The sequence below is a fragment of the Callithrix jacchus genome, chromosome 7 (assembly GCF_049354715.1).
Source record: "Callithrix jacchus isolate 240 chromosome 7, calJac240_pri, whole genome shotgun sequence".
Classification (NCBI taxonomy): domain Eukaryota; kingdom Metazoa; phylum Chordata; class Mammalia; order Primates; family Cebidae; genus Callithrix; species Callithrix jacchus.
In genome coordinates, this window is record NC_133508.1 from 11,982,963 (window position 1) to 12,092,804 (window position 109,842).

Below are 109,842 nucleotides of genomic sequence, written 5' to 3' on the forward strand. Positions count from 1 at the left end.
TTGGGAGGCCAAGGCAAGCAATCAGCCTAGGCCACACAGTGAAACCCCGTCTCAAAAAAAAATTTAATTAAAACAAAAATCATACAAGACTTTTAGCTAATTTCATTTTCAGCTTCTTCCCACTGTAATATAAACTGGGTATGTTGCATATATTAAATTCAGCTGTTCCCAAATTTTAGCATAATTTTTAAAATTCTGTTATTAAGGAAAAACAGATAGTAAACCCAGTGCTAGTAAGGAAGACCAGTGTCCTGGCATTTTGGTGAAATCACAGCAATGTGTAAGCATTTCCTTCTGAATTCTTGATACTAACGGAGCATGAACTTTTAAATGTTACATCTTCAGTGAAGATGTAACATTATGAAATTTAGACAATCACAGGCTATTTGAGGAGGAAGACTGAGAAAGTTAAATAACCAGTGGAGAAATGGTCTGCCTTTCCGGGTGAAGATGCTCCCAGCACCAACACAGCTTAGGCAGTGGCCTCGCCAGTGTGAAGAAGCCACTGTCTGCACAAGCAGGAACCCTCCCAGACTCTCCAACTGCTGACACCACCGCAGCCTCAGCCTCAGCCTCAGCCACAGCCACAGCCACATCCTCAGCCACCACCAAGGCCCCAGCCACAGCCCCGGCCCCAGCCCTGGTCTCAGCCTCAGCCACAGCCTCAGACGAGGCCACAACCATAGCCCCAGCCCCAACGCCAGCCTCAGCCTCAACGACAGCCACAGCCACAGCACCTGCCCTGGTCTCAGCCACAACCTCAGTGCTTGGGTCAGACACGGCCATGCACCAGGAGCCCCTGCCAATCTGGTTTGCATTCTCCCACAGAAAGTGGCACCTACTTTCTGTAACTGGTTTTTTTTTTTACATTCAAACAAGCTTACTGCAATGAGAACAGTATGAACATTTTATTATACTGAGGAACTTTACCAAAAATTATATGAAACTGTTAATCCTTTTAGAAGTTGTTGGGGTCCTGATGGGGATGAAGAAGCATAATTATGCATTGTTTAATGTTAGCATAAGAGATAGATAGAAAACACAACTGATTTTTTAAGTCCAAAAATTTTTCGAATGACCAATATTATATTTGTTCAACTTCTGGGTCATCTTGATGTTTATACAGTCATTCCCAATGTTTCACCAAAGCAAAACATGAAAAACAATAAAAATAATAAAATAAGAGACTCCCAATAACAAAGGTTTTATAATAGTAATTATGGAACATGGACATTTTAATGAATTTCATATTGCAATGAAGACACTGAACACTTAGAGACAATTATATCGATACAATAAAAACTGATTCCACAGAACACTTATAAATGCATACACTTTCCTCCAAAGAAACATGTTTTTCACAGATTTAAGTAACAAATGATTTACATAGGATTCTTCAGATTCCAAAATATGTACAGAATTTTTGTCTCTACAGAAACTGATGAGCAGTGGTTGAAAAAGAGAGTTGCTTTGCCCAACAACATGGCTCTTATGAAATTCTGTATTGATACACACTTTACAGTAACCACACATTTTCCGTCTATTATTAAATGAAATTCTGGACACATCAGCATAAAGAACAAAACTGTTCCCATTTCCAAATACTGTTTCAGACGACATCAGATGTGGCTGACAGCATGACTTAATTTAGCCACACACACGTGCGCGCGCGCGCACGCGCACACACACACACACACACACCCCATCCCCATCTTGTCTGTGACTCCTGATTGACACACTGCAGCAGCAGTGATGAGTTCACGTTAGAAGATGACACAGCAGCAAACAGCAAGGCGCCCTCGCTCCCAAGAGCTCTGCCTCAGCACTGCAGGGCTGCGTCCTGAGGATGTGCAGGAGGAGCTGTTTCTGAGGTCCCTCCAGTTTGCTAAAGAAGGTGAGCAGGTGTGGCAGTGAAGGTCACCAGCATGCCTGGAACTCAATGGCCACTCTGAGTATGAATTTTTTAAAGCTTCAAAATGTTTTAATCTGGTTCTTAAGTTTGATTGAGCTATTTGCAGCCATCTTTCAATGTTCCTAACCATCATCCTAAGACACCCAGACTTTCAAATTCAACTCTGAGGAACCCAAGCCGGCACCTGTGCAGTGGCCCCGGAAGCCACCCTGGGTTCAGGCCTTTGTATGTGCAGTGTGGGAGGCTCTGGCAATTGGACCGCCGGCCATGAGAAAAAGCAGGGCCCAGCAACATCCGGAGACAGCACAGCTGTGCATTAGGCAAGTTCACTCAGGACAGCAGGAGTCAAAACCTGAGATTCTCATCAACCAGAGGGACCGGGAAGACTCTGGACAGTGGACTCTCTGAACAGTGCAGTCAAGAAACAATAAAAACACAACACATTTTTTATCTTTAACATCAAATGACTGAAATATTTGCTGTTTGTCCCTTAGCCACATCAGATCCAAATGAGGTCACTGTCAGTTATTCTTGTGCCCCGGGGCTGTCAGTCATTTCAGAATCATTCTGAAGGATTTAGATCCGAAGCTCGTAGGACCAGCCCCTGAAGACCCAAGTAAGGAGGTGCCTCTCACCCTTGGTGAGCTGCACAGAAGGATGGGTCTGAAAGTTCCACGTCCTACTGCACCTGCATCTACCAGGCACCAGATGGGTTCCCTCCCACATCACCATAAAACGGGGCAAAACACAAAGACCTGGGTGTCACATGACAATGTAAAGATCACCTTCCTGTGTCTCTCCAAGTGGTAAGCCTCCAGGTGGACGTATTGAAAGGACTGAAAATACGAGAGGCAGGAACTGAGAGCCTCTTATCAAAACTGTAACTCAGCAAGAAACACTAACATACAGATACCAGGTGAGCAGTAATTCCCAAGAAGGCAAGAACACCAAGGTCCCTTAGCAGGAATGGGACTGGCACTGAAAGGTGTCCCCACTGTGGGAGCTGGAAGTGTCCCATCACTGGGTCTGCTGGCTGCAGCTAAGTGGAGAGCCTACACATTCAGGACACGTCGGTGTGACTGTCTTTCCTGCCTTCTGAACTGAACTCAGTATTCCAGCTATAAACCAAAGTGCTCCAGTCAGGCACCAGTGAGACCCAAAGTTTCCCGGAGACCCGTCTCTGAGGTAGTGTTGTTGGCTCTCAAACACCACCATGGGAGTGAGCCCGTTCAGAAGCACACGACTGAGGTGCGGAGAATTCACTGGGCTCTGTGTGCAGGCAGCAGGGTCTCTGATCAAGGTCAAGTCACATTCAATGGACAAGTCATTTGAAACATCTAAAAACTGTTTATAACCACAGCTATAAACTAAAGTGCTTTACATTCATTTTGCTTAATATTTGAAATCGATGATAAGAATCCTATTTCAAAATTTGCTAGCATGAGACCTTGGGAGATTGAAATGATTTTCTACAAAAAAAGCAGAACGCTTTTCTCTCCTAAAGAAACTCCAAATGGTACAAGTCCAACATCCCATGCTTCTTTTTAACTTCTAAAATCCAGGTTACCTTTGCGGAACTGTAACAGAAATGACAGCGGAAGCAGACTACACAACAGCACGTGCTGAACCTCACACAGAGGTAAACACAAATCCCGGAGTGATCCTGCTGGTCACCAGCCAACACAGGCAGCCCCACAGCCTTCCCAGCACAGGCAGATATGCACAGTTACTCCAGGGGATGCGGGACTGCCAACGCCGCCACATAATACACAGGTTCACATTTAATTCACACAAATGTAATGCCCTACTGTTCACCTGTCCAACGTCAACAACTCACAACCATTTCATGTGCTACATGGGAGGTGAGCTTCGCCTCTATGGCCTAAAGGACCCAATACACAAACACAAGACAAAAGTAAAAAATACGACCACATGTGTCTCTGTACACTTCATGCAAGCTGGGCACTATGTGAAAAGAACACATACAAAGCACCCTTCCCAGGGTCAAACTCTCACAAAAATGCCTGATTAATATGCAAAAGAGCCTGCACCCATCAAAGGTCCGTGCTGGCAAACAGTGACACTAAGGACTGATGGTGACCTTATTTTTCTTGCAGCAATGCAGGGATGTTGATGTTCCAACCAATGGCTTGCCGGTCAAACCCACAGGTGAACAGATTGCACACAGGGTGGTCTTCGCTCCACGCCGAGCAGCACACCATTCTCCTGTGGCCCTAGTGACATCAAACAAACCAAGATCAGTGCATTATTCCTGACAGTAAGATGTATAAGACCTCAGCCAAATGAGTAACCCCATCCCTCAAAGTAAGTACGTTAAAACGACATGGTGCATAGGATCAGTCCCCAGGAGCCAAGACCACCGAGCAGGGCAGAGCCACAGAACGTGTGGCCAGCCCAGGACGAGTGAGGCCGGGGCCCCAGTGAGTTCAAGGGCTGGTGGGACTTGCCCCAAAAGCACTGTATGACTCCTTCTTTAAGAAAATGAGTAAGATTCCAGTCAGACAAAACAAATAAATGATCAGTGTGAAATTTTTGAATAAATGAGGCTAGAAGACATTTAGGGGTAAATTTTAACTCAAAGACTTCAAGTTCCATTTTAACAAAGAATTGGCTTCAGTAATGAACTAGAAAAATACATCTGACGTCACATAAAACAAGGATAAATAAATAGCCTTTTAGGTGGATTCCTGCCATCTTCAGGAATTCCAGTTAAATATCAGCATGTTGGAAAAGTCACTGCAAAATACGTAACAGAGCTTATGGCATATCAGTATATATGTACGTAGCAGAGCAGGCTCTCAGACAACACTTGGAATATCTGTGAGCAATGCCTTAGGACCCATTGCATTTTCTAAATTACACAACAGCTCTCATGGGTTCCTATTACAGCATAAGGTACAAGAGTAAGTATTAAGTAAAGCTGACAGATTAAGAAACACTCAAAGAATGGCATAACATTTTCCTGCAAAATAGTCACATATAAATATCCTATTTATGCATTTGGAGAGAGAATCACAATAGGCCACACAAATGAAACAACTGTTAAGAAAGACCACATAACAAAGGATTACAAAAGGCGCAAGAAAGGAAGCAGCAATGCATCCATTAACTGGCAGTAAAACCAAGGCTGTGGGCAAGAACTCTGTAGGCGAAACTCACGGCATTCACTGCAGAAGTGCCAAGGACAAAGAGCTTCCAGGAGAGAGTCAGCCAGCACTTTCGCCTCACGCAGAGCTCTCACGGGATTTCTATCTCACGTGCCCACAGCATCGCCGCCCAAGAAGCAGATACACCCCAAAGATACCCCATGCCACTGTGGCTGCCCCAGTGCACATGCTGTGCTCCAGGACACTCAGCACGGGGCCACGTGGGCCTCTACTTCACAGGGACCCTCGCGCCCCAGGAGCCTTCATGTCACAGGGACTCTCGTGCCCCAGGGGCCTTCATGTCACAGGGACCCTCGCGCCCCAGGAGCCTTCATGTCACAGGGACCCTCACGCCCCAGGGGCCTCCACTTCACAGGGACCCTCACGCCCCAGGAGCCTTCATGTCACAGGGACCCTCGCGCCCCAGGGGCCTTCATGTCACAGGGACCCTCGCGCCCCAGGAGCCTTCATGTCACAGGGACCCTCACGCCCCAGGAGCCTTCATGTCACAGGGACCCTCACGCCCCAGGAGCCTCCACTTCACAGGGACCCTCACGCCCCAGGAGCCTTCATGTCACAGGGACCCTCACGCCCCAGGAGCCTCCACTTCACAGGGACCCTCACGCCCCAGGAGCCTCCACTTCACAGGGACCTATGAGCCCCAGGAGCCTTCATGTCACAGGGACCCTCGCGCCCCAGGAGCCTTCATGTCACAGGGACCCTCGCGCCCCAGGAGCCTTCATGTCACAGGGACCCTCGCGCCCCAGGAGCCTTCATGTCACAGGGACCCTCGCGCCCCAGGAGCCTTCATGTCACAGGGACCCTCGCGCCCCAGGAGCCTTCATGTCACAGGGACCCTCACGCCCCAGGAGCCTTCATGTCACAGGGACCCTCACGCCCCAGGAGCCTTCATGTCACAGGGACCCTCACGCCCCAGAAGCCTTCATGTCACAGGGACCCTCACGCCCCAGGAGCCTTCATGTCACAGGGACCCTCACGCCCCAGGAGCCTTCATGTCACAGGGACCCTCACGCCCCAGGAGCCTTCATGTCACAGGGACCCTCACGCCCCAGGAGCCTTCATGTCACAGGGACCCTCACGCCCCAGGAGCCTTCATGTCACAGGGACCCTCGCGCCCCAGGGGCCTCCACTTCACAGGGACCCTCGCGCCCCAGGAGCCTTCATGTCACAGGGACCCTCACGCCCCAGGAGCCTTCATGTCACAGGGACCCTCGCGCCCCAGGAGCCTTCATGTCACAGGGACCCTCACGCCCCAGGAGCCTTCATGTCACAGGGACCCTCACGCCCCAGGAGCCTTCATGTCACAGGGACCCTCACGCCCCAGGAGCCTTCATGTCACAGGGACCCTCACGCCCCAGGAGCCTTCATGTCACAGGGACCCTCACGCCCCAGGGGCCTCCACTTCACAGGGACCCTCACGCCCCAGGAGCCTTCATGTCACAGGGACCCTCACGCCCCAGGGGCCTCCACTTCACAGGGACCCTCACACCCCAGGAGCCTTCATGTCACAGGGACCCTCACGCCCCAGGAGCCTTCATGTCACAGGGACCCTCACGCCCCAGGGGCCTCCACTTCACAGGGACCCTCACGCCCCAGGAGCCTTCATGTCACAGGGACCCTCACGCCCCAGGAGCCTTCATGTCACAGGGACCCTCACGCCCCAGGAGCCTTCATGTCACAGGGACCCTCACACCCCAGGGGCCTCCACTTCACAGGGACCCTCACGCCCCAGGGGCCTCCACTTCACAGGGACCCTCGCGCCCCAGGGGCCTCCAGAGGGTTCTGTGACATTGAAAACCACATTTCTCTGAAGAGGTATTACAAGTTCTAAATAAAGTTAAGTCACATTTATTAATCTTAAAAATAAATGTATTTCACATACCACTTTAGGAGGGAATATACCCAGGCGCAGAATCTTACAATGCCAACAAAGTTGAATGTTCACAGATAACTGAAAATAAGACTGTCTACATGGAATTAAGACCACAAAGAACCATTTAGAATTCCATTTTTCTCAGGGAAAATAAGAGTAATACAGTCCTATTCATTCTCACGAATTTGTGCTTCAAAATGCAAACTTTACATGCTGCACAGCAATTTTATAATTCACATGGGCACCTTGAAAAGAGAACATTCTAGTGTGTTTAAGATGTAGCTTAGGGGACACATGATACTCAGCTGTTAACAAAATATAAAAAGATTCCCCAGGACAAGCAATTTAAGGCTTTGTTAGGGTTTTGAAGTATATTTTAGTTACTCTAATTTCATCAAATTTTTCTACTCAACTATTTTGATTTGTATCAAGGAGTAAAAACATCAACAGTTAACTTCGAACAGTACATGAAGGCACCGTGAAGAGGAACTGAAAAGATACCCAGTCTCAGGGAATGTCGTTTCCAGAAAGTCTGTGCCACAGGAAGAAAAGGTGTTGCCACACTGGGAGCCCCATCTTTCGCACCTGCCTCCCTGCCTGCCGTTTCTGAGGCTCACACCCCGGGCAGAGCAGCTGTGGCCCATGAGCCACAAGCCAGTGTCCACAGAATGAGCCACAGAGGCACTGAGGGGGCCACCCGTGCTGTCTGTGAGCGTGTGCGGCCCTGTGTACCCACAGGGGGTCTCAGGGAGCAAATCCATCTACTTACACAGGTATCAAAACAGTACTCCAACGAGATCAAAAGAAGACAGGAAAGGAGGAGACTCGGGAGAGTTCTGTTAAGCACAATGCTGGGGAGACGCTGCCTCGACTGTGGGGGGTTTCTGCACATCGCAGATGCCCTGATGACCTCCTGGGGGAGATCCAACAGCAAACACCAACCACCCTATGGCCCAGGCCCAACTCAGAGCACATCAGAATCACCAGGGAATTTGAACAGTGGCCCCCAGGTCCTCCAGGGCCTCTGCATCTGTGCAGGTGCCGTAGTCTCGATTCTCTTTGTGCCTTCCAAGCAACCAGGACAGGTGGGCTGAACAGCACATACCGAGAAACTCCCTCCGCCATCTTCTGAAGTTAGCAAGGAGCAACCCCTCACCTTACAAGAAACTAACATTTAAATAGATTTTTTCCTGTCTCAACAACCTACCATACAAATAGGTTTTTCTGGCTGGAGGTGGAGGAGGTCCCACATTAAAGACCCCTCAGTCTACAACCAAGCCAGCTTCTGCCTGGCCACAGCGCCCATGCAGCCTCTCAACACATCCGGTCTCTACAGCCTCAACTGCAGACATCTAAGCCTGCTTCCCTACAGAGCAGCCACTAACACGTGCACGAAAGAGCGTGTTCCTCATGGCTGTGAAACAGAGGAAGTGCATGTTTTATCTTATTTATTTTTAAACTTAAAAACTGATCATGGTATTAAGAACACTGAAGTAAGTCTGGAAGAACTTGGGTATACAACTCTTTCAACTTTAAACTTTATGAACTCTAAATATAGCTCAAGTATTTCCAATGAAAATTTAGCACGCAAAGACTTCGTAAGAAAGTAAGAATGTAAAATAGCTCTAATAATTTTATATTGATTACATGTTGAAATTATATTATTTTTGCGTATTACTCTGTCATTCAAGTTAATTTCTGTTATTTCTCTCCGTTAACGTGGTTATTAAAAAATGTGAAATAAAATGTGCAGCTCACATTCCATTTCTACTGGCAGCAATGGGCAGGCTGTGTAGCCCATCTTCCTCCACCGTGACCTGTGTGTACACAGTGACCATGCCATTACCTGTCGGCTGCTCCGGGGAAGTCGTGCCAGGCGCACTCCTGACATATCAAAGAGTCTCACTTGTCGGTTGTCATGGGGGAGGGCTATGATTTTTTGGCCAACACATACGTTGATCCTGCAAAGAAGAGATGAAGGTGTATGAAACAGTGACACTGTAAGTTTCTGAGTTTACAGATAATGATGTAGGAGATTCCTTATTATTCACAATTCAAAGCAGACTACATTAACAAACTATGTGTACCACCTGCTTACATGCAGTTTTGAGACCAAAACCACCTGCTTACACGCAGTATTAAAAGGAGACCAATTACTTACACATACCTATGAGATCACACAGACCCCATGTGCATACACACAATACAGACACACACACACTGCTCAATGGTAGAACCAGACCCACCCAGACAAAAGACTCCCCTCACGGTGAGTAAAGGGACGTCCTCAACATCGGGCCACAAACGGGTCATTCTTATTCTCACAAATCTCACTAATCCAACCTGGTTTTAGAATAACTTAGTTTAAGTTTTCATGGAATACTGAGACTGTGCTAGAGGCTGAAGGAGCCCAGTTCATTCTTATTCTGACAAATCTCACTAACCCATCCTGATGTTAGACTAAGTTAGTTTAAGTTTTCATGGAATACTGAGACTGCTCTAGAGGATGAAGGAGCCTAAACCATTTTCCCAAAGGCTCTATCAGTGAAACCTCTATGAATAAAACATGAAATCACAATCAACCCTTTCACATTAAACTAATCCACTTACTTAACCAACAGATTTACTTTACCTGTTAATGGCAGAGTCCGTGCGAATAGTTGCAATGGGGGATCTCATGTTTTTCAAGTCCCAGACTTTCACCGTGCGGTCATCACTGCCTGAAACCACATTGTCTCCCACGGTGAACACGGCAGAGGTCACAGTGCTATGAGGAAAGGGGATGGGGTCAGACACAACAGCAAAGATGCAGAGGTGACACCACACACTACACATACAACCCTGACTGAGAGGGGGAAGGAGGTTGGAGATGCACAAGCTCCCAGCTGTCTCCTCTGCAAACCGCGCCTGCCTCCCAAAGCCTCTGCACCAGTGCAAAAAAAGGACAGCTGATTCCTTCCCAGTGGATGGGGAATACACAGTCCATTCTACTCTACATCCCCAGGCAATGGAACAAAGAGAAGTGACAGAAAGTAGGGCTGGACAGAACATGCCCAAATGTCTACATATCTGAGTCTACAGCAGAGAATCAAAAAAAAAAAAAAAAAAATCCATTCCAACAACTCTCAATCAATTTAATCATGACACAGGAGTTTGAAAAAAAACACTCTGACAGCTCAACAATTCAAACACAGACAAAGGACTTGGACAGACATTTTCCCAAAGAAGACACAGAAACAGCCAAGAAGCCCTGCACACCAGCGTCCACAGCGGCATTATTGACAATGGCCAGAGCAAACCCACGTCCATCAGCAGATGGACTGAATGCAGCGTGTGTACACACTGGAATATTATTCAGGCATAAAAAAAAATTCTAACACATGCAACAACATGAATAACTTTCAAGAATCCCCCTCATCTAAGATCCCTGAACAGGCAAATTCATAGACACAGGAAGTAGAACAGAGGTTCTCAGCACCTGGGGGAGGGCAAGAATGGGGCATTTAACAGTCACAGAGTTTCTGTTTGAGATAATGAAAAGGCATGAGAAATAGTGCTGGCAGTTGTACAACAATGTGATTTTATTTAATGCCACTGAAATACATATATAAAAATTAAAATAGAAAATGTTATGTATATTTAACCACAAGTTTTATCTTAAAAAGTTTGAGGAAAAAATTCAACATCAGAACCACTCTTGGAACCTGCTTATGTAAATCCAACATAATAATTAATAATTTTCTTTTTAATTCAAATGTGCTGAAGTACGTGGCCCTTAGGGAGAGGGGTTCAAGGAACTGAAGAGGCCCTAAAATGGTTAAGATGAAACTCAAAAGCTGGAAGAAGACAAGAAATAATTATGATCAGAGCAGAACTGAAGGAGATAGAGACACAAAAAACCCATCAAAATAAATAAATCCAGGAGCCGGTTTTTTGAAAAGATCAACAAAATAGACCACTAGCCAGATTAATAAAAAAGAAAAGAGAGAAGAATCAAATAGATCCAACAAAAAATGATAAAGGTGATATCACCACCAATCCCACAGAAATACAAACTACCATCAGAGACTACTACAAACAACTCTATGCACATAAACCAGTAACCTGGAAGAAATGGATAAATTCCTGGACACTCGTATCCTCCCAAGAGGAAGAAGTTGAAACCCTGATTAGACCAATAACAAGGGCTGAAGTTGAGGCAGCAATTAATAGCCTACCAACCAAAAAAAGTCCAGGTCCAGATGGGTTCACAGCTGAATACTACCAGACATACAATGAGGAGCTGGTACCATTCCTTCTGAAACTATTCGAAACAATACAAAAAGAGGGACTCCTCCCTAACTCATTTTATGAGACCAACATCATCCTGATACCAAAACCCAGCAGAGACTCAACAAAAAAAGAAAACTTCAGGCCAATCTCCATGATGAACACAGATGCAAAACGCTTCAATAAAATGCAGGCAAACCAACTGCAACAGTACATCAAAATACTTATCCATCACAATCAAGCAGGCTTCATCTGAGAGATGCAAGGCTGGTTCAACATACACAAGTCTATAAACGTAATTCACCACATAAACAAAACCAAAGACAAAAACCACATGATTATCTCAATACATGCAGAGAAGGCCTTTGACAAAATTCAACAGCCCTTTATGCAAAAATTCCCAATAAACTAGGTATCAATGGAATGTATCACAAAATAATAACAGCTATTTATGACAAACCCATTGCCAATATCATACTGAACAGGCAAAAACTGGAAGAATTCCCTTTGAAATGTGGCACTAGACAAGGATGCCCTCTCTCACCATTCTTATTCAATATAGTATTGGAAGTTCTAGCCAGAGCAATAAGGCAAGAAAAAGAAATAAAGGGTATTCAAATAGGAAAGGAAGCAGTCAAACTGTCTCTATTTGTAGACAACATGACTGTATATTTAGAAGACCCCATCGTCTCAGCCCAAAATCTCCTTAAGTTGATAAGCAACTTCAGCAAAGGCTCAGGATACAAAATCAATGTACAGAAATCATAAGGATTCCTATACACCAATAACAGAGAGCCAAATGAAGAGCAAATTCCCATTCACAATTGCTACAAAGAGAATAAAATACCTAGGAATACAACTAACAACGGATGTAAAGGGCCTTTTCAAGGAGAACTACAAATCACTGCTCAAGGAAATAAGAGAAGATACAAACAGATGGAAAAACATTCCATGTTCATGGTTAGGAAGAATCAATATCATGAAAATGGCCATACTGCCCAAAGTAATTTACAGATTCAACGCTATCCCCATCAAACTACCAATGACCTTCTTAACAGAACTGGGAAAAAAACACTTTAAACTTAATATGGAACCAAAAGACAGCCTACATAGCCAAGACAATCCCAAGCAAAAAGAACAAAGCTAAAGGCATCAAGTTGCCAGACTCCAAACTATACTACAAGGCACAGTACCAAAACAGAAACATAAACCAATGGAACAGAGCAGAGGCCTCCGGAGCAACAACACACACCTACAACCATCTAATCTTTGGCAAACCTGACAAAAACAGGCAATGGGGAAAGGATTCCCTGTTTAATAAATGGTGTTGGGAAAACTGGCTAGCCATGTGCAGAAAGCAAAAACTGGACCCCTTCCTGACACCTTACACTAAAATTAACTCCAAATGGAATAAGGATTTAACGTAAGACTTAACACCATAAAAACCCTAGAAGAAAACCTAGGCAAAACCATCCAGGACATAGGCATAGGCAAGGATTTCATGACTAAAACACCAAAAGCAATAGCAACAAAAGCCAAATTAGACAAATGGGATCTAATTAAACTTCAGAGCTTTCATACAGCAAAAGAAACAATCATAAAAGCAAACTGGCAACCAAAATGGGAGAAAATTTTTGCAATCTACCCATCTGACAAAGGGCTAAAATCCAGAATCTACAAAGAACTAAAGCAGATTTATGAGAAAAAAACAAACAAACCCATCCAAAAGTGGGTGAAGAATATGAACAGATACTTTTCAAAAGACATATATGAAGCCAATAAACATATGAAAAAATGCTCATCATCACTGGTCATTACAGAAATGCAAATCAAAACCACATTGAGATACCATCTCACGCCAGTTAGAATGGCAATCATCAAAAAATCCAGAGACAACAAATGCTGGAGAGGATGTGGAGAAAGAGGAACACTTTTACACTGTTGGTGGGAGTGTAAATTAGTTCAATCATTGTGGAAGACAGTGTGGCGATTCCAAAGATCTAGAAATAGAAATTCCATTTGGCCCAGCAATCCCATTACTGGGTATATACCCAAAGGACTATAAATCGTTCTATTATAAAGACCTCATATGCACACGCATGTTCATCATGGCACTGTTTACAACAGCCAAGACCTGGAACCAATCCAAATGCCCATCAATGATAGACTGGATAAAGAAAATGTGACACATATACACCATGGAATACTATGTCGCCATAAAAAATGATGAGTTCGTATCCTTTGTAGGGACATGGATGAACCTGGAGACCATCATTCTCAGCAAACTAACACAAGAAGAGAAAATCAAACACTGCATGTTCTCACTCATAGGCGGGTGTTGAACAAGTGAACACAGAGAGAGGAGCATCACACATTGGGGTCTATTGGGGGAGGGACAGTGGGAGGGAAGGTGGGGAGGGATAATGGGGGCAGAAAGGTCAGGTATAGGTGATGACGGGGGATAGAGGCAGCAAACCACCTTGCTAGGAATGTACCTATGCAGCAGTCTGGCATGACCTGCACATCTACCCCAGAATCTAAAGTACAATTAAAAAAAAAAAAAAAGTTTTAAGACAGCAAAAAAAAAAAAACATGGGAGAACCACGCCCTGAAGATGAAAAGTACCATAAAGACAAGAAAAGAGAGGGAAGAAAGGTTTCATCAGCTTGTGTTAAACCATTTTCATAAACTTTGCTCTTAAAATGTAAAAATACTTTGGGAGGCCGAGGCGGGTGTATCACGAGGTCAAGAGATCTAGACCATCCTGGTCAACATAGTGAAACCCCGTCTCTACTAAAAATACAAAAAATTAGCTGGGCATGGTGGCACGTGCCTGTAATCCCAGCTACTCAGGAGGCTGAGGCAGGAGAACTGCATGACCCCAGGAGGCAGAGGTTGCGGTGAGCCAAGATCACGCCATTGCACTCCAGCCTGGGCAACAAGAGCAAAACTCCATCTCAAAAAAAAAAAAAAAAAAAGTGAAAACACTGACATGGAGCTAAGTATATTACTCTTGCTAGTGGTAAAACTGTATTAAACATATAAACAAAGGATGTTATCACTTGAATTGCACTGAGGATCACTGAAGAAACCAGTCAAATCTGTAGAGGAAACCACGTCCTCACCGGCTGAGGCTGGGATGGCGGGCGCTGGAGTGACCACCTTAACCAGCCAGCAAAGGAAAGTCGCCAGCACATGCCAGAAGGTATTTAGGACTCAAATAAAAAAATGGCATTTGAAGAAGAAAATTCAATCACCTCTTTGCTTGCTGGTAAAGTTCAGTAAAAAGGAATGTGATAAAAACCTTACTTTTCCTGTGAGCTGAGGACACCTCATCCAGGCATGATCCACAGCTCTCTTCAGCTGTGGCCACGGGGGCTGCTTGTCCTGCCTGGCACAGGGTTGGGTCAGTCCGCCTGCTCCCCAGTCCCCCATGACTGGCCCATCCAGGAAGACATGCCCTGACTTCAGGGAACAGTGGGCAGATACTGAGACAGGGGCAGTGGCTTCTCAGAGACACACACAGGCTTGACCCCTACACTGTCTCCCAGGGGACAGAAACTGGAGTCACTCACTGTTCAGAGGCACAAAACCCATCTCATCCCTCACTGAAGCATCTGGGATACCTATGAGACAACAGCAGGTGAATTTCCACCTTTCCAAGAAGGAACTGTCCTCTTGTCATCACAAATCACTAATTTACGTGGACAAAGAGCTTGGTTTTCATATCCACCCTCACCATCAAAAGTCTGTCCATCCAGATTGCCTGGAACTTCAGAGTCCAATTGAAATGCCAGTTGTCCCAGCCACTGAGGCTGTGTCGTGAGATGAGATTTCACACTCTATGAGGCCCTGGATGAGAGAAGCACCATCCAGTCACCAAGCCCATTTATGAAAATCCCCCTCATGTAAGTGGATGAGAGCTAAGTTCTAATTAAGTCTAAGCTCTGCTGCTTTATGACAAGGTTTTAAAACACACAACACTGTAGTACAGCAAAGCTACTAAGAAAAGAGCCAAGGAGATTCAACGGCACCTGGGAACACACTCTGACACTGAGGCCCCGGAGCACAGCCAGGATGCGGCGGCAGCGACGGCACTTTCACATCTGTCTTCTCAGAGGCCTGGCCGTGGCGCCCACAGCTGCAGTGTGGATTTGCTGACGCTGATCCCCCTGCCAGGACCAGAGGTCTGGTCAGGGCCCTCCCCTGTGTTGGGGCGTCCTGGCCCATGGATGCAGCAGCCGCCCTGCCCAGACACATCAGAAACTAGAGCAGGTCCTTTCCCAGGGGTGACAACCAACACAGTCTCCTGAGGAAACTGCCAGGCCGGAAACGGCATCATCATGGGGCAGGACACGAGCAGACGCTTAACACAGTCGGGTAACGAGAGCAGCACGGGCAGAGGAGAGACTCTGCAAAACCAACCCAGTAACTCCTCCAGATCTTCATCTAAATAAAATAAAGAACAACGTGAGGGCCTGACTACAAATCAGGCGCTGCCACGCTTCAGTGAGTTTACCACGAGGCTCGGCGGACCCCAGCTGATGGGGGAGCCTGGAAGGGTGAAGGGAAGGCTGGTCCCCAACTTCTCTTTGAACTGGAGTCTTCAGGATATTTGGCCAAGTTAAATTTCAGAAAATATTCTGCTAAATTAATGGGAAAAAAGGCTCAACAAAAGATCGCCTAACCCCATGTTAATGAAATGCTATAAGACATTAGGTTTTTAATAAATCACAATCCTGACAAGTATTGTCGGACATCAAAAGAAAAAGGAACTGGCAAAGAGGCAGCAGTTTCCAAGGCACCCTCAGCCCACAGGTCCCACGGGGAGGTTGGCGCACACGGCCGCTCACTGGGAACGCTTCTGAAGCTGCCAAACTCCAGCAAACTCATTTATCTTGTCGTGCAGGGCAGCCAAGCATGCTCCTCCAGCTGACAGCATGGCACCTCCTCGCCGCACACCACTGCCTGGTCTGGAACATTCCGCTCCCTCTGCGAGTCTCCATCAGCGGAAACGTCGTGAAGCTGGCATCCTCATTAGGACGAACAGCTGTCTCCCAGTCACACAGAGACACAGAACTGCTTCTGCATAACAATCTGCTGAAATTTCACGGCGACAGAAAAGAAGACACGATGCGGAAAACACTGGGCCACAAAGCGCTGATGGGAGTGCTTTCCTGGCACATCAAACACTGATGATCATTCCCTTTCCTATTTTTAAAATGCAGCTTCCTCAGGTAATATGTTTCCATCTGAGGAGCAGGCCTGTGTGTCCAGAGAGAGCCAGCGTGTGCCAGAGGAGGCCGGAGGATGGCAGCCCCATCCTGCGAACACAGGCTTCTCAGTCAAGGTACCAAGAAGAGAGCTTTGAAAGGAATGGCTATGACCCGCGGCTTCATTGCCTTGGCGGGTCAACTGTTCTGTTACAGCACTTGTATAAAGTGCGAGTGCAACATCTGCATTGCCCAGCAGCCCTGACTTTAAAAAGTGCTCTAAGTAACCAAAGGACCCCCCAACAAGCCCGCCCGGAACCCCCGGTGCCCTCAGAATGGGTACATCACAGCACAAGGGAAGACATGGGTAGCTGCATTGTGTTCAGGGTAATCAGAGCCCTTCCCACAATTTTCCAAACTATCTGCGTGAAATCCGATTAACACATGAATCGGGTCTTCCCTTCACAGCCAGACCACCCACATGCACACTCCGGAGTCTCCAAAGCCCCAACCCGGTCTCTCTTATACCCACGTCTTTCGGAATTCAAGAACTCACGCAAGCCTTCATTTATGAACTCGAAGGACTCACCGAGAAACAGAAAGTCACATTCGAATAAAAAGCATTTCTAAATACTCCTTGATGGCTACCTCTCAAAAAAGTAGACCCTAAGATAAAACAATCACAGCAAAAATCAAATATGTATCACACGTGATTCTTTCTCAGAATTTAAAATTCAACTGTTCCCTGGAGAAAAGAAATCAGTTCTCCTAAAACGTAGTTCTACCTCAGTAGTCTCATGGAGCCAAGCTACTCTTCAAACCACCTCGTCAGAAATAGTGAGACATTTCCCAACTAAGTCACCGATAAGGGCTGCACTACAGAGCTGTTCATGTAACAAATACTTAATTAATCACTGGCTGTGTGCAGGCTCCACTCCTTTTGAGACAGCGTGCAGCAGAGTGGGAGGTGAAGTTGCTCCAGTGACACCTCCCTCTTCCCAGGGAAGGGGGCAAGTGACTGGCCACTTTTAGAAGGTCAGCAGTGTTAGGCACACAATAGCACCCTAATGGCTGGAAGTGCTGCCGACCAGCACCACAGCAAAGCTACAGGAAGCCTCTGCAATATTGTGCTCCACTGCCCACAAAAACGAGCTTCTAAAGTGACTTCAGACCATGCTAAAGCCTCCCTAAGATTTGACTGACTGAATTAGTAAGAACCTTTCCACACACTATTCAAAGAAAACATTTAGTTCAGGCCAGACGCGATGGCTCACGCCTATAATCCCAGCACTTTGGGAGGCCGAGGCGGGTGGATCACAAGGTCAAGAGATCAAGACCATCCTAGTCAACAAGGTGAAACCCTGTCTCTACTAAAAATACAAAAATTAGCTGGGCATGGTGGTGCATGCCTGTAGTCCCAGCTACTCGGGAAGCTGAGGCAGGAGAATTGCTTGAACCCAGGAAGCGGAGGTTGCGGTGAGCCGAGATCGCGCCATTGCACTCCAGTCTGGTAACAACAGCAAAACTCCGTCTCAAAAAAACAAAAAAGAAAACATTTAGTTCAATATAACCTGACCACCTCACCCGGCCAAAGATCAGGTCCATGAGCTACATGGGGGCACAGAAAGAACACTCTTCTGCTAGCTCAAGAGCTTCACCTCAGCTATGACACAAAGAAAGAAGACCCATTACAGACACGTTGAGCTGTGGTACCTGGACTCAGTTACAGAACTCAGCTCTGTGATCTCCGGACTAAGCACACAGCACTAGCACTCACCTATATGATCTCCGGAGTAAGCACACAGCACTCAGCTCTGTGATATCCGGTCTAAGCTTAACATAGCACTCAGCTCTGTGATCTCTGGACTAAGCACATATCACTCAGCTCTGGGATCTCCAGACTAAGCACACAGCGCTCAGCTCTGTGATCCTGGACTAAGCATGCAGCACTCAGCTCTGTGATCCTGGACTAAGCATGCAGCACTCAGCTCTGTGATCTCTGGACTAAGCACACAGCACTCACCCATGTGATCTCCGGAGTAAGCACACAGCACTCAGCTCTGTGTTCTCTTGATCAGCTCTGTCTCATGTACTGATCTTATAATCCTAAAATGTCAAGGCTACTAAGGACACAGACCATTTCTTGTAACTACTGCATCTGCAGGAGCCTACACAGACCTATTTTCCAAATATATGCTCTTAACTTGTTTGCAACATGGCCTTCTGGAATATAGAAGAAATTCCTAACACCCATGCACTCATGTTCTTTCTTCATAGGAATGGCCCTTAGCCTTTTATTCGGGTTTTTATTTCTACATATCCATTTTAGAATGTTCAACAGCAATAAGTAAGAGAAATCAATGATATTGAGAAAGAAACAGCATTAGAAACCAGCACAAAAATAACAAAAAGCAACAACTGACTTCCAGAGAAGCCGAAACAAAACACAACAGACACAACACAGTAACGCCCAGGCTGTGAGGCCGTCCGGGCAGGGAGGCAGTGTGGCAGCACAGTACATACTCCTCAACAGACACAACACAGTAATGCCCAGGCTGTGAGGCCATCCGGGCAGGGAGGCAATGTGGCAGTGTGGCGCACACTCCCGAAGCACTGGTATGTCCCTCTCTTACACACATATGAAATAAAGTCTTTTTTCACAAAGTGTTGGTTCTTGAGGGATCACTGAAGAAATCACTTCTGGGGAATATCATGCTCTCCAAAGATGGTGTTAAATGAAGTGTTTCTCTGCTCTGCTGCTGAGCACTGGAAACCCTGCAGGTCAGAGGCATGCAGGGACTTCAGGCAGTGCTGGCTGCGGGTGGCTGAGTGCACGCGGCAGCGGGTGCTGATCAGAGGCTGCCAGGCAACCCTCACCTGCTGCCCGGGCCCTGGCTCTGCAGCAGCCACGCACACAGCATGGTCACCACCATCCTTTCCAAATGTAAGCTGGGGCTTTAGGCAGCCTCCCTTCCCATGCTGCCCACTCTGCACAGATGCTGGTTTCTACCATGTGGATTCTTACTGAGACACCCGCACCTGTCTCCAGAGTCTGTCCTAATATCCCTCACAGTTAGGAAGTTTCCTAGTATCTATCAATAGCCTGATGGCTGCTTTACGGTCATCTCAAAGAAAAGAGACAGAATCTGATCAGTCAAAACGAAGCTTCACGTAGAGCAATTCAAATGCAATAATTTCCTTAAGTCCTTATTTTATTAGTTCCTGAGTAGCCCTTCTTATATGAGGAACTTTAAAAGCGTAAAATAGAGATATACTAAATCTATTCTCACACTATTCTAACTTAGAAGCAACTTTAAAATGCATCAACAGGCAGCCAGGTAAAGTGGCTCACGCCTGTAATCCCAGCAGTTTGGAAGCTAAGGTGGGAGGATCACTTGAGGCCAGGATTTTGAGAGCAGTCTAAGCAACATAGTGAGACTATCTCTCTACAAAAAATGCTCAAGTTAGCAGGCAATGGTGGTACCGCCCTGTAGTCCCAGCCACTCAGAAGGCTGAGAAGGGAGGATCCCTTGAGCCCAGGAGCTCGAGACTGCAGTGAGCCATGATCATGCCACTGCAGTCCAGCCTGGGCAAGAGAGTGAGGCCCTGTCTCAAAAAAAAAAATAAACATTTTAAAACATGCCCCAGGACTGGTTCAAGAAGTGTGTTAGGTTCACACCACCAGACACTAAGAGGGGAGGCCGGGCGGCAGCCCTGCAGGCGGTGGCACAGAGAGTGTTGCTCTGCTGGTGAGAGGCAAGGATTCTCCCCTGCACAGAAAGCACCATGGGCCTATGTGTGCCCAGCCACGAGCTGCATCTGCTAACGTCTCCTTGGCAGTTTCTGTGGTAAAAAGACAAAACATTCACTAACTGATAGACACGAAACACCCAAAACCACCCCCAACATGATCGCTGCAGTGAGATCCTGTTCCTGCCAACTGCTGCAACCACAGTTCTCTGGAATCTGTGTGCCCTACTCAGTCCAAGCAGCAAAGCTCAGAAAACCTGCCACAGGCCACAGAGGAGGTCCTCAGTGACCCTAGCCTCAGTTTTACAATAACCTTGGATATCAGCCAGTTATTACTAAGAATTGTATTCATATAAATATATATACTTCCTCAAAATAAAATGAATTACCTTAATTAATTTATGCAGCAACAAGGATAGAACTAAGGGCCAGTATCTTAAGTGAAACAATGCAAACACCAAAAGACAAAGAGCATGGGTCCTCACTGGCAGGTGGGAGCAAAATGACATACACATAAGGACAGTGGAGGACTGACGGACAGTGCAGGGACCTGGGGGTGGAGTGGACAAGAGGACTGATGGACAGGGCGGAGACCCAGGGCAGGATGGACAACAGGACTCTTGGACAGGGCGGAGACCCAGGGCAGGGTGGATGATGGGAGGACTGATGGACAGGGTGGAGACCCCAGGCAGGGTGGATGGTGGGAGGACTGATGGACAGGGCAGAGACCCAGGGCAGGGTAGATGATGGGAGGACTGATAGGGCGGAGACCCAGGGCAGGGTGGGTGATGAGAGGACTGATGGACAAGGCGGAGACCCAGGGCAGGGTAGATGATGGGAGGACTGATGGACAGGGCGGAGACCCAGGGCCGGGTGGGTGATGAGAGGACTGATGGACAAGGCGGAGACCCAGGGCAGGGTAGATGATGGGAGGACTGATGGACAGGGCAGAGACCCAGGGCAGTGTGGATGATGGGAGGACTGATGGACAGGGCGGAGACCCAGGGCAGGGTGAATGATGGGAGGACTGATGGACAGGGCGGAGACTCAGGGCAGGGTGGGTGATGGGAGGACTGATGGACAGGGTGGAGACCCAGGGCAGGGTGGATGATGGGAGGACTGATGGACAAGGCGGAGACCCAGGGCAGGGTGGATGGTGGGAGGACTGATGGACAGGGCAGAGACCCAGGGCAGGGTAGATGATGGGAGGACTGATGGACAGGGCAGAGACCCAGGGCAGGGTGGGTGATGAGAGGACTGATGGACAAGGCGGAGACCCAGGGCAGGGTAGATGATGGGAGGACTGATGGAAAGGGCAGAGACCCAGGGCAGTGTGGATGATGGGAGGACTGATGGACAGGGCGGAGACCCAGGGCAGGGTGAATGATGGGAGGACTGATGGACAGGGCGGAGACCCAGGGCAGGGTGGGTGATGGGAGGACTGATGGACAGGGTGGAGACCCAGGGCAGGGTGGATGATGGGAGGACTGATGGACAGGGTGGAGACCCAGGGCAGGGTGGATGATGGGAGGACTGATGGACAAGGCGGAGACCCAGGGCAGGGTGGATGGTGGGAGGACTGATGGACAAGGCGGAGACCCAGGTCAGGGTGGATGATGGGAGGACTGATGGACAGGGCAGGGACCTGGGGCAGGGTGGATGGTGGGAGGACTGATGGACAGGGCAGGGACCTGGGGCAGGGCAGACACAGGAGGTCTAATGGACAGGGAGAAGACAACCTATGGAAGGGTGGATAACAGGAGGTTGCCTGGTACGTGCAACGAGCGTCACTGCAGTAAGAGGTACACTGAAGGCCCTGGCTTCACCTCAGTGGAGTACATCAAGGTGGCAAAACTGCACTTATACCCAAAGAATACCTGCAACATTTTGTTAAATTATCCTAATTTAATCTAACTAAAAAGACAACAACCAACCTTTCAAGCATACAGGTGGGGTCGTAACCCTGAGAGAAGACACAGGTATGCTTCCAAGGCCCTGCAGCAGCCCACAGGCCATCCTCATCCCCATGCCACGTCCACCCCGGAGGCCCTGCCAGTCACCACCTGGTAGACGGCTGGCTCTCTAGCTTCCCACAGATGACGACTCAAAGGCCATCACCAAAAGGAAAGCAGATCTGAAAGCGGAAAGCAAACCGATCCGCAGACCACACATGGCCTTTCCAATACCTACCTCCCGGGCAGCCGGCCGGGCAGTGCCCAGGGGCCCACCCCCAAGCTGATGCCTGGATGCCAACTGTGACCAAGCACCAAGCTCAGGTGCAATTCAAACTGCCCATCATCCAGCTAAAAATGCCACTTTCCAAACATCGTTTCCCTTTAAAAGCAGAAAGAAAACTCGTGACACAGAGTGCAAAACTATGCTTACCTTTCCGAGCACACGATCTAGAATTCAGTGTTTAGGACCAACTAGCTCCCCTAGGTGTTCAGGAATAAAAGCATACAAAGATGTCATCACTTCCAAGCCATCATTATAATTTTTCAACTGATTTCTTAAAGTTTTCTTTGGTTAGATGTGTGTTTTGTTTTCTTTAGAAGAAAGCACCAAAGGCCACATTTTGGGAATGAAGTTACAATCGTCTGTAAATAATTAAAGCATCCTCAAATATTGCATCTATGTTGAGATGATCTCCTGTTTTTTCACTGCTGAAGTTTATCCACACTGCAAACACTGCCAGCCCAGCACGAGGCAGAGCCACCGCCACCCATGGAGGAGGCTTAATGGCCGGTGACGCCTCACCGGTCAGCTCCTTTTTATAGCAACCAAAATAACAAAACAAACCAACAAACAAAAAAATGGGGATGGAGAGAAGAAGAAAATTCCACGGGTTGGGGGTGCGCTGGTGGGGGACGGGGGTCTGAGGGCTGAGGCTGGGATCTAAGCAGGCAAATGTCATGACAGTGAAAGCCTCTCCCAGGCACATCTATCCACCCACGGTCTGCAGTGAGGGCCCACACTGGAATGGCCATCTGTGGGCTCAGCTCCCTGGGTGTGTGCAAGGGAATGCAGCAGCCAGGAGACAGCCAGGCTACGAAGTTGCTGGGTTCAGGGAATTGCACTGCCAGGTGAAAAACACACAAACAGAAAAGAACTTAGTTCAGGTGAAAGCACTGACTTCCAGCTGCAGCTCCTGATGGTTAGGACAAGCACAGGCACTCTTGGAGCTTCTGCGCATTCTGTTCGTCTCCTGCACTGTAAGGCGAAGATTGCTGTAAGGTGAAGATCAAAGAATGGAGGACACACAAGCTGTCTGGGTTCCCAGTGCATACAGAAGTCACATCCACACCATCCTGTAGTCTGTTAAGTGAGCAATCACGTTACCTCTAAAAACACAATGTGCATTTCTCAAGAAATTTTACCGTTAAAAACACTAATAGTCATTTGAGCCTTCGGTGAGACATAAACTTTTTGCTGGTGGAGGGTCCTGCCTCAATGCTGATGACTGTTGACTGATCAGGGTGGTGGCTGCTGAAGGCTGGGGCAATTTCTTAAAATGAGACAGCAATGAAATTTGCTACAGCAATTGATTCTTCCTTCTACAAAAGATTTCTCTATTCCATGTTATGTTATTTAAAAGCATTTTAACTACAATTGAACTTCAAAACAGGAGTCAGTCCTCTCAAACCCTACCACTCCTTTACCATTGAAGTTCATGGAATATTCAAAATCCTCTGCTGTCATTTCAACAAAGTTCACAGCATCCTCATCAGGAGTACATTCCAACTCAAGAAACTACTTTCTATGCTCATCCATAAGAAGCAATTCCTCATCCATTCAAGTTAATCATGAGATTACAGCAATTCAGTCCCATCTTCAGGACCCACTTCTAATTCTATTTCTCTTCCTACTTCCACCACATCTGCAGTTACTTTCTCCACTGAAGTCTTAAACTCCTGGAGGGCTGAAATCAATGTCTTTAAAATTCCTGTTAATGTTGACATTCTGACCTTCTCCCATGAATCACAAATGTTCTTAATGGCATCTAGAATGATAAATCCTTCCTAGAAGGTACTCAGTTGACGTTGTCCAGATCCATCACAGGAATCACTATCTATGGCAGCTATAGCATTATGAAGTGTATTTTTTAAACAATAAGACTCGAAAGTCAAAACGATTCCTTGATCCAGGGGTTGTGTTACCAGGCATGAAAACATTCATCTCCTTTAATCTCCATGAGACCCCTTAGGTGCACTGTCAATAAGCAGTACAATTTTGAAAAAAACTTTTTTCCTAAGCAGTAGGTCTCAACAGTGGGCTTAAAAAATATTTGGCAAAACCACAGTGTAAACAGATGTGCTGTCATCCAGCCTTTGGTGATCCAATATAGAGCACAGGCAGAGCAGGTTTCACAAAATATTGGAGGGCCCTAGGATTTAGCTGCACTGGCCCCTCACAAGAGCATCAGGCTGTCCTTTGAAGCCAGGCATTGATGTCTCTTCTCTAGCTGTGAAAGTTCTAGATGGCATCTTCTTTAACAGAAGGCTGTTTTGTCTACACTGAAACTCTGCTGTTCAACGCAGCCATCTTCATCGATGATCTCAGCTGGATCTTCTGGAGAACTTGCTGCAGCTTCTCCATCAGCACTTGCTGCTTCACCTTGCACTCTCATGTTATGGAGAGAGCTTCTTTCATTAAGCCTCATGAACCAACCTCTGCCAGCTTCCAGCTTTTCTTCCACAGCTCCCTCACCTCTCTCAGACTTCACGGAACTGAAGAGAGTCAGGGCCTTGCTCTGGATTAGGCTTCAGCTAAGGGAATGTTGTGGCTGGTTTAATCACTCCAGACCACTCACACTTCCCTCAGATCAGCATTAAGGTTGTGTTCTTATCATTTGTGTGTTCACTGGAGTAGCAGTTTTCCTCTCCTTTCCTTCAGAACTGTTCCTTTGCGTTCAGAACTGGCTGTCCGGTATAGGACGCCCAGCTTTCAGCCTCTCTGCCTTCAATATGTCTTCCTCACTAAGCTTCAGCATTTCCAGCTTTTAAGTGAGGGACATGCAACTCTTCATTTGAACACTGAGAAGCTATTGTAAAGATGCTAATTGGCCTAATTTCAATAGGGTTATGTCTCAGGGAGGAGGGAGGCCTTAGGAGAAGGTGAGAGACAAGGGAATGGCCAGTTAGCGGGGCAGTCGAAACATACACGATTTATCAACTAAGTTCACTGTCTTCTATGGGCAAGGCTCCTGGTGCCTCAAAACCAGTTACAACAGTTATAGCAAAAGCACTGCTCACCGTCACATAATCATGACAAAAGTGTGAAATACTGTGAGAATGACCAAAATGTAACAGACAGGAAGTGAGCATGTGCTGTTGGAAAATGGCACCAACAGATCTGCTCGGACAGGGCTAGGCTGCCACAGACACTCATTAGTAAAAAACATCAATCTACGGAGTGCAATCAAACAAGGTGTAAGAAATAGGCACCAACAGCTGAATTCCTGTGACACACTGAAATTTTCAAATTAAGCCTTTTTATTTCCAAGAACAACACACACTACAACTTCGTATTCCTGCTACATGAAGTATCTAAAATTTCTTTTCATATAAATCAGTACACACTGGATGATTAACAGTGAAATAATAACAGCCACACAGTTATGCCAACTAAGTAGTAGTATCACGGTAAAACTACTGCTGTAACAGAGAGATGCCATAACACACAGTGAAAAGAAATCGGACGCATCAAAAGGAAAAGGCGACCAGTCCTTCTAAACATGTACGATCAAAGCCTTCAGCAGCTCACAGCATGGAGCTCCATCCCCACCCAGCAAAGATAATGACCACACATTTCAGGAGACCCATTTGGCTATGGTTTTCCTTCTTACGGTGAAGCACTGGAACTCAAACTCCAGTCTTTCAAAAGGCACAGAATTCAAGGCAAAGTACAGGGATTACAGTGAGAAAAAAAATGAAAAAGAAGAAAAATCTCTCCTAGAAACTGGATCACAAAACCGGGCCAATTACTCTTAAGCCTTTAGAATTCCTTCTTGCCTTAAGAAAACCCAATATATGGCCGGGCGCAGTGGCTCACGCCTGTAATCCCAGCACTTTGGGAGGCCAAGGCGGGTGGATCACAAGGTCAAGAGATTGAGATCATCCTGGTCAACAAGGTGAAACCCCGTCTCCACTAAAAATACAAAAAATTAGCTGGCCGTGGTGGTGTGCATCTGTAGTCCCAGCTACTCAGGGGGCTGAAGCAGGAGAATTGCCTGAACCCAGTGGGCAGAGGTTGCAGTGAGCCAAGATCGTGCCATTGCACTCCAGCCTGGGTAACAAGAGTGAAACTCCGTCTCAAAAAAAAAAAAAAAGAAAACCCAATATACAGCAATTCATATTAACTAGACAGTTAAGTGAATTATAAAAGACTTTAGATTCTAATACACTATACTAAATAATTAATACTGGATTCCTACAAATGAAAATACGCACTAAGATAAAACTTTGGAAAGCATATTCCACATCACGTTAATATAAATTATGTGAGAAACGGTCCCCATTTTTAGTCACATATGTTGAAGAAATACTGCCTCTGTTTAAGCGATGATCACTAAAAACACCCTGCATACAACTTTTCAGGGCTACATCAACAAGAACAGCACACTTCATAAGACCTGTATGTCTGAGTTTTGCTTTCAATACTCAGGAAAAGAACTAGTGAAAAGGACTCAGGATCACCCTGGAAAACCGACAGAGTGACTTCCTAGATGAGGAGGCAGTCCTGCAGGCCCATGCCGGGCTGCGGGAGAACATTCCCACCTATCGGGGTGGCAGACACTGCACTCAGTCCCAGGCCCCTCGGGTCTGGGCACTAACAGGCTGGACACACACTGGAAGCTCACAGATGTCCTTAGCGATGCTGTGACTGCTGCAGAGAAGCCCCCCACGCAGAGGGTCCCTCAGAATGACATGGCGGCAGGGAAGGCAAGAGACCCAGGGTGTGGTCTTACAAGTCACGTTCAGAATGTCCCAGACTAGTGATCAAACAGAACACACACACAACCTGGCCATTCCTCTGCTCTTAATCAGGAATTAACCCGCACCCTGGACTTAATCCAGGTGTGCTACGGTGCGGATGCACACCTCTACACATCTGTAAGAATCACGCACTCTGAAGGTTTGATTTGTTGTATGGGCTCGAACCTACAAAACCCATGCCAGGCAAGCATCGTTGACTAAGAAGACTCCTCAGATAAAACATTTTTGTAAAATGTCTCATTTCCTGCTTTTCTCATTAGGAGGCATGTCTAGAGGCTTACAGCTGATCTGATGTCAGGAAGGAAGGGTTTCTGTTCAATAAAGGCGTCCATGGCTCCACCTGCTGACCAAGCCCTCAGCCTTCATGAGCACAGTGGAGGAAGCTGGATGCCGAGGAGCCCAGCAGACCCCCCTGACATAGCAATAAAATTAGCACCAAAGAGATCTTTTCAAAACTAATTTCTGGATGTACACATCAACAAAATATGCCAGAGTTCATGATCATTTGAGTAAGAAAAGAGAAAGCATAAGGGGTCTGAGTAAGCCTGACCCGGGCAGGTCTGGTCCATTTTCACCTCAGCGCCCACTCCCAATTCTCAAAGCTCTGACAGATTTTTGTGCTCCATACAGATGACCAGAGTCAATGTAGTGAGAGCTGCTGGGTCCTCCCAGCCTGGGGCAGGGAGCCATGCCAGGATGGCAGCACTTGGGGCCCTGCAGATCCCACAGGGGTGGGGGCAGTGCACTCAGCAGCCAAAACCAAACCACCACAGGATCACAACCACCAACACCAAGAAAGTGCTGTGTCCAGACCAACAAAACCATCGCAGGATCACAACAGCCAACAAAGTACATGCGTCTACACTAACAAAACCACTACAGGATCACAACCGCCAATACCAACAAAGTGCACCCGTCTATATTAACAAAACACCGCAGGGATCATAACCACCAACACAAAGAAAGTGCTGCGTCTACACTAACAAAACCACTGCAGGGATCCACCAACACCAAGAAGTACATAGAACACAGTGCCAACCAAACAGTATAGACAGAATTACAAGGATCCCCTTCTGCAAGACTCAACATAACGAGCTGAGGCACTGGGCCAAGGCAAGGTCACTAGGGAAGTCAACATGTGCAGAATAGTGTCACTTCACTATCTGAAACAGGAGAGCACCTCTGACAGGCAGATCCGTGGACACCATCTTAACCACAGGAGCGTCTGAGCACACCAACAGCGCAGCAGAGAGGCACCATCAGCAACAAAAGGAAATTATGAGAAAAATGCAGAACGAGGGATGTACAAAACAGCAGGCTTGGATTCTTCACCAATAAACTCAATGTCCTAAAAAGTAACAAAAAATGGGGGAAAGACCATTCTAGATTAAAAGAAACCAAAGGATATAATATCTAAATGTGATGAGAGAATCCTGATAAAATCCTAGATCTGAAAAAGTGTCAAAGACATTTTGGAGAGAAATGAGTAAATTTAAATATGGGCCAGATAAAGAATGCTATAGAATTTTTGCTAATTTTCTTATTTGGACAATGGTACTGTATTAGGAGAACATCCTTTTTCTTAGGAAATGCATGCTGAAGTTTTCCTTTTAAAGGGCTCAGCCAAAGAAAATACACAAGCATGTGTTACAGAGAGAGGTGCACACACATATGTAAAGAGACAGCAGTGCTGCAGTATAACAGGTGAGCCTAGGCGGATTGTCAGTGCGTGTGTGTGTTAGACAGATGTGTACTAGGTGGAGGGTTAGTGGGCGTGTGTATTACAGAGAGGTGTGTACATGCATGTAAAGAGACAGCTGTGCAGCAATACAACAGGCCTAGGTAGAGGGTTAGTGGGTACACTGTACCACTCTGTTAGTTTTTATGTAGGCTTGAAACTTTTCTAAGCAAAAAGCTGAGGAAAGCCCTGCAGTCGCAGGATTAAGACCATCTTGCTCTGCCCGTCTCTGGGACCCAGCTGCCCTTCTGGTAACTCTCACACAGAGCAGCAGGGCAGCCACATGGCCCTCCCCCGCACCCTGCACAGTGTTGCCAGGTGGCGGATCCAGGGCCAGACAGGGCTTTGCCGCTCCACGTCTGGTAGACATCAGGGAGCACCCCATCCAAGCTAACATGCATAGGAAGCAGCACTCCCCGAGCCGTGACATCTTCCTCACCTATGAGCTGGCCTGCAGCAGGGTCTGGCACATGGGGGAGCACATGGGGGCCCAGCTTGGCAACTGCTGCACGCTGGTGTGGCAACAGCACAGTGCTGTGTTCAGCCACTGACTGCCAGGAGGTCTATATTACTGTGGCTATCGCTGCCCAAGCTGGCAGAACAAATGCCAATCTGATGTCAGAACAGAGCTGTTTAACGTGTGTGACGCCCTCAGAACAGAACCAGGCTGACAAAAAGATCTCCACACATGGTCATGACTGCTGCCTGCTCCTGTTCCAGCCTCAAAGTCAAGGTATTAGCTTTCCAATCTCAAGCTTCTCTTTAAAAACATTGTTCTGGCCGAGTGCAGTGGCTCACACCTGTGGTCCCAGCACTTTGGGAGGCTGAGAGGGGCAGATCACCTGAGGTCAAGAGTTCGAGACCAGCCTGGCCAACATGGTGAAAACCCGTCTCTACTAAAAATACAAAAATGAACCGGGCATGGTGGAGGCGCCTATAATCCCAGCTACTCAGGAAGCTGAGGCAGGAGAATCACTTGAACCCAGGAGGCAGAGGTTGCAGTAAGCTGAAATCACGCCACTGCACTCCAGCCTGGGCAACAGAGTGAAACTCCACCTCAAAATATAAATAACTAAATAAAAATTTTAAAAAAATTAAAAAAAGTCCTATTTTCCTTTCCAACATCTTACTAACATTTTGAACATTAAAGCTAAAACTTAGTAACTAATGTTAAGCAGATGAAACCAAATTTCATATTTGGAGTAGCCAAATACACCAATGTTCATATATAAACCACTCCTGAATGCGCTTATCCAGAGGTTGGGGTGTAGAACAGCACTGGTGAGAAGTCTGGGGGGCTTGGAGGAGCGAGGAGCAGCCGGGACAGACCCCACAAGCGCAGCTGGCAGGAGACTTACCAGTGGACCATATGGGGCATGATGGGGGAATGGGGAGCGGAGGTTAAAAGAGAAGAACCAGGGAACCCTCTACGTAGACAGCCCCCGTGACTGGGCAGACAGTCTCATCACTGACTGGGCAGGGCCAGACTCAGGGAAGGAGGCAATCATGGAAAGAACTGAAGAGTCATGTTAAGACTTTATGTTTATGAGTTGCTGGAGAAAACCCCAAGCAGACAGGGACACACTGGATTGAGGGTCTATGTCTGAGTGCACGTCTGTGTGTGTACCTTCTCCCAGAATATACCATGAAGATACATGTAATAACAAAAACTAAATGGAAAAGATCCAGGAAACGCCCTGTGGGTGGCAGTAACAGCTCCAGTGGCCCCCATGGTGCCTGGCCGCCCCAGTCCTCAGCCACAGGCTCTGGCAGCCCTGCTCTTCTCTAACCCTCTCCGCCCTCTGCCCGATTATGTCCTCATTAAACTTCTTGAGAGAACATCGGAGGGTGCCTTCTCTTAATCTCCTAGATCCTTTGAAGTAGCCAAAATGGAGCTAAATGGTTAGAACAAGAATAGTAGAGTTTGAAAGATGATCATTTTTTGAAAGATACTAGAGTTGGAAACACTGAAAATTAAGGCTGGAATTAAGTTTTCATGTCAACCCACAGAACTTTTTTCATGACTAGAGAGAGATGTTGAAACTACCACAACTCACTCCGTGTGTCCCTGGAAAACATTCACCGAGTGGATGGAGGGGTCCCTGAAATCCCAGAGGCGGAAAGTCGTGTCGCGGGAGGAGGTCACCACGAGCCGCTGGGTGGGGTGTGTGCAGCAGTGCGTCAGCTCCTGGTCATGCCCTGCAACCAAGATGGCAAAACGCAAGGTCATTCCCTGCAGGTGCACTGAGAGTGAAGCTTTCCAACGGCACAAGAACCCAAGCAGCCATCTCTCTGAGAAGGTGAAGCTGACCTAATGGAATCACTCAGCAGCATGTGGGTCACGGTGGGGCCGGTTATTCCTCAGAAGCTGAAGTCCTTTCAGCCATCCACATCAAAGGAACAGGGAACTAAGCAGGTGCATAACCCATTTTCTGACCCTAACAGTTAGATGGTCAGGAGAATTAACAGGCTGAATGTGAGAACCCCTTAAATCTTAATTCTTTGCTTCCAGAGTATCTTCTAATGATAGAATGCTGTGGCTCCTCAGTCAAATACAATCTTTAAGCTCCTGCAGGAAATGCACTTACAAACAGATTCGCAGAAGCAACTTCAGCAGGCAGAACCCCAAGATGGCCCCAAGCCACCCCGCCCCGCACATGCCCCGCCTAAACCACCACCCCCATAACCCCCCATACGCCCTAAGCCACCTCTGCCCCATACACAGCCTAAGCCACCCCGCCCTGTACACACCCTGCCTAAGCCACCTCCCCAACCAACCCTCACACACTCTAAGCTACCCTGTCCCATACACACCCCAAGCCACCTGGCTCGTACCCACCCTGCCTAACGCCCTTCCCTTCAGAGCCTGCTAACAGGGTGAGATTATCTTTCTGGTAACTATGATACATTATAAAGCCAAAAAATTTTTGCAGATATAATTAAGGTCCCTAAATGAGTTGACTTTGAGTTAAAGGGAGATTGTCCTGGATGGCCTGGCCTAACCCAATGGGCTCTTAGAAAGAGTCCCAGAAGTCAGAGAGTTCAGAGCAGCAGGGGAGGAGCTTCAGCTGAGGAGGAAAGCAGCTGCTGTGTGAGGAAAGGCATGCCCTGTGCAGGGGCTCCCAGGGCCAGGCACAGCCTCCAGATGCCCAGAGGAGCCCCAGCTGGCAGCCAGCAAGATGGGGCCTCAGGCACCAGAGCAGGAAGGGGATTCTCTAATGACAGCAGGCTCGGAAGAGGACCGCAGCCTCAGGTAGGCCCTGCCCAGGCTACACCCTGGCTTCGGTCTTCAAGCCCCAGGGAAAAGAGCAGCTGCCACAGGCCCAGAATCCCTGACCTGGGAACCATGAGGCAGTAATTCCTGTTTTAAGACACTGAGTTTGTGGAAATTTGTTATAGAGCAATAGGAAACTAATCAACCACCCTATTTCCAATATCTACATACTACATGCTACAGTTAAAATCCCCTGAAGATAAAATACATTTAGCTATCAATAGTTCTATTATTAATACAAAGAATCTCCAAAAATTACCACAGAAGAGCCAAAAGGACTGAGACTCATTCTGGTCAAGAAGTAACTGGCAAGGTCAGACATAACACATGGACATAGACTAACGTGCACAGCCAGGAGGCTGAGGACTCAAAGAACCCAGGCACCTGTCAGAGAATGAACGAGCTCAGACGTCTCCACATCATACAGGTTCGCCGTCCGGTCCCATGAGGCAGTCACGGCCTGCTTCCCCCCGACCAGCCAGTCTGCGGCAATGACCACACCTTGGTGGCTCTTGAGGGATGTCAGCGGGACGCGGAGGGTGGGGCAGTCGCTGGATACGTCCCCCTCGAGGTCGGGCTCATCCTTGTCGGAGCACTCCACTTCATCTTCCCCGGGTATCTGCTGCCACAGAGAAGACCAGAAAAGAAAGGCATTTCCTGGGAATCTTGTTTCTTCCAACACAGCAACAATAAATAGACTGCTCTCATTCATCTCCTGAGGACATAACCACCACGAAAGCCACCACCAGGAGCCCGGTGCTGGCCATTGTACGAGTGTGTCCTCCTCTGACCCATAACTGCTGCCTACTGAAAACCCATCAACTCTATGACTATCTCATACAAAGAAAGAGTGGAATGTACTATGTTGTCAACTGAACTACCATTTATTTCCACTAACCAACAGAATGGCAAATAAAGTGACTTCAACATTTAAGTTTTCATCACTTATTAGTAGAAATGCAATATAAAACTAAACAAATACAAGTGAAAGTCAGCAATTTATCATATTTCAAAAAAGAAGCATGTTCACGCTCAAGAGCCTATTTAAAATATACTTAGAATTCTATTGTTACAATTATTAGACTCTACTTTCCTTTGTAACATCAAGTCTCCTGTCAAAGGCCAAGGATAAACAAACACATAGGAGCCAGCTCTGTAAGAAAATCTGTATATCCATCCAACAAATATTTATCAGGGGCTGACAGAGCGCCAAACCTCACTCCCAGCCCAGGTGCTGCTTACATAGTGCAGAAGAGGACAGACGGCTTCTGACATGCACACATGCAAAACTACGCTCAATCTAGCAGGTAAGAACTCCAGAATGAAGACCACTGGCAAAGCCCCTGCCCTCAGAGGCTAGAACTGACGTTCTAGCACAAGAGACCACACACACACACACACACACACACACACACGCACGCGCTAGTACGGGGATGTATGTCATATGTACACAAGCTGGAACGGATAGTTTGGAAATCTGTCCCGGCCCAAATCTCAGGCTGAACTGGAATCTCCTGTGACGGAGGTAAGGCCTGGTGGGGGTGTCTGGCTCATGGGGGAGGATTCCTCCTAGCCTGGGGCTGACCTCAACAGTGAGTGAGTTCTCACAAGATCTGGCTGTTTGGATGTGTGGCACTCCTGCCTTGCTCCTGCTTCCACCATGGAACACACCTCTTGTTTCGTCTTCTGCTGTGACTGAAAGCTCCAAGTTTCCTGAGGCCTCCCCAGAAGCCAAGCAGATGCTGGCACCACACTTCCTGTACAGCCTGCAGAACCAGCCAATTAAACCTCTTCAAGTCTTTATAAATTACCCAGTCTCACGTAATTTATAAAGCAATGGCCTAACACACCAATGTCATGAGCACATACCCATTACTCGGGAACACACATCACAGAAACACATGGCAGGATGGGAACACATGTCACAGGCACACATGACAGGATGGGAACACACGTCACAGGGACACATGGCAGGACAGGAACACACATCACAGGGACACATGGCAGGACGGGAACACACGTCACAGGGATGCAGAGCAGGAAGGGAACACACATCACAGGGACACACAGCAGGACAGGAACACACGTCACAGGGACACACGGCAGGATGGGAACACACGTCACAGGGATGCAGAGCAGGAAGGGAACACACGTCACAGGAACGCACGTCACAGGGACACACATCACAGGTACGCACAGCACGACAGAAATGCACGTCACAGGGACACATGGCAGGACGGGAACACATGTCACAGGAAAACAGAGCAGGATGGGAACACACGTCACAGGGACACAGAGCAGGACGGGAATGCATGTCACAGGAATGCACAGCAGGACGGGAATGCAAGTCACAGGGACACAGAGCAGGATGGGAACACACATCACAGAGAAGCATGGCAGGACAGGAACATACGTCACATAAACACACACAGAGTAAGGTGGTAGTAAGTTCTGTGGAGTAAAATAAAACAGGCCAAGGGGCAGCTTGGTCGGGAGCTGCTACTTTCCATGGAATGACTGAGGAGGGCTCTGTGATGAGGTCACGCTTGAGTCGGGCATGAGGAAAGGAAGGTTAAGGCCTGCCTGTGCTGAGGAGCAGCATTTCCACGTGTGCGGAGCAGCTACAGGAGGCAAAGTTAGAGGCCGCATCAGGAACAACTCGTGTCATCCCAGGAGACTGTGGAAAGGATGGCGGCTGTGTGTGGGGCATGGTGCCTGGTGTGTGCTACGTGAACAGGGGCTGCTATGGACATAACTGTGGACCCACATTCCTGCGCTGAAGTCCTCACCCAGGAGCTCAGAATGTGGCTGTTTAGAGAAAGGGACTTGAAAGAGGTGATTAAGGTAAGATGGGGCCGGGAGAGTGGACCCTAATCCAACAGGCCTGACATCCTCCTAAGAAAGGGTGAGGACACAGACACTCCCAGAGGGATGAAGGACCCAGGGTGAAGACGCCATCTCCGAGCCATGGAGAGGCCTCAGCAGGAACTGGCCCTGCTCACATCCTGGTCTCGGCTCCAGCCTCTGGGACTGCAGGAACATGGGCCTATTGTTTACAGGCCACCCTACCTGTGGCACTTTGTTACGACAGCCCCAGAAAACAACGTGGGGAGATCAACAGAGATGAGAGAAGCGCTGGTGAGAGAGAGTGGCCTGGAGCAGGGTGGGAAGAGAGAACTGAAACCCCCTCTGCTTCAGGAGCTGCTGACAGGCTGATTTCTACATGCAGTAAGAGAACAATACAGACCATGTAAAGGTGTTTGGTCTAAAGCACCGGGTGACAGATGGTGATGTTTCCAGAGGGGGTGGCACAAAGAAACCAGACAGCAAGTTCAGGGCGGCATGCGCAGCTCAGTCGGGACAGGGGGTCAGGGACACGAGGGGTGTGAGGCTCACAAGGCAGGCAGAGGTCCCCCAGACAGGCTGCAGCAGGGGGAAGGGACTCGGATGTCACCTTGAAGGCAAGGGATGACAGGTGACAGCACTGCCCACGGCTGGGAAAATGGCTCTGAAGGGAGCACAGCAAAGAACCGGGAGCAGCAATGGGGCAAACTCCTTCAGAGAAGAAAAAGAAGCCCAATGAAGTTAAACTAATAACTCGGCATGACCTCACTTGGGTGTGACAGTCGTTCTGCTGGTAATCTAAATCTGCTTCCACTACGCCACCCAAATACTTCCTCATCAACATTGTAGATGTCAAGCAAAACTCACAGATGGAAATTTTAAAAACCAAGATGTCTGTCCAAAAGCTATGATGATTCAAGATGAACACAGATTTCAACAGATTACAGTTTGTGTCAAAATTTAAAATTAGAACGGCTAAGCAAATCAGAGTCAAGACTGGCCGGCAAAAGCTTCAGAAAACAAGGCCGTTTTCCACCTAAGGAGGCTCATTTCATCCAGCAATGCTGGAAGGAGACTACCATGCTATTTACGCAGGGACTTGGGCATCCACAGGCTCTGGCATCTGTGGGCACACGGTCCTGGAACCAATCCCCCGCCGACACCCGTTTATGCAGGGACCTGGGCGTCCATGGGCTCTGGCATCTGCAGGTCCTGGAATGGCTCCCCTGCTGATACTAGGAGGCGGCTGTATTATCTACGCTTCATTAGAGAGGGCCCAACACAACTGTGCCTGCTCGGGACAGCTCAAGTCATGGCACACCACAGAGGTTCATCTTTAACTTAGAGACCCCCCAACGCCAGCCCCAAATCTTGAGGTGGCAACTAGCAGCATGAGACATGCACTCACCCAACACAAGCAAAGTAGTAAAGAAGAAAATAAAATTAGGTGAACATCCTAAGTAAACTATTAGGTGTTTTTAATGTAAGTACTATACATGAATCTTCCCTCTAAGAAAACCGGTGTTTTTCTTATTTTATGTGGAAAACAATCCGTACATTAAGTCCCCTGAATTTCCCAAGCATCAATGCTGACCCTCCTCACCTTTCCACTACACCTACCATCAACGCACATTTCACTGGTTTCATCACCAAACGTGCGTGTTAATGGACAGCGTTCTGTGCTACAGAATGAATAGTCCGGGAATTCCACAAAGAGAACAAAAAGGTGTTAAAATACATAATACATTCACTTAAAAATGAACTATTAGAACCTCTCAACTGAAGAAAACTCATTTATCACTGGAATTCATTAACTGCTATCTCCACATAGAACAGTGTTTAGAATTTCAAGAAGTGGAAAAGTAAAGGAATATTCCAAGATGAAAATATCAAAACGAGATTACTCTCATCCTTGCAACGACCACAGCCCAACACAAACTGAAACTTCTAGACATGTGCATCATTCACACTGTCTGCCTGGTGCCGTTCCCACCTGCTCAGGCGCACAGGGAGGGCTGAGCATGCGGGAAGACCACGCCACTAACGTTTATCCTGTCACTGAAACTAGGAAGATAACTGCACTCAGAGGAACATTCAGGCCTCTTTGTGACCATAAACGCAGGGGCTGGGCTACAGCAGGCAGTACAATGCAAACATAAGTGAAAAATTTTATGAATTTATGGGATAAGTACATGAATTCATTCCTCTCAATAGGCAACATCTTTCATTACCTATGTTTAAATTTCAACCACATAAAAATGATGTCATACAAGCTGTTAACTGGAGTGACGGAAGTCCATGGAAGAAATACCAGATGTCTAACATTACACAGATGAAACAGTTCATACAAGCCGTTAACTGATACGACGAAAGTTCACAGAAGATACCCCAGATGTCAACATTAAACCGAGGAAACAGTAAGAAACAGCATCCAAACATAAAATATAAGAGATTGGATGGTAAATGTTCCCTGTCTGCAGAAAGGAAAGCTGAAGCAGACACGCGCACACACAAGTGAAGGAGCATCTTTCTAGGTGCTGACTTGGTCAGTGCAGGCCGCCAAAACACAAGACTACAGGCCAAGCGGCTTCAACAGCAGAAATTAGTTTTTTCCCAGTTCTGGAGACTCCAAGTCCACAACGAAGGTGCCAACCAGTGCAGCTTCTCTTCCAGTGCATGGCACTGCCATCCTGCCATGCACCCACAGGGGCTTTTATTAATATTAGCACAGAGAGAGGGCGACAGGGAGAAGAGGAGAGGAAGGGGGAGAAAGAGGGAAAGAGAGGGAGAGAGAGAGGGAGAGAGAGAGGGAGAGGCAAGTGTATGTGCAAAGACCACTCATCCTATGGGAGCAGGGCAGCCCCTCCACTACCTCATTTTGCTTTAACCACTTCCTTAGAGACCCCATCTCCAAAGACAGCCACACTGGGGGTTAGGGTTTCAACACAAAATTCAAGGGCACAGAGACATTTAGTTGAGAACATCAGGTCCCTGACCACCCCCCCACCAAAATTCACATCCTTCTTGCATGGCAAATGCACTCATCCCATTCCAACAGCCCCAGAAGTCTTATTCCCGCCATCAGCACTGAGGTGTGAAATCCCAAGTGTCAACAAAACATCATCTGTGGCCGGGCGCGGTGGCTCACGCCTGTAATCCCAGCACTTTGGGAGGCCGAGGCAGGGATCACGAGGTCAAGAGATGGAGACCATCCTGGTCAACATGGTGAAACCCCGTCTCTACTAAAAATACAAAAAATTAGCTGGGCATGGTAGCACGTGCCTGTAATCCCAGCTACTCAGGAGGCTGAGGCAGGAGAATTGCCTGAATCCAGGAGGCGGAGGTTGCAGTGAGCCAAGATCGTGCCATTGCACTCCAACAAGAACGAAACTCCATCTCAAAAAAAAAAAAAAAAATCATCTGAACCAGGAGTGGGTGGGACTCAGCGTGCAACTCGCCCATCCTGAAACTGAGCTCCCCTCCAGCCATGAACCACTGAACTCGAACAAGTTACAGGTTCCCAAAATACAACAGTCGGGTATAGACGGGACAGACACTCCTTTCCGAGAGAGAGAGAGAAAAGGGAAACGGTGGCAGGACCCAAGCAAGTCCAAAACCCCACAGGGCAAACTCCACAAGCTCTTCAGGCTCCAGAGAGCCCCTCCTAAGCTGGATGCCACCCTCCAGGCGTGCTGGGGTGAGGACATCATCCCCTTGGCTCGGCCTGGCAGCCCCACCCCACAACACTGGACCATGGCAGCCAGGCCCTGAAACCATGGAGGCCCCATGCTTTGAAACCAAGGAAGAAACAGGCCCTCATCCTGGGCCTGCAGTGAGAGCTGCAGCCCTGCCAGACTCGGAATCACCTTCGGGGGCATTCTTCCATTGTCTTGAAGGGTGCTAAAGGTTCTCGGCCAGGCAGCACTGGTTTCTGTGCTGTGGAATCCCAGCAGTCTGATGCCTTCCTTCATTCTGTCCCCATGGTGTCCCCTCTGGTTGGAGCTGGCAGGGTCTCTGGGTGTAATCCCATGTCCCACCGTGTCCCCTCTGGTTGGAGCTGGCAGGGTCTCTGGGTGTAATCCCATGTCCCACCGTGTCCCCTCTGGTTGGAGCTGGCAGGGTCTCTGGGTGTAATCCCATGTCCCACCGTGTCCCCTCTGGTTGGAGCTGGCAGGGTCTCTGGGTGTAATCCCATGTCCCACCGTGTCCCCTCTCGTTGGAGCTGGCAGGGTCTCTGGGTGTAATCCCATGTCCCACCGTGTCCCCTCTCGTTGGAGCTGGCAGGGTCTCTGGGTGTAATCCCATGTCCCACCGTGTCCCCTCTCGTTGGAGCTGGCAGGGTCTCTGGGTGTAATCCCATGTCCCACCGTGTCCCCTCTCGTTGGAGCTGGCAGGGTCTCTGGGTGTAATCCCATGTCCCACCGTGTCCCCTCTCATTGGAGCTGGCAGGGTCTCTGGGTGTAATCCCATGTCCCACCGTGTCCCCTCTCATTGGAGCTGGCAGGGTCTCTGGGTGTAATCCCATGTCCCACCGTGTCCCCTCTCGTTGGAGCTGGCAGGGTCTCTGGGTGTAATCCCATGTCCCACCGTGTCCCCTCTGGTTGGAGCTGGCAGGGTCTCTGGATGTAATCCCATCTCCACTCCTGGTTCCTGCTGTGGTGGGTACTTAAAGCTGTGGCTCCCACCCACACTCACCTCCCTGACAACTGGCTGTTCAGACAAACCCTGCATGTTCTCTTTGGAACTGGCTTTCTCATTTTTTTTGTAATAGGCATAGGCTGGGAATGTCCCTAATGTCACAAGTTCTCGTCCCCTTTCCCTTAACAACTCCTTCGGCGTGTCTCCATCCTTTCACACTTTATTATATGCGAGGAGAGAAGCCAGGCTGCACCTGTAACATTTCACTCACGAGACCTCAGCTCAGTCAAGTCCTCTGCCATTTTGTAACGAGGATCACTTTCCTCTGGTTCCCATAACCTGTCCCTCGCCTCCTCTGAGGCCTCACCACAAGGGCCTTCAACATCCACTTTGATACCTGAGTTCTCCAGGACACTAGAAGCTTTCCCTCCAGCTCTCCCCTTTCTTCTCTGAGCCTTCACCAGAGACATCATTAATGTCCATATTTCTACCAACAAACCCTTCACAGCCAACCAGGCTTTCTCCAGCAGGTACCTGAGAACTCCTGCGGCATCTACCCATTCCCGATTCCAAAGCCACGTCCTCATTTTTAGGCATTTCTTAAGCAGCCCCCCTACTTTGCCGTACTAAAACCTGTCTTAGTTTGCTCTGGCTGTCATAACAAAATACCAGACTGGGTGCCTTATAAAAAACAGGAATGTATTTTCTCACAGTTCCAGAGGCTGGAAGTCCAAGATCAAGGTTCCTGCCAATTCAGGTTCTGATGTGGTCTCTCCTTACGGCGTACAGACGGCCGCCCTCTGGCTCTGCCCGTACGTGACACAGACAGTGACAGAGACTGAGAACACAGGCGAGCTCTCCATTGTCTCCTCATGGGAGGACACTAATCCCAGTGGACCCCACACAACCTCACTGAACCTCAACTACCTCCTTGGAGGCCCATCTCCAAAGTCAACCACAATGGGGTGAAGGCTTCAACACTGAATCTGGGGGGACACAAACATTCAGCCCATGGCAGATATTATAAACGGATCTCAGATTCGCAGACATCAGCATCCTACGCGCTCGCAGGTAAGGAAAGGTGCTTACACTAGTGTCAGCGACAGGCTGGGGTGTTGGCAGCTGCACCGCGTATCTCCAGATATGAGCAGTCTGATCTCCAGAAGCTGAAGAGAGAAATCGGGGAAAATTACCCAAGGCACAGACCATGGTAAAACGTGCTCTTCACTGCACACTGGCTGAGCGGCAGCAGTCAGACCTTTCGGGCTTAGTGACCATTTAGTGAAATGTACTTTTCACTTAAATAACTCTTTTCTGAGACTGCACAATGCTACTGAGAACAGAATATATGTGCAAAATTGATGAGATAATGATAACTTACAAAACTACTTCACTTTTCATTTTAGCATAGAAAGCCCTGGAGGTTCAGAGAAAATGGACCAATAGTAGACTTTACTCTCTGTCTGTTTAACCTAAGAAACCCTATTATACCAGAACCAGAGCTGTGATCAACTCTGAGATGCAGGGGAAAGCGACACTCATCTCCATCCATTCAACACTGAGACAACCTCTCAATGGGTGGCACCTATCAGCACTCCTCACCTGTGCGGCTCCATCCTGCTCTGTTTTCAGCAGCAAGTTTGCGAGGAAATGCTTTGACTGAGGACTGGAAAGACAAAGGACAGCACTGCAGGCACAGAACATGTCTCTGACACCAGAACGGCCACGTCTCCCCAACACAGGGGCAGGCTGGCTTCCACCTTCTCTTCACTGCACCAAACTTCCCTAAAGGAGCTGCTCTGAGCTGAAGCAGCACATGTTTTATAAATAAAGGTGCTGCCCTGACTTGCTCCTCACATCAACATCATGCCCAATCCAGTCTAATCCTCCTCTCTCTATGCCCATCACCACATGCTTCCAAGTCTTCGTCAGTTCCTGGATGTGTCTGGTTCCACCCTCTTTCCCAGCCCTTTAGTTTGAATCTGGACACGTCTAACTGCCCCAGTCTAAACCACCAACTTCAGAAGATTCGAACTCCTTGCTTGCTTTAGTCTTCACACACGTATTAAGGTGAAAATTAGCTATGTGGTCTGGACTGCTCAAAATGACTCTCAGTCTAACCCTCCCACATTTCTCTCTGACATAAAAACTCTGACCAAACCGCGTGACTCACTGTATCACTGTACTTGTCACTGGGGCTCCTTCTTACACAACTTCACCTGCACAAAGCAGCCAGTCATCTCAACCTTGGTGTTCTATCCCTAGTCAGCACAATCTGGCCCATAGGCAAAACCCAGGCAGCCACACATTTTTGTGAATAAAGTTGTCGGACACAGCCATGTCCGCTCATCAGTGCACAGTCCACTGCTTTTATGCTACAACAGGAGAACCGGAGACAGAGCCTGAATGTCCCACAGAGATGAAAATATTCACTCACTATTCCTTTACAGAAAAAGCGTAGGGACCTCCGGTCTACAGAAAGCCCACACACAGCCTTCGAGACGATCGCCAATGTCCCTGGACTACCACAGGCAACTGTGGGGGTCTAAAAGTCTCACAGGAAAAGCCCTCAGGACTGTAAAGCTACCCTCCAAAAGCAACCAAGGAAGGCATGTTTTTACATCTACTCTATCCAAGCTATCATAGTGTAGGTAAATTATCCAGAAAGAAGTAAAAATGCTGATTCACAACTTGCCGTGTCTCTGTGCTACCTTTCTCCTTTCTCCGTATCAGATGCATAGAAGATAAGGGAACACTACAGGAGCCACAGGTAAACCACAAACACGCTGCACAGAAGATTTCGGGACGACTGTGAATCATCTTCATCTCACCATCACTCTAACTGCTATCCACCACTGTCTCCAGAAAGCACTGCTCAATGTACTTCCCCGGGTCCACTTCTCATTTAATTCATAAAATGATGACTAAAGATTAACTTTCATAAACACCATGGATTATTCTGCTACTGATAAGAAAGGAATATTTATAGCTGTTTTAAGACCATCTATCATTTTGTTCAATAAAGAAAAAAATCAACATACCAGTGAGAGCCAACTGCTCTGAGGGATGAAATTTTATAGAATTTACTGCAAAATAAAAATATGATAAAAACAGGTTTAAAGTGACAAAAACATGTTATCAACATTTATTTGCTATAGCATGTATTTCAAAGTCAACATTAAAAGAACTATGAGAGTTCAATATTAGATCCCATACTCAATTAAACTATAAATAAATGTGAGAATTAGAACAGAGCCACAATAAACAACAGCTAAGGTATGAACCCCCAAATTGCTACAGTATAGGACCCAGGAAAAGGATATTAATGATCTCTTTCCTTTTATAGACAGGGATGTCATTTTTATCTTAAAATAAATCAGGATTTAAAAATATATATATATAACAGGTGAAGGCAAATTATAGTGTGGCAGACACAGTTTATAAGCCCCAACCCCACCCCACCTTCCTTCCCAGCCTAAGGACCCCAATCTGTTCTGTGACTAGTACAGACCCCAGGATCCCAGAGAGTATCACCTCTGCCGGCCTCAGGGGATGAATGAGGACTGGGTTACACCAGTTATGATGTCCTCCTGACTCCGGTTGCCTAGGCTGGAGTGCAGTGGCACCACCTCGGCTTTCTGCAGCTTTGACCTTCCAGACTCAAGTGATCCTCCCACCTTAGCCTCCCAAGTAGCTGGGACTACAAGAAGATACCACCACGCCTGGCTGTTTGGTTTTTTGTTTGTTTGTTTTGTATTTTCAGTAGAGGCAGGGTCTTGCCATGTTGCCCAAGCTGGTTTCAAACTCCTGCCGGCCTCAGCCTCAGCCTCTCAAAGTGTTGGGATTCTAGGTGCATGCCACCACGCCCAGCCAGAAGTCTTCTGAGGAAGCTATCATTTTCTTATAAAAGGAGCATGAGACCCTGGTACTTCACCTTCCCCCTTGCTTCTGTCCTGACTGTAGATGGGACAGCTTGGCATGCAGTCAGCAAGACACCAAGCATGCGCACAAACACCAGCACTGAACACAGAGCCCGGCTCCACAGGCCTGACCCAATCCGGAGCCCGCCCTGCCCACCTGGAATCTTCCGAAGCAAACAACAGGGCTTGGGATAGGGTGAGCTACCCTCAGTCAGCACCAGTCAGCAGACCAATGAGCTGACTTGTGTCACTCTGGGGATACCAACCCTTATTTCCACCCCTTGCAAAGAAAATGCATGTCCCTAACACAGAACATATTGGAAATTTTACCAAATCTGAATACGTTATCTCTTAACAAAATGTTAGCTATACCATTAGAATTATATTTTTCTAAGGAACAAGATGAAAAATGCTAGAAGATAGTCTCATTATTAATATTAAAATAGAGATAACTGTGGGAAAAGCTGGTAGCAACTGTATACACTTAAAAGTAATAAACCTAAGTACTCAATAGAGCTAAAACCAAATCATCACTATAACCACTAACAAATAGTATTAATGCTTCCAACTTCAAAGAGAAATTTTGGTAAGATCAGCGATCAATTTTCACTTTATTATGTCTATTCCAACCTTCAGCTAATCACAAATGAAGCTGGGCCACTGTGAGGTGTGGCTGGAAGACACCGGGCCAACTGTGGCCAAGAAGGCAGTGGAAGGCAGGCACGTGAAGCTTCTTTGTAGCACTACTCACGCAAGCATAATGATGTGAACACTGGCCACATATCTTACCAAAATCTGCACAGAATCATGATAGAATGAGGATGGAAACCACACCTGGTACAATGAGGGCCTTGAGAGAGCTCGATCACCCCTGGTCACCTTCCACAGTGGACGGCAACAGACAGCCTGGTCAGGGCAACACCGCGAGCCATGATTTAAAGGCGCAGCAGCAGAACCCACAGGCACCTGACCCAATCCACAGTGGCCACAAGGGGAGCAGAAACAGGGATACCAGCCACAGCTACCCTTCAACAAGTGTCAGAGGTAATATGGCTTTTTCCACCACATGCACATTTAACTGTCATAAAATTTAAGCTGAAATCTAAAGAGAGAAGAACAAAGGGGACAACCACCTCTGCCACCAGCATCACCTCTGCCTCTGAGAGGTGCAGACACAGCGATACTGGGACCCTCACACATTTCACCTTCTGGAGGCCAGGCGGGGGAATCTGTCATTGGGTATTTTGCTGAGAGGACCCAAGAGGAAAGAGGCAGAGTGTGATCTGTGGTCAGACCACCTCCTTTTAGAGTTGTACCAATTAAATTTCCACCAGCCTCACCACTCCCTTCAGCTAGATCAACTTAGAGATCAAAACATCCCCTAGTGGGAAAACGCAAACACAAGTCCTCAGGAGGAAGAGGAGAGACACGCAACACAATAGCGTTGCCAGAAACACAGGCATCTTCTCCACTCTCCAACACCTCTCTAAATGCAGGAGGCGTCCTAGAAGAAACAGGCACAGACCTACAAAGAACGAAAGAGACGATGAACGAAGAGACAGACACCAAATACCGGAAGCCAGAAAAGCAGATGGTGATGGTGGGTGGGTGGACATGGGAAGGTTAAATTAACCTGCGTGAAGAACAGAAAGCCAACAAAAACGCTGGGCTCAAGAACAGGCAGAGATGACTTCTTGCTGGGACAAGGCAGCCTCTATCAGATTCAGTCAAACCCCCTTACTGGGATTAATTATAAAAGCTGTGGATAAACAGCAAAAAATAGACAAAAGGCTTGACATCATCATGGAGCCCCCGAGGCACCCAGGCCCAGAGGCCCCAGAGAGAAGCACTGGAAGCCCCACGACCTGACGCACTCCCTCAAGGCACAAAGATGGGCAGGAGCAAGGGTGCAGTTTAGAAGTGAGGGGCAAGGACAGGGCCTGAGGCAGCCAGGAAGGAGCAAGAGAGCGCTCGCATGCCCCCAGGCACTGACAGCACCTAAATTGGGCATGAGGCCAGACACCAAGCAAAAAGCCTCTAAGAGTTAAAGCGGAGAGTACTGGCAAATGAAACTAAAGCTGGGGCCTGTGAGGATACCCCCTTGAAGGACAACTCCCTTAGAACAAGGGAAAGAAGCCAGAGGAACAGCAGTGCCCCAAAAGCCTAAAAGCCACCAACCCCCAACTCTTCAGTGAATCAAGGCTTGCTGTCCACTCTATCTGCTGGCCAAGGAAAAATTAAATCCTCTCTAGTGAAGAGATGACTCTGCGTCTATGTGTGCGTGTGTGTGGATGCAGGCATACACCCTTTTATTATCCTTCACTTTATTGTGCTTTTTAGGTATTGGATTTTTTACAAATTGAGGGTTTGTGACAAGCCTGCGTCAAACACCTAATTCCCACCATTTTTTCCAACAGCACATGTTCACTTCATGTCTCTGTTCCCTTCTTAAAGCATTTCAAACTTTTTTTTTTTTTTTTTTAGTTTCTTTTTGCCAGCACCTTGACCTTGGCCTTTTTCATTAACATAATACCTGTTAAGAGTGACCTGCAATCTCTGATGCTACCACTGTCATTTTTGGGGGAGGTACAACCACACCCACATAAGACTACAAACTTACTCTATATATGCTGTGGGGGTTCTGACTGCTCCAACAACCAGCCTTTCTCTCATCTCTCCTCTGCTCAGGCCTCTCTACTCCCTGAGACAAAACAATACTAAAATTAGGCCAACTAATAACCCTATAATGGCCTCGATGTATTCCAATGAAAGGAAGGGTTGCACATGGCTCCCTTTCAATCCAAAGCTAGAAATGATTACGCTTAGTGAGGAAGACAAGTCAAAAGCTGAGACAGGCTGAAAGCTGGGTCAGAACTTGCACCAAACAGCGAAGTTCTGAATGCAAAGGGAAAGTTCTTGAAGAAAAGTAAAAGTGCTATTCCAGTGAACACACAAACATTAAGAATGCAAAACAGCCTTCATGTTGATGCACAGGAGGCTTGAGTGGTCTGGAGTAATTAAACCAGCCACAACACTCCGTTTAGCCAAAGCCTAATGCATAGCAAGGTCCTGACTCTCTTCAATTCTGTGAGGGCTGAGAGAGGTGAGGGAGCTTCAGAAGAGAAGCCAGAAGTTGGCAAACAGTTGTTTATGAGGTTTAAGAAGCCATCTCCACAAAATAAAAGTACAAGGTGAAGCAGCAAGTGCTGATGGAGAAGCTGCAGCAAGTTCTCCAGAAGATCCAGCTGAGAACATTAGTGAAGATGGCTACTCTAAACAATGGGTTTTGAATGCAAACAAACAGCCTTATATTGGAAGAATATGCCGTCTAGTACTTCCATAGGTAGAGAGGAGACATCAATGTCTTCAAAACTTCAAGGCACAGTCTGACTCTTGTTAAGGGCTAATGCAGCTGGTGACTTTTAATGGAAGTCAATGCTCACTTGCCATTCTAAAAACCCTAGAACCCTTAGGATTATGCTACAACTCCTCTGCCTATAAATGGAACAATAAGGCACGGATGACAGCACATCTGATTACAGCCTTGTTGACTGAATATTTTAAGCCTACCATTGAGACCTACAACTTTCAAAATATTACTGCTCATTGACAATGCACCTTATCACCCATGAACTCTGTTGGACATGTGCAAGATGAATGTTGATTTCATGCCTGCTGACACAACATTTATTCTGCAGCCCACAGATCAAGGAGTTATTTTGACTTTCAAGTCTTATTATTTAAGAAACACACTTCAAAAGGCCATAGGTGCCATAGACAGTGATTCCTCTGATGGATCTGGGCAAACTCAACTAAAAACCTTCCAGCAACGATTCATCTTTCTAAATGCCAGTAAGAAGAATTGTGATTCATGGCAGAAGGATGAATATATCATTAACAAGAGTTTGGAAGAAGCTGACTCCAACCCTCATGGATAACTTTGAGAGCTGCAACACTTCAGCGGAGAAAGTAACTGCTGACGTGGTAGAAATAGCAAGGGAACTAGAATTAGAAGTGGAGCCTGAAGATGGGACTGAACTACTGCAATCTCAGATCAAACTTGAATCGATGAGGAGTTGCTTCTTAAGAATGAGCAAAGCAAGTGATCTCTTGAAGTAGAATCTACTCCTGCTGAAGATGTTGTGAACACTGTTGAAATGACAAAAAATAGTTTAGAATATTGCATAAACTTAACTGATACGGCAGCAGCAAAGTTTGAGAGGACTGACTCCAATTTTGAAACTGCATAAATGCTATTAAATAGTATCACATGTGATAAAGAAATCTTTTGTGAAAGACTCAGTTAATGCAGCAGACTTCATTGCTGTCTAATTTTAAGAAACTGCCACAGACAACCCAACCTTCAGCAGCTGCCACCCTGATCAGTCAGCAGCCATCAACATCAAGGCAAGACCCTTCACCAGGAAGAAGATTATGACTCACTGAAGACTCTGATGATCATTAGCATTTTTAAGCAATAATTTTTTAAATTAAGGTAGGTACACTGGACCCTTGAGCAACATGGGTTTAAACAACATGGGCCCACTTATTTTTGGATGTTCTTCCATCGCTACCACTCCCGAGACAGCAAGACTAACTCTTCCTCTTCCTCCTCCTCATCAACCCAAACTCAGTGTGAAGACAAAGAGAATGAAGAACTTATTCCACTTAACACATAATATATTATACATTTTCTCTTCCTTACAATTTTCTAAATAACATATCACTTTCTCCAGCTTACTTTATTATAAAAATGTCACCCTTTATGGTAAGTATGTAAAACATAGAACGTGTAAAATGTGTTAGTTGTTGATGATTTTGGTAAGGCTTACAGTTAACAGGGGGCTCTCAGTCATTTAGTCTTTGAAGAGTCAAAAGTGATGCACAAATTTCAACTGCATGGCAGCGGGGTGGTGCCACTGTACACTGGTGTTTTAGACATGATGCTATTACACACCTAATAGACTCCAGCACAATGCCAACATAACTTTTATACACACTTGTACTGGGAAACCAGAAAATTCATGCGACTCACTTTGCTGCAAAACTTGCCTTTCTGGAACCAAACCAGCAACATCTCCTGTGTTTGTGTGTACAGTATGCCTATAATACAGGGCTACACAACAATGCAACAACACAGCAATCTGGAATTATCTCACAGTCAACACCTTAATCTTGAAGGTGGTTTTACACTTTTGGTAAAAATTCACACTGCCCACTTATGATTTGTATACTTTCCAGTGTGTATGTCACACTGTATTAAAAAGTTCAGAAAATAAAAGAAAATGAAAGGTTCCAGGTACCCAAGGCAGGGGTCAGGCATTTGAGCGAGGAGAATGCATTGAGACTTGAGTAAGCAGCAGCAGGAATCCCAGGAGGCACCCCGGTGTCCCCAAGAAGACAGGTTCACTCTCCAATGGGCTAACTAAAAGAGAAGACTTCGCGGAATGTTATGGTAAAAAGGAACCTTCAGAGAACAAAGAACCATAGGAAATTAAAATCATCGTGAAAAGAATCTCTTTTTCAACAAAAGGCTGATGGATAACATTTGGGAAATCTCCTAGAAATAAACAAAAATAAGGTAGAAAATGAAAGAAGATGAAGGAACAATCTAGCAGGTCCAACATCCTATTAACATGAATTCTAAAATACATGAATATTTCTCAGAACATACACTTCTAGACTGGAAGTCCCACTGAATGTCCAGCATATTTTTTTTAAAAGTCCACAAGCCAAACCCAAATAGAAATCCCAAGACACTTTTAGACAGAAACATCAGATCACCTACATGTGATCAGATTCAAAATTGCGTCAGACTTACTATCAATCCTAGAAGTTATAAAAATAGCCCAACATAATATCTTCAAATTTTTTTAATGAAAATTATTTCCTATGTAGAAGAAAATACTCAGCCAAATTACCAATGAAGTATAAAGATGAAATCTGTTTTGCAAACACTTAAAGTCTCAAAGGTTTTACCTCTAAGATACCTTTGTTAGAAAGCTACTAAAATATGAACCTCCACGAAGAAAAAAGATTCGGGTTCCATAAAGAAAGGCTGTGACAGAGAAGAGATGTTGAGAGAAATTCCTGGATGCTATAAGGGAAATTCGAAGGGCAATAGCTTTGAAGAACTCAGACATCAACCCAGCCCCAAGAGTGGGGGACCCCAGCAAGGGAATGAGAACAGCACAAAGAACAAAGACTCATCTGAGGAGTCTGATCACACTGAGAAAAACTTAACGAATACAGCTGAGTTTAAGGATCATTAGGGACATATACAGAAAAGTAGGCAAAAGGGAAAAATATGGCAACTACCAACTCCTGAAAAAACAAAACTGGGGAGAAAATTCAGGCTCAATACACGAGTAGGGGTAGTCATAATTCCTAAAATTTGTACATCTCAATAAAAATGACGTAGGCCTGGTACAATGGCTCATGCCTATAATCTCAGCATTTTGGAGGAGGCCAAGGTGGTCAGATTGCCTGAGCTCAGGAATTTGAGAATTTGAGACCAGCCTTGGCAACGTGGTGAAACCCCATCTCTATTAAAACACAAAAAACTTAGCAGGGCATGGTGGCCCACATCTGCAATCTCAGCTACTGAGGAGGCTGTGAGACAAGAATCACTTGAACCTGGGAGACGGAGGTTACAGGATCATACCACTGTAGTCCAGCCTGAGTGATGGAGCAAGACTGTCTCAAAAAAAGAAAAGGTGCAAAAAAATTAGCCAGGTATGGTGGCATGCACCAGTAGTTCCAGCTAATCAAGAGGCTGAGATGGGAAGCTAACTTGAAGCCTAAGAGGTTGAGGCTGCAGTGAGCCATGATTATACCAATGCACTCCAACATGGGTGACAGAGTAAGACCCTATCTCAAAAAAAAAAAAAATCCTGATGTATCTCTTTGGGATGGTAAGGTCAGATCTCCATCCATCTCCCTTAATAAGTCACTTTTTTGTCTAAAACTCAAAATTTATGACATAATAAAATATATTCTTATGTAGAAAAGGGGAAGAAAAAGCAGAATACTTAAAATAGTCATTGCCTTTTGAAAGGTGAGAATAAGGAAGAATGAGGCAGGCAACTGCCAATGATTTATGCAGGATGTGTAACACTTTTCAATTTTTTAGCCTATGCACATATATTGAATTTTTTAATGTTTTTTAAAGAGGAAATTCGAATGAGGAAACAGAATACAGTGCTCGTTCCCATACCAATGTTTTGCTCTGCATTTGAGCACCGATCACACACATGCCAGGCACTGGAAACTGCAGATGGCACTGTGGCACCCCAGCCAGTGTGTGGGATGCCAGGGGAAGGCAGGTGAGAAATCAGCATAGGGGAGGGCGTCTAACACAGGAAGGCACCATCCTGTCTACACACTAAGGGGAAAAGTCAGAGCAAGAAGAAGAAGACATGATGACAAGAAGAATGGCCAAAGGAGAAAGGGTCCTGGGAAAGGGGATGTGAGGAGAGGGGTCCTGGAAAGGGGAGGGCGGGCAGGGGTCTGCAGCTCATCAGGGCCCCTGGGGACGAGACAGGCACTCAGAGCCACAGGCCCCAACCACACCTGTCCCTCTGTGCACACAGGCGATTCCACCTTTCAGCCTGGCAGCATGGAGGGCATAAGGAAGGGTGAGTGAGCAGGTGAGAAGCACTGCAGGGGGAGGAACCACATAGCACGTGCGAGAGGAAACAGAAACAAAATCTGGTCAGGAAACTGGTACACACACAGCTCTAAGTGAAAAGGCAGAAAAGAGCTACGGTGGACAGCATTAACTACAGGCAGGCAGGCACATTCATGGAGGATCCCTTATTCAGCCTGAGTACATCTGAACTATCATACAACACAAGTAAATCTCTAAAACTGATATATATTTTGTGATAATGTACACATTTCAGTTACAAAATTTCCTACATATGGTTTATATACAACATGAAATAAAATGCAGACTGATACGATATGTGCATTGTATAGGAGTTAAGCTTTTCCCTGTTATCGAGCCCGTACAAGCTCAAGACACAGAGTTTATCCCAGTCTCTGAATAGTCCAGACTGTCCCCTAACAACCCAAACAGTAAAACTCACTACTGACTTACACAGCTGACTTTATCATGCACAATTTTAGAAACACCGGAGGAGGCGATGGCCTCTGGAGACAGCACGCCCCTCAGGCAGCGCTTACCTGAGCCCACGTGGCCTGCGTACTTGACAAGGCACTTCCCCATTTCTATGCTCCACAGCAAAGCCGTGTGGTCTGCAAGATCGAAATGAACAAGTCAGAACTTATCTGCCATCAGTTTATAGTTTTTTTAATGAAAGAATAAGACAAATACTCTAACAATGGGAAGTTACACTACCACTGATATCTCTTGCACCTTTGATTCTATTATTCTGCACACCAACTGATCAAAGAAAACACTTCCCAGATGGGAGAAGCTGTGACCTGTCTGAGGCCATGACGGTGGCTGACAGACAACCAGAGACTCCGTTTCCTCCTTTACTACGAGGTTGGCTGCATCGTGCTGGAAGCTTACAAACAGGGATCATTCACATCATGGTTTCATGATTTCTTTAAAGTATTAAAATGTTGCCGAACATCTTCCAGCTTCATATTCAAACAGCATCCAAATCCAGTTACAACTGTTGAGATAAGTTTTTGTTTGGACATTTCTCTTACAGCCATTATTTTTTTAAGTAGACTTAACAGTTTCAAAGAGAAGCAAGAACTTTCCTCACTGTTCAAGTGGTTTATCACATTCACTTCTGCCTCTAAAAAGCAGAATCCAGTGAGTGATTAATGTCTCACAAGCTGGGACAGCATTTACAATGAGCACCATTTTTAATTTGAGCAATTTTTATCTGAAGGGTATTATGCTACCTTAGACAGCTTTCACAAAATACCTTTTTTTAGAGAAAACAAAGGGTCACTTTCCACACTCTGCCCCTGTGAGTCTGTGGGCAAACCCTGTCTGGGGGAGGCCATCAGACTCCACCGCTGGCTACGTACCCAGGTAGGTATTCACTTTCAGTGAGTATCACAGCACTGTCCCTCAGCTACTCCACTTATGGGAAGAAAGTCAAACATATCTACAAATCAGAAGCATACTTGGCTATGGATAAGGAGAAAAAGAATAACTGGAATACCAATTCCTCAACACATTTAAGTTAAATCCATCCCAAACAAGTATTTCTTTCCTCAGATATTTTGTTGTTGTGAGTTGCAATACCCTACCCACGGGGACCTGGAAAAGGCAGGGAGCAGTTGCCCACCTATCCCTGGGACCACGGAATGCAGGATGCAGCTGAACACCCATCATGGTACCACGGAATGCAGGATGCAGCTTAACACCCGTCCACAGGACCATGGAATGCAGGGAGCAGCTGGACACCAACCTATGGGACCACAGAATGCTGGCTACAGCTGGACACCCACCTACGGGACCACAGAATGCTGTGTGGTTTGATACCCACCCATGGGCCCACAGAATGCTGGGTGCGGCTGGACACCCACCCACAGGGCTATGGAATTCAGGGAGCAGCTGGACACCCACCCACGGGACCACAGAATGCAGGGAGCAGCTGCGCACCCACCCACAGGACCACAAAATGTAGGACTGCTGGCCACAGCACTAAGCATCACCAAGGGCTAATGCACTGGTTCCACTCACTCCTCCATGACACTTCTGCATCTCTGTCTCAGACAAGTGAATGTCCGTCACTCAGGGATCGGGCACAGCTATGCTTCCACAGGCTGCCCAGGACCGTGTGCAACTCACCAGCTGATGCAGTCCCAAGCACCACTGGCTGTGTCCTGGCCACACTGACATCCCAAATGCCATCCCGGTGACCAATGTACTCCTTCACAAGCTGGCAGGCAGCCCGCGACGTCGTGGTCTTAAAGCTGGAGACAATCTGAAACCGTGATGGGGAGTCTTGTGAAACAATTTACTGAAGTGAATTTTTCTAAGTCAAGAAAGATAAAACCAAAAGGATGTCTTGAAAAATGCATAAATCTCTGACCAGGACAGGTAAAGCACTAAAGGAACACAGCACACGTGTGAGCTGAAGCGCCCCGTGTGGGAAGGGTGGCAGGTTCAGCTTGTATCACAGACACGAGCATGAGCTGAAGCGCCCTGTGTGGGAAGGGTGGCAGCTTCAGCTCGTAACACAGAGAACGCATGGAGCCCCTGTGATGACTTGTGAAGGCTCCTCCACCTCAGTCTCACAGCCGGGCATGGAAGGTCTTACTGCAGAAGGCCAGATTTCAGTATTCCAAGTCACTCTTCCCCAAACCCAAACTATCAGACACAATTTCCAAATTCTTTAAAAAACCAAATAGCTAGCTAGCCACCCAGACACGAAAAAGGAAGGACACCCCAAACCCTTAACTTTAGCTAATGACAGTGATAGCTAAACACGTTCACATTTTGCTGTTTTTGGGTAATTTGCACCAACCACATATCATCAAGTATAAAAAAGTCTGTGGTGGGGAGGAATCTAAAGGCGACCCTAACGGGTGTGCCAGTTCATCCGAGGCTGCCCACTGGGTGCTTGCTCAGGGCAGGCACCGACCACAAGGGTGCAGGGCAGCACCGCCATGGGCCTCTTGCCTTTCAGACATGTTCGGCCCAGCAGGAAACAACGCAAAAACAGCACGGACCACAGAAAGGCATCGTCTTGAATGACGACACACGCAGCAGACAGTACTCATGTTCTCATATCAGGAAAAATATGAAGTGAGTGAGGAAGAAACTAATTTAACACAACAATTTCTGCAGAGTTTGCTTTTTACATTTTTCTTAGGTAAGAAAACAGCTGTCCAGCTTTTAAGTAAATCAGAATAATGTAGACTTTTCAGAATAATAAAGCAAAAAAATTAAGTGAAAAAAATCAGTGGCATTACACAACTTGTTTTAAACACAGATTTGGCAAATCCCTGAAAAACCAGATCTCGATTCATTCTTCTGTAAGTACATGAAAGCACAATCGACTGTCATATCAGCTCAGGTATGCACACTCAAGTTATTCTCCCCCGATACAGTGACAGAAAGACTGAGGAAGACACCAACATTTTCACCAGTAACAGAAAGAACTTCCACTGGAATTGGTCACAGGAATTATAAAAGCACTTGTTCAACCTCAAACCCATTATTATCCTCTTCCCTTTCTGAATGCTAATATCCCATTTAATCCAGCGAAATCTGCCTCCAAAACATGGGAAATGTGCCATTCAGATGTTAAGTAACAGTGTAACATTTTAGAAGGGAGTGAAACTAAAGAACACACACAACCTCCAACCATAATAAGCTACAGTAAATTTCATTTTCCAAGTCTCCCACCATTTCTAACATAAATAACAGTATCATAAGAAACAAACACTAGTGTTCCATTCTTCACCTGCTCCCTTTGCAGGGTGAGAACAGAGTGGCTCCTTCCCTAAGGCTCCGACTGTGCTTCTGGTGGAGCTGTACAGGAGATAACGTGCCATTTTCAAGTATTTTCTCATGTGTGTTGCTTCCAAAATGTCCACTGCATTTTGACCATCTATTACTTTAACTCTTTGACATCATTACAAAGAGGCCCAACAAAACAGACTGAATTACTTAGAGAGAATGTTTATAACAGAATGGCAGCAGAATGAAGCAGCAAACTGATGCTTACACCCATCGTCCCAGATCATTTTAACTGAGCCACAATCTAAAGCAATGCTGTGAAAATGTTTGCCAATATTTTTGTAAATCTAAGTACGTTTCTTTGTGGAAAAACCCCTTCTGATTTTTACAAGTTTCTTTAAAGTGGGCTGCAGTGGGCTGCAGGTTAGACTGCCTCACTTCCCTCCCATGTAGGCATCAGAAATGTCATTAAGCCACCAGGAAGGGGAAAAACCTCTTCTGTGTTTATGTAACACACTTCTGTGTTCCCACTATCCCACCAAACACGCTACTTGCTTTTCATGGCCCTGAGTCGGAAGGAGGGAAAGTAATAAATCTAGACTGTGGCCTTTCTCTTGTTGCATTCATGCTTAGCCTTGGCACCAAGAATCCACACTGTAGTAAAAATCAGAATATATTCTGTTACCAAATAATTTCTTCAATCTTCGGATGTCTTGTATTTTCATGGTTATTTTTTTACAGTGGGTACAGACATTGTGCAAAAGCTTTAAAGATCATTAGTAATATGCTTCTTATAAATTCAGATTAATTTCTAGTACCTAAAATGACAGGGCTTTAAATATCTCTAATATATTTTTTAAAGCAATACATTACTATACATATCCTTACCCTTGTCCAAATCTTATTTTTTACTGCTCATGGTAAAGGACAAATTTATATAATCATTTCTTCCTCTACTTCAGAAATAATCAGAAAGTTTTGGAACTCCAAGACAATACACTGTATACATACAACTGTACACACCACAAAAAGCAAAATAATCCAAGATAATGTAACAAGAACTTAATGAGGAAGAACATAATTTCACACACACTTCATTATGAAGAAAATGCTTCAAGTTAATTTATTAAAAAGTTCAAAATTGTAAGTGTAAGCTATGTATCACGTGGCCAAAAAAAAAAAATCAAACAAATGAGCAACTTACATTCTAGATGTTATCAAAGGAAAGTACAGTAGAAAATAACAGCAATTGGAGATTTTCTTCTGAATAACAAAGAATTACCAAAGGCTATCAAATGAGGAGAAATAGCAGAAGGACTGAATTTATTAACTGAAGTTAATCTTACTACAGATGTCATGCTAAATAACTTTAAACTCAAGGAAACAAATCGGAAAAATAAAAACCTAACAAGAACTAGTAAACACCATCATAGCAGACTCACTGAAAATTTCAACATTTTCCCTCAAGCTTAGCAAAAGGAATGTGCATTCACTAAGGTTAGGTAATCAATTTATCTTTTATATCCTTGAAATACACCAAAATACAGACACATACAAAATCACCTCCAAATATCACTTGATAGTAGTACTCCACCACAGACAAATGAATTCCCAAACAAACCCTTGCCACTTTCAGAAGGTCAACACAAGACACTTTACGAAAATACAAAATGCCATGAATGTCCCTATTCACCTCAGAGACAGACCTTCACCTCCTGATCACACTTAGAAAACTGAGGAAAAGAACATAATGAACTAAATATAACTTTAGCTCAGAACATAATTTCCACTAATTTATACCTATTTATTAGCTTCCTCCAAATTCAAAGCCTTTATATTAAGCCAATTAACAATAGAATATATTCCCTCTACAGACAATATATTATTAATACATCATAGATAAATTCCACTGGGCACTAGGGTAAGCTACTATATAAGGGTCTGCATATTGACATTTTTTTTTTTTTCCGAGGCAGAGTCTCACTCTGTTGCCCAGACTAGAGTGCAGTGATGCACTCTCCTCACTGCAACCACCACCTCCCAGGCTTAAGCAATTCTCATGCCTCAGCCTCTCGAGGAGCTGGGATTACAGGCACCCACCACCACACCTGGCTATTTTTTGTATTTTTAGTAAAGACGAGGTTTTACCATGTTGGCCGAGCTAGTCTCACAAACTCCTGACCTCAAGCAATCTGCCTGCCTCGGCCTCCCAAAGTGGTGGGATTACAGGTGTGAGCCAGCATGCCCGGCCAATACATTCCTTTTACAAACAAAATTTTCCTGAAAACCATTTAACTTTTTCTACTGTGCCCTTCTAATTGGAAAATGTGCAACTTGAAGCACACATCTGCACACCTTAACCACCACATGATGGCTCAAGAGCCAGGGCCTGCGTACCTTGCTGGTGGAAGCCTTGTAAGTGGTCTTCAGTTTCTGGGAGAGCTGGCTGGTGCTGTGACTGGCTGCAGGGACAGAGAGTGACAATCAAACACAATCACACAACCAAAGACCTCAGCCTCACAGATGGGTCTTGTGTCTCACACAGGAAGAAAGGGGGCCCAGAGGGCTCATCTGGCCCTAGCAACACAAGTCATGGCAGGGCAGGAACAAGAACTGAGCTCCTTATTCTCCCAGACCCACACCTGAATTAGATTCTCCTAGACCCACACCTGAATTACATTCTCCCAGACCCACACCTGAATTAGATAGCTCAACGTTTGCCAACAGCAAAATACAAACCAGCCAGCGTCCTTCACTAAATTCCACATTTCCTGCATAGATAATCTGCAGGACAAAACCTTCATGGGAATTCACCTTACCTTTTGTTTTGAGTTGGCCCTTGCTCAGCTCTGCTCCATCAATCGCTTGTCCTTCAGCAGCTAAACGTTCGTTTAAAGTGTCTATTTCTCTACGTACTGGTAATAAAAAAAAGTTTTCAAAAATGTAAAGTATGTTTTTATGTACTCATCACTTCCAAAACTTGCACAAAGAAAAAAATGTTAGTGTTATATAAAGACATAAATCATATTCTAATAAGCAAAATCACAATTCACAGAGTTCTCAAAAAACTAAAGAAATCATTCGAGATACCATTCCAAAAATAAAAGCTTATATACATTTGCTACACTGTGGAAGACACTGCTATCAGGGTTTCAAGAACAGCACCTGCACTTCAACATAGTTTCCATAGTGCTTGATTCTGTGCAATTAAAAACATTATTCTGGGCTGGGCATGGTGGCTCATGCCTGTAATCCCAACACTTTGGGAAGCCGAGGCGGACAGATCACTTGGGGTCAGGAGTTCAAGACAAGCCTGGCCAGCATGGTGAAACCCTTTTTCTGCTAAAAACACACAAAAAAACTGGGCATGATTATAACCCCAGCTACTTGGGAGGCTGAGGCATGTGAATCGCTTGAACCTGTGAGGCGGAATTTGCAGTGAGCCCAGATTATACCACTGAACTCCAGCCTGGGTGACAGAGCAAGACTCTGTATTAAAAAAAAAAAAAAAAAGATTGAAGTAATTTTTTCCCTCTATGAATTGTCAAGAAAGTTTAAATGACATAAGATTATATTCTCTTCATTACTGATCCAACCACACCACTTAGCTATAGAGTAAAAAATAGCTTAACAATGGAAATGCTCTTGGTTAACATTCAACTTTTAGAATCAATGTGTAGATAAAGCATGAAAGACTTGATTATAGTTACATTTGTCTAATACAAATTTTATAGGTTGGGTATGGTGGCTCACACCTGTAATCCCAGCACTTTGGGAGGCCAAGGTGGGAAGATCACTTAAGCCCAGGGGTTTGAGACCAGTCTGGGCAATACAGTGAGACTCCATCTTCATATGTATAAATTTTACAAACACAAACCCTAGAAAAAGAAAAACTGACAAGTAATGGAGCAGCAAAAAGGACCTGCTTATTTCACTGTGAAGCATTAACACTAAAGCAGATCCACCTAAAACCAGAAGCTTACTTACATTTACAGGACTAACTACCAAAAGAACCAAAAGCAAAAACATGCAGAAAATGCCTTCCTTTGAAGTGTGATGGGGTTGAGAGGTAATGGTAGATTTCTTTTTATACTGTTTGATAAATTTTTAACCATATATAGGCATTACTTTCAAAATAAAAAATGAAAACAAAGTTAAAGCCAACCTAATTCAAAATTATTTTGATTTGCCTTTAATAAGTCAGATAGTACATGCATCACTTCTCAAATGATGGTATAGGATTAAAAAAGTAAATCAATGTTTTCTCAATTTATGGTGTACTTGGTAAAGGAAAAATTGTAAGATTCATGTATTTTTTGTGAAACACAATTTGGACCAGTTGGTGCAGTAAGCAAGATAATGAACCCTCAAACATGCCCATGCCTTAAGCCAATAACCTGTGAATAGAACATGACACAGGCACAAGGTCTCCGCCTGACCATCCTGGGGCCCAATCCAATCACACGCATTCTTCAGAGGGCAGGAGAGGTGAGGGTGGGTCAGAGAGCAAGCAGGAGGACTCCAGCAAGAGGGAGGGGGCCAAAAGCCAAGGAGTGCAGCAACAGACCTCTGTTCTAAAACTGCAAAGAACTGAATTCTGTCACAATCCCAACATGCAGAAACATTCCTCCCCAGAGCATCCAGAGGGAGCAGAGCTTGGCCAACACCCGACTGTGGCCTCATGGGAATCATACCAGAACTGCAAGATGACAAATCTTCCTTTCTTTTCTTTCTTTATTTTTTTTCTTTTGGAGACAGAATCTCACTCTGTCGCCCAGCCTGGAGTGCAGTGGTGCAATATCAGCTCACTGCAACCTCCACCTCCCAGGTTCAAGTGATTCCCCTGCCTCAGCCTCCTGAGTAGATGAAATTACAGGTACACGCCACCACGCCCAGCTAATCTTTGTATTTTTAATAGAGACAGGGTTTCACCATGTTGGTCAGGCTGGTCTCGAACTCCTGACTTCATGATCCACCGGCCTTGGCCTCCCAACATGCTGCGATTACAGGTGTGAGTCACCACGCCCAACCAATATCTGTGTTATGTTATGCCACTAAAATAAGTTTAAGTTTGCTACAGCAGAACAGAAAACTAATACAGTAACGAATGTCTATTCATAAATTTGACTCTCAAAGATTTCTATTAATAGGTAAAAAGCTATAAAAATACATTAAAATGGGAGATACTCACATTCTAAGTTTTCAATATAAAGGTTTTCAAATTCTCTTTCTATTTGCCCAAACAGTTCCAGAAGTGTACTGCGAACGGAGGAAGGCAGTTTAGAATCCTGCAGAAGAAGACTCTGCTTAGCATGAATGAATGAATGAAAGAACAACTCTTAAGACCAAGTACAAATATGCTTTTTCCAAAGTGAATTATCTTTTATTTGAAACTCTTATTTTGTATCATTACATATTTTTACATAAAATGCTTAAAGAGTTTAAAGTTCCAAATTTCTGCCAAGGAAACTACAAATCAAATTGTATAAGTGGCTACCTAGTGTGATATGTGATTTAAAAACAAACACTACTTCAAATAACATAATTTTCCCCTTTATAAAAGAGAACATAAGCGTACTTTATTTTAAAACTTCAAAATTTGTAGAGAAAGAAGGCAGCTCCATAAATGAACTATTATATTATAAACAGCCTCTGAGCACCATCATACGCTATTCTACAAGTATTTTATCTGCTGTACCCTCACAGAAGAGGTGCCTTTGCGCCAAGCGCGGTGGCTCACACCTGTAATCCCAGCACTTTGGGAGGCCGAGGTGGGTGCATCACGAGGTCAAGAGATTGAGACCATCCTGGTTAACAAGGTGAAACCCCGTCTCCACTAAAAATACAAAAAATTAGCTGGGCATGGTGACGCGTGCCTGTAATCCCAGCTACTCAGGAGGCTGAGGCAGGAGAATTGCCTGAACCCAGGAGGCAGAGGTTGCGGTGAGCCGAGATCATCGTGCCATTGCACTCTAGCCTAAGTAACAAGAGCAAAACTCCATGTCAAAAAAAAAAGAAGAGGCGCCTTTGCAGCGTTCCCGCCACGCCCACTCACTTCAAGCAAAAGCACACTCTTCTCGTCATTTTCTACATAACACCTAAAAGAGTGTAATGAAGAGGAAAAAGAGAAAAATCTCGCCAAAAAGAGCCAAATGTCTATTAGTTGAGTGAAAACATTAACTTTTAAGTTCCCGCATGGGCCACGTTCTTCACGCCTGTGTGTTCCCCACACCTCTGGGAAGGTGAAGGGAAGGAGCTACATTGTCAAGTGCAGTCCAGCAAGTGAGCAGGTCCTGAGCACCGAACTTATCACAGGCACTCACTGCTTGGGCCCGCTAACCAACAGGAGCCTGCCAGACACAGCCACGTGCCATCCAACCTCCCTAAGGGCATGGCCTATGTACTATTTGGGTATGTGTCCCCTACTCTTAACACCCAGAGTGATTTTCAAAAAAGTCTTCATCAAATATTTCTAAAATGGTGTTTCAATCATTAATCTTTCTCTGGGACCTTTCAGATTTACATATAGCATAAACTTTTTTATTCTGATAAGTTGTAAACTTTAAAAAAAGATACACGATATTTATTAAATCTTTCTGAGATTACGAAGACAAATTTTAAAGAAAAATGACAGCATTTTAGCAATGTGAGTTTTATCATAGATTTCTGACAAATTTTATAAACACACACACACACACACACTACTTGAAATACTGAATCTACAGAATTGGTACTATAGCCTCTAAACATCCTTCCAAAACCAATGAAGAACATGAAAAAAAAAAAGGAAAATGTAACAACAAAAATTAAAACCAAGCCAACAAAAAGGATGTTCCAGCCAGGCTTGGTAGCTCACGCCTGTACTCCCAGCACTTTGGGAGGCTGAGGCAGGTGCATCACCTGAATTCACGAGTTCGAGACCAGCCTGGCCAACATGGAGAAACTACATCTCTACCAAGAATACAAAAGTGGCACACACCTGTAATCCCAGCTACTTAGGAGGCTAAGGTAAGAGAATCACTTGAACCCGGGAGGCGGGGGTTGCAGTGAGTGGAGATAGCACCACTGCACTCCAGCCTGAGTGACAATGCAAGACTCCGTCTCCAAAAAAAGAAAAAAGGTTCCAATAGCTATAAAACATAAGCTTGCACTGAGAATCATTATTATCTTCCTTGCCCTGTGGCCTCTGCACACCCCATTCCCTCTCTGTGAACATCCCTCCCTGCAAGTGGCGCCTCCTCAGAAGCCCTTCCGATTCCTACATGAGGCCAACCTCCTCCCACAAGCAGCAGTTCCTACTCATCTATACCCATAATGTTTTAAGGCTCTTATTGTTCAGCAACTAATGACATAATGCCATGTGTACTTGAATATTAAGTGCATATTAATATAAAAGTAATCGCTATGGAAAAGAAAGCTGAGAAGTCAGCATTAACCTCACTTTGTAATCAAGAATCTAAATGCACAGTGAAATGAGGACTTTTCCACTAGAGGACAACTTGAGCCCAGGAAGAGCATGCTTACAAAATCATTTTCAACCTTTCCCATCAGTTCTTCTTTTCTGTGCCATTCAATTTCAGACTCTAAACTCAGAGTTGTTGAACTTTTGGTACCACTTGAGAAAACTCGAGGCATAACTACTATGACTCAGTAAGGCTCTTAAATGAATTTGTTTCATCACATCGACACTGACACACACTTGAAAGCTGCAGCACACACATGCAGGGAGCGGCCAGCTCTTCGGGCCACAGCTGGCACTGTGCTCAGCAATGACAGACCTCTAGTGCCTGCGCAAACCTGGCTTTCTAAACAACCTTAGACTGGCACATCTGAGACGTATAAAGTTAAACCTAACACCATGTCTCCCTTAGGCTCATCTGCCCTCTCTTCTCTATTGCGGCTCAACAACTGAAAGGGCACCATTAGACACTGTCCAGAACAACACTACTCCTATGTTTATCAACCATCCCTGTTCTGAGATTGCCCCTCACACCTACCATGCCAAACGTATGCACGGACACCACCGCTCTCTCCCGCCAACCACAGGGGAAAGGCAGAGCACCTCACACTGGCCACTCACAGAACATGCTGGCTGGTCCTACTTCAAATCACTGGTCATTCAACAAATGAGCTCCATCTAGGGAGCGAGTGTGGGAGACACAGAGACCAGAGACCAATGGTGGCGCACCACGAGGACAAGGTCAGGCCTAAAATTCTGAGCTGCCTTCCTAGGGTTACCACAAGATGCAGTTACCACCTGTGCCACATCACAAAGAAAAATAGGCCTTCAGGGCACAGAGGGGAACACATTCACCCCATGTGGGAGACAACTCCAGAATATGCCAACAGAGGAGGCTGTAGGATTTCCACCACTAGAAATTAAGTGAATCAATAAATTAGGAAAACCTATCTTAGACTACCACACTGTCCAATAGGGTACCCACCTGCCAAAACTATGTAAATTTCCATGTAATTACAAGTTTTAAAAACTAAAATTTCATGTCCCAGGGACACTGCCTACATTTCAAGTGCTCGGCAGCCACATGTGACTGGCGGTTCCCACATAAGACAGCATAGATACAGACACTGCTGCCACCACAGGAGTCCTGCCCCACCGGTCTGCTCTCTCCTAGGTGCTATGTTGGACGGTGTCCCCTAAAAGTCCCATGTGGCAGTCCAAAGGCTGAGGACCTCAGCATGTGACTGTCTGGAGTCAAGGCCTTGAAAGAGGGGGTCAGGGTAAAATTAGGTCATAAAGGAGGGCCCTCCAGTATGACAGGAGTCCTTGTAAGAATAGATTCGGACATAGACACACACAGAGGGACAACCCTGTGAGGACACAGGGAGAAGACGGTGTCTGCAAGCCATGGAGAGAGACCTTGGGAGGAACCAGCCCTGCCCACACCTTGATCTAGGGCTTCCAGCCACTGGAGGGACCATGAGAAAATCTATTGGTTAAGCTGCCTAGTCTGTGGCATTTTGTTATGGGAGTCTCAGCAAAGTAATACACTAATAATACTAAAGCTATTTTTATGATTTTATTTTGAGCACTAAGTTAAAATGTAATCATTTTTTACAGAAATGAGAACCAGGTATTGGTTTACTTATTCAACACATAACCATCTAATTTGAGTTGAAGATCCCCTTCGTGGCAGCATCATGTTGGGTTCTGGGTTTACACTGTTGTATTCAGTACAGAGGCCACAGCCTCAAAGTCCTGGGCATAAAGTTACTTGCATGGTCCTAACAAGATCCAATATTCACATAAGCCTATTTCTCATTTAAGCATTATCTTCTTACAGCATTATGGCTGATAAATTGGTTCTAATTGTGAAGGAATGGTTATACATTTATATATGCATATATAAATTTATATATATAAGCATATGTTAGATATATCTAGAGCTTATTTTAATATAACATATACTTTGTCTAGGCTTTACAATAATGTTTTTTTTTTTGAGATAGAGTCTCACTCTGACACCAGGCTAGAGTACAGTGGTGCAATCTTGGCTCACTATAACCTTTGCTTCCTGGTTCAAATGATTCTTCCACCTCAGCCTCCCGAGTAGCTGGAACTACAAGCGCACACCACCACAACCAGCTAATTTTTGTATTTTTAGTAGAGATGGGGTTTCACCATGTTGGCCAGGATGGTCTCGATCTCTTGACCTCGTGATCCACCCGCCTCAGGCTCCCAAAGTGCTGGGATTACAGGCGTGAGCCACTGTGCCCGGCCCCACAACAATATTATTTTAAAATTCTAGCACAAGCTGGGCACGGTGACTCACACGAGCACTTTGGGAGGCTGAGGCAGACAGATCACCTGAAGTCAGGAGTTCAAGACCAGCCTGACCAATATGGAGAAACCCCATCTCTACCAAAAACCCAAAATTAGCCAGGCATGACGGGGCATGCCTGTAATCCCAGCTACCTGGGAGGCTCAGGCAGGAGAATCACTTGAACCCGGGAAGCGGAGGCTGCAGTGAGACAAGAACGCACCATTGCCCTCCAGCCTGGGCAACAAGAGTGAAACTCCGTCTTAAAAAGAAAAAAAAAAAACTCTGACACAATTTCATCATCTATAAACAGACTAGAAAAAGTATAAGCAAAACTTATCTTTATCAAAAACATTACTTCATTTTAACCAAAGGATGACATACTCACTGCAGCAGAGATAAGGATAAAGCCAAATAAAGTCACTAAAAGATTTGATTCCAAAGAGATCATTAAAGAGTTTGTGATACTCTTCTATTCTTGAGACTGTCAGAGACAGAAAACCCAGAATTGTATTTTCAACAAACCTGTACAAAGATTAAAACTAATCCAAACTGTCATACCTACTTTGATTTGTTATTACATATTACACATATGCTAACCCATCTGTCTATGCTGTTGCATTTGACAGAAGTTTTAATGAGTTTATTTTGGGGGAGTTTGGGAGGGGTTATCTTTTTTTAGTAACCCAAACCTTTCTTTCTACTTTGGAGACTTTTATACATTTGGCAGCTTTTACAACATTACAGACACAATCACTATCTTTGAAATCAGGCCCTGATCAATACTAACTTACTTGCCCTTCTAACATGTCTCTTGGCAGTCCCGTCCTCTCCTGCTCCGAGCTGTTAGTTCTTCGTATAGAAAGGCTATGTGATTTGCGCTTCTGTTTTGCTTGGCGAGCAGTGGAACAGCTTGCGCTTTCTGTGGGCATCACTTCTAGAAGGCAGTGTCCTGGTCACTCCTGCAATAAGCTAAAAACAGCAAGAAAAAGCAGTATTCTGATATAGTGAATTGAAACAAATGGAAAACACTGAACAAGGTAATGATTACAAGCTTCCTTACTATGGTTAACATTTACTATATAATTGAGAACATGACAAATTAAGATATTTTAAGGCAGAGACCACAGCCTTTGTTAAAGAGGTAATTTCTTTATCAAATTTCATTAACATCTTAAATATCAAATAGCAAAAAAGAGATTCCTAAAAAAAAATAGCTCTCCCTTAACCCAACTTTCCACAGGCGTGGTCTACTCCCCTGGGAGAACCAATTTTTTGCATATACGAGACTACAGAGTCTAGACTCGTGCTGTCCAAAGGGAATACAATCCAAGCCATGGACATATTCAACACTACAGATTCCGGATTCCAGACTTATGCTGTCCAATAGGAATATAATACAAGCCATGCACATATTCTAAACTACAGATTCTAGACTCATGCTGTCCAACAGGAATATAACGCAAGCCATGGACATATTCTACACTACAAATTTCAGGCTCATGCTGACCAATAGGAATATAACATAAGCCATGGGCATATGCCACACTACAGATTCTAGACTCATGCTGTCTAATAGGAATATAACATAAGCCATGAACATATTCTACACTACAGATTCCACACTCACGCTGTCCAATAGGAATATAATACAAGCTATGGGTATATTCTATACTACAGATTCCACACTCACGCTCCAATAGGAATATAACGTAAGCCATGGACATATTCTACACTACAGATCCTAGACTCATGCTGTCCAACAGGAATACAATACAAGCCATGGGCATATTCTTTACTACAGATTCCAGACTCATGCTGTCCAATAGGAATATAATACAAGCCATGGAGGTAAACTTTCCAGTGTCCATATTTTTAAAAATAAAAGCACATGAAATCACTTTTAATGATTTACTTAACCCAATGTGTTTAAAATATTTTATAGTCAACATAAAAAATAATGGGATATTTTATGATCAACTCTTTGAAATTCAATGTGCAAAAAAAAAGAAATTCGGTGTACATACAGCATATCTCAATTCAAACTAACCACATGTAATTAGGTTATTCAAATCTCTAAACATTATGATTTACCCACTTTAGGCATTTTCTACTCATTTCCTATTATCCATCCTTTCTCCCAATTATATCACTACGTTACTTACTACAATCTTAGGTAACGTATTTACACACACATCTTGTCTTCGACTACAGATTTAGCTGTTTTGAACATTACCTGCTGATTTTTTGCTATTACTGATCCCTCCTCCAATGAACACAATCCTACTGTCAGATCAGCTCAGTACCTCACTCACAGAATGTCTGCCCCCACCTGCAGCCAAAGGCAAAGCAGGACACGCCCATGACCTCCCAGAAGCCAATATGCCTCCAGGATCTTCGTTTAGAGAAAACACTGGCCCAAGTCCCACCAGTAGGGAATGGTTCTATTAAATGAATATAACAGCATAATGGGAAAATATACTAACCTTTCAAATAAACATAAGGAGTCTATGTAAACATCTAAATTCAAGTAGACAGTTACAATGGTAACTTATGCAACTGCATAATAAGTCTGTGCCTAGTCTGTGCCTCAAGGCAATACCTTATTTCTGGTGTGTCCAACCCTCTTCCTAATCGACATCCTAGACACCACCTGGTGCCGACACACATCCCTGGAATGCTACTCCTTTCCTTCAAATGGCTCTCACTTCCTGAATAGCCCTAACACCTCCTTACTTTGTTACAGAATGATTCCTTTCCTACAATATTTCTACAATATTTCAAAATCACTAGCATTCCCTTTTCTTTTTAAAAATGTCAGCCTGTTTGAAAAAATAAGTTTATCCAAACATAGGAAAGTATTCGTAACAGAGATGAAATGTATTCACAAAAAATTTAGAGTGTCTTCCATAAAGGTTATTAATAACATGATAAACAAGATCTTTCCTATTCAGCTTGTTAAGTATTCTAAATATAATCCTAAACACCAAGGATGAAAATATTTCTTTTCATAAGAGAAAATACTGTCACTTTAAAAATTCACTTCATTTAGATTTTTTAATATTATAAATAAAATAGTAGAAATCAACATATTTAACCTTCGAATACAAGGAAGTTGTAGCATTTTTCTACATATTTCTTCTAAATATCTTTCTAAATATGTACAGTTTAGCTTTGTTTCCTGTTCATTATATACTATGCAGAACTTTCAAATACAAATTTTGTTATTAATACTTTAAAAGCCAAGCATAACCCAAAAATGTTAGAAACCTGGAAGACAGTTTGCCTATTATTTAGGAGTTTTTTTAAAGCTTTAACTTAATCACAAGCTTCTAGTAACTCTCAACCAAAACAGCTGTGTGAGTTATGAAGTTCCCACTTTTTTTTTTTTGAGACACAGTCTTGCTCTGTCACCCAGGCTGGAGTGCAGTGGCGTGATCTAGGCTCACTGCAACCTCCGTCGCCCAGGTTCAAGCAAGAATCTCCTGCATCAGCCTCCCAAATAACTGGGACTACAGGCATGCACTACCATGCCTGGCTAATTTTTGTATTTTTAGTAAAGACAGGGTTTTGCCATGTTGGCCAGGCTGATCTCGAACTCCTGAGCTCAAGTGATCCACCCACCTCGGCCTCCCAAAGTGCTGGGATTACAGACGTGAGCCATTGCGGCCAGCCTCAACTTATTTTGAAATAACTACAGATTCACGGGAAGTTGTAAAATATGGCCCATATTTCCCCAGTGGTTACATCTTACATTACAGTACAATTTGTTAATTAGTTTGTTAATTTCATTAAACCAGCAAACTGACATTAGTGTAATGTGTGTATAGTTGTCACTCTTACATATATAAATGCCTTTAGGTGCCACATGTTAAAGATGCAAAACACTCCTCTCACCACACAGATCACCCACACTACCCATCAGTCACCCCAACTCCCTGGTACCATCCTTCAACTCCTGATAACCATTAATCTGCAACCATTTCTACAATTTGGTCATGTTGAGAATTTTATATAAATATAATCAAAGAGCATGTGCCCTTTTGAGATTCTTTTTTCTACTAAATTTAATGACTACAATCCAACCAATTTTCTGTATGTATCAATGGTTATTTCCTTTTTATTACTAGCTAGTGTCCACAGTATGGACACCATAAAGTTGCCATGAATGACAATATACAGGGTTTTAAAAAACCTAAGTTTTCATTTCCTTTGGATAAACAGCCCAGGGATAAGGCTTTTCAGTCACAGGGTAAAATGTATATTTATCTTTAAAAGAAATCTTAAAGGCCGGGCACAGTGGCTCAACCCTGTAATCCCAGCACTTTGGGAGGCCGAGGCAGGTGGATCACGAGGTCAAGAGATCGAGACCATCCTGGTCAACATGGTGAAACCCCGTCTCTACTAAAAATACAAAAAATTTGCTGGGCATCGTGGCACGTGCCTGTGATCCCAGTTACTCAGGAGGCTTAGGCGGGAGAATTGCTTGAACTCAGGAAACAGAGGTTGCGGTGAGCCGAGATCGCGCCATTGCACTCCAGCCTGGGTAACAAGAGCGAAACTCCATCTCAAAAAAAATAAATAAAATAAATCTTATTAATATATAATTCACACACCTTGTAAGGCACCTATTAAAGTACACAATTCAATGACTCTCAGGAGAGTCAGGAAGTTGTGCAATCATTATCATAATCAACTGTACATTTCTGCCACCCCAAAAGACACCCCACACCCATCTGCCCTCACTCCTTTCTCCCACCCACTTTGTAGCTAACCTTAGGCAACCACAAATTTACTTTCCCTCCATATGAATCTGCCTGCTCTGGCCATTTCATAAAAATGGAATCCGACAATATACGCTCTGGTCTGTTACAACTGGCTTCTTTCACTTAGCACAATGATTTCAAAGCCTATCTATGTTGTAGCATAGTGATAATTTATTCCCTTTTATTGAAAATACAACTGATAGATATTTGGTTGTTTCCATTTTTTAGGTTATTATGAATGTTAATGTGTAAGTTTCTTGCATGTGTACGCTTCTATTTCTCTTGGGTATACCTAGAAACAGAACTGCTTCTAGTTTAATCATGCTTAGTTTTCAAGGTTTTTTTTTGAATAAAGTGTCAAACTATTAGCATTTTCCAGAGTGGCTATTTCATTCTACATTCCCATCAGCAACACATGAGATTCAGTTATACATATCGTCACCAGCATTTGGCATTGTCACTACTTTTATTCTTTATGCAAATTTGTCAAACCTGAGAAATTTTGTGCCACATATACAACACATAGTGATCAAGACAGGCTATTTAGGGTATCCATCACCCCAGTAAAATACCATTTTCTTAGGGATAGTCACCCTACTCTGCTCTCAAACACTCAATGTATTCCTCCTATCTTACTGTATGTTTGTACCTTTTAACTGTCTTCTCCTCATCCCCCTCCTCCCAGCACTCACCCTTCCCAGTCTCTATTATCTATTTTTCCAGTGTTTACCTTCACGTCTTCAAATTTTTCAGCTCCCACATATAAGTAACAACATGAGACATGACATTTTGTGCCTGGCTTATTTCACTAAAAATAATGACCTCTGGCAGCCACCACAGAGCCGCCGTCACTCTCCAACGCCAGCGCTGCCTCTCACTCACTGAGCTCCAACCAAAGGAGAAGGGGGTAAGTAAGAAGGTCTCTATACCATGGCTCGTACAAAGCAGACTGCCTGCAACTCTACCAGTGGTAAAGCACCCAGGAAGCCACTGGCTACAAAAGCCATTCACAAGAGTGCGCCCTCTACTGGAGGGGTGAAGAAACCTCATCGTTACAGGCCTGGTACTGTGGCACTCCATGAAAGTAGACGTTATCAGAAGTCCACTGAACTTCTGATTCACAAACTTCCCTTCCAGCGTCTGGTGCGAGAAATTGCTCAGCACTTTAAAACAGATCTGCACTTCCAGAGCGCAGCTATCAGTGCTTTGCAGGAGGCAAGTGAGGCCTATCTGGTTGGCCTTTTTGAAGACACCAACCTTTGTGCTATCCATGCCAAACGTGTAACAATTATGCCAAAAGACATCAGGCTAGCACACTGCATACGTGGAGAGTGTGCTTAAGAATCCACTATGGGCTGGGCGCGGTGGCTCACGCCTATAATCCCAGCACTTTGGGAGGCCAAGGCGGGTGGATCACGAGGTCAAGAGATCAAGACCATTCTGGTCAACATGGTGAAATCCTGTCTCTACTAAAAATACAAAAAATTAGCTGAGCATGGTGGCACATGCCTGTAATCCCAGCTACTCAGGAGGCTGAGGCAGGAGAATTGCCTCAACCCAGGAGGCGGAGGTTGCAGTGAGCCGAGATCGTGCCATTGCACTCCAGCCTGGGTAACAAGAGCGAAACTCTGCTTCAAAAAAAAAAAAATCCACTATGGGCCGGGCACGGTGGCTCATGCCTATAATCCCAGCACTTTGGGAGGCCGAGGCAGGTGGATCACGAGGTCAAGAGATTGAGACCATCCTGGTCAACGAGGTGAAACCCCGTCTCTCCTAAAAATACAAAAAAATTACCTGGGCATGGTGGTGTGCACCTGTAGTCCCAGCTACTCGTGAGGCTGAGGCAGGAGAATTGCTTGAACCCATAAAGCCGAGGTTGCAGTGAGCCGAGATCGTGCCATTGCACTTCAGTCTGGGTTACAACAGCGAAACTCCATCTCAAAAAATCCACTATGATGGGTGAAACATTTCATTCTCAAAAAAGAAAATTCTCTTCTTCCTGTTATTTTTAGTTCTGAACATTAGATAATTTTTTTTCCATGGGGTCAAAAGGTACCTAAGTATATGATTGTGAGTGGAAAAATAGGGGACAGAAATCAGGTATTGGCAGTTTTTCCATTTTCATTTGTGTATGAATTTTTAATATAAATGCGGAGACGTAAAGCATTAATGCAAGTTAAAATGTTTCAGTGAACAAGTTTCAGCGGTTCAACTTTGTAATAATTACAAATAAACCTGTTAAATTTTTCTGGACAATGCCAGCATTTGGTTTTTTTTAAAACAAGTAAATTTCTTATTGACGGCAACCCAATGGTGTTTGTAGCATTTTTATCGTATAGTAGATTCCATCCATTTACTATACTTTTCTCAGTTGTTCCACATGCAAGTACATGTTTTTAATGTTGTCTGTCTTCTGTGCTGTTCTTGTAAGTTTTCTATTAAAATACATTAAACTGGCCAGGTGCGGTGGCTCAAGTCTGTAATCCCAGCACTTTGGGAGGCCCAGGCGGGTGGTCAAGAGATCAAGACCATCCTGGTCAACAAGGTGAAACCCTGACTCTACCAAAAATACAAAAAATTAGCTGGGCATGGTGGCGTGTGCCTGTAATCCCAGCTACTCAGGAGGCTGGGGCAGGAGAATTGCCTGAACCCAGGAGGCGGAGGTTGCGGTGAGCCAAGATTTCGTCATTGCACTCCAGCCTGGGTAACAAGAGCGAAACTCTGTCTCAAAAAAAAAAAAATACATTAAACTATAAAAAAAAAATAATGACCTCCAGTTCCATTCATGTTGCTGCAAATGACATGATTTCATTCTGTTTATGGCTGAATGGTAATCAAGAGCGAGAGCGAGAGAGAAAGAGAGAGAGAGAGTGTGTGTGTGTGTGTGTGTACGCAAGCCTGAATGGTAATCCAGTGTGTGTGTGCATGTGTGTGTACACGTGCGCCACACACACACACATCCATTGTCTTTAGTCATCCATTGATGGGCACTTAGGCTGATTCCATACCTTTGCTATAGTGAATAGTGCTTTGTAAACCTGCAAGTGCAGGCATCCCTTTGTCACTTTTTATTTAGCTGTTCCATTAGGTGTGTAATATCTCACTGTGGTCTTAATTTGCAATTCCCTGATGGCCAGTGACAATGAGTATCTTTTCATGTGCTTATCTGTCATCCACATATCCTCCTCAGTGAGGTGTCTCTTCATGCCCACTTTCTAACAGTATTGTTTTGGTTTTTTACTGTTGAGAGTTAAGAGTTCTTTATATACTCTATAGTATGAGTTATGTGTCACATTATGTGAGTTGCAAATCATTTCTCCCAATCTGTTTTGTCTTTTCATTCTAATAGTTTTTCACAAAGCAACACTTTCCAGGCTAGATTGAACTATTTTGATATCTTTGTCAAAAAAAAAACTCTCTGTATTTGTATGGGATTATTTCTTGGTTCTGTTCTGTTCCACTGATACACATTTATCCTTCCACCAGTAGCAGTGATATGGTTTCACTGTGTCCCCACCTAAGTCTCATCTTGAATTCCCACATGTTGTGGAAAGAACACAGAGGGAGGTCAGTGAATCGTGGGGGGAGGGGGGGTCTTTCCCATGCTGTTCTTGTGATAGTAAGTAAGTAAGGAGATCCTATGGTTCTATAAGGGAAAGTTTCCCTGCATGAGTTCTCCCTCTTTGCCTGCCACCATCCACATAAAATGTGACTTGCTCCTCCTTGCCTTCCACCATGATTGTGAGGCCTCCCCAGCCATGTGGAACTCTAAGTCCAATAAACCTCTTCCCTTTATAAATTGCCCAGTCTTGGCTATGTCTTTATCAGCAGGGTGAAAATGGACTAATACAAGCAGTTTCATTACTGTACTGTATGATAAGTCTTAAAATCACTTAGTGATTACTATTAAATCTTTCTCCATTTTGTTTCAGCTATTCTAGTCCTTTGTCCTTCCTTTTACATTTTAGAATATTCTTTTACGTATCTACAAAAATCTTGCTGGGATTTTGATAGGAACTGTGTTAAATCTGTACATCAATTTGGGGAGAAATGGTATCTTTCTTATGTTAAGTCTTTTAATCTATGAATACAATATTTACTTAGATCTTGCTTTCCTCAATGTTAAGGTTTTCTGCATAAAAGTCCCACATATGAGGCAGGTGCGGTGGCTCATGCCTGTAATCCCAGCACTTTGGGAAACTGAGGCAGACAGATTATGAGGTCAGGGGTTTGAGACCAGTCTGACCAACATGGTTTAACTCTGTCTCTTTTTTTTTTTTTTTTTTTGCAGGGACCTGGATGGAGCTGCAAGCCATTTTCCTCAGCAAACTAATGCAGGAACGAAAAACCAAACACTGCATGTTCTTTTTTTTTTTTTTTTTTTCAGTGGGACGGGAGAATCACAAGGAATCAGTTGTTCAGAGGAATGTATTGAGTAGAGGTGAGGAACTAGGATGTTGAAAAGTAAAAAAAGGAGAGAAGGAGAGGAAGAAAAAGAGGGAGAGAGAACAGGAATATTGCTTCATTATAAAAATGGGTATTAATAATGACCTATCAATATTTTGTGTATTTAAAATGGAGAACTCTATAAATATTTATTGAGTTTACTTGTTCTGGATCTGAGTTGAAGTCCTGGATATCCTTATTAATTTTCTGTCTCATTGAGTCTAAATCTCGTTATGGGTCTTATGTATCTGGGTATTAAGATCTCTTATTGTTGCATTGATCCTTTTACCACTGTATCTTTGTTGCTTTGAAATCTATTTTATCAAATGTGAGAATTGCAACTCCTGCTTTTTGTTTATTTATTTATTTTTGCTCTCCATTTGGTTGGTAAATTTTTCTCCAACCCTTTGTTTTGAGTCTTTGTGTATCTTTGGATACACCGTTAGGTTTTGGCTGTATCTTTTGATTGGGGGATTTAGTCGATTTAAATTTAGGGTTACTGCCATTTGATGTTAACTGGCTATTTTATCCCTTCGTTGATGTAAATTCTTCTTTATGTTGATGCTCTTTACTTTTTGGTATATTTTTAGAAAGGCTCATATTGGTTGTTCCTTTCTATGTATAATGCTTCTTTCAGAAGTTCTTGTAAAGCAGGCCTGGTGGTAATAAAATCTCTGAGTACTTGCTTGTTCATAAAATATTTTATTTTTCCTTCAATTGTGAAGCTTAGTTTTGCAGGATATGAGATTCTAGGCTGAAAGTTCTGTTCTTTAAGTATGTTGAATATTGGCCCCCACTCTCTTCTGGCTTGCAGGGTTTCCGCTGAGAGATCTGCTGTAATTCTAATAGGCTTCCCTTAATGGGTAACCTGGCCTTTCTCTCTGGCTGCCCTTAGTATTTTCTCCTTTGTTAACTCTGTCTCTACTTAAAAATACAAAAATTAGCCGGGCATAGTGGCGCACAACTGTAATCCCACCTACTTGGGAGGCTGAGGCAGGAGAATCACTTGAACCCAGGAGGCAGAAGTTGCGGTGAGCCAAAAGCATGCCATTGCACTCCAGCCTGGGTGAAAGAGCAAGACTCCATCTCAAAAAAAGAAAAAGGTCCTATATATATTTTCTCAATTTTACACTGATGTCTCTCTTTTTTTTTGCATAATTTTAAATATTATATTTTATTTTGGTTTTCACATGTTGATTGCTAGTATAAATACAACTAGATTTTGTGTATTAAACAGGTACAATCTTGCTGAACTTAAAGTTAGAGACTTTTTGTAGATTCCTTGGGATTTTCTACGTAGACTATTACGTCATCTAAAGAAAAAAGACAGTTTTACTTCTTCCTTTCTGTTTTTAAGACTTCTATTTCCTTTCATTACATTACTGATTTGGCTAGAAAGTCCAGTACTATCTTAAACTGCAATAGTGACAGCAAACATCCTTGCTTTGCCCTGAATATTAGGGTGAAAATACTGTTTTTCACCATTAAGTCTGATGCTAGCTATAGATTTTTTTGTAGATGCTGTTTACCAAGTTGAAAACATTTCCTCTATCACTCATTTTCTGAGAGTTTTTTTTTTTTTTTTTTTTTAAACGGAGTTTCACTCGTTACCCAGGCTGGAGTGCAATGGCACGATCTCGGCTCACCACAACCTCCGCCTCCAGGGTTCAGGCAATTCTCCTGCCTCAGCCTCCTGAGTAGCTGGGATTACAGGCACGCGCCACCATGCCCAGCTAATTTTTTGTATTTTTAGTAGAGACGGGGTTTCACCTTGTTGACCAGGATGGTCTCGATCTCTTGACCTCGTGATCCACCCGCCTCGGCCTCCCAAAGTGCTGGGATTTTTTTTTTTTTGAGACGAAGTTTCGGTCTTGTTACCCAGGCTGGAGTGCAATGGCGCGATCTTGGCTCACTGCAACCTCCACCTCCTGGGTGCAGGCAATTCTCCTGCCTCAGCCTCTTGAGTAGCTGGGATTACAGGCACGTGCCACCATGCCCAGCTAATTTTTTGAATTTTTAGTAGAGACGGGGTTTCACCATGTTGACCAGGATGGTCTTGATCTCTTGACCTCGTGATCCACCTGCCTCGGCCTCCCAAAGTGCTGGGATTACAGGCTTGAGCCACCACGCCAAGCTAAAGTGCTGGGATTATAGGCGTGAGCCACCGCCCAGCCAAGATTTTTTTCATACTGGAGTCATCTTATAGTCTGTGTTCAGACCCTCTACATTCTTCCCAGCAGTCTGCATTGGTCCCATCACCACTTCCTTCCTTTCACACCAGATCCTCCTTGGCCAAAAAAAAAAAAAAAAAAAAAGCTCAAGACCAGAAGTGTTTCAGATTTCAGATGCTTTCAGATTTCAGAATATCTGCATATACATAATGAGATATCCTGGGGATGGGACCCAAGGCTAAACACAAAGTTCATTTATGTTTCATATATACCTCATGCACATAGCCTTAAAGTAATTTTTTTTTTTTTGAGATGGAGTCTCGTTCTGTCACCCAAGCTGGAGTGCAGAGGCACAATCTCAGTTCACTGCAACCTCTGTCTCCTGGGTTCAAGGAATTCTCCTTACTCAGCCTCCCAAGTAGCTGGAATTACAGGCACCCACCACCAGGCCCAGCTAATTTTTGTATTTTTAGGAGAGACGGGGTTTTGCTATGTTGGTCAGCTGGTCTCAAACTCCTGACCTCAAGTGATCAGCCCACCTTGGCCTCCCAAAGTGCTGGGATTACAGGCATGGGCCACTATGCCCGGCCACCTGAAGGTAATTTTATTTTTCCCTTGGGGACTCTGAATAAACTATGTTGTGTATCCACATTTTGACTACAACCTGTCACAAGGTAAGGTGTGGAAATTTCCACTTGTGTCATGTTAGCACTCAAAAAGTTTTGGATTTTGGAGCACTTTGGATTTTGAATTTTTGGATTAAGATGCTCAACCAGTATTAGCATAAATCTTATTTAAATGTTTAATAACCAGTTTAGGGGGGTTTCAAGTTGGTATCATGGGAAGAGAATGAAGGAAGTGGCAGGTGCTTGTAACTGAAATGGTATACCATGGAATCTAAAATAGACAAGAAGGGAAGTGAAAACAATTAATAGAGAGATACTGGAAGAAAGCTGGTGGACTGGCAGGTCTACCAGAAGCTGAAGAACTACTACGAAGAATTACTGTAAGGCTTAAATAGATCAATAAATACAAAGAGTAAGGAATCCTCATGACATCCCTATGAGACAGAGTTCCCAAATCCAATTAAGAGCCTTTCAACAGTCACATATCGCTTAAGGAAGGGGATAGGTTCGAGAAATGTGTTGTCAGGTGATTTCTTCACTGTGGGACCATCATAGAGTACACTAACACAAAGCTAGGTGCACAGCCTACTACACACCGAGGCTAGATGGCAGAGGTTGCTGTTCCTAGGCTACAGCCCTGCACAGCATGTTACTGTACAGAAAACTGCAGGCAACTGTAACACGATGCTATATTGTGTATTTGTGTATCTAAACATATCTATACATACAAAAGGTACAGTAAAAATACAGTATTATAATCTTATGGGACCACCATCTTAACATGAGGTCTGTTGTTGAACAAACATCATTTGTAACGTGGCCCCTGATTGTATTTAACAGACTAAACACTAATAAACTGATTATAGGACTGTAAAGAGAAAAAAGAAATTTCTTCACTCCAAAAATAGAATCTCTATGCACTGTTTTACCTAAATACAAACAAAAAGAAACCTGAGATTCCAAACCATAATTATTTTCCTTCAAAATATTCACATTTACCCAATATTATTGACAGATTACCATATTAAAAAGAAGGCTTAGGTTGATTAAATATTCTTCTGGTTTTTAATAAACATTATTTTCAAGAAACTATAAATAGTCTGCTCTAAAAATGCAATCTCTCTCTCCTACCTTAGATTTAATAAACTATCCTTCTGAACTCTTGACTGATTTATACATGAATCTGTCCAGTTTATCCATCCTCAGTATATGTTGCCATGTACATAGTATACCCCTACAGTTTATAAGCAGTCAGAAACAGGCACACAGCTTTGATGCAGCACAGTGTTCTGCAAACAGCAGGCACTGGCCAAATACTCAATAAATTAATGAAACCCATAAACACACTTTGTGTTAGCAAGCTAAAATCCTCATCTTTAGAAATGCTGTAATATTGGGTCAGGCACAGTGACTCACGCCTGTAATCCCAGCATTTTGGGAGGCAGGCGAAGTCAGGAGTTCAAGACCAGCCTGGCCAACATGGTGAAAACCAGTCTCTACTAAAATACAAAAATTAGCAGGGTGTGATGGTGCACACCTGTAGTCCCAACTACCCAGAAGGCTGAGGCACAAGAATTGCTCGACCCTGGGAGGTGGAGGTTGCAGTGAGCTGAGATCATGTCACTGCACTCAAGCCTAGACAACAGAGTGAGACTCCATCTCAAAAAAAAAAAAAAATTGCTGTAATATTAAATAGCATCAATGAACACTTAGCTTCCTGCTCTTTTACAAAAGATTCTTTCCAATATTAATTAAATTGTAGCTATAGAAATTATCATTCTCCTAAGTGCATATAATTTGAGGAAGGAAGATAACCAAACTAGCTTTAAATAGCAACACAACAAATTCTTTATTTTGTTGTTATTGTTTTGTTTTGTTTTGTTTTGTTTTTGAGATAGAGTCTCACTCTCTCACCCAGGCTGGAGTACAGTAGCATGATCTCAGCTCACTGTCACTGCAGCCACCGCCTCCTAAGTTCAAGTGATTCTCCTGCCTCAGCCTCCCAAGTAGCTGGGATTACAGGCACTCTCCACGAGGCCCAGCTAATTTTTGTATTTTTAGTAGAGACGGGGTTTCACCACGTTGGCCAGGTTGGTCTTGAACTCCTGACTTAGGCGACCCACTCACCTCGGCCTCCCAAAGTGCTGGGATTACAGGTGTGAGCCATCACTCCTGGCCAACAAATTCTTAATTTACACTTTCATTTGAAACAAAAAAAATACAAAACATTACTTTCAGTTGGATATACAGTAGGATTTTAAACACTTTTCATTGAAGCAAAAACACTTGCTTAAATGGTTAATGCCATAAATGCTAATCAAATGCAAAAGAATGGTTAAGGAATATAATTTCCACGTGACATTAAAAATAAATTGGAGAAATAAATTGAACATTGAATAAAATGTGATGGAATTTCCACCAGAAGTTTAATAACGTTCACAGTAACATTTTATCACAACAGCACTATTAGATGAATTCCTAGTGAGTTGAAACACCAAACTCAACTTCTGAACAATACTGAGGAACAGAATGGTCTCTACAGGCAACCTCAGAACTCTGTCATCAATATTAACCTGCTTAAAATGTTTTGTCATTGGCCGGGCGCGGTGGCTCACGCCTGTAATCCCAGCACTTTGGGAGGCCGAGGCGGGCGGATCACAAGGTCAAGAGATCGAGACCATGCTGGTCAACATGGTGAAACCCCGTCTCTACCAAAAATACAAAAAACTAGCTGGGCATGGTTGCTTGTGCCTGTAATCCCAGCTACTCAGGAGGCTGAGGCAGGAGAATTGCCCGAACCCAGGAGGCGGAGGTTGCGGTGAGCTGAGATCGCACCACTGCACTCCAGCCTGTGTAACAAGAGCGAAACTCCATCTCAAAATAAAAATGTTTTGTCATTAATGAGATGAAGGCATGGAATACCTTGAAGATCCTTGAAGATCTATTCCGTGGATGACACTGAATTAGAAAACATCATTAATTGGATAAATAACCATCAAGATCTTCAAAAGATCTTAGTAGTTAAAAGAGTAAGTTTAAACCAAGGATGAAATTCAACAGATGTAAAATCTTTTCCCTGAAAAAATAAGACAGAATAAATAAAAAAACTCCATCTTAGTTTCAACTCTGGGAAAGAGACTTAGGAATTTTAGTTCAGGGCAAAAGCGCAAACTGAACAGTCTAATAAAGCTAATAAAAGGAGGAGGGGGGAAAACACACTCACTCAAGATCTCCTGTATACAGCACTTCGCAAGAATGGCTGACATATTACATAACATAACCTTTCCAATAACAAAATGAGGCTGATATGAACACCATGCGAGAGGACAGGAAGTGGGGACTTAGGAAGGCCTTGCCCAAGGTCACATTGCTGTTATGAAATGTGGCCAGTGTCCATCCACTCCCCTACTCTGTCTCCTGTGAGCAGTATTAATAGAAAGGCAGCATTCAAACCCAAGGGATAACAGATCATTCCATTTGTTCCTCATTGGTCAGTTGATATTTAGATACCGTTCAACTCCTGGGATCACATTTCAAAAGCGATTTTGAAAGACTCGAATTTGATCAGGAAAGTAACCAGAACAGTGTGTGTTTGTGTTTGTGTGTGTGGGTGTGTGCGCGTGTGCGTGTGTGCTGGGGTCGTGGGAAGCTCAAAAGAGGAAGAAAAACACTGAAGACATAGAGTAACTATCTTGAGCTATCTCATTTAGAGATAAATAATTCCTAGAATACTTTTATGACCATAACTCACAGGCCAACATACTGAATTTAAGAGAAAAACGCTTGAACTTTAATAAATGTAACTTCCAAGCAATTAACACTTTCCTATAATGGCATCAGCTTCAAGTGACCTGGCCAAGCACAAGGAACGTTTTACTGTTTAAGCTAAATGACAGACCCTTTAAAAACCTGGCAGACCTTAGATATTTTTGCTTACAATCTGGAAAAATGCACTTATTCAACTTTCTTTAGTAAATGAGTACATTATTACTGTTGCTCTTGTGTTATTCCGGTGAACAGCTATCTTAATGTTTCCCTCCAGCGGTGGCTGCTTTCGGCGGAAGGGAAAGAAAAGGAAGTCTCAAAAGGGGAACAATATAATGGCGCTGTGTTAATCACTTCAGCATCCGTCACCCCGCACTCACCATCCTTCTTGAAGCTGGCCATCCCCACTATTTGGCTAGAAGGCAGGCCATCCTCCTCTCCGAAAGGCCTCCAAAGTGCTTCCCTGGAGACGCACTTCCCCGGGGTGCCCAGACCGAAGCCTATGGGGCGATTAGACCCCCGGGCCGAACCCTTCTGCCCCGGACCTCTCCAGTGCCCCAACTCCTCCTAGACTACGACCCCTGCTGCACCGCCCCGGGCCCGGATCCCTCCTGCACCCCGGTCCCTCTGGCACCGCCACGGACTCCTCCTGCGCCCCGACTTCTCTTGCACCCTGAACCCTTCTACACCACGGCCCTTCGCCCTTCCAGCACCGCCACCGGCCCTCCTGGGCCCCGAACCCTGCTGCACCACCCTGGATCCTCTGCATTCCGAGCCCACCCGCATCCCATCCCCCACCACGCCCCAACGGCCACTGCACCCCCTAGAGTCCGGTAGCGTCCCGACTTCTCTTCTGGGCAGCCAGGAAAGGACTCTGCGCTCGAGAGATAGGAAGATGGCGGCACTCACCTGTCCCAGCCGCCGTGCCCGCCACCCCCGGAGCCAGCGCGGGTCGCGCACCGCCCGTGAGTCCCTAGAACGTGGTCCCCAATACTGACCCCACGACACGCAGGACACCGGCTGCCTCCACAGTGACGCGACCCCACGACCCAAACCCGGCGCTTCTACACTTCCGGCGCCGCCGGAAGTCCCGCCCCACTCCGCGCATCTAGGGCCGCCGGAAGCTGCCGCAGGCGTCGGAAGTCATGCCTCGGCTTCCGCCCCGCATCCCCGTGGGGTCCAGGCGCCTCTACTCAGTAGCCGACGTCCCCACCCTGGTCGCCTACTCTTGCCGCAGAGCGGGTTGCGAGAGGTGGCCTCGGTGGTCGTATCTACTCACCGGCGGGGTGCTCTGAGTCCATCTGCCCCACAGCCCGGCAGCCGGGGCGGGAGGACAGCGAGCCCGGGGCGGGGTCCGCCCGAGTCCTGAGACCCCGGGCCGCCTGCGCTCGTGGCCGCTCTGCCTGCGGCGCGGGAGCCTGCGGGGACGGCGCCGTCAGCATTCAGCTCCTCCGCAGTGACTCACCCGCATCCCGAAGCTTTTGATCACCATTGGCTGGGAAGGAAAAACAGAATCAGCTGTTCCCTGGGAAGGTGGGACTTGAGCCGCTTTTTTCCTAGAATCTAGGTTGGAAACGCCGCATGATGGTCTTTACGTAAACAGCCGTTTCTCCGCTCTGCAGAAAGCTCTAACTGCGCCTTTGAAGCCCGTCTAGAGTAAATATACAGCGTGAAAGCATTTTTTTTTCTGTGTAGGTCAACATTCCTGCAACTTCCTTTAAACGTGAAGCTCAAGGCCGGGCGCGGTGTCTTACGCCTGTAATCCCAGCAATTTGGGAGGCCGAGGCCGGCGGATCACGAGGTCAGGAGTTCGAGACCAGCCTGGCCAACATGGTGAAACCCGGTCTCTACTAAAAATAGAAAAATTAGTCGGGCGTGGTGGCGCGCGCCTGTAGTTCCAGCTACTCGGAAGGTTGAGGCAGGAAAGTCACTTGAACCCGGGAAGCGGAGGTTGCCATGAGCCAAGATCAGGCCACTGCACTCCAGCCTGGCAACAGAGTGAGACTCCGTCTCAAAAAGAAGAAAAAATTAAGCTCAAGATGAAGAGTCAGAAGCGGTAACTTGTTTGTTGCACGAGAATCAAATTTAACATTATATTTAGGGGATCCAGATAACCAAAAAAATAAAAAATAAACGTATTTCTGCATTGAGTATATTAATAAAACTTTATCACTAAAAACAGTTCTCTAAGAGGAACGCCAAGGAAAAAATATTTGACATTTTAGAGAAGTCATTTTTTAAACTTTTAGAGGTTGTGACATTTAAGTAACAAATGTTTATTTAGCACCCGGTATGCAGACATTCTGCTGGGCATGGCAGCAAAGAGAAAGCTTTGTAAATCGCAGTGTCTCATCTAACCCACATTATAATAGGTGGTTTTATTTTGCAGTCAGATAACGCTTAGGATATCATTAATACAATGTTTTAATTTGATATATTTAGGATTCCACAAAAGTCACTGAAAATAACTGAGTGCATGACATGTCACAAAACCAAGGGAAAGAAATGAACATTTTTTTGAGAGCCAGTCACTTTACATCTTTTGTAACTAATGTAATCTCCAAAAGAATCCAGTAAAGTAGAAGTTATTATTCTAAATTGAATTTTAAGTATGAGAATGTTTAAATAACTTGTCAAAAGTCAAAAAGATAATCCTGCAGTCCGGCAAAGACTAAAGGCTGACGTCAGAGCCCATGTTCTTTTCACTACCCATGCTAGGGATGCAGTAACAAAATACTGCAAACTAGGCAGCTTGAACAAATTTATTGTCAGAGGTCTGACTGGAAGTCCAAGATGAAGGTGTTGGCAGGATTGGTTCCTTCTGAGAGCTGTGATTGGAGCCTGTAATGCTTCTCAACTTCCAGGCATTCCTTGGCTTGTGGCAGCATACCCAGTCTTCATATGATGTTTTCCATGTCCATATCTGTCTGCACACTTTGTGTTCTTTTTTTTTTTTTTTTTTTTTTTTTTGAGATGGAGTTTCGCTCTTGTTACCCAGGCTGGAGTGCAATGGCGCAATCTCGGCTCACCGCAACCTCCGCCTCCTGGGTTCAGGCAATTCTCCTGCCTCAGCCTCCTGAGTAGCTGGGATTACAGGCACGCGCCACCATGCCCAGCTAATTTTTTAAATATTTTTAGTAGAGACAGGGTTTCACCATGTTGACCAGGATGGTCTCGATCTCTTGACCTCATGATCCACCCGCCTCGGCCTCCCGAAGTGCTGGGATTACAGGCTTGAGCCACCGTGCCGGGCACTTTGTGTTCTTTTTATAAGGGCATCAATCATATTGGAGTAGGAGAGGCCCTACTCTGATCTCAGGTTAACTAATCATAGCCACAACAACCATATTTCCAAATAAGGTCACATTCTGAAATACTGGAAGTGAGGTCTTAAACACATGAACTGAAGAGTTGGGACACAGTTTAACCCATAACACACTGTTTCCTGAAATAACTGTCCAATGTAATTTTTTTGAAAGATACAAAAACTAGCCAAAATTATAAAAGGTTACGATTGCAATCCTGGTATCCAATTACATGCTCCCTCCTACAGAAGCTGCAGGGAATCCTGTCTGACAAAACCAGTTTCTATCTTGTTACATGTCCATGTATGCAAAATACATGTACTTTATTTGTCCCTGCCGTAGGGCAACAATGCTGAATTTAGTAAGACTCATTTAGGAGCATGGTTTGATAGAGAATTAAGATTTACTAGATATTCTCTCATAGTCCTCATTACTGATTATTTTAACTGTGCCTCAAACACTTGGGTAGTTAGTACACTCTATTGTTATAAGCTGGTTGCCATGTTGCTTCATAATCATTCTCAAGTTTGTGTGTGTGTGTGTATACATGTGTGTATGTCATAACAGGCATACCTGTTTTAGTGTGCATCACTTTATTGCACTTCACGGGTATCATGTTTCTTACAAAGTGGAGATTTGTGGCAGCCCTTCATGGAGCAAGTCTTTCAGCACCATTTTTCCAATAGTACATGCTCACTTCATGTTCTGTGTCACATCTTGGTAATTCTTGGAATGCTTCAAATGTTTTCTTTTTTTTTTTTGAGGTGGAGTTTCGCTCTTGTTACCCAGGCTGGAGTGCAATGGCACGATCTCGGCTCACCGCAACCTCTGCCTCCTGGGTTCAAGCAATTCTCCTGCCTCAGCCTTCTGAGTAGCTGGGATTACAGGTACGCGCCACCATGCCCAGCTAATGTCTTGTATTTTTAGTAGAGACGGGGTTTCACCATGTTGACCAGGATGGTCTCAATCTCTTGACCTCGTGATCCACCCGCCTCGGCCTCCCAAAGTTTGGCTTGAGCCACCGCGCCCGGCCTCAAATGTTTTCTTTATTATATCAGTTATGGTGATCTGTGATTAGTGATCTTTGATATTACTGTCGAAATTATTTGGGGAGGCACCAAGAACCACCCCTGTATAAAACAGCAAACTGAGTCAGTAAATGTTAGATGTATTCTGACCACTCCACTGACTAGTTGCCTCCCTATCTCGCTCCATCTACTCAGATCTCCCTGTCCTTGAGACACAGCAATACTGAAATTAGGGGCCCGGCCTGCTGGGGGTTCATGCCTGTAGTCCCAGCTACCTGGGTGACTAAAGCAGGAGGATTGCTTGAGCCCAGGAGTCTGAGGTTGCAGTGACCCGTGATCACACCACTGCACTCCAGCATGGGCAGTAAAGCAAGACCCCAAATCAAAAAAATTAGGGCAATTAATAGCCCTAAAATAGCCAATAATTGTTTTGTAAAAGAATGAGTTGCACATCTCTTACTTTAAATCAAAAGCTAGAAATAATTAAACATAGTGAGGAAGGCATGTTGAAACAGCCAAATTGTAAATGCAAACGAAAAGTTCTTTCAGGAAATTTGAAGTGCTCCTCCAGTGAACACACAAATGATTAAAAATATGAAACAGCTTTATTGATGATATGCAGAAAGTTTGAGTGGTCTGTAAAGATTAATGCAACCACACTATTCCCTTAAACCAAAGCCCAATCCAGAGCAAGGCCCTAACTCGTCTGTTCTGTGAAGGCTGAGAGAAATAAGGAAGCTACACAAGAAAAATCTGAAGCTATCAGAGGTTGGTTCATGAGATGGAAGGAAAGAAGCTATCTCTATAATACAAAAGTGCAAGATAGGCCAGGCACGGTGGCCTATGCCTATAATCCCAGCATTTTGGGATGCAGGTGGATCCTTTGAGGTCAGGAATTCAAGACATGCCTGGCCGACATGGTGAAACCCTGTCTCCACTAAAAATACAAAAATTAGCTGGGTGTGGTGGCGCATGCCTGTAGTCCCAGCTACTCAGGAGGCTAAGGCAGGAAAATCACTTGAACCTAGGAGGTGGAGGGTGCAGTAAGCTGAGATCACACCATTGCACTCCAGCCTGGGTAACCAAGTGAGACTCCTACTCAAAAAAAAAGAAAGAAAGAAAAAAGTGCAAGTGTAAGTTAAAGCAGCAAGTCATCTCGGATCATCTAGGAGATCTACCTAAGATCACTGATGAAAGTGGCTATGCTAAGCATCCTTGTTTTGGGAAAAGATGCCACCTAGGACACTAATAGCTAGAGAGTCAAAGGCAGGCTTCAGAGCTCCAGTGGATGGGCTGACCCTTGCTAGGGGGCTAGTGTAGCTGGTGATTTTATGTTGAAGCCAATGCTCATTTACCATTCTGAAAATCATAGATAGGGCCCTTAATGCTGATATTTTCAGCCCACTGTTGAGACCTAGTGCTCAGGAAAAAAAAAAAATTCTTTTAAAATACTGGGCCGGGTGCGGTGGCTTACGTCTGTAATCCCTGCACTTTGGGAGGCCGAGGCGGGTGGATCACGAGGTCAAGAGATCGAGACCATCCTGGTCAACATGGTGAAACCCCATCTATACTAAAAATACAAAAAATTAGCTGGGCACAGTGGCGCATGCCTGTAATCCCAGCTACTCAGGAAGCTGAGGCAGGAGAATTGCCTGAACCCTGGAGGCGGAGGTTGCGGTGAGCCAAGATCGCGCCATTGCACTCCAGCCTGTGTAACAAGAGCGAAACTCCATCTCAAAAAAAAAATTAAATAAATAAAATATTACTGCTGATTTACAGCACTCCTGTTCACCCAAGAGCTCTGATGGAGATGTACAAGGAGATTCATGTGGATTTCATGCCTGCTAACAAAACATCCTTTCTGCAGCCCAAGGATCAAGGAGTCATTTTGATGTTCAAGTTTCTTTATTTAAGAAATACATTTTGTAAGGCTATTGCTGCCTGAAGATGTAATTGAATCAGTGCAATAGCATAATAGAACTTGAATGGATAAGCAGTTGCTTCTTGTGGATGAGCAACGAAAGTAGTTTCTTGAGATGGAACCTAATCCTGGTGAAGATGTGAACACTGTTGAAATGACAACAAAGGATTTAGAATACTCCATAGACTTAGTTTATGAAGCAGCAGCAGGGTTTGAGAAGACTGACTCCAATTTTGAAAGTTTTCCTTGGGTTAAATGAAATCTTTCATGAAAAGAAGAGTCAATCAATGTGACAAATTTCATTATTGTCTTATTTTAAGAAGCTGCCACAGCCACCCCAAGTTTCAAGCACCAACTTGGTCAATAGCCATCAACATCAAGGCAAAAATTCGCTGCCAATAAAAAGATTATGACTCACTGAAGGCTCAGCTGATTGTTAGCAATGAAAAAAATATGTTAATTTTAATAATCTCAACCATTCAGAACTAATCTTTTTAATATTCTCTATGGCAAAATGGGAAATACACACAAAGCACTTCTGCTACATACTGAATTATGATTGTTGTCTCCAGTAAAAAAAACTTGTGGGAACATTTTGAGTTGTAAGCTTAACTAGCTAGCTGCTTTTTTCATGTAGTACCACTTTTAATGGATATAACTGACAGATAAACAGGTATTCAAAACTAGGTTTTTGGCAGACATTTTCGTGAAAATATGTTCATGCCAATTCAAGGAACGTAATTCTCAGTACTTGTGGACAATGTTTGAATTTTCATGCAAAAATTCAAATTTTAAGAACTTGGCAGCTTCTGAATACTTAAAAACTTTTCTGATGAGATTACTAGTGATATTAACAAATGTGATTGTTCAATATCAAATAATGAAATGTGTTAACATTTGGAAGAACTGTTTAATTCAGTAAATCACTATTTTCCAAATGAGCATTGCATGACATTGCAACATCATGCACAGGAAAATAAGCATTCAAAGTACAGTCAAAAATCTATGAATTTTAATGTAACAAGAGTATAAAATGTCCATTAAAGTGGTTTCACATTCCAAATAGTAACTGGAAAATCCACCACTTATGTTTTGGTGTAGTAGTATCAAAAAAGAATAACCAAGATCGTTTGAAAAGGCTATTAAAAAGTACTTCTCAATTTTCAAACTGCATACAGCAGGTACTCATTCGTTTCTTTGTAACACTGGTGAGAAAAGACTCCCTTGGAGGGGTGATGTCGGTGTGCTGTTTACGTGTTCTCCCCACACCTGCATGGGTTTTCTCTGGGTACTGCAGTTCTTGCCACATGCAAAAGGTGTGCACGTCAGGTGAACTGGTGTGTCTTCACTGTCCGGGTCTGAGTGTGCGTGTGTGAGTGGCCCTGTGATGGAATGGCATCCTGTCCAGGGCTGGTTCCCTCTTTGTGCCCTGAGCTGCTGGAATAGGCTTCAGACACACACGACCCAGAACTGGAATTAAGTAAATAATTATCTTACTTTTTAGTAAATATCTTGTTTTTTAGTAATCTTTCTTAAATGCATGTATAGCTCACATTACAATGTTTAATATGAGAATAGTTTGGTCTTTAGAAGCTTAGTGATTTTTTTTTTCCTTGGCGGAGGTTGCAGTCAGCCGAGATCGTGCTACTGCTCTCCAGCCTGGGCGACAGAGCGAGACTCCGTCTCAAAAAAAATAAAAATACTATAAAATTAGCCCGGCGTGGTGGCGAATGCCAGAAGTCCCAGCTACTTGGGACGCTGAAACAGGAGAATCGCTTGAACCCGGGAGGCAAAGGTTGCAGTGAGCTGAGACTGCACCAGTGCACTCCAGCCTGGGCAACAAGAGCGAAACTCTCAAAAAAATTTAGAATGCCTTGTCAGGTACCCCAAAGGCAAACACTCCCAACACAGCGTGTAATGCCCACCCCTCCCGCGGCTCTGCTCTGCCTTCGTCCTGGTCGCAGACGCTTCAGAACGGCCACCATTCTAGACGTGCAGGGTCTAGCCCTGCAGACAAACCCAGCAGTCACAGCGGCGGAACTCGAGATGCGGACGCACAACCAGCCCGTCAGCAGTGATGTCCCGCCTTTCCTCCGTTGCCATTGGTCCAGCCACGCAGGGGCCCCACCCATAGGACACCAAGCTTCGGGTACTGGGCTCGGCGCGCCGGTGATTTCCGACTGGGAGGGCCCAGCTCCAAGGAGCGTGAGCGTCGGGACGCCTGACGCCGGCACGCACCCTTCACAGCGCCTCCTACTCGCCGGACTGGATCGAAAGCTTGATTGGCGACTGAGGTGGCCTCGGGCACCGTCTAATCGCGGGACGCTGCCTCTGTGGAACGGGGGTGGCCCTCGCGGGCGGCCAGTCCCGAAGCACGCGGCACACCTTCCCAGTGCTTCATTCGTCTGCGGATGCCACAGGCCAGGGAGGTGGTGTCACCGCGCGACGGCCTGGCGAGATTGTGACTTCAGGCGCGTATGAGCGCCGATTGGCCGGGCGATGTGGCGCGGACTGGCGCTTGGGAGGGCGATTGGCTGCGTGGCCCGGGGGTGGGGCCAGTGGGCGGTGCGCGCCACGGACAGCGCTCAAAGTCTGCGCGCTCGGGGGCCGGTGGTTGTCCGGGTCCGGAGGACGCTCAGGTATTGGGGATCTGCAGCTGGGTTCGGGAGACCGGGGCGGGGCGGGGAGGTCTCGGCGCGGCGGCATGGACGGCTGGGGGCGGCGGCGTGGGTCACCGGAGGTGGAGCGAGGCCGAGCTCTCCCGGGTTGTGGTGGGCGCCCGCGCCCTGTGGAAGGCGGAGACGTTACCGTTCTTTGTCAGTAGAAAAGATCATCGTCTACGCACAGTCAGCTGAGGTTTAGGAACGCGTGGAATCGGAAACCGAATCTGAAGAGATTACGAATTGCGAGTTCCTCTTAGAGAATTCAGAAACAAGAGTAGACAGCATCGTCAGAAACATGAGCGTAACGGCGCCGGTCTCCCCGTTCCGAGTACACATGGGTCTGTGCGAAGGGGTGACGGGAACACACTCAAGGATGCTCTTGGGAAAGGAACAGGAGAAGAGATGGGGAACATGCATAGATGGAACCAGATCTTTTTCTTAGGTTGGGTGATGTGTTCCCGCGTCTGCTACACAGCATTATCTTCAAACGCATAAGAAGACGTATTCGTTTTATCTTGTGATTAAGAAGTTTAGTCTTAAAATCTGAATTCTGAAAACCCTGAAAGCAGTTGTCATTGCAGGGGGGCGGTGGTGCACACCTGTAATCCCAGCACTTTGGGATGCGGGGACTGAAGGATCGCTTGACCCCGGGAGGGGCAGGCAGAGGCTGCAGTGTGCCTAGATCACGCCACTGCACTCCAGCCTGGGCGACAGACATAGCAAGACCCGGCCCTATCACCCCAAAAAAAACAGTCACGTCAAAAAGTCTAGTAATTAATAGTAACGAAATCTATCTTAGTGGTCACTAATAAACAGTTGGCCCACTGTATCTTTGGAGTCCATATCCATGGATATAACCAACTGCACATTATAAAATATTTTTTTTAATTTATCTGTACTGAATATATACAGACATTCTGTAAACTATACAGCGCAACTACTTAGCACTGACATGTTTTAGATATTATCTACAGATGATAATTTAACGTTCAGCCCGCATCACTTAAGAGAGATACTTTGGAGAAATTCATTGATAGATAATTTCACCATTGTGGAAACAGAGTGCACTGACACAGAACTAGACGGTGCAGCTGGGCTTTCTGGTGTATCCAGTTGCTCATAGGCTATTGCTCCTGTTGCTTCAGGCCTAAATCTGGACAGCGTGTTACTGTGTAGAATAATCTGGGCAGTTGTAACTGTAAATACAGCAGCAAGTTCTATAAATACAGCTACAAGTATTTCTGTATCTAAACATAGAAAAGGTGATGTGCTAGGATGTCTCAATGGTTACAACATCATTAGGCAATAGGAATTTGTCAGTTCTGTTATAATTTTATGAAACCACTGTAATATATGCAGTCCTGTACTTTACAGAAACACCATCATATGACAAGTCTGTATACAATAGGATATACACAGGTGATACACAAATACTATTGCATTTTATATCTGGAACTTCAGCATCCTCAAATTTTGGTAGCTGTGGGAGGTCCTGCAACCAACCCCCATAGATACCAAAGGATGACTGTATATGAAACTAGCCCATAGAAGTTGGAAATAGGCCAGGCGTGGAGGCTCACACCTGTAATCCCAGGACTTTGGAGGCTGAGGCAGGCAGATCACCTGAAGTCAGGAGTTCAAGACCAGCCTGCCCAACATGATGAAACCCCATCTCTACTAAAAATACAAACAATTAGCTGGGCATGGTGGCAGGCATGTGTAATCCCAGCTACTTGGGAGGCTGAGGCAGGAGAATCACTTGAACCTGGGAGGTGGAGGTTGCAGTGAGCTGAGATTGCACCATTGCATTCTAGCTTGGGCAGCAAGAGCGAAACTACGTCTCAAAAAAATTTTTTTGGAAATAATTTTTTTTTAATTGAGGCTAACTCTAAAGTGAACTTCCTTTTCACATTACTTTCTCTCCTGATTTGTTGTAATCATTAACCTTATTTCAGATTTTTTTGTATTAGATATCAATATCTCCATCATCACTGACTCCTGACATATGCATACACACACACACACACCCCAGATCCTATGTGAGTTTAGAACTTTGTATTAAGTAGCTGTTTAAACACTTTGTATACATGCTGCAGTATGCTTGAACTCTGTTGAAAGTATTTCAGTAGGAGTAGGCCAAATGTGATGGCTCAGGCCTATAAGCCCACACTTTGGGAGGCCAAGACAGGCAAATCAACTGAGGTTAGGAATTGGAGATCAGCCTGGCCAGCATTGTGAAACGTCATCTCTACTAAAAATATATAGATTAGCCAGGCATGGTGGTGCAGGCCTGTAGTCCTAGCTACTCAGGAGGTCAAGGCAGGAGAACCCAGGAGGTGGATGTTGTGAGCCAAGATTGCGCCATTGCACTCCAGCCTGGGTGACAGAACAAGACTCCATCTCAAACAGAAAAGTATTTCAGTAAAATCTATATATTTGAAATAGAGTCACATAGAAAGTAGAGCACGTGGGATCTTCAAAATATATTGTGTAGAAAAATCAAGAAACAGCCAGGCGCAGTGGCTCATGCCTGTAATCCCAGCACTTTGGGAGGCCGAGGTGGGTGGATCACGAGGTCAAGAGATCGAGACCATCCTGGTCAACATGGTGAAACCCCGTCTCTACTAAAAATACAAAAAATTAGCCTTTCCAGCTCCGACCCCGGACCCTACAGTCGTCGCGATGTTGAGGTCTAAGAAGAACCGGATTGCCATTTATGAGCTCCTTTTTAAGGAGGGAGTCATGGTGGCCAAGAAGGATGTCCACATGCCTAAGCACCCAGAGCTGGCGGACAAGAACGTGCCCAACCTTCATGTCATGAAGGCCATGCAGTCTCTCAAATCCCGAGGCTACGTGAAGGAACAGTTTGCCTGGAGACATTTCTACTGGTACCTTACCAATGAGGGTATCCAGTATCTCTGTGATTACCTCCATCTGCCCCCAGAGATCGTGCCTGCCACCCTACGCCGCAGCCGTCCAGAGACAGGCAGGCCTCGGCCTAAAGGTCTGGAAGGTGAGCGACCTGCAAGACTGACAAGAGGGGAAGCTGACAGAGATACCTACAGACGGAGTGCTGTGCCACCTGGTGCTGACAAGAAAGCCGAGGCGGGGGCTGGGTCAGCAACCGAATTCCAGTTTAGAGGCGGATTTGGTCGTGGATGTGGTCAGCCACCTCAGTAAAATTGGAGAGGATTATTTTGCATTGAATAAACTTACAGCTAAAAAAAAAAAATTAGCTGAGCATGGTGACATGTGCCTGTAATCCCAGCTACTCAGGAGGCTGAGGAGAGGCGGAGGTTGCGGTGAGCCGAGATCGCGCCATTGCACTCCAGCCTGGGTAACAAGAGCGAAACTCCGTCTCAAAAAAAAAAAGAAAAATCAAGAAACAAAAAAATAATAATTCATTCAGAAATAAAGGGGAGGAAAATAGAGAAAATAAAAAACTTCAAAGTTGTGCTATGTAACAGTGCTCTGAAGGATACAAAAGTTAGAGAGCGTAGAAGCTGCTGGATATAGATGTGTAAGTGAATCACAATACAGAAATACTGTAGTAAGTGCTTTATGTTTAAATCACTTGGGCGGGATTAACTGGGACTCAGAAAATTAATGCTTGATGCACTAAGGTAGAGATGGGCCAACTATGGCCCACAGGCCAAATCTGGCCTGCTGCCTGTTACATCCTATGAGATGAGGGGTTTTCTCACTTTTAAATGGCTGGAGAAAAACTAAAATATTTTGTGACACATGAAAATTAAATGTAATTCAGATTTCGATGTCCACAAATAATGGCAAGCACCCACACTCAGTTTACATATTGCCCGTGACTATTTTATTGTTACCAAGCAGAGGTGATACTACCTGGCCCTTTATAGAAGAAAACTTGCCAAGCACTGCCTTAAAGCATCTGTTGAATATAATGAATTAAGTTTTCTCCTGTTTAACTAGAATTGTATTAGCTAAGTACTGCCCTGGGGGAAATTTACAAGACTCATGCAAATCATTTTTCTGTTCAGGAGCTTGGGTTGAGAAAAACTGAATTAAATCTTACTGTGTCATTGGTAGGAGGGTTACTGAATGTATGACACATGAATTGTGCCTTGAAAAAATGGACTTTGACCAAGATTGGCCTGTGACATTCTTGAGCAACTATGCAGAGACAAGCAGTGGGAAAAACATTCAGGATAGTGATGGGAGCACATTATAGAGATGACAGAAGCTGGTATGGAAAAACAGGATGGAAAGTTAGGTTGGGGCCAAACCAGGGAAGAAAAGTACACTGGAGAAAGGATTGAGTATCAAGTGCTGCAGAGGATCTCGGATGCAGAGTAGAATGTTGAGCATGGCGTTTAGGAGCACGGCTATGGTAAAAGGCCAGCTGTGAAGCCTGCAGGAGCAATGATGACTGAGAGCGCTGTGCAGGTGGCTGGCAGTGTTCTTGGGGTCCCTATGAGGATGCAGAGTGGTACAACTGCAAATGGGGAAGCTGTGTAATTATTTTTCTGACATTCAGAAAAATATATGATGGCCTTTCTCCTTTCTTTCAGTATTAGTGTTCTAGGACAGATCAGACATTTTGTAATGATGCCTGAAATAAACACTGACCACCTCGATGAGCAACAGGTTCAACTCCTGGCAGAGATGTGTATCCTTATTGATGAAAATGACAATAAAATTGGGGCTGAGACCAAGAAGAATTGTCACCTGAATGAGAACATTGACAAAGGTACTGTTTTGAAATATTCTTTGTTATAAAGCGATGTGTGTAGGCATACCCAATTTGCTGAGAAGAACACTGGGTTCAAGGCAGTGCAGTCTTTAATTAAATACTATATCTTCTCTTTGGTGCCAGTTTGTTAAATAGTGTAGTCATAGCATCTTCTTTGCTGTTCCTGTTACAGCGATTTCTCTTCACATTATGCCTTTTACTCGGCTTCTTCAGAGTTATTCTGGATTCATAAAAGAAGAAGCAGACTAACCCTGACATGCAGCAGCAACCTAGCATCTAATCTTTCTATAGAATTGAGAGGGGCAGGCACCATGCAGGGAATCGGGTGCCTTCGCCACTTTCCGAGAATTGAAGGTCCTTGATAGGAAACTTGACTAAGGGAAGGGGCCACCAGCATCACCCTTTCCTTCACTTGACGGCCAACTTCCTGGCCCAGTGCAGCGCTCTTCCTCATCATAGCCATGCAGGGACTATGCATCCAGATAAACTGTGTGAAAAAGCAGAAGCAGCAGCAAGTGACTGATGTTATTCTGAACTGCAAGGAGAGAATTGGGCAAATAACTGATACTTAAGGCTAAATTAATTATTTCTTTTGCTTTCAGGATTATTGCATCGAGCTTTTAGTGTCTTCTTATTCAACACTGAAAATAAGCTTCTGCTACAGCAAAGATCAGATGCTAAGATTACCTTCCCAGGTTTGTACATTTAGTGTACAATATTTTGTTTGTACATTAATTTGACTTTTTAGGATTCTGAATTCCTGGAGCCAAGGTCAAAAAGGGAAATCCTGTGAATGGCATATTTTATATTCTACATAATAAAGTAAGTTTATACAATGAGTGCAACCTAATACAACAGCAATAAAGAATAAGAGCTAGTGAGCAATTGAGCAATGTGTATATATTTATATATTTTATCTTTAATCTATATTTTCTACACAATGTGATCTTTTTTGGTTAAAGAAGCATTAATAAGGAACTTACCTACAAATGAAGTCTGTCTCACAAAACAATTACTGATAGCCCATTATAACCGATTTTAGAATCCCTTTTTTTCTTTGAGATGCAGTCTTGCTCTGTTACTCAGGATACAGTGCAATGGCGCCATCTCGGCTCACTGCAACCTCTGCCTACTGTGTTCAAGCGATTCTCCTGCCTCAGCCTCCCAAGTAGCTGGGATTACAGGCGCGTGCCACCATGCCCAGCTAATTGTATTTTTAGTAGAGACAGGGTTTCACCATGTTGGTCAGGCTGGTCTTGAACTCCTTACCTTGTGATCTGCCTGCCTCAGCCTCCCAAAGTTCAGGGATTACAGGTATGAGCCTCCACACCTGGCCTGATTTTAAAATTGTTAAAAAATCATTTTATTTCGCCGGGCAAGGAGGCTTACGTCTGTAATCCCAGTACTTTGGGAGGCCAGGGCAGGCAGATCACAAGGTAAGGAGTTTGAGAACAGCCTGGCCAATATGGTGAAACCCCATCTCTACTAAAATACAAAAAATTAGCCAGATGTGGTGGTGCACACTGTAGTCCCAGCTACTCCGGAGGCTGAGCCAGGAGAATCACTTGAACTCGGAGCCAAAGGTCGCACCACTGCACTCCAGCCCAGGCAACAGCTAGACTCCATCTCAAAAAATAAATTATTTTATTTTTCTACTACTTATAAACTTTCCTGATCTTTCAGACCTACTTTGAAGAAAAGCTGATCTGTCTCTATTAACATTTTCCAGGTTGTTTTACTAATACTTGTTGTAGTCATCCATTAAGTAATCCAGGCGAGCTTGAGGAAAATGACGCCCTTGGAGTGAAGCGAGCAGCGCAGAGGCGGCTGAAAGCTGAGCTAGGAATTCCCTTGGAACAGGTAACTGGCTATACTACACAACCATACAAACTGAAACCTAAACATACTCTAAAAGGTTTTTTAATTAAATTTTTAAATTCAAACGTAGTTCTCTGCTTGGTAACCTCCTGAATTATGAGTTACTCCCACAAGCCATCTGGAGTAAAGATTATTTAAATTTTAATTTCTTTTTTTTTTTTTTTGAGATGGAGTTTCCCTCTTGTTACCCAGGCTGGAGTGCAATGGCACAACCTCGGCTCACCGCAACATCCGCCTCCTGGGTTCAGGCAATTCTCCTGCCTCAGCCTCCTGAGTAGCTGGGATTACAGGCACGGGCCACCATGCCCAGCTAATGTTTTCTATTTTTAGTAGAGATGGGGTTTCACCATGTTGACCAGGATGGTCTCGATCTCTTGACCTCGTGATCCACCCACCTTGGCCTCTCAAAGTGCTGGGATTACAGGCGTGAGCCACCGTAAATTTTAATTTCTTAATATAACTTGTCAAAACTTAGCTCAGTACTGGGTTGGATTGATCTGTTAACCACTATATAAGGTTGAATATTTCTATAATTGATCAAATCAAAGATGAATATTTTCAAATGAGTGTTAACAGCTCTGGCAGAATTTGACTAGTGGGTTTTCCAGTTTTCACCTGAATCCTTCTCCCCCCATCCAAAAAAGGTGAATATTTTCATTTGGAAATTCTTGGGAATGTGAATGATAAATCTAACTGGTTTAATTGAAATAATTTTTTTTCTTGGAATTGTCCCCCTTAAATAAGACTTGGATATAGAAAGTACTTCTTATCTGTAATCTCCAAAAGGCAGTCTTCAAATACGAAAAAGAAGAAAGTCACATTTTTAGTTTGAATGACTGCCCCTTTTTTTAATATTTAAAAAAATAAAAAACAACTTACCTGTTTGGTCCTACAGGAAAAAACATAGACACTTGAAATTAGTAATGTAATCTTTTTCCACATATAATATTAATATTTCCATATACTGATAGGAGAGTAACACTTTAAAAGTTATAATTCTAAAGTTATACTCCTGTTCAAGATACTGCTGTAATATGGTAAGCTGATTTTAGATTTTTTTTGTTATTGTGGCTGATGTTTTTATTATTATTATTTTTTAATGTCTTAGGTTCCTCCAGAAGAAATTAATTATTTAACACGAATTTACTACAAAGCTCAGTCGGATGGTATCTGGGGTGAACATGAAATTGATTACATTTTGTTTGTGAAAAAGAATGTAACTTTGAATCCTGATCCCAATGAGATTAAAAGCTATTGTTATGTGTCAAAGGAAGAACTAAAAGAACTTCTGAAAAAAGCAGCCAGTGGTGAAATTAAGATAACGCCATGGTTTCAAATTATTGCAGAGACTTTTCTCTTTAAATGGTGGGATAACTTAAATCATTTGAATCAGTTTGTTGACCATGAGAAAATACACAGAATGTGAATATGTAGGTGAGTGATTACTGAAAAATTTCTCTATTTAACAAACTTAGAATGACTTTTTCAGTTTAAATTTAGTTCACTATCATCAGTGTGATATATACACTGACACTTTATAACTTGTGTAGAAAAAACTAACACTTTTGTTTCACACACCCTGGATATGTGTTCTGTTTCTAAATGACATTTGTGAGAGATTATTGTAAAATGACAGAGATCAAATAGAAATTTAATCCGTGCAGACACATGCTTATGGCAAATTTGAACAAATGAGTGAAGCCCTGTGTTTTTAGTAAGCTGTGATAAACATTTCTGGAGCACTTGCTATTTGTCAGATACTTTGTGCCGCTAAATTTTTATCATAGTTCAGAAAAATGTGCAAAAGAAACTATTGCTTAGCTCCTTCAAAACAGTCCTAATTTAAAAAACAGTCCTAATTAACTTTCATATTAACAGATCAAACTAGCAGGGCAGGTTCAAGGGAAATTAAATAATGTGGACCCTAATTTGTATCATTCTGAGTTGATTGTGTGGTTTATTCATTCTGGAAATATGTTGATACTTAAAGTCAGCCATGGCTTTTGGTAAGTGATATTGATTACATTAAATCTTCTTTTATTTTATTTTATTTTTTTTATTGCATTTTAGGTTTTGGGGTACATGTGAAGAACATGCAAGCTAGTTGCATAGGTACACACGTGGCAGTGTCATTTGCTGCCTTCCTCCCCTTTCACCTGTATCTGGCATTTCTCCCCCTGCTATCTCTCCTCAGCTCCCCAACTCGCCACCCACTGCTGTCCCTCCCCTATAAATTTTCTTTTAAATAGTATTTGCCAGTTAGCAAAGTCTGTATTCTCAGAATTACAGTGGGCACAGAGGTATTCATAAAATGGGAATTGAGTTGCACTCAACAAAAATTGTTTAACCATGACCTGTTGACATTTGGGCTGGATAAAATCCTTGTGGTAGGGGTCCATCCTGTGCATTATAGGACGGTGAGTAGCATCCCTGGACAGCACAGCAGATGCTGTTGGCATCCCTCTCTGATGACACCCAGAATTATACCAGATGTTGCCAGATGCTCCTGGGGGCCAGAGTCAACGCCCAACTGAGAACCACTGTCCTACAGAGTCAGGCGATACTGTAGAGAGAAACAACAATGACAAAAGTCAGTGTTCATGTTAAATAGATTTAGATTATAGAATGTGTATATTAATGTTAAAAACTGTACCTTGATCAATGTACTTTTATAAACTTGCCATAGATATCAAATTTGAAATCTCAAGATAGCTTTATTATTCTTAAATGCTGTATAATAAAGAAAAAATGAAAATTTATTTCTTACAAAATTAAATGTTTGTTAAATTTAATAGAATTATTCGTTTATGGTTAACTTTGGACAATTTATAATTTCAGATAAGACTGTAGCACCTATTTTATTGAAAAGTAAAAAAATTGCATTTTAATACTGTGTCTAGTTTGTTAAAATTTTAATACACTAATGGGATATTGCCTATATAGTTTCCGTTGCATTTATACTATTGTTTCTAATTTTTTTAGTTTTATTTTCTAGGAAATTTTAGGCCAAAAGCCACATATAATTAGTTACATAATAACTGTGAAGTTGCCAGTGGCCACTGAATTGAACATCGGAGCCTTAGATAGACTCTTACTGGCACCTTGTAACTAGAGTTAGATATTACTGTTGCTACATTACTAGGATGCCATCCAGAAAATCGAAGTAGGAATGTTCTTTGACCTGACAAACTCCTTAGCTCTTTCATCTGGGCAGGGCGCGGTGGCTCACGCCTATAATCCCAGCACTTTGGGAGGCCAAGGCGGGTGGATCATGAGGTCAAGAGATCAAGACCATCCTGGTCAACAAGGTGAAATCCCGTCTCTACTAAAAATACAAAAATCAGCTGGGCATGGGGGTGTGCGCCTGTAGTCCCAGCTACTCGGGAGGCTGAGGCAGGAGAATTGCTTGAACCCAGGAGGCGGAGGTTGCGGTGAGCCAGCCCATTGCACTCCAGTCTGGGTAACAACAGCAAAACTTCATCTCAAAAAAAAAAACTCTTTCATCTTTTATAAAAAGGAGTATCTCTCTCTTAGACAAAGCTGCTTCTGACCCCAAAGGCAAATGTGTTGGTTTAGAACTCGAAAGCTAAATTATACCTAGAATTTTTTATTTCTGAATGTTTTAAATTCTTAGTCCTCAATATGTATACTTGTTTGATTCTGGTCAAACCATTGCCCACTCCTTTAAGGACAAAGTAGAGATGACTTTTTATAAAATTGCTATTTCTGTTTCCCTGCCTCTCTTATCAAGCAAACAAGACCAAAACAGAAAATGGTATAGTCGGAAGGAAGACACATTTTCTTCTTATTTGGCCCTGGCACCCGGGGTAAGTGCAGGTCGTTCCTCCAGTGGGTCTCTGCGGTGAGGAAGCTGCCCTGCACCTGCTCCCTGGCGGGTGCTTGTGCAGTGCTTTCATCATCCCACTTGGATCTGTCTGTTGGGCCCTCACTAGAGTTGGGAATTCCTCATGGGATGAGGAACTCTAGATCCCCGCTTGACCAATGGGATTTTCTTTTTATTATTTCGGATACACCTCTCCTTCACCCTTCCTCTCTGGGTGCTTTTTCAGCCCTAAGTCTGTACTTACACATTTTACAACATTTTATATCATGAACTAAAGTGTGTATTTGTGTGCATTCAGGTATCTTGACAACTTCCTTCTTTATAATTTTGACACATGCTTTATACTTACATATCATGTACATGCTTAAGACTCCCAAATGTAAATCTCCAGCATAGCATTCTCTCTGCTTTATATGCATATAGGTGAATGCGTAACTTATAGATCCAGAAAGTAGAATATAATTCGGCACTAAAAAGAAATGAGCTCTCAAGCCACAAAAAGACAGGGAGGAAACTTAGATGCATGTTGCTGAAAGAAGCATGAAAAGGCTACCCATCCTGAAGGAGTCCAGTTCTCCAACATTGCAGTAAAGGAAAAACTGGAATGTTGTAAAAAAAGCCAGGGGCCAGAGGGGAGGGAGAAATAATTGGGTAGGGCACAGGATTTTTAGCACAGTGAAACTCTTCTGCATGATACTCTAATGGTGGATATAGGTCATTATGCGTTCGTCAAACCTGTAGAACCTTGGTCCAACACCAAGAGCAAGCCTCATGTAAACTGGACACCGGGTGATAATGATATGCTGATGCACATCTATTGACTGTAAGAAATGGACCATTTTGATGGGGATATTGATAGTGGGAGAACCTGAGTGTGTGGAAGGGCAGTGGGTCTATGGAAACTCTGTACCACTCAATTTTGCTGTGAACCTGAACTGGTCTAAAGAATAAAATATATTAAAATTTGGGTGTTAAACACAAAAAGGGGCTTAACCTCATTAATCTCTGGGTAAATGCAAATGGGAACCCAAATTTAAAAGACTGACATTACCAAGTGTTGACAGGATATAAAGTAACTGCTAAGCAGCATGTATGCTGCTGTGGAGCTGTTGGACACTACTAAAGTCACACGAGTTGGACCTGGTGGGAGACAAATGTGGATGGTTTGGCCTTCTGTGGTTTCCGTTTTACTAATTTAGCAGAAAAGTAATTCAGCATTATTCTTGAGCTGGGAAATCACTGACACATTCATTGTTGCTTGGAGAAACTAGGTGTTTCCTAGATTTTCATGTGCTGCCCTATAAGGTGATGCAGTGTGGGTCCAGGGTGATGCTTGCTCATGGAGCTCTTTACTACATGTCCAGTCTCTAGCCTGGGGACACCCCTGCAGAACAGCCACAATGAGTACGTCAGCCTTGGTGTTCAGACCGTCGGATGCTGTCATGCTGCAGGAGCGATCCTGCTGTACACAGCAGTGTGAATAAATCCACAGAGCCAGTCTTGATTCAAAAGGCACATGTGATTCCAGTGAAATAAAAGTCAAAAACAGACAAAACCAATTAAGATGCAAGCCAGAACAGAGGCTACTTCAAGGGGGCACAGGGAGCTTTGTGAGATTGTAGAAGTATTCCCTGTGTTGGGCCGGGTGCGGTGGCTCACTATAATCCCAGCACTTTGGGAGGCTGAGGCGGGTGGATCATGAGGTCAAGAGATCAAGACCATCCTGGTCAACAAGGTGAAACCCCGTCTCTACTAAAAATACAAAAATTAGTCGGGCATGGTGGCACTTGCCTGTAGTCCCAGCTACTTGGGAGGCTGAGGCAGGAGAATTGCTTGAACCCGGGAGGCGGAGGTTGCAGTGAGCCAAGATAGCGCCATTGCACTCCAGCCTGGGTAACAAGCGAAACTTCATCTCAAAAAAAAAAAAAAAAGTATTCCCTGTGTTGATAGGGTGTTAATTACATGGGTGAATATGTTAGGATTGATCGAAACAATTTGTGCACTTTTAAGTGACAGCTTAACACAATATATAATCAGTGAGCTCTACAGAATATAGCACTGAGAGAATCAGTGGAGGCCAAGTGGCAACTCAGCTTGACAGGAATGGAAATGGGGGCACTTTTGGTCACCGCATCTTGGTATCAGAGTGGCAAGGAAAAGCAACGAAGACGCACCCTGCATGGGTTGGGGCTCCACTCAGAGAAGACAGCAAGGTCAGCTCCCACAGTGTGCATTGGTCCCTATGCCTGTGGGCCCCTCCTGGCAGCTGACGTGGCATTGGTTGACATGACACACTCTTGTGCTATAGGAAAAGAACTCTGTCCCCACCTCACGGGGGACAGAAGTGGCAGCTGGGTTACTCATGTGCTGCTTGATCACATGCCCTTACACAGATTAAAAGGAACACACAGTCTGAGCAGGAAAGGTTCCCAGGCCAGGTGACAGACCAGCTCCAGCTGTGAGGCCTTGCTTGCATCTCAGCATGTCCACATGCTTTTCCTTCGCCTGGAACCTGCATTCCCTTAGTCTGCACCTGGCTGAATGACTTGTTCTTAAACCCTTGGCTTAAATGTCATCTCAGATAATCCTCCCAGGACTTAAATCTGAATCACAAGCATGAAGTGGGAGCTCAGTGACTTTGAGTAAAATATGAAGGAAAAGCATATACTCAAGGATCCCATAAGGCTACATCACTTGTGCACAGACAGTGCCCTCTTAGCAGCCGTAACTCCGACATCAAAGGCTGTTCATGCTTCCCTTCAGATAATGGCAGGCCAGGTGGGCCAGGCAGTGGCACAACCCACCTCCCAAGAGCACCAGAAAAACAAAATCTAGGAGAAGAATGCTGCTTTTCCCAAGGGGCTTTGCCCAGTTCCAGTAAAAGAGCAGAGAGGCTGAGAAACAGGCAGTCCCAACAGTGCCTCTACTGGACAGGAACTGGGGAACAGAGACCAGGTGAGGGCTGCCGAGGGCAAGGCCCACCAGAGCTCCCCAGGCTTCACAAGCTGGGAAGAGGAATTTAGGGCCACCCTGGAACTGGCTCAAAATCTGTTTTTATTAGGAAAGTCTGAGATAGGTATTTCTCTAGTTCCTTGCAGAAAACCATTATCTGGAGAACAACAGCATGTCGCAGACTCCAAACAACCCCTATGGCTCTGTCATACACGGCATCCAGGGCTTGCTGGGTGTCCAGCTGGTGGGAGCCAGGCCAGCGCAACCAAGAGGCCAGCACACAAGAGCCAGCGGCAGTTAATGCGGGGCCCAGAGAACGTCGTCAGCAGCCACAAACCTCCGACACAAAGCTTAACATCAAAGAGATAAAGTCATGACGGTTTTGAGAGGAACTGGAAATTTATTTTTAAAGAATCAATAGGCCCGAATTTGAAGGATGCCCCTGAGAGTATGGACCCCAGCAGAGAATCACTGCTGGGGCCTCTGTATCTTATCACAGGAATTTTAGAACTGTGTCCAGGACATAGTTGGCATGCAATAATTCTTTGCTGAAGGGAGGAAAGTAGGAAGAGAAGATAGAACTGAATGTCTTACATGTGATTTTTTTTTTTTTTTTTAATACGGAGTCTTACTCTGTCGCCAGGCTGGAGTGCAATGGCGCAATCTCGGCTCACTGCACCCTCCGCCTGGGTTCAAGCGATTCTTCTGCCTCAGCCTCCCGAGTAGCTGGGACCACAGGCACATGCCACCACGCCCGGCTAATTTTTGTATTTTTAGTAGAGACGGGGTTTCACCATGGCCAGGATGATCTCCATCTCTTGACCTTGTGATCCATCCGCCACGGCCTCCCAAAGTGCTGGGATTACAGGCGTCAGCCACCGTGCCCGGCCACATGTGAATTTTTTATCCAGGAGGCTTGAGAGGTGGGCCAAGAGGCCTACGAAGGCCTATGTTCCTGGCTTTAGCCTGTTCGTTGAGCAAAGACAGACCTTTCTGTACCCAGGGAGAACTGCCCTTCTCAGTTTAATTATGGACAGTGTTCTTCACAGTCCTTATGTTACTTTCAGAAGGAAGAGAAGGAGACTTTGTAGACCTATTTAAGTAAGATCGAAAGATGCTTTTATCTAAAATCTTTCCCATTTTTATACTTCTGGCTAACAATATGAATTCTTAGAATTTTTGAAATTTACAACTTAACCATGACATGTGAACATCCTAAGGTACACACGTCGTTGGAAATATCCCATGGAGAAGCTACAATGAAAGCCATGACTCTCTAATCTGGCTCTGTGGCCAAAGTTTGAAGACTAATTTGAGAGACATAACCTGCTGGCTAGGAATGTAGTGGTTGATTCTTGTCCTAGGAAGCCCAAGGCGTGACATGGTGGCCCACTTCACAGGCAGCATGTTTACATATAAGTGATTTCAGGAGGCAAAAAGCAGATTACACTTTTAAAAGTAATGGCAAACTTCATTCTCAATTTAGGGTCTCAATAATTTACAAATTTATGTCTAGAGTTAATGGGCATAGACATTTACCCGGAAGAATTAAGAGGAGTATATATGCAGAGGGTAAGAAATAGGATCCCAATTCAGAGAAAAGGGACTTGTTCTCAGGGAACCAAGGCAGGGAAAGCTTAAGAATAAGTCTACAGGCCAGGCGCGGTGGCTCACGCTTGTAATCCCAGCACTTTGGTAGGCCAAGGCGGGTGGATCACGAGGTCAAGAGATCGAGACCATCCTGATCAACAAGGTGAAACCTCGTCTCTACTAAAAATATAAAAATTAGCTGGGCATGGTGGTGCGCACCTGTAGTCCCAGCTACTCGGGAGGCTGAGGCAGGAGAATTGCCTGAACCCAGGAGGTGGAGGTTGCGGTGAGCCGAGATCGTGCCATTGCACTCCAGCCTGGGTAACAACAGCGAAACTCCGTCTCAAAAAAAAAGGAATGAACTTACATTTCTTTCACATATATTGAACTCTTCACATTTTCTATTCTTTGTAAGATTTATCAAGCTGCTTTTCAAGACTTTGTCGATTTAATGCAAATTACCAAATTTAGTGGTGTAAGGTTTCCCTAATTTAGTGGTGTAACGTTTCTTAGTATGTTTTTAACATCTTCCTTTTTTTTTTTTTACACATTTTCTTTCCAAAATCTTTATCTCGCAATGGCATATGCAGAAGAAAATGGGATATCTCAAATATGGCAAGAACTGCATTAGATAGCTTTGGAATAAAAAATTTAAAAGCTTATAGTGATCCCAGCACTTCAGGAGGCCAAGACTAGCAAATCACTTGAGGAATCTGAGACTAGCCTGGGCGACATGGTGAAACCCATGTCTACAAAAAATATATATAAAAATTAGCTGGGCATGCTGGCTCACGCCTGTGATCCCAGCACTTTGGGAGGCCAAGGCAGGCGGATCACTTGAGGCAAGGAGTTTGAAACCAGACTGGGTGACATGTAATCCTAGTCTCCCAAAGTGCTAGGATTACAGGCATGAGCCACTGCACCGGCTACTATACTAATATATTTTTGATGCAAATTGAACTTTTCATTCAGGTATAAATAAGCGTGAGCTAAGTAAATGGTTAATAATAGGAGTTGACTTACATGCTTGCATTTATTTATTATTTTCATTTACTTACAACTCTTTGTGTTTGTGGGAAAGTGCAGTAAAGATGCTGAGTACAAAAACTTTGTATTTATTTGCAGGGCATATCTGAATACTTTTATTTAATTAAATAACCAAAGTTCCAAATTATAAACCTACAATCATGGCCAGACATGGGAGTTTAAAGATTTCGTGGCTTGGGCTGGGCACAGTGGCTCACGCCTGTAATCCCAGCACTTTGGGAGGCCAAGGCGGGTGGATCACAAGATCAAGAGATCGAGACCATCCTGGTCAACAAGGTGAAACACCATGTCTACTAAAAATACAAAAATTAGCTGGGCATGGTGGCACACGCCTGTAGTCCCAGCTACTCGGGAGGCTGAGGCAGGAGAATTGCCTGAACCCAGGAGGCGGAGGTTGCGGTGAGCCGAGATTGCGCCATTGCACTCCAGCCTGGGTAACAAGAGCAAAACTCCATCTCAAAAAAAAAAGATTTCGTGGCTTGACCAAATGCTGGAGGTGAGTTGTATGGATTCGGTAGCAAACTGCAGATTCATTTAGGAGGGCTGCTGTCATCAGCCGTAAGATATCAATCATGTATGTGTTATTTTACTCATTACTGAACACTTCTTACTGAGTACTTGTTCTAGAAGCCCTCCCAAATTAATTATCCCTTCCAAACTTTCCCAGTAAGATCAAGGGCCTCATCTTTTATAATCATAGCTAAAGTGTTAATCCTTTCATGATTTATATAGAGAAAAATAACCCTATTATGGAAAGTTACTTGTATTTTCCTCACGGCCAAAATTTTATTGATCACAGTTTTCCAAATGTGGATTTGAATATAATCTCTTAAGATAGTTAAAGAAATTTTAACCCATGTTGTCAAATGTTAGGAAGTGGTTATAGTAGAAGCTTGTTCTTTGGAATTTTATTCATAAGAGAGTTGAAAATGTGAACAGCTCAACAACAATTGTACTTAATTATTTAGCTTAAGTTACTTGGTAGTTTTAAATGCAAGAAAAGGAAAGAGACATATTAGAGAAAAGAATTGGATATTGTGAGCATGAAGGAAGTTTTCTAAGAGCATTCCTGCCAAGGGGAGCAGAGCAGCAGTGGAGTGGCTTGCTGGGCAAATGAGGTCTAAAAGAAATAGCTGTTACTTAAATAAAATGAGATTATAGCCACATGCTTGCAGGCCGATAGGAAAATTCCATCAGAAAGAGAGAAAACTTGATGATAGAGAAGAAAAAGGGAAAATTGTTGGATGTCTTTGAGTAGGTGACTATGAGTGAATCTGCTTCACAAGAAGTGACTTATATTTTTGAGACAGAGTTTTGCTCTTGTAGCTCAGGTTGGAGTGCAATGGCATGATCTTGGCTCACTGCAACATCCACCTCGCAGGTTCAAGCAATTCTTCTGCCTCAGCCTCCCGATAGCTGGGATTATAGGCTCATGCCACCACACCTGGCTAATTTTTTGTATTTTTAGTAGAGACGGGGTTTCAATGTGTTGGACAGGCTGGTCTGGAACTCCTGACTTCAGGTGATCCGCCTGCCACGGCCTCCCAGATTGCTGGGATTACAGGGGTGAGCCACCGTGCCCAGCCAGAAGTGACTTTGTAAGCACAGGGATCATCCATCATTTCAGGTGGAAAGCAGAAGATTAGGGTTTTACAATGCCTAGGAGAGGAGTGAGGTCCTAAGACAATAGGAACCCCTCCACATTTTAGAGTAAGAAGCCAACTTGGGGGTTCTCTTGTGACTCTTTGGGGAAGGAGGGGTTTGTAGCCTCCTTGCAGTTTTCTGGGGTCCCCCAGAGTATGAGAAGTCATTCAAACTGCTGCTGTCTCTTCTAAGTTTGCATTGAGTTGTTGTTGTTGTTGTTGATTTTGAGTACGTGTCCTTCCCTGAAAATGTGCAGTGACTTTCTATATTTTCCGGGACATGCAGCTGCTTTTGAAAATCCTTATCCCACCGGGCGCGGTGGCTCAAGCCTGTAATCCCAGCACTTTGGGAGGCCGAGGCAAGTGGATCACGAGGTCAAGAGATCAAGACCATCCTGGTCAACAAGGTGAAACCCTGTCTCTACTAAAAATACAAAAATTAGCTGGGCATGGTGGCGCGCGCCTGTAGTCCCAGCTACTCGGGAGGCTGAGGCAGGAGAATTGCTTGAACCCAGAAGGTGGAGGTTGTGGTGAGCCAAGATCGTGCCATTGCACTCCAGTCTGGGTAACAACAGTGAAACTCCGTCTCAAAAAAAAGAAAAAGAAAAAGAAAATCCTTATCCTTAAATGTCTGGCCCCACATGGCAGGGGGAAGGAAAATTACAGAAGAAAAAAACAAAATAAGAAAATCCAGGCATTGGCCCTCTCTATTCCCTTAAGCCTCTTCAGGTGATGAAGGTTTGCAACCATGATGGTCCAGCTCTGGGACTGCACCCCACCATGAGAAGCAGCAATGGAATCAGAACACACAATCCCCAAATTTGGAGGACAAGGTCCTTAATGGTCATTGTAAGCAGCTGTCTGCTATAGGGCTGAGAGATGGGGGACAGGTAGGTACTAATCTGCTAAGGGCTGAAATTAACTAAAATTAGCTATGATTTGCTAACCAAGCCTTTCCCTGTAAGCTGCATCTTTGAACAGACTCATGTTCCAAAACAGTTACCAAAACAGTTACATCACTCAGGTTTGAATCTCTTAACAACCCTTTCCAGCATAAATACTTATATGAAACTTTTCATATACTTACATGTATATAAAACTTGCATGTCCCCAAAGTGCAATACAACATTGTAAAAACATCTGTGTGAAGAAAAGCCTTGAATTATATTCATATTGCAAAAGTTACAGAACACAGGCACACAAGGTACACTTTGAAAATACTCCAGGTGGCAGCCGGGGGCTTGCTATGTGAAGTACCTCTGGAGTACAGTGGCACTATCCTGGCTCACTGCAACCTCTGCCTCCCAGATTCAAGTCATTCTTGTGCCCCAGCCTCCTGAGTAGGTAGAACTACTACAGTGTGCCACCACGCCTAGCTAACTTTTATATTTTTAGTAGAGACAGGGTTTCACCATGTTGCCCAGGCTGACCTGCCTCGGCCTCTCCAAGTGTTGGAATTACAGGTGTGAGGCACTGCACCTGGCCTCTGTTTCTTTTTACTACATACAAAGGCGGAACTAACAATGCTGTTGGTTCTGTGGTCAAGTGATGTTCTAGCATATTCAACTGTGACATTTTACCGTGTGTGAGTTCTGTGTTTACATGTACTTCACAATTTTACCCAGTGAAAACGGCCTTAAGTAATCCACTCAACTCAGCCTCCCAAAATGCTGGGATTACAGGCATGAGCCACTGCTCCCAGCTGGGTAAATTTTCTACTCCATAGGATTTTTTTTTTTTTTTGAGACGGAGTTTCACTCTTGTTATCCAGGCTGGGGTGCAATGGTGCGATCTCGGCTCACCACAACCTCCGCCTCCTGGGTTCAGGCAATTCTCCTGTCTCAGCCTCCTGAGTAGCTGGGATTACAGGCACGCACCACCGTGCCCAGCTAATTTTTTGTATTTTTAGCAGAGACGGGGTTTCACCATGTTGACCAGGATGGTCTTGATCTCTTGACCTCGTGATTCACCCACCTCGGCCTCCCAAAGTGCTGGGATTACAGGTGTGAGCCACCGCGCCCGGCCAATTGAAATACCTTAAAATAATCCTTCTGTATGTCAGCAAAGCTTTGATCAAAGAAAAATTAAAAAATGAAATGTTTATCTTGATAAATTAGAGGAATATTTAATATCCTTAAGATAAGAGTTCTAATTTTATAATTAAAACCAGGTCATTATAATAGAAATTCATGTAAGAGCACCAATGTACAACTCAAAAACGAGGGAGACTGTTGTGTAGATGTTACCATTTGATTAAATCTACTCTTGAGATGGATTTGACCTGTATCTGTTTGGTTGTTATCATTAAAGATGTTGGTGTAAATGGGCAAGTTTCTTCAGTTTCAATTTAAATATGTAAGTAGGCCGGGCTTGGTGGCTCACACCTGTAAGCACAGCACTTTGGGACGCTGAGGTGAGCAGATTACCTGAGGTTTGGAGTTCCAGACCAGCCTGCAGGCCAACATGGTGAAACCCTGTCTCTACTAAAAATACAAAAAAGAATTTAGCCGGACATGGTGGTGGGTGCCTGTAATCCCAGCTTCTTGGGAGGCTGAGGCAGGAGAATCACTTGAAGCCAGGAGGCAGAGGTTGCAGTAAGCCAAGATTGCACCACTGTACTCCAGCCTGGGCGACAGAGTCAGACTCTGTCCCCCGCACCCCCCCAAAAAAAGTAAATATG

At 44.6% G+C, this 109,842-nt stretch overlaps 2 protein-coding genes, 2 long non-coding RNA genes and 2 pseudogenes across 12 annotated transcripts; 3 read left to right on the plus strand and 3 right to left on the minus strand.

Annotated features, from left to right (window-relative positions):
• Positions 1-1,203: 1,203 nt before the first annotated feature.
• Positions 1,204-82,028, minus strand: WDR37 (WD repeat domain 37). Of its 6 annotated transcripts, none has more exons than XM_035306769.3 (14): positions 81,845-82,028; positions 65,586-65,763; positions 60,204-60,300; positions 57,832-57,927; positions 57,410-57,474; positions 53,396-53,531; positions 51,802-51,873; positions 42,736-42,780; positions 40,784-40,860; positions 32,597-32,831; positions 30,996-31,137; positions 9,606-9,740; positions 8,820-8,934; positions 1,204-4,146 (listed from the first exon to the last, which is right to left on the minus strand). In XM_035306769.3, the coding sequence occupies exons 2-14, from the start codon at positions 65,721-65,723 to the stop codon at positions 4,015-4,017; spliced, it is 1,485 nt and encodes a 494-aa protein (XP_035162660.1). In that variant the 5' UTR covers positions 65,724-65,763; positions 81,845-82,028; the 3' UTR covers positions 1,204-4,014. The 6 variants fall into 6 exon arrangements, with proteins under 6 accessions (XP_035162660.1, XP_035162657.1, XP_035162661.1 ...); XM_035306766.3 differs by having other exon boundaries at positions 32,597-32,834; XM_035306770.3 differs by lacking the exon at positions 81,845-82,028 and adding an exon at positions 81,564-81,662.
• LOC144576874 (uncharacterized) lies at positions 81,701-82,711 on the plus strand. Its single transcript, XR_013519510.1, has 2 exons — positions 81,701-82,098; positions 82,261-82,711. It is a non-coding gene; the product is annotated as an uncharacterized LOC144576874 (long non-coding RNA).
• Positions 82,712-86,784: 4,073 nt separating this feature from the next.
• Positions 86,785-89,228, minus strand: LOC144576875 (uncharacterized). Its single transcript, XR_013519511.1, has 2 exons — positions 88,745-89,228; positions 86,785-86,965 (listed from the first exon to the last, which is right to left on the minus strand). It is a non-coding gene; the product is annotated as an uncharacterized LOC144576875 (long non-coding RNA).
• On the plus strand, positions 88,998-98,974 carry IDI1 (isopentenyl-diphosphate delta isomerase 1). 3 transcript variants are annotated; one of them, XM_017974011.4, is made up of 5 exons: positions 88,998-89,458; positions 94,027-94,205; positions 94,811-94,903; positions 95,938-96,068; positions 97,195-98,974. In XM_017974011.4, the coding sequence occupies exons 1-5, from the start codon at positions 89,319-89,321 to the stop codon at positions 97,510-97,512; spliced, it is 861 nt and encodes a 286-aa protein (XP_017829500.1). In that variant the 5' UTR covers positions 88,998-89,318; the 3' UTR covers positions 97,513-98,974. The 3 variants fall into 3 exon arrangements, with proteins under 3 accessions (XP_017829500.1, XP_035162662.1, XP_017829501.1); XM_035306771.3 differs by having other exon boundaries at positions 88,998-89,290; XM_017974012.4 differs by lacking the exons at positions 88,998-89,458; positions 94,027-94,205 and adding an exon at positions 89,887-89,956.
• On the plus strand, positions 92,127-92,898 carry LOC108592434 (small ribosomal subunit protein eS10 pseudogene; annotated as a pseudogene). The gene has a single exon (XR_013519508.1). The product of XR_013519508.1 is annotated as a small ribosomal subunit protein eS10 pseudogene (transcript).
• LOC103794045 (uncharacterized protein IDI2-AS1-like) lies at positions 94,180-94,778 on the minus strand (annotated as a pseudogene).
• Positions 98,975-109,842: the final 10,868 nt, after the last annotated feature.

What these genes read in the sequence shown, in the direction of transcription:
- WDR37 (XM_035306766.3), bottom strand. Translation starts at nt 65,723, where the DNA reads ATGCCCACAGAAAGCGCAAGCTGTTCCACTGCTCGCCAAGCAAAACAG. An exon ending in GGGCCAACTCAAAACAAAAG is followed by an intron (nt 57,475 to 57,831) that starts GTAAGGTGAATT and finishes CTGTCCCTGCAG; the next exon opens with CCAGTCACAGCACCAGCCAG. An exon ending in AGAGCAGTTGGCTCTCACTG is followed by an intron (nt 40,861 to 42,735) that starts GTATGTTGATTT and finishes TTCTCTCTTCAG; the next exon opens with CTTCTGGAGATCAGACTGCT.
- IDI1 (XM_017974011.4), top strand. Translation starts at nt 89,319, where the DNA reads ATGTGGCGCGGACTGGCGCTTGGGAGGGCGATTGGCTGCGTGGCCCGG. An exon ending in GAATGAGAACATTGACAAAG is followed by an intron (nt 94,206 to 94,810) that starts GTACTGTTTTGA and finishes TTTTGCTTTCAG; the next exon opens with GATTATTGCATCGAGCTTTT. An exon ending in TAGGAATTCCCTTGGAACAG is followed by an intron (nt 96,069 to 97,194) that starts GTAACTGGCTAT and finishes TTAATGTCTTAG; the next exon opens with GTTCCTCCAGAAGAAATTAA.